The sequence below is a fragment of the Saccoglossus kowalevskii genome, chromosome 18 (genome assembly GCF_978046115.1).
Source record: "Saccoglossus kowalevskii chromosome 18, keSacKowa6.1, whole genome shotgun sequence".
In the NCBI taxonomy this organism is placed as follows: domain Eukaryota; kingdom Metazoa; phylum Hemichordata; class Enteropneusta; family Harrimaniidae; genus Saccoglossus; species Saccoglossus kowalevskii.
Window position 1 is genome coordinate 1,859,369 of NC_140658.1, and position 144,179 is coordinate 2,003,547.

Genomic DNA, 144,179 nt, shown 5'->3' on the forward strand with positions numbered 1-144,179 from the left:
GTCATCGCGTCTACTGAAGTATTCGCCATGACAACAGAAAATGGAACACTATTCGAGGGTAATAAACAGTCTCGTAATTATTTCTATCTCCCCAGTCTCTCTCTGAAGGAATTTTCAACATTCATTTGCGTCTCAGGTCAATTGTATTACAAAGTTCCCTGCGAGACCACAACGTGTTTCAGTTAGAAGTGCTCAACTACTGACATGTGCCATTAATAAACATAACTCAGCTGTAATAAATTTTATATTTTGTTTTCTCAAGTATAAGTGATGTAAGAAACATTTATAAAATATCAAGCCATAACCTAGATGCGGATGTGGTGTTTTAAGCTAATTGTTAGTGTACAATGATTCTTTCCAACAGAATATATCGTCAAGAAAGTTCTGTGAAAATACTACGTTGTGCGTGGTTGCTATGGGTGGGTTTGTTGAACAATGGAAAACACAGGAAATGACCACATTGATACATATAGTGTTGATATTATGTTATTTTCTGTTAATTTGGGGTAACAACCAAACTTTGTAAACAACAATAATAATAACGGTCTTATATAATGCTCTTTATGAACAGATGCTACTTGTCTAACGTGGCATGACGGCAGCATTTTTACTGTTTTTCGAAAATCCCATAAAGCTACAAAAGTCACATTCCATGTAAAGAAGACGTTTTAGGGTCAAATGTCAAATGTCTTCTCATCTGGATGTATCAATTGCCAAGAACGTTATAAGAAGAACAATTTTGAAGAGTTTTATAGCTACTCATAAAAACAAAAACCAGCGTCCGAGATATAAATAGTGCATGCCGAACTTCAAGTCAATCAGCAAAGAATTTTGAGAGATAATATTTAAAGAATTTTGGCTAGTATTCTTCTAAAAAATGTGACTACTGAGTTTTCTTTGATGAAAGTAAAAAGAAACATATCGCTGTATACCTTTATTCAAAGTGGCGGACATGTCACGTAATTAAGCATACAGATCGTCTCAAATTTACTTTACACGTGCAAACAAATGCATTCAGTGGTTCTGAGGAAGAAAATTTGTAATTGTGGTTTGTTTTTTTTCGATTAAGAGACGTGGTCTTTGAGAACAGCTCTGACAGTGACGAAGAACAGAATACACATCCCGATCGAGATATGGGCGTATCTCGATATACATGATATACGACTTTTTACCGAGTACTATTTCAAGATATGAAGAAACAATTTCACAATAGAACCCAGAGCAAATGTCCAAATTAGTTTTTGTTGAATATTGACTTGTAATACAAGGGTGTATACTGAGTCTTCTACACTTCAACATAATATCACTGACAAGCAAGATACGTTTACTCGGGGAGTTAACTTTGGGCTGAAGACATGCCTGGTGTAGGCGCAGTTCTTTCGATCATGATCTCATTCAACTGTATGGTGGTCTTTTTAGTGCTAGCAATTATCAAAATTAGACATTTTTGCAGTTCTGGAGGCCGATTTTGCTCATTTCTATTTTATTCAAATTTGGTATGTATGTTAAACAAGATGAGAACTTGTTACTTGGTATTTTCAGATCCAGAATAGTATCAGGGGGAAAATCTCTTCTCCACGGGGTTCTCCACACGTGTCAGGGGGGAAACACGTCTAGTCTTTCTATCTCGTCCCCTTGAGGTACGGGATCGGGAAAGTCACTTTAACTTTACAGTCAAATAAGGCACACACTACGAAATACGTTTCAACTCTCGTCTTAGTCGATCTTTTGGAGCACTCTATAAGACACAGCGCCCTGGGGAAAAGTCCCCAAGACTCTCACAAGGCTGAACCAAGACTCGCCCAAGACTGGACTGCCTCAAGGCTCGCCCCTGGACTGCACTCTCGACTGCCCAGGACTGCACTCTCTCTACTGCGTCTATCGTGCTGTGCTCCCCAAGACCAACTCAAACTCTCTTTATTTATTTTCAAAACTCTAACCAATTACAAAACAGTAAAAGACTCTAGGGCGTAACCTTCAATCATAAAGCCAATCACACTAAGTACTGAATACGTCATATCTTTTGATTAATCGTTCACTACATTAATAACTATGGATATAAACTGTCAGAATCGCGACGGTTATCTGGTAATTAGTTCCAAATCACTGAGCCAAGTTCCGTCCAAAACTTCAAATAGACCTAAACGATGACAGACATAACACAGCAATTCGCTAATAATCAGCTAATTAAGTCGGTCAACAGATACGCAAAAACAAATTCATGACAATAGCATGCCTTTCTCCGACATGCCTTTAAATTGACCGATCTCATTTAATACAAATACACACAAATGCACAAATAGCGGACTTCAGTTTGTAGCACAAGTTAGCGTTAAGACGTACGTAAAGACGTGAATGCTTTGTATCGGCCATCAGACAACCTCAGACAACTAATAAATACAACCAACAAGAGCTATATCACCACTCCACTGATGTAATCTGTCATCATACTAACCACATCTACTTTAATTGACGCTTTCACTTTACCAACTGGAAATGTGTATTTTTTAATAACTTCTTAATTTTAAGTGTGCCTATGTTAATTTCAACAATCAACTGCTTACTTTTTTCTGATGATTCTGTTTCTAAATATCAATCTGGGTTCTGTACTGGTCTGAACAATTTTGTCAACTACTGCAATGTCAAAGTACAAATACTAGTAGCATATTTTATGTTTCAGAACATGTACTAAAGACATTTAAACGTTCTGACAAAAATAATAAATTCCGAAAAGTTGTTTTTAAGTGGGACTCGTTTAGCTTGCTCTTATTGTTAAAGGAGTGGAAATTATATGAAGGAAAACATTTGTTTGACTTAGAATTAACTGCAGATAAAACATTTACACCGCTGTTGATGCATATGGAATAATAATATACTTTGCAAGGAATATTACTTGGATAACGTAATAACTAGATATGCACTCGTCTAATAAATAATTTCCTGTAAAGAAATGCTCAGATATACTGCGTTTGGAAACGTTTATGAAATTTATGTTATATTCTTATTCGTTATTTAATATTTAGATTCTCAGCGTGCAAGGCTGATATAATTATGACTTCGTCTGTAATGTAATCTACTAACTGCTATGAAAGTTCAATGGTTTGGTTAGTTCAGAGAGAATAGTCATTGCTATGATATAAGCGTAGTCATCGACAGTTGTGAATTCAAAGGTTGCCTTGAAATCGTAAATACTTGATATATGAGCCTGAATATATACTGAGATAATATCGAATAAAATAAACAATCACCAGTATATATACATGTACCTGCATCCTCGATATATTTATATCGTTCTAGAATCTGATTTCAATGTGTTGAGTGTTTTTTTTTCTTTTAGTTTTCTTCTTTTTCGGTGGCGAAATCGTGATTTATTGTAAACTGAAAATGCTGGTTTTGTAGAAGAGGGACGCAGAATATAGAATGAGACTATTTTGAAATTTTGATGAACTTAGTACGAATATTACACATGATACATGTAGGTTGTAATGCTCGATGGTTTAATGATCTGATTCAAACTCAGACTAGTCTGAAAACCAAAATGGCCGCCAGTCGCGGCTATTTTCTTTTATTATCTTGCATCATTTATCAGCCATGCATTTACATATTTGGTAAATGTTGTCTTTACCCAGTGTAGTCTTGAGTATTATATCCCGTTTGGAATATTTTGTTGGCACATTTTACTACAGCATGGTGCATACTAAACAGGTACGTATACTTCCTTCTCCTAAACCAGGAATCATAAATATTAGGTTCGGAGAATTATTTTGCTACCTGTTGACAAGATATTTGTTTTATCCTGATAGGGATATTTTGTCCTTGAACACCTTATGTTATGTACATGTTCATTTCTTTAATATCGATGTATGTTCACTACTGCAATGTTTTGCTGCCTGTCTAAAAAAAACATTGAGATATTTATCTCTACTTCAGTGAACTTCTAGTTCCCATAACTCTGGACGCATAGAGCCAGAAACAGCTACTGGTGGCGCTACATACAGTGAAAACCTATTTAGGCTTATCTGTGCTCATGCAGACTACAGTGTAAAGGTCAGAAACACTTGTTAAATTTGGTGATCAGTTTAGTATGATAGAAAGCGTGTACAGTCTTCAAATTGACACAATAGACAGAGTGGGGTCAAGACAGAATATATGTGATTCCGTCATTTCATAATAAATGCTTTCTATTAATAATTGCACTTTCAAACATGAGATATGTCTACATTATAAACTTGTTAAAGGTCATTAGCACATTGTGTACGCAGTGTGCATGCTTTGGTCCCTTTTTCCCGTATTTCACAACCAATGCTTCATCACAGTGAGGTCAATAGCAATTAACATTTTATGTAAGTGATGTGCAGCACCATCAGTGAGGTTTGTCAATCACACTCCATGTCATACTCTGTAATATGCAATTACAGTTCTGGTTCCCTAATAACTGTAGATAACACAACACTCCTACCATGTCATACTCTGTAATATGCAATTACAGTTCTAGTTCCCTAATAACTGTAGATAACACAACACTCCTACCATGTCATACTCTGTAATATGCAATTACAGTTCTGGTTCCCTAATAACTGTAGATAACACAACACTCCTACCATGTCATACTCTATAATATGCAATTACAGTTCTAGTTCCCTAATAACTGTAGATAACACAACACTCCTACCATGTCATACTCTGTAATATGCAATTACAGTTCTGGTTCCCTAATAACTGTAGATAACACAACACTCCTACCATGTCATACTCTGTAATATGCAATTACAGTTCTAGTTCCCTAATAACTGTAGATAACACAACACTCCTACCATGTCATACTCTGTAATATGCAATTACAGTTCTGGTTCCCTAATAACTGTAGATAACACAACACTCCTACCATGTCATACTCTGTAATATGCAATTACAGTTCTGGTTCCCTAATAACTGTAGATAACACAACACTCCTACCATGTCATACTCTGTAATATGCAATTACAGTTCTGGTTCCCTAATAACTGTAGATAACACAACACTCCTACCATGTCATACTCTGTAATATGCAATTACAGTTCTGGTTCCCTAATAACTGTAGATAACACAACACTCCTACCATGTCATACTCTGTAATATGCAATTACAGTTCTGGTTCCCTAATAACTGTAGATAACACAACACTCCTACCATGTCATACTCTGTAATATGCAATTACAGTTCTGGTTCCCTAATAACTGTAGATAACACAACACTCCTACCATGTCATACTCTGTAATATGCAATTACAGTTCTGGTTCCCTAATAACTGTAGATAACACAACACTCCTACCATGTCATACTCTGTAATATGCAATTACAGTTCTAGTTCCCTAATAACTGTAGATAACACAACACTCCTACCATGTCATACTCTGTAATATGCAATTACAGTTCTGGTTCCCTAATAACTGTAGATAACACAACACTCCTACCATGTCATACTCTGTAATATGCAATCACAGTTCTAGTTCCCCAATAACTGTAGATAACACAACACTCCTACCATGTCATACTCTGTAATATGCAATTACAGTTCTGGTTCCCTAATAACTGTAGATAACACAACACTCCTACCATGTCATACTCTGTAATATGCAATTACAGTTCTGGCTCCCTAATAACTGTAGATAACACATAAATAGTTTAAGTGAATACACACAATTTATTCATTGCACTATTACCAATTATACAGACTTTTCACTCATGTAAAAAAAATGTGATGATGTTTAAATTACAAGATTCATTGAACTCTAAATATACATGTATGCAAACACCATGTGAATAGAAATATTACAGGCAATGAATGTAAATAGTGATGTTAACAGGCCAGGACTCCCTACAAACAAGTAACAGAAGATGCCATCTGTATTTATAAGAATTATAAACATAAGAATATTAATAGAACATCATTTGTTCTAATTAAAAAACAATATTTAGGACCGAGCATTTTACACTTTTATATCAAGTATATTCAAGACCCCATAAAAATGAACCCACAATATAAAATATGTTTAAATGAAACAATTGTTACATATTTGCTAACAATATGCCATATTTGACTGGGGTAGATTATTTTAAAAGCTATACCCCCTGAAAGGAAGCATAATACATATCCATTTTATGACAGTCTTTATAAAACAAACTTTGCTTTCTGTTTACTTTATAACAACCAGGCATTATTGTCAATGTGCATGATTTTGAAAAAGTTGAAATATTTTAAAAATAACTTTTTTTCTAGCTAATAAAACATGTAACCAACTAAATTTCTAGATCTCATCAAAAAAATCATTTATATCAGACTTGGGTGATGTTATTTGAACTCTGATGTGTACGCAGCTGTCCAAAGTCAAATTCCCATTATCAATTTGATTTAATTATTAAACTTTAATTATTAATATGATAGGCATCAATCCAGTCACTGACATCCACTGTATGGTACTGTTTAGTTGGACTGCAGATATAGTCTTTCTTTTAGCATTTCAACCCATGATCAGTTGCTTTTTAAAACACATTGTTTTCTTCCAAAGCAGTAAACATCGCCATCAAATGGCGCTTTTTAGAAAAATCCCTCTTATATGATGACAACTGGAATTATTTTCAGCCAGCATACATGTTCTGTACATGATTAGTAGATGTAAATTTCACTGCTGCTATTTGTCACAAAGTATCTCATCAAACGTAATACTCCAAAAAGTGGGCGTAAAAAAGAGTTTGCTATAAACAGGAAATATTGGTGGCAGTGAAAGGTTGAAATCTTGAATTAGCGTTACTATATCCACTAATGTGTGACCAATGCCCAATACACCTCCCTGACACCAAGATGTCTAATTTCGGATGATAATTCAATGTAAATATTTGTATTAATATGTACACTAACAATGACCAGGTGGGTTCATGTTGTGTGTTATGGAATAAAATCTCAGAGAGATTTGTATTTAAAAATTTCGATGCAACCACGTTCTATGTGCCTGGTGAATTATGCAATGCAATGCTCGGTGTTTAATAAACATCTTGTGATCTATGCTTTGTCTTGTTACTAATGGCAACACTTAATTAGTATTCAGTACGTCAATTATCATCAACATCTCTGCTGCCAGGTTCTTATCTGGTGATGAAAAAAAGACTCAATAAATATGGCGCAATAAATACATATCTACGTCTACTCAGGACACCAGACTATGGTTACTCAGTACACCAGACTATGGAAACTCAGTACACCGGATTATAGTTACTCAGTACACCAGACTACGGTTACTCAGTACACCAGACTAAGGTTACTCAGTACACCAGACTAAGGTTACTCAGTACACCAGGCTATGGTTACTCAGTACACCAGACTATGGTTACTCAGTACACCAGACTATGGTTACTCAGTACACCAGACTATGGTTACACAGTACACCAGACTATGGTTACTCAGTACACCAGACTATGGTTACTCAGTACACCAGACTACGGTTACTCAGTACACCAGACTACGGTTACTCAGTACACCAGACTACGGTTACTCAGTACACCAGACTATGGTTACTCAGTACACCAGACTATGTCTACTCAGTACACCAGACTATGTCTACTCAGTACACCAGACTATGTCTACTCAGTACACCAGTCTATGTTTACTCAGTACACCAGACTATGTCTACTCAGTACACCAGACTATGGTTACTCAGTACATCGGACTATAGTTACTCAGTACACCAGACTATGGTTACTCAGTATACCATACTACATCTACTCAGTACACCAGACTATGGTTACTCAGTACACCAGACTATGGTTACTCAGCACACCAGACTATGGTTACTCAGCACACCATACTATGCTTACTCAGCACACCAGACTATGGTTACTCAGTACACCAGACTATGGTTACTCAGTACACCAGACTATGTCTACTCAGTACACCAGACTATGTCTACTCAGTACACCAGACTATGGTTACTCAGCACACCATACTATGGTTACTCAGTACACCAGACTATGGTTACTCAGTACACCAGACTATGGTTACTCAGTACACCAGACTATGGTTAATCAGCACACCAGACTATGGTTACTCAGTATACCAGACTATGGTTACCCAGTATACCATACTACATCTACTCAGTACACCAGACTATGGTTACTCAGTACACCAGACTATGGTTACTCAGTACACCAGACTATGGTTACTCAGTACACCAGTCTATGGTTACTCAGTACACCAGTCTATGTTTACTCAGTACACCAGTCTATGGTTACTCAGTACACCAGACTATGGTTACTCAGTACACCAGACTATGGTTACTCAGTACACCAGTCTATGGTTACTCAGTACACCAGTCTACGGTTACTCAGTACACCTGACTATGGTTACTCAGTACACCAGTCTATGGTTACTCAGTACACCAGTCTATGGTTACTCAGTACACCAGTCTACGGTTACCCAGTACACCTGACTATGGTTACTCAGTACACCAGACTATGGTTACTCAGTACACCAGACTATGTCTACTCAGTACACCAGACTATGTCTACTCAGTACACCAGACTATGGTTACTCAGTACACCGGACTATAGTTACTCAGTATACCATACTACATCTACTCAGTACACCAGACTATGGTTACTCAGTACACCAGACTATGGTTACTCAGCACACCAGACTATGGTTACTCAGCACACCATACTATGCTTACTCAGTACACCAGACTATGGTTACTCAGTATACCATACTACATCTACTCAGTACACCAGACTATGGTTACTCAGTACACCAGACTATGGTTACTCAGTACACCAGACTATGGTTACTCAGTACACCAGAGTATGGTTACTCAGTACACCAGACTATGGTTACTCAGTACACCAGACTATGGTTACTCAGTACACCAGACTATGGTTACTCAGCACACCAGACTATGGTTACTCAGCACACCATACTATGCTTACTCAGTACACCAGACTATGGTTACTCAGTACACCAGACTATGGTTAATCAGCACACCAGACTATGGTTACTCAGTATACCATACTATGGTTACTCAGTACACCAGACTATGGTTACTCAGTACACCAGACTATGGTTACTCGGTACACCAGACTATGGTTACTCAGTACACCAGACTATGGTTACTCAGTACACCAGACTATGGTTAATCAGCACACCAGACTATGGTTACTCAGTATACCATACTATGGTTACTCAGTACACCAGAGTATGGTTACTGAGTACACCAGACTATGGTTACTCAGTACACCAGACTATGGTTACTCAGTACACCAGACTATGGTTAATAAGCACACCAGACTATGGTTACTCAGCACACCAGACTATGGTTACTCAGTACACCAGACTATGGTTACTCAGTACACCAGACTATGGTTACTCAGTACACCAGACTATGGTTACTCAGTACACCAGACTATGGTTACTCAGTACACCAGACTATAATTACCCAGTATACCATACTACATCTACTCAGTACACCAGACTATAGTTACTCAGTACACCAGACTATGGTTACTCAGCACACCAGACTAAGGTTAATCAGCACATCAGATTATGGTTACTCAGTACACCAGACTATGGTTACTCAGTATACCATACTACATCTACTCAGTACACCATACTACATCTACTCAGTACACCAGACTATGGTTACTCAGTACACCAGACTATGGTTACTCAGTACACCAGATTATGGTTACTCAGTACACCAGACTATGGTTACTCAGTACACCAGACTATGGTTACTCAGTACACCAGACTATGGTTACTCAGTGCACCAGACTATGGTTACTCAGTACACCAGACTGTAGTTACTCAGTACACCAGACTATAGCCACTCAGTACACCAGACTATAGCCACTCAGAACAACTTAGTGAGACTACATACAAATTAATACTATACCTCATTCTCAATCAATTTCTTTTTAGTAAGAGACACGGTCGCCATTTCCTAAAAACAACACATTCAAAGAAAGACAGTTAAAGTAATAGACAATTTACTACAACACTATATTTGCTGATTAATTATCAATTGTCTTATATCAGCTACAAAATACATTCACTTGTTGTTATTAACATAGTAAATGCAATATTTGGTTTGTGTGCACTTCTAGTGGTTCTTCCTCATCAACTCCAATCACATAGTGTGCAGATAAATATTCCTCACTCCCTCCAATACAGGATATATCATAGTAGTTTACCTTATTTCCTTGTTTTACCCATTGTTGTGCTTCTGATTGATAATGTGGTACAGCACTCATCAACTGAGATACATAGACTGTGTAGAAATAACAATGTATTCTTACTACATTATGCAATCATATCACTACATACATACATAAGTATAAATAATATTAAATCCTCGAGAGGAGTTACGTCACAAGACATGTTGCTAAGATGCGTACCGCTGTACCATGTATTTCTATGGGCTCTGCGTGAACTGCTGTGGATCGTCAGTCAAAAAGCAATCGCTGTACCATGTATTTCTATGGGCTCTGCGTGAGCTGCTGTGGATCGTCAGTCAAAAAGCAATCGCTGTACCATGTATTTCTTTGGGCTGTGCGTGAACTGCTGTGGATCGTCAGTCAAAAAGCAATAACCAATTTTATACATGTTGGACATGCAGGGATGATCTTGTTACACTGTTCAGGTGAGTCTCAACAACCATCCCAAAGTACCGTTTTCTGAAAGTTTGCAGCTTTTATTTTCACCGTGATGGTTGCCAGGTGGTGAAAATTTATTATAATTGTACACTCAGATGATTTACCGCTTTTATGTGTTAAATTGTAAATAAAACATTACACATTATGTTACACACTGATTACATTTTAGGACTCATTTATCAGCTTAGGTTTTATTGTGATAAGATTTATAGATGAGAATAATTCAATCTTTGTCGCTCTCATAACTGAACATATTTTTACATAATTAATCAATTAGGTTATTGCTAATTAGGTTTGTAGAATTATTATCAGTACTTTCCATAATTACTCTCATCTGTAGACACTGCAAACCATATATAATGACAAATCAATATTACTATTATACCTACCCTTAGCTGCCCTTTGACCTCCATTCTTCAATGCTGATTGTAGTTGCTGCAATTTCTTGAGTAAAATTTGTTGATTTTCAATCAACTCCTTAGGTGGTGCTTGCCCCCTAGCTTTGTAATTATTCACCTATAAGTGAAAATATTTTCAGTGGTTTGGAGTTTAGAATTTATGCCTAATAAAGATATTTATGTTAGTTGATTTCCACAGGTTATATTTTCAAAAGGTCATCATTGAGACCAGGCTTTAAAAATAAGTCGTTTACAGGCACACACTTAAAAATGACACCAGTAGGCTCAAATTTTTTTCAGTTATGCAACGAAGGACTAACCCAAAAATCTTGACTAGAAGGTACAATCAAGCAAGTAGGCAGCTAAATTGTATTTGTTCACACTAAGTATTCAGAAAACTAGATGGGTAGTGAGTCATTTAAGGTAGCGAGACTATTATTTGTGTTGAAAATTACGATTTTCACATTTATATATTAATTGATGAAATGCACTATAAACTTTCATATGATAAAGTCAACATCACATAGAATGTCATGTAAGTTGGTTAAAATGTAGATTTTCTGAAGGGAAGCAAGGCAGCCTCAGTAGCGTTTTCCAAAATCAACAATACAGGTTTAATCTGTGTGCCTATAAGTTTCAAAGATAAACTCAAGACAAAGCAATGTTAGGATGTGTTATCAGTAGCTATCTGACACACAATGAGTGTTTCTAAACATTCTAGTGGTTTGTCTCCGCCCCTGTTTGTTTCACAGATTAGTCATTTGCATATGAATGTGTCAAACACAAGGTCACACAGCCACTGAAAAAAATCATTGATTTTGGTGTTTTCATATGCCGAATTTACCCAATTATAGCTATCCCATTCCTTTATTTTTTTGGTTTCTAATAGCCTTACACATTTGGATGCCCCTACACATGGTAAAACAGACCTTGATGGGAAAACAAATTGATTGTGCCGATAAACAAGCTTGAAAATCTTTGCTGTTACTTCATGGACGTTTTCTAGGAGTTTATGTTTTTCAAAATACAAGGTCTTTAACAAAAAATAACGTATACTTATTGTCGTCGGATTAACACCAAATTTTCACAGCTTTAAGGTGACAATGAGAGGAACTTGAATGTATCCAAACTATTTCATCGATTATTTACCAACGAGTTGTGGTTTGAGTTGGGGGCAATGTGACTAAAACAGTAATTGAAATTCAGCACACTATTTTTTAAAACGCGTTGCTTGAATAAAACTGACCAGACACATTCAATTTACCAGACTATTGAACATCTAGGAAAAGTGAAAATTAGGCGAGGGTTCTTCGAACCCGCCTATTCACATAGTTCATACCCACCATAGACTCTGGTCAGTCAAAATGACTATTTTGAACTGTAGGCATTAATCAGCGATTCTGCCGGTAACGGAGAGATAGAATCCAGGTCAGGGGAAGCCCCATGACCTCAAGATTCTTTTACCCCTTACGTCACGAACCCACGTGACCGAGGCCACCTGGCAGCACCACAGGTAGCCGTCCTTCACTCTGGTTCCTTTCTCTCCGCCTCGAGGACTTAGACCAACGCGACGGAAAGAGTGGGGAGGTTGGGGGGGACCCGGAGTCTATGGTGGGTATGAACTATGTGAATAGGCGGGTTCGGAGAACCCTCGCCTAAATTCACTACGTTCAATTACCCACCATAGACTCCGGTCAGTCAAAATGACTATTTTGAACTGTAGGCAGAGTCAGACACCGATAGGTGGCGGGTTTTTCCGAGCAAACAGAAAAAAAGGAGAATGATGAAAGACTTTTCCCCAGTCCGGGATGAAAACACACCCAAAAACCTAAGTTAAGACCCAAGAAGGGTGGTGTCTTACCTTGCCTGTGCTGTCCCAGAAGCAAGAAGCCAATGCTGCTGTGGTGACAGGGTTCGGTGTGCCCGAGAAAGCTAGACCCAAGCCGAACTCAGGGGTGATAAGCTTGAAGTAGGACCAAAACAGTTTGCATGAGGGCGTAGGTCGACAGAAGCGAAACCTGGGAGCTTCCAGGAAGTGCTAGTGGAACAGACAATCTGCCCACAAAAATGCAGAGACTGATTTATCGCTTATGCGCAGAGGCCCCTGCAGTCGTTCGGGCTGGGTCAGCAAACAAGGCCTGACCCGCTACGACGGGGCCTAACCTGAAGAGACCCTGATCAATAGATTGGGTGTCTCCTAGGTAGTAGTTGATGAAGACGTTATGCGTTCTCCAGAAGCCTGCCCTCAGAATGTGTTTGAGGGGGGCACCTGACGCTAGCGCTAGTGAGTTAGCAATCGTACGGACCTCATGTTCTTGTACTTGGTGTCTCTGCAAGGTCTGTGTTGAGGAGGATAGTGTATTATAGACCTCCAGTACAGTCGCAGTAATCCACCTGGGGATGGAAGTCGGGGAAACCAGCTTATCTCGCTTGTCAGGGCCGTAACACAAAAACATGTGTTTGATTCCCCATCTAGAAAACCTGGTATGGTTCTCGTAGCAACTCAGCGCTCGGACCGGGCAGAGAAGCAATTCCTCCTGGTCTTCCGGACTGACAATATTTGCCAGCCGGGGGATGACGATCGGTTGAGGATCGTGTCCTGGGATTTGGTTCTAGGCGAGAAACCCGATTCGTGTCTTTAGCACAACTTGATTGTCCATAACGGCGGTACATCATCCGAGAAGGACAATGCCCCCCAGCTCTGGCCGACGCCTACCTGAGGCAAGGACCAGTAGGAAGACTATTTTCCACGTCAAAAATTTGAGTGGTGCTTGATCAGAGAGGCTCAAAAGGCGGTCTGCTTAGAGCGGACAACACAGCCGACAAGTCCCAGTTGGGCAGTTCCCTTGCATGGGGTCTCAGCGTCTGGAAAGCAGTAAATAGTCTCCTAATAGTAGGACAATTGGTTAGTCTTGTTCCCGTACGTTTGAATGGTGGGCCACAAGGCCGACCTGTAGCCAACGATCGCTGCGTAAGACAAACCCACTTCGTCAAACAGGTGGACGAAGGAGCCTGCTACCTGGCCAATAGAGGGATGGTATCGATCAATCTCCCTTCCGCTACACTAACCAGTGTATGCTCGCAGCCTAGAAATGTAGGCTGCATTGGTGGAATCCCAGTTCGCCCTGGCCAGGACGTTGGCAGCCCACTCAAATAAAGCTTTCGTATGTGCGGGTCTAATGAGAGCCTCTATGCGTGTAAGTGATACCTGCTGGGCTCGTGGGAGTGCGCCGTCTGGTTGGGACGGCATGTCCGGTAAGTCCGGAAGCACTGCTGGTGTTTCGACTATCGTTTCCGACAGAAGTGGAAACTAGGCCCTGTTTGGCCAATTGGGTGCGACCAATGATAATATGCAGGTGTGCACCTGTCGAAGTCTTCTCCGGTGCCCGGTGGACTAGCGGGAAGGGAGGAAAAGCGTACACAACTAAGTGGGTCCGCGGGGTAGCAAAGCGACCCTGGCCCAGGCTCCTGGAGTCAGCAGGAGTGTTACGTACGTCGGGAGCTTGGTGTTCCGGGGTGCGGCAAACGGTCTAACCTTGAACCGTCCACAGCCGAAACAGCCTGGAGGCTACCCGCTGGGGTATCAGCCACTCCGTGTTCTGGAGACGGAGTCGCCCTGAAAGGGCGTCGCCAGACTGTTCCTCACCCCTGGAAGGTGGTGTGCGGTTAGCTCCACATTGTATTCCAGGCACCAAAAGAGGATTTTGCTCCGCTAGGACTGACAACGATGGGGAATGCGTCCCCCCCTCCTTCTTGAAGGAGACCACCGCTGCGTTGTCTGTGCGGAGCAGGACTCTGTGGTCTCGAACTACGGGTAGAAAGCGTGGTAGTGCTAAGTACACTGCTCACAGTTCGAGCCGGTTTATATGGTGGTCCCGAAACTATGCGGGAGCCATATCCTTGGGCTTGTTCGTCCAATAGATGCGCTCCCCAACCCTGGGGGAGGCATCTGTTACCAGAGTCATGCCTGCGGCGAGCGGGTCCAAGGGGGCCCCTCTGCCCGAGGTTGGTCAGTGACGACCACCAGGGCAGGGCTTCCTTCACTTGGTCCGAGATCGAAACCCGCCTATCTAGTTCCCATAGGAGAGCTCGGCGTTATAACAAGCGTTATACCGGGCGGCTGCCTAGTGCGGCCTGGGGAACTCCCCTTCGAATCGAGGTCATCATTCCGATGATCCGCATTAGTTCACGGAGGGACACCGAGGGAACGCTGACTAGGCATTCGGCTAGTCTGCTTAGCGCTAAGCAATATGCTTGAAATAGCTAAGCCAAGCTTACCTCTGTGTCAAAACTCCATGCCCAAGGACACCAACTGCGCGTTGGCTCGAGGTGGGACTTGTCGATTTACTAACGAGCCCAACTGGTGAAGTAAATCCTGTGTTAGCCTGATGCGTTTGGCTATTACTCCTTGCCCGGGTTGTTGGTAACCAGTAGTCTGGGTACGGGTTGAGGTGTACCGACATCTGGTGAAGCAGCAGCACTACCTGTTTCATCCCTCTGGTGAACACGTAGGGCGCTGTGCCTAACCCGAACGGGGGGGGGGGCACCGAAGTTCGAATACTTGGCCCAGCTGGGCGATTCGAAGGAGATGGCAACTCGCTAGGTGCATCGGTACGTGCAGGTAGGCCCCGCTTAAGTCTAGCGGGGCTAGCCAGTCCAAACGGTGGATGGAGAGAAGAACCCTGAATGGTGTCTCCATGTGGAACCAATCGAGGGGCAAGTACTGATTCAGTCTGTCTAGGTCCAAAACTGGACGCCTGCCACTAGATTTGGTACTACGAACACATTTGGGTAGAAGCCTGGACTTAGTTCCGGCTGATGTACCCTGTGTATGGTGTCTTTCCCCAGCAAACTGCTACTTCCTGTCTGATTGGTTCCGCCTTGCGGGAGTCCCCTGGCAGTGCCCAACAGGGGAGACACTGACGGGGGAAATGGAGATTTCAGCGGTACGCCGTAAACGGATGTCACCACCTGGAAAGGTTCAGGTATCGGTCACCCGCCGTCTCCAAACCGGACTGCACCGGCGCAATCTGTGTACGACAGGGATGTGTGGCCATGTGTTCGGCAGTTGCAAGGGGGGGTGCTCCCTTCACCCATGAGGCGAGTTCCCCAAGGCCTGAAGTAGTCACTAAGTTGTGATCTGGCCACTCACCGAACACGTGCCTGTCCCCCCCGGTTGCAGAGGTGAGCGTCAAACATGCTTCCCCTGCTGCCGGGTAGACGTCCGCCCAGAGAGGGTGAGGAGCCACCACCTGGCTCTTACCTCCCTGGGGGCGCGCCACTACCCTTCCCTCCCATGGAAGGGTATAAGCACTTGCCTCCTGGCTGACTCTGGCTAGCGGACAACGCCCTAGGGCGTTTTGTTTTCTGTGCTTGGGGTGCCCTCCGCTTGCCCATGGCAGGACCAACTGGCTAGCGGATTCGATCTGAACCCTCTGATTCATTGCACTCCGAAGCTTCAAGACTGTACCCACCATTCCCTGAACAAAGAGTGGAGGGTGTCCAGTCTGCGTCACTGAGGTGGGGGACATACCCCAGCTCAGCTTGTCGGCGAAAACACGTGCGTCTAAGGCCGCGTCTCGTAGCACAGTAGTGGCCCTGGCCAAGCGAGCCAGGCAACACTAGGGGGTGTCGCACGTAGATGTGCGGTGGCCCACCAGTAAAAATGTCGCCTGGTCTAGGAGGCTGGTGCGTTCTGCCTCCAAGGTCACTAGAGTGCTGGGCACGCATAATAATGCGCTCAAGCAACTCTGCCCTCAGGGCTAGATGGGTCGTCCTCAATTGGCAAAGACACCCATGGAACGCGGCTATCCCCCTTTGCCCGGTTTGCCAAATTCGTGGTACCGGGGTCTGGGGAAGGAGCCTTGGAATCCGGTTGGGGGCGTTTTGGTCTCATCCCACGCTATGGGGTCTGATCCCGAGACACACCGACCGGGTAGCGTTTGGTCCAGTGGGAAGTGTTGTCTAACGTTATCCCCACCCGGGGGCCTTGAGCATTACATCCTCCGCAGCTGACCAACGCCGCCCATCAACACCGTTTGCGTGCTCTGCGCCCCACTCCGCACTCAGACGGACAGGGGAGAGATGTGCCGACGGGGTTGCTTTGGATCCCGACGCCTGTGATCCCATAAGTGTTGAAGCCACCTTAGGTGGTCACTTTAGGATCAAGGGTGGGGGTATATACATCGTATCACTGGGATCAATGATACTCCGCCTCACCCCAAAAGCGTGGCTCACCGAGTCATACAGATGGAAGACTCTGAGGGACCGCCCGGAGTACCGGCTGTATCCAACGCGAGCGAACTGCGTCTCCTTTAACTTAAAATATGTGAGAGGGAGCATGTTCGACTGTGCGTCTCATGACAGGGTCGGTTCCCTCTGGGGACGCCCGTGGGTCGGTAAGAAAGTAGTCAAAACCCACAGCGGGGACCGGACACAAGGATAGATTCGTTACCGTTGTACCGTTACCGTGTGACGAACCCTAGCTGGCTGAAAGTGGGTGGGGGGGTCAAAGCGTGCCCTGCCCTGAAAGCCCTGCCCCGAGATCGGAGACTTGGCTGCCAGCACCCCGTTGGCATTTAGTGCCCGCGGATCCAGAGAAGGACCGGTGCAATTAGCCTGAGCCTCGGCCACCCCCCAAAATAGTGGGAGAGCCGTGACTGGGAACGGGGGTTCCCCGGAAGAGACGTGTTTGAATGCAAATATGCTTTCGTGTCTCTTCCTGCTTGCCCACCGAGGGGACACAGTGGAGACAGCTCGCTCTGACTGCGTCTGATCTACCCGGCCTGCCAGGGACGCAATTGCCCCGACAGTCCTTCGACCAAAGCCCTCAACTCGGAGGCAAACTCGGCGCCGTGCGAGGAAGGGTCCACGAAGAGACCCGCAACGGGCCCCATAGGAGGAAAGCCTCCAGGGGCACAGCCTCGCTGCAGCCGGTAAAATTGGGTAAAAAAACACCGCCTGAAAAAACAGACTGTGAGGATGCCCTCCGATCAGCGGGGGAGACCGAGAAAATATCGGTACCTCCGCCGTCGGGCCTCTTACTCGACGTCCCGGTACATGAAGTGCCGGTAGCCGAGCGCGAGGACTTTCCACTCATGCAAAACACGCAACTCACTTTAACCGATTTGTTTACTGGACGCGCGACCTTGCTGTGACGCGGTCAGTGTCAGCGATTTTGATGGCTCTGAAAGAAAATCTCAGGCCTCAGAACTCCAGTGAAAAAAACACGCTTTCACGCAAAAAAACCCGGAACCCACACGTAGCCACGACAAAGCATCTCGGATGCGGGTTCTATGCTGGTAGATTCTGAATAAACCACTGTACGGTCGGCTCGAAAGACGAGGAGACCGGAAGAAAAAGGCAGCGAGCCTTGGAGCTGTCATTACATCGATATATTGCTAAATACATTAAAAATAAAAGACGACATGCATGAGGGAGACGAATTACAGTTGTAAAAGGTGCCGTGCCGCCATGAAATCAACATGTGATTACGTAGTGGCGCCGGATTTTGATTTCTTTGCTGTGAAAAATACTACACGCAAAGGGGAAAACGACACGAGGGTAAAAAAAGACAAGGAAAACTTATCCTACCAGCTACCATGTCGGATGCCGAGCAGCGGCAACAACCCAAGCTATAAATCCGGACAGGAAAAAAAGCAGGCGATCCAGCAGAGCTCGCTAGATTTCATCTCCACTCGAGGCGGAGAGAAATTAAGAGTGAAGGACAGCTACCTGTGGCGCTGCCAGGTGGCCTCGGTCACGTGGGTTCGTGACGTAAGGGGTAAAAGAATCTTGAGGTCATGGGGCTTCCCCTGACCTGGATTCTATCTCTCCGTCACCGGCAGAATCGCTGATTAATGCCTACAGTTCAAAATAGTCATTTTGACTGACCGGAGTCTATGGTGGGTAATTGAACGTAGTGAATAAATACTTCTTATTGCCAGCGTAAATGCGTAATTATTTTTTTTACAGAAAAAGTAATTTTTCACCTTTGATTGAGTAACGCATCGTAGAATGCAGATACAAGCATGCAAAATACACTTGTGAAAAGCTTGAAGTCTGGCGATTCTAAAAATATATACTTTCCCGAGTCTATTTGTAGTCATTTAGTCACAATTAGAAGATGAAAACAAGTATGCAAATAATAATCTCGCTACCTTAATAGTGTGTGGTCATGTTCTAAGAAAATCCCTGCAGGGATTTAGGTCATAAGATCAATTGGGTCAAGCCAGAAAATATATTCAGTATAATTCATCATACTATAGATTTAATATATGTTTATTATATTACCTTTTTTTCATTCAGTGTCATGTCTAATTTCATTACTTCTATGCTATTCACACTTTTAGCAGCACTGAAATGAAACAAACAAAACAAAGATAATATCAAGTTTATCATCATCAGTTTTCTCTAGAAGCACCCTGTGATATAAAAAGCACCTTTTAGAAAAAATAAATTTAGTAGAATCAATTTAATAATCTGGTGACATGTATCTCATAAAAGTCTGAAATTTTTCTGTTTTGATAAAATACTTTGGGATCTCAATAGAATATCTGTACCACCAATCAAAGTTTGCCATCATATAGTTGATTATATAAACACATCTATGGTGAGAAAATCACATGACACTATGTACTGGTGTTTTTTCTATATTTCTAACCCATACTCTTAACTACACCAACCATTTATGAATTATTGTCCCAGTGGTTAGACAATAACCAGTTAAAACATTTGGGCTAGTTTGTTGCTCTTCAAGAAGCAAAAAACAAATATATATGAACAAAGAGATTTTCTATTTATTTTTTTGGACCACCTAAGTTTCATTTTTTTTCATCTTACTTGAATAACAAAGTTTTCAACATTCAGTTGTCAATGCATGTGATTCTCATCAAATATAATGTATGGGAAATTCTATGAGTGGCTGGCTGTTGGTTTACAGGATAAACCAAGTTGTTTGGATTAGAAACTTACAAGGTCTTCAAGCCAATGGCCTTGCACATTCTAAATATTGTATACTGTAGAATATTTTTTTTTAGCTGGAATTTATTTTTGCTGAAAGGACTTTTTGGGTGTTTTGTATGAAAAAAAAAGGTATATTCGCTGGATTTTATTTTCAGTGAATTATTCCTACATCGAAAATAGCTAAACTTAATTCTAAGCGAAATTAAAGTATTTTACAGTACTTTATTTTAGCTGGAATTAAATTATGTTGAAAAAACTTTTGCATATACAGATTTTATTTTCACTGATTTTTGATGAATTGAATATAAAATATTGGAAAAAAGGTATTCACTGAATCTTTCCTTCAGTTATGCAGTTAACTGTACTGACTACATTTGGCATATGAATACAACCATAGCATTTTATACTTTGCATAGAGAGATATACATGGATTCACAGGAGTAAACATGTAATCTGAACTATGTGTCACATGACCACAAGCATGGTGTAAGCACCTTTAATAACAGCCATATATTATGTGTATTATTCAGACATGGTAGGCAAAAGTTTCATCACCCTAGAGATTTATTTGGATATTGATGAATCTGAAAATAAATCTGGATTTTATTGAGCCAAAGTTGAACTTTGCACTCTGATATTCAATGCAAAATAGTTGTGTAATGTATATCAGAATGTGTGTGTGTGAGAACTCAGTCAATATGATCAGAATCCCTTGGCACAATTTTATATTTTATTCTGAGTATTTGTAGTTTTTTAAAAATATAGTATAAAAGTATTAAACAAACTTTTAAATAAATTACATGAAATATAAAAATTTTAGTAGCGGTAGTTAAAAAAAAAAAACTTGCTGAAAAAAAAGATTCACAGTAAAAAAAATATTAAAATGTAATACAGAGGTAATAAATAACATATTGAATAAAATCATTTAATATAAATTACGAGAAATGTTTGAAATGTAATTATTATGACAAGTTCTTGGACGGATGTTGAGTGTTATAAACAGAGTTATATGTAACATTTCAAGTAATATTACAGTATTATGTTGTTATTTTCTTTACTAACTATCCTATTTCAATTTGAAATATCTAAAAGATGTCTTAATGTACCTGGTAAATTTTATAGACAACTGATCACTTGTAATTTTGACTATTTGCCAAAACATTTTCTGCTTTGAAAAATGATTGATTACTTAAATGATTGAATCAATAATGTTCACAGACTCAGTAAATAAAATTAATTGCATTCGATAAACACTATTTTGATTCAGATTAAAATTCATCCATATTTCCTGTTATGAAATAGATAGATGCTAACCAAATTTTCAAACTTTGCCCATATGACCACTGACCACTGACATCTCAAATCTGGATACCAGCAATATTTTAATATGTTCAGGCTTGCTTATGTACAGTCAGGGTCTTACATCATCGTCATGGCAATGCTAAACTAAACAGATCAGACAGTGGCATCAGATGAGTATGCACGTTTGTGAATTAGATTGTGACCTAGGGACAAAACAAAGGTCACAATTAATAATTTTATTAAAACTTTAAATTGATCAAATTAAAACAAACAATTGTGGTGGTATTATTATCGTGGTTTTGTTTGGTGGTACGACAGGACACGTGTTTCCAAACATTTGTTATTTTAAATTGCATGATAATGCAGAAAACTGAAGTGAAAATGAAAAACAAATTTATTACAGACACTCTCTATTGGTTGTAATAGTTAATTAGTCAAGTTTTTTCCTTCATTTTTCACTTTGACTCATTTTGACTCAATAATCTAACTAAATAAAAACTTCTTGTATAAATTCCGTAAATCTATCAAATGGTTGCTATAGTTTCACACAGTGTATGTAGTAGTGGCAATTGCTGTGTTTACGCGATAACTATTATATTCTGTGCTGATTATTCATTAATGGTTCACAAAAACATCACATTTCAAAGTGACTATGAACAAGAGTACATGTATAATTTATAACATACATGTATAATGAAAACACTCACCTAGGAGGACTAGTTGCTCCCTAAGAAATAAAACAAAACAAGATCAATAAATACGAGTATACCAAGTGAGTAAAGTAAGCATGTCAACGTCAACTTTATTTTAGTGCAATAGTATAAATACATTCATATTTTATCTTGTATAACACTGTTTTATGTAAGACCAGCTCTTGATGAACCCATAACTTGGTATCAAATATATTGACTCCCTAGGTGGCTGTACATTATTAAATTACCGGTACTTCTAGAACATCTATAGTAAAGTGAATTGTACTACACTTATATATGTAACAAGTTACCTTAGATGGAGATGCTCTTGGACTTCTTGAAATTTGCACCTATCAAAAATAAACAATAACATTATCTGTGTGACCTTGACCTTGTTTAATATTAAATATTCAGTAATAACAACAACCAGCATATTTGTAATTCATCAAGAATTCACTGAATACAAATATTATTGGATTCAAGAATTGGACAGAATGTCTGAAGAAGCTAGGTGGTTTGACTGATATACTTGGTTGTCATGACATTAAAAAAGCATGATGTCACAACAATACATGATGTCACTCCAATACATGTGACTACAATACATGATGTCACTACAATACATGATGTCACTACAATACATGATGTCACTACAATACATGATGTCACTACAATACATGATGTCACTACAATACATGATGTCACTACAATACATGATGTCACTATAATACAAGATGTCACTACAATACATGATGTCACTACAATACAAGATATCACTATAATACATGATGTCACTACAATACATGATGTCACTATAATACAAGATGTCACTATAATACATGATGTCACTATAATACAAGATGTCACTATAATACATGATGTCACTATAATACATGTCACTATAATACATCTCACAACATTACATGATGTCACTACAATACATGATGTCACTACAATACATGATGTCACTACAATACATGATGTCACTATAATACAAGATGTCACTATAATACATGTCACTATAATACATGTCACTATAATACATCTCACAACATTACATGATGTCACTACAATACATGATGTCACTATAATACAAGATGTCACTATAATACATGATGTCACTATAATACATGTCACTATAATACATCTCACATTACATGATGTCACTACAATACATGATGTCACTACAATACATGATGTCACTACAATACATGTCACTACAATACATGTCACTACAATACATAATGTCACTATAATACATCTCACAACATTACATGTCACTACAATACATGATGTCACTACAATACATGATGTCACTACAATACATAATGTCACTATAATAAATCTCACTACAATACATGTCACTACAATACATGATGTCACTACAATACATGTCACTACAATACATGTCACTACAATACATAATGTCACTATAATACATCTCACAACATTACATGTCACTACAATACATGATGTCACTACAATACATGATGTCACTACAATACATAATGTCACTATAATAAATCTCACTACAATACATGTCACTACAATACATGATGTCACTACAATACATGTCACTACAATACATGATGTCACTACAATATATGTCACTACAATACATGATGTCACTATAATACATGTCACTATAATACATCTCACTACAATACATGATGTCACTACAATACATACTGTCACTATAACACATAATGTCACTATAATACATGATGTCACTACAATACATGTCACTACAATACATGTCACTATAATACATGATGTCACTATAATACATGATGTCACTATAATACATGATGTCACTACAATACATGTCACTACAATACATGATGTCACTATAATACAAGATGTCACTACAATACATAATGTCACTATAATACATCTCACAACATTACATGATGTCACTACAATACATGATGTCACTACAATACATGATGTCACTACAATACATGATGTCACTACAATACATGTCACTGCAATACATGATGTCACTATAATACATCTCACTGCAATACATGATGTCACTACAATACATGATGTCACTACAATACATGTCACCACAATACATGATGTCACTACAATACATAATGTCACTACAATACATAATGTCACTACAATACATGTCACTACACTACATGTCACTACAATACATGTCAGGACAATACATTATGTCACTACAATACATGTCACTACAATACATAATGTCACTACAATACATGTCACCACAATACATGATGTCACTACAATACATAATGTCACTACACTACATGTCACTACAATACATGATGTCACTACAATACATGATGTCACTACAATACATGTCACTATAATACATGTCACTACAATACATGTCACTACAGTAAATGTCACTACAATACATGATGTCACTACAATACATGATGTCACTACAATACATGATGTCACTACAATACATGATGTCGCTACAATACATGATGTCACTACAATACATGATGTCGCTACAATACATGATGTCACTACAATACATGATGTCACTATAATACATGATGTCACTATAATACATGATGTCACTATAATACATGATGTCACTATAATACATGATGTCACTACAATACATAATGTCACTACAATACATAATGTCACTACAATACATAATGTCACTACAATACATGTCACTGCAATACATGTCACTACAATACATGTCACTACAATACATGTCAGGACAATACATGATGTCACTACAATACATGTCACTACAATACATAATGTCACTACAATACATGTCACCACAATACATGATGTCACTACAATACATAATGTCACTACACTACATGTCACTACAATACATGATGTCACTACAATACATGATGTCACTATAATACATGTCACTACAATACATGTCACTACAGTAAATGTCACTACAATACATGATGTCACTACAATACATGATGTCACTACAATACATGATGTCGCTACAATACATGATGTCACTACAATACATGATGTCACTATAATACATGATGTCACTATAATACATGATGTCACTATAATACATGATGTCACTATAATACATGATGTCACTATAATACATGATGTCTCTATAATACATGATGTCACTATAATACATGATGTCACTATAATACATGATGTCACTACAATACATGATGTGACTATAAATAATGCCCAACTTACAGATGGTTTATGTACATCATCGATAACAAGCCATTTTTCTTTTATATCTTCAACTTCAGGACTTCCTAGTGGCTGTCTTATTCTTACTTTGATTTCAATGGTGCCGCCTGCAGCTTTCCTACCATCCATTAGCTTGTCAACAGAAAAGCCATATGTGTAAAAAAAACATGAACAAAGATAGATTTAGACAAGGATTTATGAGTTGAGGGTATGCAATCTTGTATGAATGGACCATTTTCTGTTCACTGTGAGATCACTCATTATGTGTGAAATCGAATGTAAAAACAAGACAAATAAAGGTCATAGCATATTGTAGTGGCGACAAACATAGCTTTAGATTTGACAAATGCGAATGTATTTTTTTGGACATTTCCATGCCTAACAATGTGCTGCACACATTTGATAGTCAATTTCTATAAAGTAAGGGTATTCAAATGCAATATTTCCCTGTCAAAGATCGGCCTTTTGATTTGAACTCTGAAACAAACAAATTCAAGTTCAAAATCAAATAAATTTTTGTGGCAGACGTTCGGTGCTTTCACACAACTCGTGATATCTCGCAGTTGAATGGAAAATCACCTATTGAAGTCGCGCAAATTGTGAAATGATCTCAGAATTAGGATCTCATTTTAGGCAGTTCTTTGCTTATTTGCATTTGTTAATGTTGCAATAAATTCTGCACTTTTGTGTTTATGCAAACAACCAATTTATTGGTTAATTGGTTTAACTGATGAACGCAAATAGGGAAAAGGGTTTCATGAGATCTTCATCACCATACATTGTTAAGAAAGTTGTAAACCATCACGTTTTTTATCTTCTAAATCTTTAATTTAGGTAATCATAGTTCATCTAGTGGGATTTGTCCCAGGCTCGAAATCTGAAATGACCAATCAGACTGATAATCGTCAGATGTTGACAAGACTCATTAACACAAGAATAAATAATTTGTCTCCATCCACTGATGTTGCATCTTACCTTAAGCCCATCATGGATCTCGCATTTAGTTTCCAAATCTGCTAATTTTAAACTTGCTTGACCAAGTGATTTATTTCCTTTAAAGAAACCCCTACAAAGAAAATAATGAAACTAATAAAAACTTGCCGAAGATGAAAACATGAACTATCATTGTGCAAACACAGTGCAGCAAACACTTTATTTTTGCACATGCTTCTGTTTTCTGTGCATGCACAGTGACTGGTAAGAGCTGATCATTCGCACCAGACATGTTTATTTCTTCAGTTAGTATTAAATGTGATTCTCTGTTAATAAAACATCTTATGGGAAGCATTGTGATCAAGAGCTAGTGTTGAACAGTGAGTGACATTTGTTATCAGACATTTCCATGATGGTTGGCAAAAATTGAAATTACCAGTATAGTGTTAGTAGTTTCATGTTGTCCATTTTTCGGTGAATTTGTAGAGAATTTTCCAGATGTCATAACCTCAAGTGTGTTACATGAACTATCACAATAGTATAAACGTACTAGTTAAATCAAAGTTAAGTGATGCAAAGCATGGATGGTTTATGTCCCCTATCCATCAAGTTGCGAATTGTGTTTTTTTGATCAATTGAATACACATAGCTTAATTTCAATACTTTGTATTTCATATACCGTGCCATATCCAAGTTACAGAATTGTTAGGATTCCTATTGGTGTAGACAGTCATGATCAGTTACTTACCTTTCATATAAAACATCTAACTTGAGGAGAACTCTTTTGAAATGCCTACCAATGGATCTAGACTTCCTGTCTAAAACTGGGAATTTATAACTTGCATTGTATTCTGGGTTATTGGTGTGTTTAACTGTGTCCGTTTTACCACTTTGACTGTCGTCCTAAATAGAAGAAATGTCATTAGGTCATGTGATCAAAACAATTCTTTATCTATATATTTAAGTACAAACACAGATATTTGAAGCGATGATGTAATCGTAACTGCGTATGTGCATCAGGGAGACTTCCATAACAAACATTGACAGCGATAGCATATTTTTTGGCAAGCCAGTGAATTCAAACTCTTGTCAAAATTATATGTTGTGATTGGTCACAGATAAAGTACTAGGTACAAGTGCATTTGAATAAAGTATGTATACACAATTTTACAGAACAGTAGAGTGTGCAGTTTTGAATCAAGCGCCAGTTTACTTTTGCCACTATCTACATACTGATGTTGTAATCTGCTCTATCACAAATGAAATGTTGATAAAATTGATAAAACTTTTTTTATGAAAAACTAATATCTGAAACATGTATAGTGAAAAATGATTTTTTTAAAATTGCAATATTTCAATATTTTTGCAGTATTTTAAAGTGGAACAAATATTTTGCACTTGAAGAGTTAAAATGAATTTGTGTATTAACAGATTATTTTTGATTCTTCACTTATTATAAATGAATTTGTGTATTAACAGATTATATTTGATTCTTCACTTATTATAAATGAATTTGTGTATTAACAGATTATATTTGATTCTTCACTTATTATAAATGAATTTGTGTATTAACAGATTATATTTGATTCTTCACTTATTATAAATGAATTTGTGTATTAACAGATTATATTTGATTCTTCACTTATTATAAATGAATTTGTGTATTAACAGATTATATTTGATTCTTCACTTATTATAAATGAATTTGTGTATTAACAGATTATATTTGATTCTTCACTTATTATAAATGAATTTGTGTATTAACAGATTATATTTGATTCTTCACTTATTATAAATGAATTTGTGTATTAACAGATTATATTTGATTCTTCACTTATTATAAATGAATTTGTGTATTAACAGATTATATTTGATTCTTCACTTATTATAAATGAATTTGTGTATTAACAGATTATATTTGATTCTTCACTTATTATAAATGAATTTGTGTATTAACAGATTATATTTGATTCTTCACTTATTATAAATGAATTTGTGTATTAACAGATTATATTTGATTCTTCACTTATTATAAATGAATTTGTGTATTAACAGATTATATTTGATTCTTCACTTATTATAAATGAATTTGTGTATTAACAGATTATATTTGATTCTTCACTTATTATAAATGAATTTGTGTATTAACAGATTATATTTGATTCTTCACTTATTATAAATGAATTTGTGTATTAACAGATTATATTTGATTCTTCACTTATTATAAATGAATTTGTGTATTAACAGATTATATTTGATTCTTCACTTATTATAAATGAATTTGTGTATTAACAGATTATATTTGATTCTTCACTTATTATAAATGAATTTGTGTATTAACAGATTATTTTTGATTCTTCACTTATTATAAATGAATTTGTGTATTAACAGATTATTTTTGATTCTTCACTTATTATAAATGAATTTGTGTATTAACAGATTATATTTGATTCTTCACTTATTATAAATGAATTTGTGTATTAACAGATTATATTTGATTCTTCACTTATTATAAATGAATTTGTGTATTAACAGATTATATTTGATTCTTCACTTATTATAAATGAATTTGTGTATTAACAGATTATATTTGATTCTTCACTTATTATAAATGAATTTGTGTATTAACAGATTATTTTTGATTCTTCACTTATTATAAATGAATTTGTGTATTAACAGATTATATTTGATTCTTCACTTATTATAAATGAATTTGTGTATTAACAGATTATTTTTGATTCTTCACTTATTATAAATGAATTTGTGTATTAACAGATTATATTTGATTCTTCACTTATTATAAATGAATTTGTGTATTAACAGATTATATTTTATTCTTCACTTATTATAAATGAATTTGTGTATTAACAGATTATATTTGATTCTTCACTTATTATAAATGAATTTGTGTATTAACAAGATTATATTTGATTCTTCACTTATTATAAATGAATTTGTGTATTAACAAGATTATATTTGATTCTTCACTTATTATAAATGAATTTGTGTATTAACAGATTATTTCTGATTCTTCACTTATTATAAATGAATTTGTGTATTAACAGATTATTTTTGATTCTTCACTTATTATAAATGAATTTGTGTATTAACAGATTATTTTTGATTCTTCACTTATTATAAATGAATTTGTGTATTAACAGATTATATTTGATTCTTCACTTATTATAAATGAATTTGTGCATTAACAGATTATATTTGATTCTTCACTTATTATAAATGAATTTGTGTATTAACAGATTATATTTGATTCTTCACTTATTATAAATGAATTTGTGTATTAACAGATTATTTTTGATTCTTCACTTATTATAAATGAATTTGTGTATTAACAGATTATATTTGATTCTTCACTTATTATAAATGAATTTGTGTATTAACAGATTATTTTTGATTCTTCACTTATTATAAATGAATTTGTGTATTAACAGATTATTTTTGATTCTTCACTTATTATAAATGAATTTGTGTATTAACAGATTATTTTTGATTCTTCACTTATTATAAATGAATTTGTGTATTAACAGATTATTTTTGATTCTTCACTTATTATAAATGAATTTGTGTATTAACAGATTATATTTGATTCTTCACTTATTATAAATGAATTTGTGTATTAACAGATTATATTTGATTCTTCACTTATTATAAATGAATTTGTGTATTAACAAGATTATATTTGATTCTTCACTTATTATAAATGAATTTGTGTATTAACAGATTATATTTGATTCTTCACTTATTATAAATGAATTTGTGTATTAACAGATTATATTTGATTCTTCACTTATTATAAATGAATTTGTGTATTAACAGATTATTTTTGATTCTTCACTTATTATAAATGAATTTGTGTATTAACAGATTATTTTTGATTCTTCACTTATTATAAATGAATTTGTGTATTAACAGATTATATTTGATTCTTCACTTATTATAAATGAATTTGTGTATTAACAGATTATATTTGATTCTTCACTTATTATAAATGAATTTGTGTATTAACAGATTATATTTGATTCTTCACTTATTATAAATGAATTTGTGTATTAACAGATTATTTTTGATTCTTCACTTATTATAAATGAATTTGTGTATTAACAGATTATATTTGATTCTTCACTTATTATAAATGAATTTGTGTATTAACAGATTATTTTTGATTCTTCACTTATTATAAATGAATTTGTGTATTAACAGATTATTTTTGATTCTTCACTTATTATAAATGAATTTGTGTATTAACAGATTATTTTTGATTCTTCACTTATTATAAATGAATATGTGTATTAACAGATTATTTTTGATTCTTCACTTATTATAAATGAATTTGTGTATTAACAGATTATATTTGATTCTTCACTTATTATAAATGAATTTGTGTATTAACAGATTATATTTGATTCTTCACTTATTATAAATGAATTTGTGTATTAACAAGATTATATTTGATTCTTCACTTATTATAAATGAATTTGTGTATTAACAGATTATATTTGATTCTTCACTTATTATAAATGAATTTGTGTATTAACAGATTATATTTGATTCTTCACTTATTATAAATGAATTTGTGTATTAACAGATTATATTTGATTCTTCACTTATTATAAATGAATTTGTGTATTAACAGATTTTTGATTCTTCACTTATTATAAATGAATTTGTGTATTAACAGATTATATTTGATTCTTCACTTATTATAAATGAATTTGTGTATTAACAGATTATATTTGATTCTTCACTTATTATAAATGAATTTGTGTATTAACAGATTATATTTGATTCTTCACTTATTATAAATGAATTTGTGTATTAACAGATTATATTTGATTCTTCACTTATTATAAATGAATTTGTGTATTAACAGATTATATTTGATTCTTCACTTATTATAAATGAATTTGTGTATTAACAGATTATATTTGATTCTTCACTTATTATAAATGAATTTGTGTATTAACAGATTATATTTGATTCTTCACTTATTATAAATGAATTTGTGTATTAACAGATTATATTTGATTCTTCACTTATTATAAATGAATTTGTGTATTAACAGATTATATTTGATTCTTCACTTATTATAAATGAATTTGTGTATTAACAGATTATATTTGAGTCTTCACTTATTATAAATGAATTTGTGTATTAACAGATTATATTTGATTCTTCACTTATTATAAATGAATTTGTGTATTAACAGATTATATTTGATTCTTCACTTATTATAAATGAATTTGTGTATTAACAGATTATTTTTGATTCTTCACTTATTATAAATGAATTTGTGTATTAACAGATTATATTTGATTCTTCACTTATTATAAATGAATTTGTGTATTAACAGATTATTTTTGATTCTTCACTTATTATAAATGAATTTGTGTATTAACAGATTATATTTGATTCTTCACTTATTATAAATGAATTTGTGTATTAACAGATTATATTTGATTCTTCACTTATTATAAATGAATTTGTGTATTAACAGATTATATTTGATTCTTCACTTATTATAAATGAATTTGTGTATTAACAGATTATATTTGATTCTTCACTTATTATAAATGAATTTGTGTATTAACAGATTATATTTGATTCTTCACTTATTATAAATGAATTTGTGTATTAACAGATTATATTTGATTCTTCACTTATTATAAATGAATTTGTGTATTAACAGATTATTTTTGATTCTTCACTTATTATAAATGAATTTGTGTATTAACAGATTATATTTGATTCTTCACTTATTATAAATGAATTTGTGTATTAACAGATTATATTTGATTCTTCACTTATTATAAATGAATTTGTGTATTAACAGATTATATTTGATTCTTCACTTATTATAAATGAATTTGTGTATTAACAGATTATATTTGATTCTTCACTTATTATAAATGAATTTGTGTATTAACAGATTATATTTGATTCTTCACTTATTATAAATGAATTTGTGTATTAACAGATTATTTTTGATTCTTCACTTATTATAAATGAATTTGTGTATTAACAGATTATTTTTGATTCTTCACTTATTATAAATGAATTTGTGTATTAACAGATTATTTTTGATTCTTCACTTATTATAAATGAAGCATTCATAAATTTTATTATTAAAACTTTATACAACACTTGTATTCCGTGTGGCATTCATGTATTAATACTCACATCTTTAGGATACTGTAAATCATATTTCACAAAAGTATCTAAATCTTTTGCTGACATTCCTGTAATATAATAATATAAAATTAACAATTTAAAGTACTGTACTTCCCTGAGCATAAGCCCCTCCCCGAGTATAAGCCCACCCTCTGTTTTTAGACATTTAACAGGTTGAGGGCATCCCAGAGTATAGGCCCAGGGTGTTTTTACCGGGCGTCAACGACATTTATTACAAATATGCAAGTAAAAAGTGTATTTCATTGCATAATAATCATGATTGGTACGGTAATTTGGTTCCTGCTTTTACGAGAAAACTCGCATAGTTTGAACCTTTTCTATTCTGTTATTTACTCAGGATGAATCCCGATGTTGCAGTACTGAAGCAGTCCATATTTCTTTTGAGTAGTAGCTTTAAAAACGCCAAAAATGTGATCGTCAAGTTGTGAAACCTGATCATTGAACGTCGTTTTACTTTTCCGAATAATCTTGTCCATTGAGACTATTGTGAATGGGATGTGAACGAGCAAACTATTCTTCGACATGACTTGTTGGCTACCGTGACAAGTTTAAATACTTCCTCCACCCTCAGTTTACCTTTCGAAAATCAACAGCTTTAGGGAAAAAATCACAGTTTTTTGTTGAAATCAGATCGCATTTTAACATCGCGGTAATTCACTTCCGCATTGCGTTGAAAAAATTACTTCATCAATAATCGGGAAACTTAATGATGTCGACACAGCATTTTGATTGGTTAACAAAAGACGTGACCTGTTAGGTCAAAGGAAGTAGTTCAAGTCAAAGATATTAACGATAAAGTTTTGCCTTTGACTGTTTTCCCACAGACCCTACCCATTTTTGCACCGTAAATTCAGACGGTATGTAAACTGTATTGTAATAAAACGTGTGTATTTTTATGAACATGTTTGTTTCTTCATTTTAAAAAGTGTCGTGGAAACCAAAAAGATGTAATATTTCTCCGAGACTGGCGCTGTGAACGAAAAATGTAATTTGGATGATTTTTCGTGGTTGGGGAGATGGTCACAGTTTTAAACCCCCCAAAAAATTATCTTTTCTGAGGTGGTCCTCGAGTATAAGCCAACCCCCTAATTTTCCCGATTTTACATGTTCAGGCCCCTGGGAAGTACGGTATATGATCACATGGTTCAAATGCAAATGGTAACAATGTGATATATGAATATTAGGAGGCTACATTGAAGTAATTATATAAGTTATATGTGATCTTACCTGATGGTATAGAATAATTTATTCCTCTGACAATAACAAGTTCTATTTCATTGTCATTTATGTCTGTATTACATCTGAAATAGAAGATGTCAGATCCAGTCATGTCAAATCATTGTATTATATTATATGAAAGCAATAACAATTCTAGTGTGCAGTACAGACTGTTCTATTCTGCTATTGTACTGAATCATATATCATAACATATATCATATCTTATCATATCATATCTTATTGTATCATACTGTATTGTATTATATCTTATATCATTTATCTACACTGTATCATACGTTATCATATCATATTATTAATTTAATGTATCACATTGTATTCTGTATCATTATCAAATCATTTCAATTTTTTTAATTTGTTATTTATACTACATTAGTATTGAGATTTTATTATATTTAATGTGAAATATTCCAATACTTACTTGACCATACTGAACACTTTTTGCTCATAATGAAACCTTGGTACAGGATCACCATGTGCATAGGCATTTTTAACAGTGTCTAAATCTAGACGACAGTTGTCAGCCATTTTATCAAACCTGCATAAAATATACAGAAATATGAAGCACATCAATCAAAGCTACAGGGGATACATACAAGCAATGCACATTACAATTAAAGAACTGAAAATATCATTAGAAAATTAACAATATGTATAGTATCAAAGCAATCAGATTTTCTGATTTTAACAAGAATTCAAAAATATCACTTTTCACTTTCTACCAAAAATGACAAAAATATTCATCAAAAATTAGAGAATTAAAGATATCATCACAAATTGGAGAGAGGTCCACATTTAGTACCAATATATGTAATATCAAAACAATCGGATTTGTGGTTTTTAACAAAAAGTCGAAAATATCACTTTTTACCAAAAATGACAAAAATATTCACCAAAATTAGAGAATTGAAGATATCACCATGAAATGAACAAACCTAAGAGAGGTCTACCCAAGGTACATATACACCAAGTATCAAAGCATTCAGACTTGTAGTTTTCAAGAAGAAGTCGAAAAAGTAAAACATTGACACGGGGAACAGACAACGACGACGGACAATCACTCATATGATAAGTTCCGCTTGACAAAGTTGGCAGCGGAGCTAAAAAGTCGGCCAAATGAATAAATTATAATCTATTACTCAAACTTACCAAATATTGATGCAATATTTTTAAACAATTTGTGCAATTATTTGTTAATCCAGAATTGCACCAAACAATTGGGTTTTAATAAGCTTCTCAATACAAATAGGTGGTGTATACGTTACTAAGAAAACCATATCAAACACAAGATGATTCTAGGATCAAACAAATTTAAAAGCAATATAGTCTATATTTGATACTTGAGTTTAAAATAAATTTATTGGAAAAGTTATGTTTATTTAAAATGGTGTTATTCATTTAAATAAGCTTTAAATATATTTAAATATTTGCCACATAGAAACATGCAACTCTGGAAATGTTAGAAAACCTGATTGGTACTTACTGTTTAGCTGATGGGATGTCTCCTAATCGAGTGAAATACTGGGAATTACTGTTACATGTCTGAAAGAAAATGATTACATGAAATGATACATCACTATATGTCAGACTTCTCCGATATCAAAGGAATCTGGTGCAGCAAAGTGTGAAAATAGATTGCAAAGTACCCGGTAGTGAAAAAGTAGTGCAAAATGCGAATCTAAGGGGCAAAGTTGTGGAAAAGTGGTGCAAAGTGTTAAAATAGAGTGCAGAATAGTGGTGCAAAGTGCGAAACTATAGTGCAAAGCAGTGGAATAGTGGTGCAAAGTGCGAAACTATAGTGCAAAGCAGTGGAATATTGGTGCAAAGTGCGTAACTATAGTGCAAAGTAGTGGAATATTGGTGCAAAGTGTGAAAATAAAGTGCAAGGTATTGGAAAAGTAGTACAAAATGTGAAAATAGAGTGCAAGGTAGTGAAAAAGTAGTACAAAATGTGAAAATAGAGTGCAAGGTAGTGAAAAAGTAGTACAAAATGTGAAAATAGAGTGCAAGGTAGTGAAAAAGTAGTACAAAATGTGAAAATAGAGTGCAAGGTAGTGAAAAAGTAGTACAAAATGTGAAAATAGAGTGCAAGGTAGTGGAAAAGTAGTACAAAATGTGAAAATAGAGTGCAAGGTAGTGGAAAAGTAGTACAAAATGTGAAAATAGAGTGCAAGGTAGTGAAAAAGTAGTACAAAATGTGAAAATAGAGTGCAAGGTAGTGGAAAAGTAGTACAAAATGTGAAAATAGAGTGCAAGGTAGTGGAAAAGTGGGGAAAAATGCGAATCTAAGGTGCAAAGTTGTGTAAAAGTGGTGAAAAGTGTGAAACTAGAGTGCATAGTTGTGTAAAAGTGGTGCAAAATGCGAATCTATGGTGCAAAGTTGTGTAAAAGTGGTGCAAAGTGTGAAACTAGAGAGCAGACTAGAAAAGCAAACTATTTCCATCGTCATATTCAGCAAATAAGTGCCTCACAGGTCATATTTGAACTATACATTCTAAAGTTAATACACATATCATAAACTGAACAATAATAATGATGTTAAACAGAGTGCTACAATATCAAGGTATTTTGATTGAAATTTATTTAATTATTATTCAAACAAATGTTGATTCTGAACAAATCATCATTCTTAGTAATGATAATATTCTTCAATAAATAAATAAAATAAATTTACATTAAACATTATCTCAGCTCAGGAATTAAATAAGCTCCCTCACTATGGCAACACTGCCAATAATGACATACCGTATTACCCCGGGCACGCGCCCAGGAACGTACAAAATCGGGAAAAATTGGGGGTGGGCGCTTACCCGAGGATCACCCCAAAAAAGATTTTAAAAAGTTGTTTTTGTGATCGTATGATAAGGTCAAATAAAGGAAAGCTTTCGCACACTTTGTACACATACTTATTTCTTATGCGAGGTTTCAATAAACGTGAGCACTCGGTCAAGAACTGTGGGAACACTAAGACACAGGGTCGAATTTCAAAAATAAAACTTGTTTTATGTCAGCGAATGAAGTTGTATTACTCACTGAAATTGGCTACAAAGTATGGTAAGTATTGTAGTCAATGCACGATTACTTTTTTGGTAACCGTGATCAGTGCAAGTCGAAACGGCTGGGAAAAACTACCGCTTGTAATCCAAGAAGGCGATGACCTCATTAGCATAATTTTGTTCACGTACGATACATCACATCGTAATTACTGAAGAATAGCAGACAGGGTTATGAAACAAAAAATACTTTTATTACTGATGTGAAATGTTTACAAACTATTGTGAATACATAAACATATCCAAATAGCGATACATAAAAAACAGACTGAAAATAAACTCTGGTCGACCTCATTAACATGATTTATTCACGCACCCAAACACATGACAAAATTATGATGCAACAAGTTCCCATCGTCGGCATGCCTCTTTATGGTTATCGTAATGGACTTGAGGTCGGCAAAATGTTTTTTTCTTCAACGACAGAAAAATAATCAACATGACCGTAATGCCATAGCTGTGATGAAGGATGGAAAAAAAGTAGCAAGTTTACGACGTGATGTCTCAAAAGTGCTAGCTCCCGTTCACAGTCAGCTGGCATCGGTGACGCTGGGTGTATATGATATAGGGAAGTTGTGCAACCAAATTTGCCGAGTTCGAAGTTTTTCACTGATAAAAAAATAACTAAGGCAAAAACTCACCGTTTTTCAGCATTTTTGTAATAAAGACATTATTCTCTATCAATAATCCGCCCAAAATAGAAACATTTCCACTAATTCTTGTGTTTTTTCGACGTTTTTTTGAAAAACCTGCGATTAGGCTGTGGAAGTAGAACATTCCGGAGGGGGTGAAACGGAAGAGCCAAACTTAACGCGGGAAAATAAAATGCGTATTTTGACCTCTACGTGGCCAACCAATGGCTGGACACGGATACGTTTTTGGTCGTTGCCAAAGAGCCCCGCGTCCATCGCCTGGCGATGCTCTTCCAATGAGTTTTTATGTAAAAACACAAACGAAACTGCCCTTTTCAGGGCTACCACACATTCCAAAAAGAGAACTACCGTAACAAACACACTATTTAAATAAATCAAGCGCGTTCATTTTTGACAAATAAAACTTTATTGTTGACCCCGTACTTGGCTAAAAATCACCCTGGGCGTTTAACTGAGGATGTCCCCAACATGTAACTTTTGTGAAAACAGGGGGGTGGGCGCTTGCCCAGGGAGGGGCGCTTGCCCGGGGTAATACGGTATAATATATGAGAAGTCTAAACTTTCTCCAAATAAAATCTGCAAAAATATTCTGCAGGAGTCCAATAGGATTTTGAATTATTGTCCTTAAAGGGGAACCACTCAATCCCATGGATTGCACCAAGTGCTCATGGGTAATTAACTCCGGCTCTGTCAACTGAGTAAATGAACGCTTATCTTTCTCCCTGTCCTGCTAATCAAAACAACAACTGATATAAACATCCTTTGAACTGATTACAATTTGCTTGTTTAAATATAACAATTGAATTTCAAACCAAGTACACGTTAGTCTGTTCGGTCATTTGCGTCAAACACAGAGCTACATGTATATGCCATGATTTGAAACATTGCGCGCTCCGCAATATATACATCAACGGGCAAATATGACACGGAACTAATAAACTAATTCAAGTTGATGATGGCCCACAAGATTGTTGCTAAACGGTGGCGAAGACTAGTCAGTTTGCGTTGCGTCGGTCTATTGACGGTACTGATCTCGTATAAAGTAAAACTGAGAACGAACCTTCCCATGCATATTCCGTATGTATACTACTCCTCCTGACTGCTAATAAAAGTGGGAAAATACCTCTGGTCAAGGTCTTCTGTTTTCATAATTCCGTCGCAAATCAGTAAACAAAACGTGAATTTACTATTGGCCTCAAATTTCCATATACATGTAATATCCACAAATTGGTAGTGACGAAAAAGTTTACTGTATATTATAAGTATAGAAGTTATTACACGGAAATTCCGCGTGAAAAATAACAAAATCATTAGTAATAAAAAGGCACCGCAACATCACAGGCTTATCTTGTAACCTGCTGATGACACTCGTCTGGAAAATCAAAATGTACAGTTTTGTGCAAGGGTGGTACCGGCTTGTATCTCGTGTAAGATTTGTGTTCTTGTTGTCTGGCGAGTGGGGTCTTACAGTCAAAACCAAATGAGCGTTGAGAAAAAGAAGAGCGTTCTGTCAAAACAATATTACCGAAGACTCAATTTTAACGCCCAATCTACAGCATTGTAATTATTACAAAATTGATGTTGTTTCAATGTATGGCGCAACTACTACTACTGGTTAAGCTAGTCAAAACTAATGGACACTTCTTGTTGAGTCATTTGCAAACTTGTTCTGATAGAAAGCTTTTATCGATTGTGCACATAAGTTGAAAAACCTTCATTAACTTTCTTTACAGACCGCTTGATTGTACTACTGGCCAGTACTGATGTCAGTGAATTTCATGCAGGCTTACGAAACACAGGGCCTATTGTTTCCTGGCAAGTAAAAACAACTAAAATGAAATTGAATTTTAAAAACAAATCGTACAGATCTTATTTTTTTGGGCTCTGGATTGTGTTATTTTATTATCATTGTACATTGTTACATATTATATTACAAGAAACGATATTACATGTATAACTTATTTAATTGCATTGTAATTTTAGGTACATGTAGCATATACATGTTACATGTAGTTAGTTGAGTTACGAGTCTGGCCCAAACTCCCTCTCTCCACTGACTGGTCTTTGGTTTCAAACATCACTTTCCCGATCGTCTTCTCGGTGATGTGGGTCAGGAGTGAGTGTTGCTTTGACTTGGGTTTTGTGTTTCACATTCCAACTAGACATTTCGCGTGTTTTTAATTTCGCGCTTTTGGACTCACCGCAAAATTAAAACCATGCGAATAATTTCTACTTCTACAGTTATTGCAATAGATATCCAAGATCCCGTAACCTAATGTTATTGACATTGTTTACTGTCTTGCATTGTCATGTCCGAGTGTTACCGATGGTTAAACCATAGACACTTGAGAAGAGTCTTTGGTTAGACCATAGGTAAACTACGTAACGATAATGCTGTTTGTAAACCAACAAGCTTTGTAGATTGAATAAACATCTAGGAGATTTACATTTTCGTTTACTCAAACTGTGATTGACAAGCACTTTGCATACATTAGCCGCCATTTTAAACTCATGATTTTTACTTGTCGCGGCACGTTTCGACCGAAAACAACAACATTTATACATCAAAAGCCCAACCAGATGAGTGTAATCGCTCGCGTACATATTCATGCCCCCGTAGATATGTATTTGGAACCACAGCTTGATCCCCAAACATCGTAAATGGCACATTTCACGAAGCTCCCGCCACGATGTGAGCAGCTTGGTTCGGATTAGCATACTAATTACAGTGGCCATCTTGCCCCTTATTTATAGTATCGGTTCCCCTTTAAGGAATATTATGTCCTACAGAACTTTTAATAAAATTCCTACGGAAATCTTGAACAAGTCCTATGGAACTTAGATTGGAATTCCTATAGGAATCCTATAGGATTAATAACAAGCAGCCTATCGGCTGAGATAGCTCCGCTGTTAGAAATGCACATTTCAATTAAAGAACTGAAGACATCATCAGAAAATGAACAATATGTATAGTATCAAAGCAGTCGGACTTACAGTTTTTAACAAGAAGTCGAAAATATCACTTTCTACCAAAAATGACCAAAATATTCACCAAAATTAGAGAATTGAAGATATCATCACGAAATGAACAAATCTGAGAAAGGTCTACATGTAGTATCTATATATGTAATATCAAAGCAATTGAACTTTTGGTTTTTAACAAGAAGTCGAAAATATCACTTTTTACCAAATATGACAAAAATATTCACCAAAATTATAGAATCCAAGATATCATCACGAAATGAACAAATCTGAGAAAGGTCTACATGTAGTATCTAAATATGTAATATCAAAGCAATTGAACTATTGGTTTTTAACAAGAAGTCGAAAATATCACTTTTTACCAAAAATGACAAAAATATTCACGAAAATTAGAGAATTGAAGACATCATCACAAAACGAACAAATCTGAGAGAGGTCCACATGTAGTACCTATATATGTAATATCAAAGCAATCGGACTTGTGGTTTTTAACAAGAAGTCGAAAATATCACTTTTTACCAAAAATTACAAAAATATTCACCAAAATTAGAGAATTAAAGATATCATTACAAAATGAACAATTCTGAGAGAGGTCGACATGTAGTACCTATATATGTAATATCAAAGCAATTGCACTTGCGGTTTTTAACAAGAAGTTGAAAATATCACTTTTTACCAAAAATGACAAAAATATTCACCGAAATTAGAGAATTAAAGATATCATTACAAAATGAACAAATCTGAGAGAGGTCCACATGTAGTACCTATATATGTAATATCAACGCAATTGCACTTGCGGTTTTTAACAAGAAGTCGAAAATATCACTTTTTACCAAAAATGACAAAAATATTCACCAAAATTAGAGAATTAAAGATATCATTACAAAATGAACAAATCTGAGAGAGGTCCACATGTAGTACCTATATATGTAATATCAAAGCAATTGCACTTGCGGTTTTTAACAAGAAGTTGAAAATATCACTTTTTACCAAAAATGACAAAAATATTCACCAAAATTAGAGAATTGAAGATATCAACATGAAATGAACAAACCTAAGAGAGGTCTACCCAAGGTACATATACACCAAGTATCAAAGCATTCAGGCTTGTAGTTTTCAAGAAGAAGTCGAAAAAGTAAAACATTGACACGGACGACGACGACGGACGACGACGATGACGGACGACGACGGACAATCACTCATATGATAAGCTCCGCTCGACAAAGTCGACAGCGGAGCTAAAAAGGAATTCTACTTGGGATCCTATAGGATTCTTTTCAAATGCTTACAAAATTTCTACACAAGGCAAGTTAGGAAAATATAAAATCCTATTATTAAAGAAATCCTACAGTAAGAGATTAGATGACTAAGATATCCCGTATATATCCATTGTACCCTTAGATAAGTATAGAACAAATTATTTGGAATTACCTCAATTTGTTTTTTTAGAGTATCTTCTAGTTTTTTATACATTACATCTCTATCACCAGTTGGTTGATGTCCACTTGCTTCACTGTACATGAAATCAGTATCAGCACCAGGTGGAGCAGGAATCTACAAAACATGGTAATGTTATTAATCATACTCAGCTATTGTTATCATCAAAACCCAAAAATTTATATTTAAACTTCAGAAATTAGATTTAAACTTACACTTTTTAAATTGACTGGTAGTCCACTTTGAGAAGCCATTATCATTTGATCAAATCCCTAGAAGTAAAAAATAATGAATAACATACATAATAAAATAAATCTATAAAAATATCTGAGCCAGTCATACCAAATTTGAACTGCAAATGAGACTATATGTTGTTTGACAATATTTCCTAGTTTTGGATAGATTGAACTAAAATTACTTGGTCAAATGAAAGTGTTAACGATGACCCCGATGGCGACAATGACAGACATGGTAACACAGCCTCTTCATTATCATTATAGGTAAATATGTTTCAAAATATAATAAATTGAATTAGAATTGCACTTCCTTATTGCTAATGTTCATCAAAGAATGTTTTTTGTAAGTTTGCAAGATGGTCCTGTTACTGCATATATAGCTGATGGTTTTACTGTACAAGCTAACTGTCTGTTGAAGCATTCTACGTTTATTTTAATTAGTATTGCATTATCCATTTTTTATGGATAATAATTTGTATTTATTATTATGAAAAAAATTTACACAGCACAAAGTTTGCATTTGACATTTAATGAACAGCACCAGTTACCCGGTAAAGATCAAATATGTTTCCGACAGTTTTAATAATTGTAGGCTGCTAAGATGATAGTAAACAATCTATAAAAGTATTTACTAATTGCTATCTATATTACCTTAGATTGTTTTAGAAGTCTTTTAGCTTCATCAATATCACCTCTATTCTTGGCTTGCAATGCGGCTGTTTTGAACTGCCTTTGTCTTGATTGCAGCAGATCAAGTTGTTGTTTATTCAAATTACTCACTATGTAATGTAAAAAAAAAAATTTTGAAAAAAAAGAATCTAGCAGCAAAACTTGAAATTAAAATTTGAAAGTTGTCTATTGTTTGTAGTCATAATTGTTCCTAGAACATGTTACAAGTGAACACAGAACAAAGTTGATGATGAAAAAAATGAATTGCTCAGCATACAGGGAACATAGACTGACATAGGCTGCCTTAACTTAACCATGTATGTGCAGCCAACATACGTCACCAACCATAGCTTAATTCATTAAGGCCAGACTTAATATCAAATCTTTCTTTCTGTGTTAAAGGAGTTTAAAAGTTTGTATTTGTTATTTTATTTTATTTTGTTTTGTATGACCATTTTTATCTTCTAACTATTAAAATGAATTATGATGAGTTAATAAATATTATTAAACTGTCATCGTAACGCCGTAAGTTACAGCGAGTCATAAGTTCCAGGTGCAATAAGTTACAGCGTGCCGTATTTACAGTGGGCCATCACAGTCACTCTACTAGGACGGTTAGGAAGCGCTGCGTCGTTCTATTGTAACTACCCTTGTCTCGATAAACATTGAAACAAAAGCGGTATTAACGAGCTAAGAAGTCATTAGCATAAAATGGGCGACGGAAAACACACGATAAATCGTGAGACAGTGCGAGAGTTGCGTCATTTTTCCCCCACAAAGCATTGCAATACCCTTTCACCGAAAGAGCAGTCTCAAATGCGGAAATAAACACGCTTTGTATATACATGTTCCCCCCCCCCCCCCGAGAAAATCTTGCTGTCTTGTATGGCATTCTGAAATTACTAATAGTTAATAGAATACTACATTAGTATATCACCCAAAAATTCCCACACAAAAATTAACATCCGGGTATTTTACCCTGTCTTGACTGAATCAAAAAGCAGTGCGGACATGCTGAAATAAACCGTTCATAAGATTGTCAAAAAGCAAAGTCATAAAAAAAAATATTCAAACGAAACTAAATATGACTAGTAGCACCAATACAGCTGAACGATATTTGTATCAGTCGTCAAATAAAGGGAATGGAGGGATATGAAAACACAACAATCAAAAATCTCTTTTGTTCAATTACTTCCATTGAAAACCATGCAATAAAGCAACATGGCGACCACCTCCATAGATGACGAAAACATGCAGAATTTCGCCATAAAGTGACTATAAGAACACACAAAAATTACGAGAATGAACAAAGGAATATTGTAAAGGTTTGCAGACATCAATGTTTTTAGCGATAAAATTGTTTCTAAACTGAGCGAGGGGTTTATTTTACGGACCGAAAGACTGTTAAAGATCGAGACAAAGAGACTGTCAATAAAACAATGTTTTTCTCGAGTAAAGCATCTTCAAGATTGCAAAAGAACGCTCATCTGTAAAATACAATATCACCCCTAGTCATAGTTAAGTTGAGATTGTAGTTTGATGTAAAAATAAAGCACAATTTCAAAAATTCACGGTCGTCTCGAGCAACATCGAACGCATAAATGGAGAAAAATAGCGCCCTCTGATGACAATTACGTCATAGTTTTGAGACCAGCGTAGGTTCTTAGAAGCTGCTCGTTCACACCTTTCAACAATAGCGCTTCCTAACCGTCCTAGTAGAGTGACTGTGGTGCCATATAAGGATTGCAATGATTACATGTGTAAGCGTCCTCTAATAATAAAAACAAACATGGCTGATTCAGTTCTAAACTTTTTGAGTTACGGCATTCCCATGATGTATCCTTGGAAGGAAAAGCTGTATAATAATAAGGTTAGTATGGGGATACCTCAAACTATGCACTCAGATAGTACGTCGTCGTATCTACCTCCGCTACGTGTCGGTCGATACTTCCACTGTACTGTCTTTGTGCATACTATCCTCGTAATAATCTCATATTATTATAATGCACGTATCAGTATTTTAGACAAGAAAATGAGATTAACTATACCTTTTTTTGGTGGTGATGCTTGTCTTGTAGGTGCTGCCTTCATTATTATGTTATCCATTGGGGGTGATGTAGCCACTGCTGGTACAGCAGCACTGGCACTGGGAGTAGCACTGGGACCAGCAACAGGTAGACTGGCTGCAGCCTGGTTAGCTTCACTTGTACCAGGTATAGGTGGAAACCCTGGCAACACAAAGGAATGAATCATATATAAGTATGATTAATTATTCTGTCTGTGGAACATGATTACAGAATTCATAATTTCAGAATTGTTGTCTTAATAATTAATGAAATATGCAAAATTGTTGACATCCTAATATTGAAAAATAATACAATAAATACAAACAAATTCTGCATATTTTCATTTGTTAGTAGACGTCAATTTTTGCATATTAATGAGGTAGCAAAGTGAATGAATACAGCACCCTCTAGTGGCAGGTTATGCACATGTTTCAACTTGTTGGATTAATACACATACCTGGAGGGCACGGAAGTTCTTCATAATTTACTGGTTTTCCTAGTTTTTCTTTTTTGATAGCATCTTCAAATTGCTGAAACAAAGACGTTTGTCAGGTTTATGTGAAACAGTGTGCTTTGTAAAGATATCAATCTTTCTACACGTAGACCAAAATTGTTCTGACCAATCACCATGGAACTTTTTGGAAACAGAAAGGTCTGATAATAATAAAGTGATCATGATTACTGGAAAATGATTCTATTTAAAGGAACAAGCAGCAATGACTTCAGAAAACAACTCGAAAAATCTCTATCCATTTTTTTTTTACAATCACTTTGGGTTTTTTTTGGATCATTTTAACCACCTTTGGATGGCTAAAACTTTGGGCAATCAAACATAAAAATGAGTCTTAAATTTTACTTATAAAGACATCTTATCCAATCTATTATTTTTTACATGAACTTATACCCTAAACAATGTTTAAATGAACATATGAACCAAATAAATCGTTGGATGCAATAAACGGTATGACTTAACTGGAACAAGTCATTGAAAATGACACAGTCCCCGTTAAGTTCTCTTTGTGCTCGTCATATTAAAGCGGAGGGGTTGTCGCGAGCGTGTCCTTGAAACTTGAGTTTCAAGTGGCGTATACAACAGATTGTTTATTTACATCAAAACACGTGTTTCGTGTCATAGTAATATGGCCAAAATAAAAACAGCCGTTATTCAGCCATCTTTGATCTGATTATGAAACACATTGATATGTATGATGTATGTGCCAAATACGAATGAAAATGGTACATAAATTATGGAAATATAGTAGTAAGGCCAAAAAGTCAGATGGCTGTCAATCGGCCATCCTTGACCAGATTTTGAAACAAATTGTCATGGACATGCATCCTAACCTGTATAAAGTACATGTATGTGCCAAATTTGAATGAAAACTGACAGAGCACGTCCAAGATACCGCATAAAAAAACAAAAACAAGATGCCTGCCAGTCGACCATCTTTGATCCAATTGCAAAATAAATCGTCATGGACATGTATCCTAACATGTATAATCTACATGTATGTACCAAGTTTGAATGACAACTGACAAAGCATGTCCAAAATACAACATTTTCAAAAAACAAGATGGCTGCCAGTCGGCCATTTTGAATCGAATCGCTAAACCACTGCATGTGCATATGTCCCACATAAGGTACTAGGCACATGCAAAGAATGAACGGAATCGGTCTAAGGGATTCTGAGATAAGACTCCGGACGGACGGACGCACGGACGCACGAAGACCGAATTATAAGTCTCCGTTTTCGGACTTCTTCCAGTGCAAGCTTTTTTGTGCTATTGTGAAGCCAAAAAACAAAATGTGCCAATCCCAAATTTTACACTACTGAGTGAACAGCCAACCACCAAACCCAAACTTGTAATCTCTGATACTGGATGGACATGACAACCATTGAGCTACACATCATACTGATCAAATTTGACATTTTGAAATCCTACCTAATTTTAGATTTTCTAGGCCTGTATCTTAAATTGTTAATGTGAAATTTATGATATTTATGATGTTTTAGCTTAGCTACACTTTTCTTTTTCTTGTTTGTGTTTTCATGCATTGTATTCTTTCTCATCCATTGCAATGCAGTGAATAACAAGAATACATTACACAGTGTAAATAGTTTATGAATTATCCATCCATGTCATTACAGTCAAATACCTTAACTATTCTCCCCATTCTTCTGGCTTTACTAGAATTGTCTTCTTTTTTAGCACTTTCAACTCCAGCTTTGTATTTGTCAAGCCTTTGTTGTAACGCTTCTAAAGGGGTCTTTGGTGGCGAAGGAACACCAAGTGACTGAGGAGGTGAATCGTCCATTTCATATGATTCCATTTGTTGACTTGGAGGAGGGATTTCTGGCTGAGTACCTATCATCAACAAACAACAAATCAGCAGTAAAGATTCTCATTATTCAGCTCTACATCATCTATCCTTTCTTTTTGAATCATTACTTATATATTTAATACAGATACAATATTTGTAACACACACATTTACATAAATGTACATGTTTACTTTGACGTAATTTTAGTGTTCACGCTACAGTATGGGCTAGGTTTTAAGCAGAGTAAGACATACCTCACATGTTTGCCTTTGGCTAGACCCAATTACATCCACGCACTGAGAGGGCTATTCCCTAGCACAGACTAAGGAGCGCCATCAGTCAATGACCTTTGTTAAGCCGCTGTTTACGAATGCAAAATTTCTGCTGCTGACATGTTTCAATCAAATTTCAAAGCGATGGGCACAGAAACGCAGAGAAGACAGACGGACCCAACTTATTTGGATGCACAGAAAAAGTATACAACAGCATAACGGAATGCAGAGTTTTATAAATGCATGTTGTAGGCAGCGAACCAAATTTATTTTGCCTATCATGCAGTGTGTATAGAAATGATAGCACATGACACATGACATAAATTGTATCATGTCACTGAATGAACACATCAACCTCTGCTACATATTATCCTGATAGCCTCATATATACAGGGCTCGAAATTAGTGGTAGCCCCGCGTCCACAGACTACCAGTTTCTTTTATGGGGCTACCACTTTTCAAATTTGGTAGCCCAACTCGGCTACCAAAAATCCAGGATGAGACAGTGTTTACTCTAGGATGCGTGATTGCCCGCCTACTACACACACCCTTAAAAAATTCTCCGAGGGCAAAAATCGCCCTTTTCCTCACTGCCCATTGAATTCTTTTTATGATGGCCTGTGCGTGTATTGGACTGTGACATGCCAACTAGCTTGATGATACAAATAACAATCACCCTCCCATATATTTCGTTTAAAATTGTGCGTCCTTATATTTAAAGAGCATTACCTTCTTCGGGTATGTCAGGGTGACACGTTAAGCAACTTGCCGAGGCAACAATGCATTGTCCTTCCCGCTTGTTGCGTGATTTAATTAATTATTTTGCTTGTCCAATTGTTGATTATTACTCAGTAGTGATTATATTAACGTATAAAAATATAAATTCGTTGAATTGTTAGGAAATGCAACTTAGTTTCATCGTAAGCGAATAATTCCAAACACATATTAAACACTTGATGCTGGAGAATATCCGCAATGCTTTGACCTGGGACAGAGTTCTTTGACCTGATAATCACAAATTAACCAATCAAAATGGTGGATGATGCCAACGTGCTCATAGCTCATTTAAATAAGTTAATGTTATTGAACGCATCACAGAAGAGATTTACCGATATTGTAGTGCGATCTTTTGGCTTGGATTTAGATGGGAAAATGGGATGGGTTTTTTTTAAAACAAAAAATTAGTTGTTTTCAAAAGATAAACTGAGCATTTGAAGAATAATTTAACATTGTTTATAGTGATACAAGCTCATTGTTGAAACAAAGCTTACCCATTCACGCTAGTCACCATAAAAATCATACTCTTGAATAGGCGTCAATGACTACGGTAAAACTTAAATTTGACTATATTAGGCGTCCGGAATAATTTAAATGTCCAATTACTAGTACGCCAAAATATTTAATGAAAAAACGTGATTTCTTTTATTTTAAAAACCAAACAGAATCAAGTACATTGTATAGACAGTTCTGAGTGTTAGTTCAATTAAGCGCCATTTGCAATAAAGTTGTCAAAATGTGACCTCATATTAGCGCCAAACAGAAATGAAAATGTATCAAAGTGGCGCCTATATGAGGTATTATACGGTACAATCAAGATAATTTTTGTGTGGCAATTTAAGTTTTGTGACAATAAAATTGAATACTGTAACATTAAAACTTTAAACTTAGAATTTGCAGTATTTCACAATGCACAATGAGTGAAAGCAGTGAAACTATAAAACATGAACTCTGTATTTCAGTTAGGTTCTTCTGTCTAAAGAAAATTAGTACCGGTACATATAAAACATTATCTACCTGTCAAAATAATGTACTGAACATGACATTTGTTTATATTAAAAATATTCTTTTTTACTTTTACGGCATAAATACTGCTTTAAAAATATTGGGGTACCAGTGATTGATCTTGGGCTACCAGATTTAAAAAGTGGTAGCCCAGATGGACTACCAGAAAAAAAAGTTAATTTCGAGCCCTGTATATATATATATAAAGTCAATGCAAACCTTTCTGTGAAGGAGGTGGTGGTGGTATATTACTCAGATCAATAGGTTTGCCTTGTTCCATTGCTTCTATTACAAGTTCAAATTGCTGAAAATAAATAAATAAAAACATACAATAATATTAATTGTATTACACCGACCTAGATAGGATTCAAATTATGTACACAGACAATGTTACACTTTCAATTCCACTTGCAAACTCTAAATGCACTTAGTATTACATACTGTTACACATAAACAAAAACATGCAATAATTGTTAAGCTGAACAATCTCCCATTTAGTAGTTAGTCAGCTCTATAAAGACTTGCACTGAACAATTACAATATAGCTGTATTATTAAAGATGCATTCACACTTTGCAAATCTGTATCATCCCCTGACCAATAAATACCATCAAATGTAGCAAAAAGGTCTTCTAAATTAATCTATAGACACTCACAGAGTTCGTTGGCTTTGTTTGTTCTTGGAGGTCAGTTACAGTATAGATATTTTTTTTATAAGGGAGAGGAATATCTAGTACTCTCAAAATGAAATGAACAAGTCACTGTCAATGACACGTCCCCGTTCCGTTCATATTTGAGTGACATACAGTTGTATACATTCAAAGCAGATCATGACCGAAATCTCAGGCCACTGAAAGTGCACCTGCATATGTACAACACATTGTACTAAATCTGAACAAAATCCATCCATGCATGACTGAGATCCGGTTCCGGAATTGTGAAAATACATGATTTTGATGCATTTTCGGCCTTAAAATGGCCATCATTCAGCTGTTGTTAAGCGGATCATGAAACAAATGCACATATCTATTTTTGTGTGAAGTTTGAACTTGATCAATCCTGACATGTCTCGGATACGGACCCAGAACTGAATTCTTTAAAACAAAATGAACGGCAATCGACCATTTTGAACTAGATCCGGAAAAATGGCGTGCATCAAGGTCCTATTATGTTTAATGTATGTACTAAATTTGAACAAAATCCGTCCATGCATAACTGAGATCCGGGTCCGGAATGGTGAAAATGTGTGATTTCAATGCATTCTCGGCCTTAAAGCGGCCGCCATTTGGTTATCGTTAATGAGATCATGAAACAAATGCACATACATATTTATGACATGATGTACTTTGTGTGTGTGAAGTTTTAACTCGATCAATCCAGGCATGTCTCAGATACGAATTCAGAACTGAATTCTTTAAAACAAAATGGCCGCCAGTCGGCCATTTCAAACCCGATCCAAAAAAAAATGACGTGCATCAAGGTCTTATTATGTTTAATGTATGAACCAAATTTGAACAAAATCCGTCCATGCATAACTGAGATCCGGGTCTGGAATGGTGAAAATGTGCGATTTTGATGCATTTTCGGCCTTAAAATGGCCGCTGTTTTGCTATTGTTAATCGGATCATGAAAAAAATGCATGTGCATATGTCCCATATAATGTGTGATGTATGAGTGAAGTTTGAACCTAATCGGTCCATGCATGTTCGAGATACAGGTGATCACGGACGCATGCACGAACGCACACAGGGCAAACCACAAGTCCCCATTTTCAGACTACGTCTGAACGGGGACTAACAAAAACGTGAGGCCAGGATATTTATTTTTAGCTGAAAAAGCATCCTTTTATAACATTGTTTCTAGCTTAATTTTTCTGAAAATAATGGAACTGCACATATTAATATGTGCCTTGAAAGATGCGAGTTAGAATTCCTACATGTAATAAAGTCAGTAGTAAAAGATGTATATTGTGATTGTACTGTTTTGACAATACCTTTGCAATCTTATAATGTGCGGATGCAGTCTGGATGTCATTTTGCTTTTTAGCTACCAAGGCAGCCATCTTGTATTGATCTTTCCGTTCACTCAATAGTTTAAATCTTGCATAGTATTCTTCATCTGTGGATAATAGAAGATTTAGCATGAATTCTATGCATTCATAACAAACACATACTGAAGGTGGCTAAAACTTAGGTACCCAACCTTGCATATGGGGCTAAAGTTTTACACCTAAACATGTTTTTCAATGTAAATAACTATCTTTTTATATACTTGAATCAAGAAATTAAACCTTAAATAACGGTCATATAAACATATAAACCAATATATAAAAATAACATGCCATGCATGGCACAGTCCCCGTTATTATCAAATTTAAGATTATATAGTTTTGTTTATACATGTAGTATACAGCTGGAATATAACCATGTCAGAAATTTGATTTTTTTAATATTAAAATGATTGACATTTGTATCTGATCGTCAAACAAGTACAAAATCAACCATTTTGAATACATGTATATATATATAACATGATGTATAACGAATATATAAAATTTGAACATAATCAGTCAAAGCATTAAAGAGACATGGCTCTAGAAGCCCAATCATTAAAACAAAATGGTCGCCAGTCAGCCATTTTGAATCCAATCTGAAAAATAAAATGATGTGCATCAGGAGCCTGTAATGTCTAATGTATGTACCAAGTTTGAATGAAATCCATCCATAAATGCCAAAAATGCTTGATATATGATGATTGTTTAGCACAAAAAATCCCACCATTTGGCCATTTGGAATAGGATCATCAAACCAAACCAATCTGTCTATCCATGACATGATGTATAATGAATATTTAAAATTTGAACATAATCAGTGAAAGCAAGTCAGAGATATGACACGAGAACCACATTCATTAAAACGAAATGGCCGCCATCTTATCTGAAAAACAAAATTATTTGCATCAAGGTCCCATATTGTCTAATGTATATACCAAGTTTGAACAAAAACCATCTGTAAACAGCTGAGAAACGCTTGATTTTTAGGATTTTTTAGCACAAAAATGGCCGCCATTTGGCCATCTTGAATCAGATCGTAAAACAAAATCATACGCATCAAGGTCCTATAATGTCCAACGTATATACAAGGTTTGAACAAAATCCATCTGTAAACAGCTGGGAAATGCTTGATTTTGATGATTTTTAGCACAAAAATGGCTGCCATTCGACCATCTTGAATCAGATCGTGAAACAAATTGACGTGCATATGTATAATATCATGTATGATGTATGTGTGAAGTTTGATTGTGATTGGTCCAGGCATTTTCAAAATACAGGTCCGGACGCACGCACACACACACACGCGCGCACGGAGGTCAAAACATAAGTCCCCGTTTTTTTAACTGTTGGCATAGCTTTAAAACTGTTGTGTCAATGATGTCTCTAAGCATTTTATCCGGTAATTAATTATTCAATGAAAACATTAAAATCAGACAAAGTAATTACATATTTATAACTGTTGTGGTATTGAAATCCCTTAAACTTCAAACCAAGTAATCAAAAAAAAAAGAATGCAGTTGGCATAAAAAATGTGTTCATCATCTATACCCGTTGTCTTCTTTTGATTGTTTTCATGCACTGTAATACATTGGATGTTTTCATGCACTGTAATACATTGGATGTTTTCATGCACTGTAATACATTGGATGTTCTCATGCACTGTAATACATTGGAGGTTTACATGCACTGTAATACATTGGATGTTTTCATGCACTGTAATACATTGGATGTTTTCATGCATTGTAATACATTGGATGTTTTCATGCACTGTAATACATTGGAGGTTTTCATGCACTGTAATACATTGGATGTTTTCATGCACTGTAATACATTGGATGTTTTCATGCATTGTAATACATTGGATGTTTTCATGCACTGTAATACATTGGAGGTTTTCATGCACTGTAATACATTGGATGTTTTCATGCACTGTAATACATTGGATGTTTTCATGCACTGTAATACATTGGAGGTTTTCATGCACTGTAATACATTGGATGTTTTCATGCACTATAATACATTGGAGGTTTTCATGCACTGTAATACATTGGATGTTTTCATGCACTGTAATACATTGGAGGTTTTCATGCACTGTAATACATTGGATGTTTTCATGCACTATAATACATTGGAGGTTTTCATGCACTGTAATACATTGGATGTTTTCATGCACTGTAATACATTGGATGTTTTCATGCACTGTAATACATTGGATGTTTGCGTCTTAATTAACTCCAATTGACTTTGGAGTTAGTGTGTCTGTATGTCTTACGACTTTCATTTAACTTTACACCTACCAAGTGACAACCTTCATTATTTTCATAATTCATATTAATATTTAATCAAATTTAAGTTTACGTAGCTCAGGTTTAGTAAAAGGGGTAGGTATTGTACAATTATATTAAAATATATTGAACAATACCTTTTCCCTTTACTAAACCTACACTTTGCAAATATATCACAGGATATTTAACTTTTATTTAATTAAACGTGAATTAAAATACAATTCTATGTTGAATTGCATTGAATTGAGTTCAATTAACTCAAATTAAAATGTAACCCTTTATAGAATCACGTTTTAATCAAGTTCATATCACTATATTAAAAACTAATTCAACCATATTAATCCAATGTGTGTCGTCACACTGATGGTATGAAGTGAATGTGTCTGTGTGTATGTATGTATTCCACTGATATCTCAAGAACCATATGTTTTTAAGTTATTTTACAATGCATATTGACATATACCTTTAACAACGACAGGTTCTACTGGTTTCACAGGCACTACTGGTTTTACAGGTTCAATTTCCACTGGTTCCTGCTGAGTAACAGCCACTTTGGGAGGTTCATCCACTTCCATGGCAACAGGTGGTGTTGCAGTGGGTTTCTGGCTGCCAGTGGCAACAGAAGGAGGAATGTCATCTTCATTGATAGTTTTTCCACTTTTTGCAGATCTCTCCAAGTCTTTCAGTGTCTGTGGAAAACACAACAATGAATTCTTACATTGCAAATTTACCCAGCAAACATTGCACAAGCTTTTTCATTAGACTCACATGTCAGCAAATAGTATATGAACAATCCTCAACTTGTCTCAACCCATTTCCAGTTTAGTTAATATACAGCTTCATATATAATGCATTGTTAAGATCATCAATAACAAATCACAAATATATCTATTTTATGCTCCTATTATCTTCAAAACTAAAAGTTCAAATTTATTTCTTGAGATATTGAAATTCTAAAAGTAATTTTTATTGTCTCAGCTTCCCAGGTTAAACTTAAATCAAAGAAAGCTTAGAAAGAACTCCCATGTGCTGAGAGTATTGGAGACACATTAAATATAATTCGAAATTACTTAGCTGAAAACTAATTATGCAAATTAGAAAATTAATATGAACAGATTTGATTGTAAAACTAATGAGGTCTGCGCAATGTAACAAAAACTCTATGTACCAAGTTTAATTGAAATGTGATTAGAACCAAAAAATTATGAATTATTATGCTTATTAGGGAAATAATATGAACAGAGTTTTACCCCAAACTAATTAGATTTGTACATTGTCCTAGAGCATCTTTGTACTAAGTTTCATTAAAATGGAAATTAGTACTTTAGATATCAGTGTGAAAGCTTAAAATTGGTTAATTATGCAAATTGGGTAATTAATATGTACAGATTTTAACCCACAAATATCCAGGTCTGTCTATTGTCTTACAGCATCCATGTATAAACATTCATTGATATGTAATGATTAGTACCTGAGATATCAGTGTGAAAGTTGGAAATTGGTTAATTATGCAAATTAGGTGATTAATATGCACAAATATTTACCAAAAACTAATTGGGTCTCTGCATAATTCTAGATTCATTGAAATGTGATGATTAGTACTTTAGATATCAGTAGAAAAGCTGAAAATTAATTATGCAAATTAGGTAATTAATATGCACAATTATTTACCCTGAAACTAATCAGGTCTCTGCATAGTCCTAAAGGATCTATGTACCAAGTTTCATTGAAATGCGGTGATTAGTACTTGAGATACCCGTGGAAAAGCTGAAAATCAACTAATTATGCAAATTAGGTGATTAATATGCACAAATATTTATCCGAAACAATCAATCTCTGCATAGTCCTTGAGTATGTAAGTACCAAATTTCATTGAAATGTAATGCTCACTAATATCAAAAACTGAAAATAAATTAATTATGCAAATTAGGTAATTATATGTACTGATATTACCATAAAACCTATCAGGTCTGTGCAGTGTCATATGACATCTATGTACCAAGTTTCATTGAAATGTGATGATTAGTACTTGAGATATCAGTGGAAAAACCGAAAATTGACTAATCATTATGCAAATTAGGTAATTAATATGCACGGATTTTTACCAAAAACTAATCAAATCTGCGCATATGTTCAGAGCATCTATGTACCAAGTTTCATCAAAATCCAACAAGTGGTTGTTTAGATATCAGTGGAACAGTCATGGAACCACTAAAACATAGCTAATTATCATGCAAATTAGGTAATTAATATGCACGGATTTTTACCAAAAACTAATCAAATCTGCGCATATGTTCAGAGCATCTATGTACCAAGTTTCATCAAAATCCAATGAGTGGTTATTTAGATATCAGCGGAACAGTCATAGAACAGCTAAAAATTAGCTAATTATCATGCAAATTGGGTAATTAACGAGCATGGATTTTTACCAAAACCTAATCTCTGCGCATTGGCCCAGAGCATCTATTCACCAAGTTTCATCAAAAACCGATGTATGGTTCTTGAGATATCAGTGGAACAGATGGACACACACACGGACACACACACACACACACACGCACGCACACATACAGACACACTAACTGCAAAGACTCCCATTTTGTGCTTCGCACATGGGAGTCAAAAACAAACACAGTATAATAACAACTCTGATTTTTGTCAAATCTTACCTTCAAGCCTCTCTCATATCTCCTGACCTTTGAACTATCATTAGCAGCCTTAGCCGTGTTAATGGCTGTCATGTACATTTCTTGTCTATCTTTCAATAAAGATATCATTTCACTGTTTGAACCAGGCTGTAATCAGAATGCAATGTGTTTAGGTAAAGGTCTATGTATAAATGGTTGTACATGTGCAAAGTAAACTACACTAATAGATCTGTAATGTGCCACCGACTTGACCACAAACACTAATAGATCTGTAATGTGCCACCGACTTGACCACAAACACTAATAGATCTGTAATGTGCCACTGACATGACCACAAACACTAATAGATCTGTAATGTGCCACCGACATGACCACAAACACTAATAGATCTGTAATGTGCCACCGACTTGACCACAAACACTAATAGATCTGTAATGTGCCACTGACATGACCACAAACACTAATAGATCTGTAATGTGCCACCGACTTGACCACAAACACTAATAGATCTGTAATGTGCCACCGACATGACCACAAACACTAATAGATCTGTAATGTGCCACCGACATGACCACAAACACTAATAGATCTGTAATGTGCCACCGACATGACCACAAACACTAATAGATCTGTAATGTGCCACCGACATGACCACAAACACTAATAGATCTGTAATGTGCCACCGACATGACCACAAACACTAATAGATCTGTAATGTGCCACCAACATGACCACAAACACTAATAGATATGTAATGTGCCACTGACTTGACCACAAACACTAATAGATCTGTAATGTGCCACCGACATGACCACAAACACTAATAGATCTGTAATGTGCCACCGACATGACCACAAACACTAATAGATCTGTAATGTGCCACCGACATGACCACAAACACTAATAGATCTGTAATGTGCCACCGACATGACCACAAACACTAATAGATCTGTAATGTGCCACCGACTTGACCACAAACACTAATAGATCTGTAATGTGTCACCGACTTGACCACAAACACTAATAGATCTGTAATGTGCCACTGACATGACCACAAACACTAATAGATCTGTAATGTGCCACCGACTTGACCACAAACACTAATAGATCTGTAATGTGCCACTGACTTGACCACAAACACTAATAGATCTGTAATGTGCCATCGACATGACCACAAACACTAATAGATCTGTAATGTGCCACCGACATGACCACAAACACTAATAGATCTGTAATGTGTCACCGACATGACCACAAACACTAATAGATCTGTAATGTGCCACCGACATGACCACAAACACTAATAGATCTGTAATGTGCCAACGACATGACCACAAACACTAATAGATCTGTAATGTGCCACCGACATGACCACAAACACTAATAGATCTGTAATGTGCCACCGACATGACCACAAACACTAATAGATCTGTAATGTGCCACCGACATGACCACAAACACTAATAGATCTGTAATGTGCCACCGACATGACCACAAACACTAATAGATCTGTAATGTGCCACCGACATGACCACAAACACTAATAGATCTGTAATGTGCCACCGACATGACCACAAACACTAATAGATCTGTAATGTGCCACCGACTTGACCACAAACACTAATAGATCTGTAATGTGCCACTGACATGACCACAAACACTAATAGATCTGTAATGTGCCACCGACTTGACCACAAACACTAATAGATCTGTAATGTGCCACCGACATGACCACAAACACGAATAGATCTGTAATGTGCCACCGACATGACCACAAACAGTAATAGATCTGTAATGTGCCACCGACATGACCACAAACACTAATAGATCTGTAATGTGCCACCGACATGATCACAAACACTAATAGATCTGTAATGTGCCACCGACATGACCACAAACACTAATAGATCTGTAATGTGCCACCGACATGACCACAAACACTAATAGATCTGTAATGTGCCACCGACATGACCACAAACACTAATAGATCTGTAATGTGCCACCGACATGACCACAAACACTAATAGATCTGTAATGTGCCACCGACATGACCACAAACACTAATAGATCTGTAATGTGCCACCGACATGACCACAAACACTAATAGATCTGTAATGTGCCACCGACATGACCACAAACACTAATAGATCTGTAATGTGCCACCGACATGACCACAAACACTAATAGATCTGTAATGTGCCACCGACATGACCACAAACACTAATAGATCTGTAATGTGCCACCGACATGACCACAAACACTAATAGATCTGTAATGTGCCACCGACATGACCACAAACACTAATAGATCTGTAATGTGCCACCGACATGACCACAAACACTAATAGATCTGTAATGTGCACCGACATGACCACAAACATTAATAGATCTGTAATGTGCCACCGACATGACCACAAACACTAATAGATCTGTAATGTGCCACCGACATGACCACAAACACTAATAGATCTGTAATGTGCCACCGACATGACCACAAACACTAATAGATCTGTAATGTGCCACCGACATGACCACAAACACTAATAGATCTATAATGTGCCACTGACATGACCACAAACACTAATAGATCTGTAATGTGCCACCGACATGACCACAAACACTAATAGATCTGTAATGTGCCACCGACATGACCACAAACACTAATAGATCTGTAATGTGCCACCGACATGACCACAAACACTAATAGATCTGTAATGTGCCACCGACATGACCACAAACACTAATAGATCTATAATGTGCCACTGACATGACCACAAACACTAATAGATCTGTAATGTGCCAACGACATGACCACAAACACTAATAGATCTGTAATGTGCCATTGACATGACCACAAACACTAATAGATCTGTAATGTGCCACCGACATGACCACAAACACTAATAGATCTGTAATGTGCCACCGACTTGACCACAAACACTAATAGATCTATAATGTGCCACTGACTTGACCACAAACACTAATAGATCTGTAATGTGCCACCGACTTGACCACAAACACTAATAGATCTGTAATGTGCCACCGACATGACCACAAACACTAATAGATCTGTAATGTGCCACCGACATGACCACAAACACTAATAGATCTATAATGTGCCACTGACATGACCACAAACACTAATAGATCTGTAATGTGCCAACGACATGACCACAAACACTAATAGATCTGTAATGTGCCATTGACATGACCACAAACACTAATAGATCTGTAATGTGCCACCGACATGACCACAAACACTAATAGATCTGTAATGTGCCACCGACTTGACCACAAACACTAATAGATCTATAATGTGCCACTGACTTGACCACAAACACTAATAGATCTGTAATGTGCCACCGACTTGACCACAAACACTAATAGATCTGTAATGTGCCACCGACATGACCACAAACACTAATAGATCTGTAATGTGCCACCGACATGACCACAAACACTAATAGATCTGTAATGTGCCACCGACTTGACCACAAACACTAATAGATCTGTAATGTGCCACCGACTTGACCACAAACACTAATAGATATGTAATGTGCCACCGACATGACCACAAACACTAATAGATCTGTAATGTGCCACTGACATGACCACAAACACTAATAGATCTGTAATGTGCCACCGACTTGACCACAAACACTAATAGATATGTAATGTGCCACCGACTTGACCACAAACACTAATAGATCTGTAATGTGCCACCGACTTGACCACAAACACTAATAGATCTGTAATGTGCCACCGACTTGACCACAAACACTAATAGATATGTAATGTGCCACCGACATGACCACAAACACTAATAGATCTGTAATGTGCCACTGACATGACCACAAACACTAATAGATCTGTAATGTGCCACCGACTTGACCACAAACACTAATAGATCTGTAATGTGCCACTGACATGACCACAAACACTAATAGATCTGTAATGTGCCACTGACTTGACCACAAACACTAATAGATATGTAATGTGCCACCGACTTGACCACAAACACTAATAGATATGTAATGTGCCACCGACTTGACCACAAACACTAAGCCACTGTGAAAGTTCTTGAGAGTGTTATAAACACAAAACACAATAGAGGTTGTGATGAGTATTTTACTATTTACCTGTGGTTTTGGTGATGGTACAGGTTTAACCATCTCTTCTTCCTCCTCCTCATCACCTGCCAATTCTTGCAACTCTGCTAATAACTCAGCATCTTCTTCTAGATCCTCATCATCAACATACTCATCTGTGTCTTTCATACTCTCTGCAGCCATTCTCTCAATCTCAGCCATTGGTAATGGTTCTGAAGACAGTCACATGCATAGTTTGTTACATTGCTATGTCTATTACCGTGAGTATGGCATTTATCTGAACTCTTTCAAATAAATCAGACAATATTTTAGTGAGAAATCGACATGGACATGAAAAAAACAAAATGACTACCATTTTTGTTAAAATCTAAAAAAAAATATTTTGTGCACCTGTAGCACAATATACATGATCCTGATACAAAATTTGAGTGAAATCTGTTAATTTCCAGGAAATGGTTTGGTCCATATTAAAGTACAAGAATTTCGCAATTTGAGGACCAAAATGGCCGCTGGTCAGTCATATTTTATCAAATGGTGAAATTGACACTTATATGTAAGTCATTGTGTTATTAAAGTTGGAATATGATCAGTCAAAGCATGTTCGTGAAATGGCTGAAGACGAACATAATGCCATACAGACAAATGAGGGACTGAAAATAATTGAAGAGAAGAGGCAATTTACCCATCATGTCTTGCTATTGTACCGAATCTGAACAAAATCTGTAAAAGTACACAGTACAGTCTGATTGTGACTAATACAATGTAGTTTCTTTGAGAGTGACGTGGTCTACATTGTGATATTCACAGACATAAACTACGTTGTGTAGAGTAAATATAATGTATATATTTCCGACTGCATTTTGTTACAATGTAACTCTAAACCCAGTCTCTGATCAATCACCGGGACGATTACCATGAGTTGTACTATTTTTTTGTGTTATCAAGCGGGGTAAGTTTCGGGTCACATATGCGCCATGTTGATATCATTGCCTGAGATTTTAAATGAGATTGCACAACAAATTAATGAGCATCAGAAACCCACCATAAGTGAATAAAGTTTGAATGAAACCAATCAAAGCATGTCTAATGTTTTATGGGGCAAAAATGTTCATCAGTAAGTCAACAGAACAAAAAACTAATTAATGTACATAGGCATATGCCAGGCTTGACTTGCCTTGCCTTAAAATCAGTCAGGGTTGTCTGAGAAAAGATGTTGGATGTATGAACCAAAGTATGCTCCTGTTTCTCTGTCTACATCAGACATAGTAAAACAACACAGACACAACTATTTTGCAACAAGACATTCTAATGAATGTTTACATACTTTTCGTTGGTTTTGCTTCTGGTATAGTTTCACCAGATTGCAATGCTGCAAGTTCAGCTTCAAGATCATCATCGTCATCATCATCTCCGTACATATTCATATTCATGAATGCATCAGGGTCAGGAACATCTAACAAACCAAGCTGTAATAACAATGTCAGATAAAGAAATCTGATTGAGATTTGATCCTAAACATAGGAATATGCAATGCCATATTTATAATAGGTGGAAGCCATAATTTAAGTTTGAATTAAAATGTTCCACTGCTGTGTGATTATAATATTGATATCTCTTTTTTACAATTCTTTTAAAGTGGGAGGGTCATCACCTGCACACGTGTGGGAATTGAGTCCCAAAAAATGTAAATCAAAGAAAGCTTAGAAAGAACTCCCGTGTGCTGAGAGTATTGAAAACACATTAAAAATTAATTCAAAATTACCTGCACATGAGATATTGATAGAAAAGCTGAAAACTAATTATGTACATCAGGTAACTAATATGAACAGAACAGAACAAAAAAATTATGAATTATTATGCTAATTAGAGAATTAATATGAACAAATTTTAACCAAAAATTAATCAAGCCTGTCTATTGTCCTAGAGCATTTATGTACCAAATTTTATTCAAATGTGATGATCAGTAATTGAGATATCAGTGTTAATTAATTATGTTAATTAGGTGATTAATAAGCATAAATATTTACCAAAAACTAATTGGTTTCTGCATAGTTCTCTTTAAAAGTTTCATTAAAATCCAATTTGTGGTTCTTTATATATCAGTGGAACATTATGCAAATTAGGTAATTAATATCCAATTAAAACTAATTAGGTCTCTGCATAATCCTAGAAGATCTATGTAGCAAGTCTCATTGAAATATGATGATTACTACTTGATATATCAAAAGCTGAAAATTAATTAATTATGCAAATTAGATAATTAATATGTACTCATATTACCCTAAAAACTATCAGGTTTGTGCAGTGTCCTATGACATCTATGTACCAAGTGTCATTGAAATGTGATGATTACTACTTGAAATATCAAAAGCTGAAAATTATTTAATTATGCAAATTAGCTAATTAATATATACTGATATTAGCCTAAAACTATCAGGTCTGTGCAGTGTCCTATGATGTCTATGTACCAAATTTCATTGAAATGTGATGATTACTACTTGAAATATCAGAAGCTGAAAATTAATTAATTATGCTAATTAGGTAATTAATATGTACTCGTATTACTCTAAAAACTATCAGGTCTGTGCAGTGTCCTATGACATCTATGTACCAAGTGTCATTGAAATGTGATGATTACTACTTGAAATATCAAAAGCTGAAAATTAATTAATTATGCAAATTAGGTAATTAATATGTACTCATATTACCCTAAAAACTTTCAGGTTTGTGCAGTGTCCTATGACATTTTTGTACCAAGTTTTATTGAAATGTGATGATTAGTACTTGAAATATCAGTGGAAAAGCCGAAAATTGATTAATCATTATGCAAATTAGGTAATTAATATTGCACAGATTTTTACCCAAAACTAATCAAATCTACGCATTAGTTTGGAGCATCTGTGTGCCAAGTTTCATCAAAATCCAATGAGTGGTTCTTTAGATATCAGTGGAACAGTCATGAAACAGCTAAAAATCAGCTAATTATCATGCAAATTAGGTAATTAATATGCATAGATTTTTACCAAAACCTAATCAAATCTGCGCATTGGCCCAGAGCATCTATGCACCAAGTTTCATCAAAAACTGATGTATGGTTCTTGAGATATCAGCGGAACAGACGGACACACACACACACACACACACACACACACACACACACATACATACAGACACACTAACTGCAAAGACTCCCTTTTTGTGCTTCGCACACGGGAGTCAAAAATGACACGCTATGGCCAACAATTCCACTTTTACTAATTTTTATCGTTTTGTAATTATTGAATAAGTTTTATTCTGATTATTAATAGTTCGTTATTTATATATAGCTTCTCCTCTATAAATGATCTAAGCTAATATTGTAATAAGATTCAATAAAACCAGTGTTTCCAGCAACAGAAACAAATATTGATTAGGTACATAAAGATTTACATCATAGTATCAAATGATCAAGGATAGTATTTGAAACAGATAATCTGAACATACTATGCATGCTAGGATTTATGGTACCCTAAGATGCTGAAAAATCAATCCCAATCAAATCTATGTATATTTCATTAATTATGTGTTATTGACAGAAACTTCTGACCCAGATATCTCGCAAATATCACAACTGTTGCATTTGGTATACTGATATATTAGTAGCCAATCACTATGCCGTCCTCGTCTGAGTATGCAAGTCAGGTCTCTGAGTCTACAGGACTGAGTGGTTTCAATGCAAGGTTTATAAAAGTGCTCCTGTGTGTTAGTTAATTAATTCTGAACTATATGTATTACCGGATACTGCCGTAAATTGGCCCATCCAAAAAATTACCCTGAGCTGGTGGGCCATCATAAAATATTTTTTTCATTGAAAAATCCACCTACAGTACACCCCCTAAAACAAAAGAAACTACGGCAGAAGCTAATCAAAAATTTTATACATTTTGTCCTTGTTGTTACAGTTACTGTTCTATGCACAGCAGGGGTTCCCTGATATCCCTGATGCTGAATTAAAAAGTAGACCAACTCAAATTGTATTATACTCAATGTCATCTTTCTCCAAAAAATCACATTAACGAACCTAGTACAAAAATTACAATTTTATTGGTAACGAAAGTGTATGGTAAAAAACGTTTCAAATAAAAACACAACTGCATTGCTGAGTAGCAAATGATCATGGTAGCACAATCTGGAAATGTGTCGCATACGACTTATTTACCACTTCCGTGTCACTGAGAATGTTCTAGAACCGTACTGTGTCTGGGTGGAATATTCTAGATTTTTTTTTAGAAACTGGTTGAATAGGTAATAGAACACTGTAGGAGGCAATAGAAGGTAATGGAACATTCTAGAAATTTATTATAGTAAATTCCAGACTCATTATGTATGCTGATGTAATGGTCTATTTATAGACAGTGTGGGTATATATAGGGGAGTTGTTCAGCACTGAGTTCAGATCAGAGATCTCGTTGAATTGTAATGGAGTTTAAGTATCTAGTTACTGGAGTAGTGGAGTTTTACCGCGTTATTGTACTTGATGTTTGCAGAGTATAATAATACCAGTACCAGTTGAAACCTCATCTGTTGGCTCCGTGTTCGTATTTTATCATCGCGGCCAGGGAAGTCTTTCTGTTACTGTTGCCATTTTGGTATTTGAACCATCACACCTGTACTATACCAATTACAGTAATATTACGTTGCGTGTGACAAAATGCTGTGTTTCACAATTGTCGATTATTACCTAGTAATGATTATAATAACATAAAAAAAAAAATTTGTTGAATTGTTGTGAAATGCAAATAAAATTCAACTTAGTTTCACCGTAAGCAAATGGTTCCAGTCGCATATAAACACTCGATGCTGTAGAATATCCGACAGGGTTTTTCTCTTGTGTTCTTTGACCTGATAAGTCAAATTGCTAATTAACCAATCAAAATGATGGATGATGCCAATGTGTTCAAATTACAATAGCTCATTTAAATATGTTAATGTTATTCAACGCAAAACGAAAGAGATTCGCCGGTGTTGTAGTACTATCTTTTGGCTTGGATTTCAATGGAACAACAGCATGATTTTTTTAAATCAAAAAAATTGTTGTTTTCAAAAGGTAAACTGAGCATTTGAAGAATAATTCAACGTTTTTTACAGGGATAACAGCTATTTGTCAAAACAAAGCTTACCCATTCATGATAGTGACAATAAACTTGAATAGGCGTCAATGATATGGTAAAACTCAAATTAGACTATTTTAGGCACAACAATTGCCCATATTCTTTTTTTCAAAATCCCAGTCTGCTGTTTAACGACCAAGGGCAAATTCACGACAGAATTTGGTATAAGCCCCTCCAAAAGAAATTTATGGAAACCTTTGAAACTGATGTGCAACGAACAGATTTTTTTGACCAAATAGAATAAAAACATAAACAGCACATGTCAAGCTTCAATCTATTACAGGAAACTAAAAATAGCAAACATTTATTAATATTTAATTCATTAGAGTTAAACAGTACTAGTACATGTATGCAAATTAAAATATACAGATTTATGAGACACTACCATAATATGGATAGATTGGATGAAAAATCCAATCAGTTCATGGTATAGTAGCTGTGTACCAAATTTGATTCAAATCCAGCCAGTGGTGTTGATGTTTCAGTGAAATAAGATCCGACTCTCACAAACAGGCAAATATTGATATGATATTAGCCCCTATTAATTCTCTGCACACAGAATTCAAATATATGTAAATAAAATGTAGGTTTTGTTTAAAATCCAATTATCCTTAAAGCCCGGATGTTTTTAAATGGTATTTATATTTATATTCCTGAGCATCTTTTTCAGCCTTACCACTCCAGTCATAACATTTACTTCTCATATTTTAGCCAAGCAGTCTTCCATATGTTAAAATTGCAACTTTTCTCATTCTGTATTTTGTATACACAACAAATCAAATCAAATTTTCTGTGCCTCAAATAATAAATTTACAGTATGTGTGTGTGTGTCTTGTTATTATAGGTTTAACAAGGTAAACTGGCAGGAATGATTGGAATGCATTAAAGGAGTCCAATCAAACTGTATTCAGTACACAACATGACTAGATCCAAACTGGCTTGGGAGTGCATTGGGTTGTGAAACAATCACTCTTAATAAATACAAATCTCACACATGTGTGGAGTGATGACAATGTCACCCTTTAAATGTGGCATACACTTGTGACATTGAAATTGGTGCTGTCAACACACAAAAAAATATTCTCTACATTTTTATGAATATTTATAAATTTCACAATTCAAACTGAAATGAGAGGTTTCTATTGGCCAATGAAATAACATTGAAACAATTTTGATGATGTCATTGGATACTGTCATTGATAAGCTATTGATATTTATAAAACAAATAAAGGAATTGGGTTTGTTGTGTCAATAACACAAAGGGTATAGTTTTTGATTCACATTGTTTATGTTTTCAATTTGGCACATTTGTTATTATCATTATTAAATTGTGGCTAAATATTAATTAAGGAATAATCACCCTAGACCAGTTCGACCCATATACTGGTACATATAAGTGGCAGTAAATGTGTATATATTAAAACTGGTCTAAAATTTGTGGTACACTTCTGGGGGTGAGACACAGAAATAAGCACCAAAAACCATGTACAGATGTAATACAGTACCTGAAACGTTCCACTTGATAACAGCAATTATAAACACGTTATTTAGGGTGTTTTAGTAATAGTGGCAATGTTAATATATGTGAAATAGCCAATCAATAATAAAAATAAATTAAAACAAAATGACAGTCATTCAGCCACTTTGAATCCAATCTGTAAAACATAATGATGTGCATTAGGAACCCATAATGTATGGACTAAGTTTGAACAAAATTCATCTGTAAACAGCCAAGATCTGGTTCTGGAATGCCAGATATGCTTGATTTTGATGATTTTTTCAGCACAAAAATGGCCACCATTTGACCATCTTGAATCAGATCAATACATTCTAAAGGGGGCGATATATTATTTTTGGGGAAAGAGTTAGAAAGGGGGATTAGGGGGTCAATACAAAAGAAGGGACCCATTTGGAGAGCAGCATTGATCCTCGTGTCTGTTGTTGCACGTGACCTGCAGCTGTCAACTGTGTTCGTACTTCGACAACTTCGACTTTCTGACTCGAGTTCTTGATATACAGAAGTTGCTGTTTATGTTTTTTTTCTTTCATATCTTGTCTTGTATGAGTGTCCTGTCCGTGATTCGAACTTGCAATCTTTGAGTTCCCAGCGCACTGTCTTGTCCACTGTACCACGAGTGTCTTCACACAAATGATAGGATTTAAGTCCTACTTATAGGATCAATGTTTTCACTAGCATTCAAAAGACGTACTAACTGTACTGGATTCGAACCAGCGATCTTTCACATTGCCTACATTGTACATATCCACTGAACCATATGGGTAGTCATGCAAATGAATGATTTGTTTTAATATTTAGCTTTATTGCAAATTAGTGTTTGCGAAAAAAGACTGGCAGGCATAGGAATTGAACCCGGGTCCTCCTGATCAGTGTGTAGACAACTGACCCACAAGACCACAATTGATTGACTGTATGTGTTTGCATTTGATAAGACTCTATAGTGTGTATATATATAGAAATACAACATATTTCTATTATTGAGTTACAATTATCTAAAAAATTGCCAATTTTGTGTTTTTACTTGTGTAAACTATATGCATGCCATAACCCATTAGTGTACATCTTGCAAATTGGGTGTTTGCCATTTGCGTTGCCCATACCTGACCCGACCCTCACCCTAATGACAAGACACGTTCCTGTTAATAATTCCGTTGCCCATACCTGACCCGACCCTAACCCTAATGCCAAGACACGTTCCTGTTTATAATTGCTCAATAATGATACTCTGTTGTGCACTGTCTGCGAGTAAGTTGCATTGATGTCAACTGATTAAACAAGTCGCGTTTAAGTAATTTCCACTATTAACAAGTGGTTAAATTGTGACAATAAATGTGCGGACAATATTTTAGACTTATTTTGGTGTAGACAGCTCTCGTTCGATTAATTCCCACATTTACAAGTTGTTAAATTGAGAGAATACATGTGCAGACAAATATTTTAGACTTATTTCGGTGTAGACAGCTCTCATTGAATTAATTTCCACTATTAACAAGTGGTTAAATTGTGACAATAAATGTGCGGACAATATTTTAGACTTATTTTGGTGTAGACAGCTCTCGTTTGATTAATTCTCACAATTACAAGTTGTTAAATTGAGAGAATAAGTGTGAGGACAAGTATTTTAGACTTATTTTGGTATAGAAAAATCGCATTTAATTTACTTCCACAAATTACAAATTGTTAAATTGAGAGAATAAATGTGTGGACAAATATTTGAGACTTATTTTGGTGTAAACAACTCTAAATTTAATAATTTTACACCATTACAAGTTGTTAAATTGAGAGACTAAATGTGCGGACAAATATTTGAGACTTATTTTGGTGTAGACAGCTCTCGTTTAATTATTTTACACCATTACAAGTTGTTAAATTGAGAGAATAAATGTATGGACAAGTATTTGAAACTTATTTTGGTGTAGACAACTCTCATTTGATTAATTCCAACAATTACAATTACAAGTTCTTAAATATTGACCATTATATTTGTGAGTAAATACCTGTTGTTTAATTAATTTCCACCTCTACAAGATTGAGAGAATAAATGTGTCGACAAATATTTGATACTTATTTAGGTGTAAGAACTCGTGTTTGACCAACTTCCACCATTGCAAGTTGTTAAAATAATGAAATAAATATACTGGTAACATTGGATATTTGATTTAATTGTGAAACTTTCTAACAAAATGTTAACTGCTGGCTTCGAACCCTCAATCAACAATTCTGCAGACACAGTATAAATTCCACAACACCACAGAAGATATTCGTCTGTTGCCTGAATTGTTTTCGTAATATAGGGAACGCCATCGACACTTTAACAAAACTTACCTTGACTTGGGTCTTGTTTATCTCTTGTCACAATCTGGAAACTGTTGAACAAATTGCGCGTCGTCCAGTTTAAGACGTAAGTTATTTTATTATTTATTTATTCAGTTTTGTATGGTGGAGTTTTGTGAGGTTTATTATTTTTTCGCGACGTTCTTTGTTTACTTGTTTACGGTTTGAGAGATTTCAGTTTATTTGATTTACGTTTTTACGGTAGCTCTGAGCGGGACTCGAACCCACTGTCCTTTCAAGCTAATTTTGTTTTATTTTGATGGCACGCTTGTGTACCACGCCACGATGTTGGTCGTTAAGTGGTGTTCATTTTTCTAACTACCCCAGTGTTCCGATGAGTTGAACGGAAAAGCCAAAACGATTGCTGGTTTCTGATTGCTTCAGTTCTGGTGAGAGTGTATCTAGTGTGATTCGAACCCATGTCGTTTGTATTGCGCGTTTATTTATTTCCCATGTTGGCTACGCCGTAATATGCAACCACTTCCCCGTTTTATTGTGATTTTGAGAGTGTTTAATGATGTCTTCCTCACCCGTAACGCCATGACCCAGTTTCAACCACACGGCCATTTTGCAACACAGTGCGTGACCCTCGGCGTCACCCGACTGACTATATGATCGTTCTGTTCAACTGTTAAGCTAGGATTTATTACCGTTATTATCATTATATTGTTACATGATTTGTTTTACCTTATGTGTAATGTCTTAAGTATCTTTATTGTAATTTGTATAAACCAATTTGTATATACCGAGGAAACGACCCCGATTGAAGGTCATGTATTTTGTGACGTCACCAATTCGTGTGTAGGTACGGCTTCTAGATCCGTGCCGATCATTTAAAAAAATATTAAACAAGGTTGGCAAAATATTACAACCTTGTTTCACTCCCCTTGTTGTATTGAATCCTTTTGTTAGCCCATTTTGCAATTTAACTTTGTAATTTTGATATTTATAATATATTTTTGTAATTTAAGGAATAAGGCATCACTCCATAAGCAATCAAATGCTTTTTTAAAGTCTATAAAGCAACTGTATAAACGTTTTTCTTTACTATTAATATTCCTCTGTCCATATACATTTTTTTCAATAGCAAGATGTATGTGTGTAGTTTGAATGTTAGGCATGTCTAAGATATAAGTGCGGACACATGTACCCACAAACGCATGAACACGTGCACACGTTTTTGGGCTTGGACTAAAAGTGCCAACGCACTATACACACTATTGCAATGTGAGGATGGACAAAACTTTCGGGTTCACGAGTGAGCAACTGCAGATGGCAATAATTTTTTTCTGGGATCGATTTTCTCAAGCTTCTCGTTCAAACCCCAATTACCTGAGGATTGCAATGTTCTTTATTATGCACTATGTCCGTAAATCAAATAATATTGACGTTTAGGGGCCTCATTCTAAACACCAAAAATCCTGGTACATTAATTGTGTATTTAACCCCAAATTTATTAAAATAGCTCTCGTCCAATAAGAACAATGTATTTAGGCAATTGAAATGCTGGTATAATCTAAAAGATAATAGTAATTTAATAAATCTCGGAAAGACTTTCCATTGTGACTCCAACCCCTTATCCTTACTCCACCCCCACCCCAAACTTCTTGAGGATACATGTGTACATGTAGCCTGTAGGGGCATATGAAATTTAATTTGGGGCTGGAGGGTTACAGTTTACGTTAGGGTAAGAGGGAAATATTTTGCTAACATTATTTGCCGTAGTTTTAGCAACGTTGGTTGGCCTCTACACTCGTTAGATTATGAGATAATATAAAACCCAACTGTAATGTCTATGAGTGTAAATCACAAGAACTGAACCAGGAAGTCCAGAAAACTATGTGTCACTAACCTGTTTTGCTTTTCCCTTGGCATCACGCCCATCGTCCTTTTTCCTCGAAAACATCACGTTTTACTACTGATATAATCAATATAGAGTATTGACTAAAGGGCACACGACTTGTGAACAATTCAACTCACCATCCCATAGCATATTCTCGCAAGATGGCAGCAGATACACTATTTACCCACAATGCAATGAAGGGAGTTCCCACCCATGACGTCACAAATAGGGATTCCGTCTTCCTGTCAGATCGGCATTCGCTTCTGTATGAGATTTTTCTTGGACATGAAAAAAAAACTGTTTCATAGCCGGAGATTCGGAGGAAAATAGTACAATGAATATGTTGACTGCTAACAAAATGTATTAATAACACATGTATCATATTATAAATAGTTTGCGTACTTTTAATAATACATTAATATCTGTCTGAATGTGAAGTAGTATATGTGTGTGACTGATTTATTTTTCATAAATTTAGAATCACCTAAATCAACTCCATAAATACTTAGGCTTTTGAATTAGTTAATCGTGCGTTATATTTCATAAACTGTTATATTATGGAATTAATTAATTATCTGCTTTCATGGTGGATATCATTTTTGCAAGGGGTCAAAGGTCACAGTGAATGGACATGTATTGGACTGGTGTGTATTTACATCCGGGATTCCTCAACAAGGTTCATTTCTGTCCATAATAATGTTGACATTTTTAGTAGCTTTTATTAGTTTAAAAAGGATCTAATTGTTGTTTTATATATGGTCATATATATGGTCATATAAACAAAAATGTGCAAACTGGGACGTTATTAAATTTTAATTAGGTATTTTTTTAGGTGATTGGAAGGTATTGAAGAAGTCATCGGCGGTAGTAATCAGTGCAAGTCGCACCCAGGTTAGACCTCATACTTGTGTTTTACATTATAATTGCGCATTCGATTGTGGGAAAATCAAAGTTTATCAACACAAATGTCGCACATGCGCAGTGCGACGACCACTGTCCTTTAACCGTAATAGGTTTTATTTATTCCTTATACACTTTTTAACGTCCTTGTTTGTGGATGTATATTCTTACTTACAAGTATATTAGACCTGCAACGTGTGCACTGAGTATTACGTCATGTGATTAATTATTCATAAAGACGTTTGATTCGGGCAATCAAAATAACGCAACTGGGGTTGAAAATGTTTTTTGTCGTCAGTACACATTGTTGTGAACTTAGCAAATCCTTAACAAAATTCAGATTTAGCAACCACTGTCTGAAAATTGAAACAGGCCGGCATACAGGATTGGATTTTAAAGAAGGAGTCTGCAATATGTGCGACAATGACCATGTTGAAGATCCCGCAGTGATGACAAATGTGATGGGTGTTAGCCTGCAATCCAGATATACCAGGTAATATGGTATAATAGCGTTTGAAACAGATTCGAAACAATTGACATGTACATCACTAGGAATTCAAATAAATCATTGAAACCGCGATTTAATACAATATCTTTCAGGTTTGAATTTGGGGACGAATGCAGAATACTAGTATATATATATAGCGCCATATATACGTCGATCCCTATTCCCTATTCTCCGACCCCAATTTGGGAATGTTGTCGTCTTAAATGGGCATGATCTCAACGAGAATACCATCACTGACATTTCACCCTCGTAGTTCTGTCCCAGTTCTGTCCGTATTCAAGATGGTAAGTTACGTCGCCCTCTCGTTAAAATTTAAAATACTGACACTTTTTTTGGTAAGCTAGGCGGTCTGGAATTCCCTGTTATCACTTCCTGCTTTCGCACTGGAGTTTTCACTGAAAGTTTTTGTTGGCCATTATGGGAGACACATCGTGGATTGTTAAAACTCCTGAACAGATAGAAGAGCGAGAAAGAAAGCAGAAAGCGCACGATAAGCTCGTTGAATCATGCGTATTTTGTAATATCGCTTTCAGGAATGATTTAAGAGCCGACATATTATACAAGGTAAGGTCATCGTACATTGTAGACAGCTCACTATCACGAGTGTGTTGTCATTCGTTGAAATCGGTTCCGGGTTTGGTGACGATGTCGTCATATGTGCATTTGTACCTCTATTTATTTTAAAAAGGACATAATTGGAATACAATTCAAAGAGCGTTTTAGTTGTAATAATGTTAACAGAAAATTAGGGGCAAGGCGTTTGGGGGGGTTAGAAAAATGGAGATGTCGAATTGTTCAAGTTACGGACATCGAGTTACAGAAATGACCACGCCCATATTTTTGAAACCACGCCCAAATTATAACTCGATGTTCAATAAACAGTTAACAGAACTTTGAGTTACGGGCAACATATATTTTGGTTTTTGTTGAACGTCCACATTCAGTAACTTGAAGTTCAAATAACAGTTAACTGAACTTCGAGTTACGGGCAACATGTATTTGTTGTTTTGTTCAAGTTTCAAATTTTGTAATTCGAGTTATCAACAGTTATTCAAACTTTGAGTTATTAACTGAAAATTTAATTAACAGTTAACCGAAGTTCGAGTTACGGACAACATAAAATCTGTTGTTGTTGTTGTTGTTTAATGTCCATATTCAATAACTCAAATTTTAATTAACAGTTATCATAACTTCGGGTTACGGCAACGTGGTCCATGGCTAATGATGACCAAGTGAATTTCTAATATTTTCTGGAATCTAACCGTGACATTTTGGTTTTTGGCGTAATTTCAACTGATGAATTGGCGGCAAGAAATCACAATTTAAAGTTTAGCTGTAGTTTTCAAAGTTGCACTTGTGGTGGCAACATCGCCTTTTAGAAAATAAGATTTTGAAATGAACAATGAAAATCAAAATGCTATTTTTAATTTGAGGCTTTTCATTTCATTGACGCGCTGGGGGGGTACTGTCGCGGTCCAACGATAAAAGGCAAGTGGAATCAACAATGTATCCAATGTATCGTGCAATGTTTTAGTCCCGTAATTTTGTTCACATACAGCTTCATTTACAATGCGATCCACTTATTAGAAGGTGTACACCACGATGATTACAGAATCGTCGCACGCTTTCTTTCAGTAATTCCTCTATGCTCGGATATTGAGCGGCTAACCGGCATCCCGTCGTGAGAAGTCCCCTGTTTGACAACAAAACTCATATACTTGATCGTCATTCAATTTAGCAAGACCACGAATCGGTTAGCGTGGCTTAGTTCTAGAATATAATGACGTCACGTACGAAACAAGCATGTGTCTATCAATATGAATGTTGAAAAGTAGGCCTCAAAACAGAGTTGACTGGTAAAATTGTAGCATGCGCGTTGTTGGGTTCGCCATCGACTGAAAATGTGCAAATAGACGAAAAAGCTCCCTAGCGATTCAATAAAATGAAACACTCCAAATTGAAAATAGGATTTTGATTTTCGTCGTTCATTTCGGAATCCTATTGTTGATAACTAAATGTCGCCACCGCAGCTAAAATCTAAATTGTGATTACATACCATGAATTAATAAATTGAAATTACTGTAACTCGATGTTCGTAACTCGATGTTCGTAACTCTAACAATTCGACATCTCAGAAAAATGTACATTGTATCGTTTTGTGTTTAATTTGCATTGGTGGTGCACATGATGGAGGTGTCCTTTCATAGAATAGTATATGGGTGTATACCGCACAACACTTGCTAAACTCTAGAAGTTGGTGTATGTTTTCTTATCCACGTCAGGTTCAGTTGCTTCACCTGTGAATTTATAATTCACAAAATAAGTTACAAACAACTACATAATGTTATGAGTTATCACAAGAATACTGTAATATTTCTATTGTATTTTAATAATTATTTTTTTAATCACATGCTATATCACTTCTGCTTGTGGTGTAAACATAGAAAAGTATAAACATATTGCACAAAAAGAAAACATTAGTAGCATTCACACTAAATTATCTTAGCCAGTGTTTAAAAACATGCCTTAATGCTAAGCACAGGCTAAGAAATTCGAAAGTATGGATTAAATCTGGCCTGCCAAAACGCCATTGTATTCAATGTTCATTTGGATGATTTACTATTATTTTATAACTATTCATTTCCGACATGAAAATCAATGTGTGAATACGATGAGACTCTGTTCTACTTCCTGATGTTCTGCAATCTGCACTTGAACTTGAAGTGATTAGTTCAAATCTTAGCCTGTATTTCGCGTAGCGTGAACACTACAACTCAAACACATTGAGATACCATCTTACAGAATGGTAAATTTTATTGTTTTTAATGTTCGATGAATTTACACAATTTTTGTGTAATCAGGGTAAACAATGGAGATATACAAATAACTAAATGATGAAATGTTAGAAATATTGAGAGAATTATTATTCATGATAGATCAATAAGAGTGCATGACAATTTGAAAATTTCTACAGTATTCATTCAAAAACTTGAAGCCCAATAAATCACTTATCTGAACTAAATAGCAAAATTCTGGATACATCTCTGTATCATCGATAAATCATTATTGTTGCCTATAGGAGATACTTTTTATTTTTACTGGCATTCAATTTTGCTATTTTGATCAATTTCAGTGGGCTATTTATTTCATGAATTCGGCAGCGAAACTTTGAGTTCTAATGTTATTTTACTTATTCATGTTGATTTCATTTTACGAACTTTACTTATCAGCAAAAATAGCAAAATTAGGAACTAGAGAATAATTAAAACATTTACTGTAAATTGATTTTCTCTGCTAGTAAGTCTTACATTTTGATGATTATATGGCATGCAGGAAGACACTGTATAAATATTTCACTGATGAAATTGGCGGCAAATTTGTCACCTGTCAAATAAAAGCTGTTTACTTAAACAATCATATGATAGTTTGTTTGTTTGTTATCTCTTGATAGGATAGTAAATATGTTGTATTCCGTGATATCAGACCATCAGCCAAAGAACATTATCTCGTTGTGACAAAGAAGCACATCAAAAACTTGAAGCAACTATCCTATGATGATATACCAATGAGTAAGTCACATGACTTGTGTCTATCATTTAAAAAATAAATTTGAAGTGAATTTGTTATATGGTGGTGCCCTCAGCTTTGTGACCTGCTCCTGTTGAATATTCATGAGCACTGTTATTAGCATAATAAATAAATCCTGACTGGTGCCCTCAGCTTTGTGACTTTCTCCTGTTGAATATTCATGAGCACTGTTATTAGCATAATAAATAAATCCTGACTGGTGCCCTCTGCATTATGACCTGTTCCTGTTGAATATTCATGAGCACTGTTATTAGCATAATAAATAAATCCTGACTGGTGCCCTCTGCATTATGACCTGTTCCTGTTGAATATTCATGAGCACTGTTATTAGCATAATAAATAAATCCTGACAGGTGCCCTCTGCATAATAATTATATCCTGACTGGTGCCCTCAGCTTTGTGACCTGTTCTGTTGAATATTCATGAGCACTGTTGTTAGCATAATAAATAAATCCTGACTGGTGCCCTCAGCATTATGACCTGCTCCTGTTAAATATTCATGAGCACTGTTATTAGCATAATAAATAAATCCTGACTGGTGCCCTCTGCATTGTGACTTTCTCCTGTTGAATATTCATGAGCATGAATATGTAAATTGTTGACAGTGATAATTAAATTAGACTTGTGAAATTTTATGATAACATAGTAAAGTCTAAACTCTGTTCTGTAATGTTGATTTAATTATAATCATCTAAGGTGAAATTTTTTTTTTATTATTTTCTACATAATTTACATAACACCAATTCAAGTGAAATGATTGGGTTCATGTTGTTGTTGTCAAATGCCAGTTCTTTATCACATCCAATTGTTCAGTATAGATAGTCAGTGAATACATAAAAAAGTTGAACTCTTAACTGATTAAAATTGACTGAATAAATTAAAATCAATTGATTAATTAAGTTTGGTATGATCAAAAAAAGTTAAAAAGTGTCCCAAAAGTTATAATTGATTGAAAATGATCACTGTCACCCTGTGTTCATTCCCTGCTTTGATAACCTCTCTAGTGAAATCTCAATTTGTACCATAGGAATGTTCGATAAGTACTGATATTCTGCTTATGTTTAAGAAAACTGTGATGTAGAAACTGTAATAATGTGATGTGTCTTTCTTTATAGTTGAGAACATGATAGATGTTGCTAAGGCAACCCTTGTGAAGAATGAAGCAGACCCTGATAATGCAAGGTAAGTTCATACCTTGCCTCGAATGATATTGGTTCAAGATGTCACTACCAACTCATGAATAATCCTGAGTTAATGGTTTTGGTATGAGATGTCCCTACCATCTCATGAATATTCATGAGGTAATAGCATTTATTTGAAATGTGTCATCACTGGTTCTAGTACATTTACTGATTCATAGCATTGATTTGATTTAGGTCATTACTAACTAATCAATATGCTTGAATTAATTGTCAGTAGTTTGAGATGTCATTGTCAATTCATGAATATTCAATCAGGGGATCATAGTATTGATTTAAGATTACATGTATGTCTTCACTAGCTCATGAATATTCATATTCTGAATGTATTGTTATATTTGTAGAATCGGATTTCACCTTCCGCCATTGGTCAGTGTGGATCATCTACATATGCATGTCATAGCACCAGCCGATAAAATAGGATTCTTTGGTCGTCTTATGTTCAGACCAGATTCTTATTGGTTTTTAACAGTAAGTATAAGCCAATCAATGACAGTATGTATATCATGTGACCATGATTAAATTGTTTCATCCATGACATAACTTACCAGTACGTTGTTGTATTGCACTTTCTATCAAATATGATGTTGATGGATTTTGGGCATTTTCGCCATCCAAGGTATTTAAGTGTGCCCTCTTTGGCAATACTAGATACATGTACATTTTTTCTAATGCATTGTTCTAACAAATTGCATCATGGACAAAATAAATATATCTACAGTAGAAGATTTTTTTTTCCAGTCAGAGATTACGCTGACATTTTGCAATTAGTTAATTAAGTGCTAAAAATCAACTGAATAGATCAATCTATTAATTTGTTTCCTTTTTTAATACTATACTACACTAGAGAAAACAGCACAAACTCAACTTTGAAGTAATCCTGAACAACCAAATTTATATATGTTGCAAACGCAGGGGTAATCTTGCTACATTATATGACCAGCGCCCTCTAGTGTCAGTTCTTATACACTTTTTTGTGCGCTTTCAGTCTCTAGCACTCTTTGCTGATATGTGATAAAATGCCAAAAGTGTCAACATTTTGGGGGTAATTTGCTTTTAAAAAGTAGAATAATGTCCACGCTCTGGATTATCATATAAGTCATTAATTAGTTCAGTTGTAATAATTCTTTTTGGAAGAGAATTATCATTTAAATAATTTATAGTTTGATTTTGAGTGTTTACCAATTATAAATACTTTCTGGCAGAAGTATAAATAAACAATCTTTGTATAGTTCTTGTCATTTGGAATACTGTATTTGTTCTATTATAGAAATGACATGAAAGGTCATTGTCAAATTAAAACATGTTCAGTGTCTTGCCTACAATATATGCAAATTTTGGTTATGTTAATTTCTATAGAGCAAAAAAGTTACCAATGTCATACACAGTCATTACTAAAGAAATTCAACTCTGATTATTTTAGAATTTGCGCGATAGTCATACTTCTGGTAGGAACAAGATTTTAATTGCATATTTGCATATATTTATTAAGTTATTACAAAGATGACAATGTGTATACGCTCTCTATCTTTTATGTTTGTCTGCATATTGGAGTGATATTACAGAGTAGTGGAAACTTATACTCAGCCATTTTGATTTTAAAATGCATGCATCTGAGTTTCAAATAATACCGGTAGTTTGAGCACCCCAAGTTTTCTCTTCTGACAATCAAATTGCCAATTGCAGTGAATAAATAGCTAAATTTCAGAAACTTTTGTTTTAAGTGAACTAGGTTATTCTTTCCTTGACTTCTTATTGGTTGAATCTGTCTTCTAGGTAGAAACATTTCTGGAACAACTTCGTGCAAAAGAAAGTGAGTTTTGGGGCTCTGAAAAAATGATGTCAAATTGGTATTGTCGAACCGTACATGAGGTAACCGATGACAACCGATATAAATTGACTGAGGACAAGAAAATCCATGTAGATAAGAATGAACCATCATCATCAAGTCAACCAAAAGATGGTTCACCTGTATAAACACCACTAGTAAATATATAATCTGAATAGTTTTGTGCATTGGTATTAAGTTTTTTGTGACATTTTATAATTTTACTATATTTTAATGGAATTTACAAATTTTAGTTTTATTATAAGTACCATTAAAGTTGTTCTGTCCAAGTAACCTGAGCCATAAAATAAATATCAAAGTCTTTGATTTTTGATTTTGTGATTAAGTTAACTTCAGATAATCAATCACTTAATCATGTCCCAAATTCGTATGAATAATCAATATTTTTTGTTTATTATCCAGATATTTTGCATTTACATTTTGTACATGAGGCATCATACTATATGAAGGATTCCAATAACTAAAATAATGTTATTAACTTACTAGACTCAATATACCCGGTAGTTATGGGTTACCATGTTTGCTCTATTAGAAGCGAATCTCATATAAGAATTAAATGCATATAAACTGTATACTGTTGTATACTGAATTATTAAAATTCATTTATTCTGATCATAGGAATAGCACTGTAATTTACGTAAGTGCATGCACTACTAATAGAGCAAATACGGTATATCATTCTTGTTGTTTCCTCTGAGAAGTAAAGTTATATCTATCGTACTGCATATCAGTGATAGTTGCCAATGTTCATACATAGAATATACTAATAATAGAAAAGTCAGGAAAGGTCATTTCTGATTTTCTTTTTGTTAGTTGTTATCTTCAGTTATTGAATGTGTTACAGTTATAATAAAAATGCTATTTTCATCAAAAAAAAATCAATTGACACAAGATATTTAGTATACATTGTATATATTTGGTTTTCTGATCGATGCAAGATCTCTTGTATTGCATGACAGTTCAATGTTGGAGATGGAAATATTGCAGTGAGATATCCTTACTTCATCAAATGTGACTATCTTCAAATGTTACTATCATCAAATGTTACTATCATCAAATGTTACTATCTTCAAATGTTACTATCATCAAATGTGACTATCATCAAATGTGACTATCATCAAATGTGACTATCTTCAAATGTGACTATCATCAAATGTGTATAGCATATTAAAAAATACTTTCATGTTTGTTGAATTCCATGTAATGTTTTGATGTCATTATGATGATAGCACCTTTGTTTGTCCTGTTTTTACTCTCTGTGAAGGGAAAATAGTCTATTTTATTGTGCTCTTAACAAAACAAAATATATGGTCAACAGTAATTTTGCTTTTATTATGACATACTGTTTGAGATATCAAAATTTTTAATTTATCATAAAAAGAATGTTGTTGCCATGACTACTAATCTGCAGTATTATCCAGTAATGTAAAAACTGATACAGAATTATTATATACATACATAGTATTAATATAGTTTTTCATTGAAGTGTAGTAGAACATGTGCTTATGTAATTAGAGTTTTTTTATAATCAAAATAAGTAATCTTTTAATGATTTAATTTATAGCCAACGCAATTATGGGTTTGTATGCACTTCTATTGAAGATGCGCTTCTAATAGAGCATATGCAGTAATATCATTTGTACATGTGTAGTACGGAGTACAGTCGTTAGCTAGTTCACCTGGTATCAGGATTTGTATTTGATTCCTAGAGCCGACTATTTACTTAGCAGTATATATCAGAGGACAGTCTACTCTACCTTCCAGACACACGGTATTAGGTGTGCACATATTCACATGCAGTTAGCACCAAAGATTAAAATGTTAGGACAGACGAGCAAAAAGAAGAAACAATTATTGTAACATGTTTAATTCTTTTTAAAAGCTGACCTTTCTTTTAACAAAACTCTGCCCTCTATTTCTGACTCTGGATTCTTTACAGTTACTACATAAATATATACGTGTGTGGAATTAAATATCTGATATATCAAGTTGTGACAACTTGACAGAGTTACAACCCTCACTATTTTTCATAATTTATATTAGTACTTAATCAAATTAAACTTAAGTTTGCATAGCTTTAGGTTAGTAAAGGGGAAAAGTATGGTACACTGTATATTAATATAACTGTACCATACATACCTCTTTACTAAACCTAAGCAACACACTTTGTTATGTTGCAAAATGAATAATGTTGTTACTACATTGTTGCATTTTTATTAAATTTGAATTGAATCACAACCCCATATAGAGTTGCATTTTAATCCAACCATATTTCAACTATAATAAAATAATTGTATATTGTCATGATGTAAGTTAGACGTCTATGTATACATATACATAGATGTATGGGCATGCATGTGGCCTGGGGGGTGATTTCTCAATCAAACTTCATATATAGGTGCTCTAGAACAATGTACAAACCTGATTAGTTTTGGGTAAAAATCCGTGCTTATTAATTACCTAATTTGTATATTAATTTGTCTCAAGTATCACATTTTAATGAAACTCTTGTACATGGATGCTCTGTGATATTTAACAGACCTAATTAGTTTATGTTAAAATCTTTGCTCTTTCCGGGTGCTCTGGAATGAACTTGATTGCAAACCACATACAAATCTATTTTCCATGAGCATTACAAACTTCAATACTGTAGATCACATTGTTTTCATGTTGTGAATTTCAAATAGCAGACCAATATTATTTGCTATGCTTCTTGTTTGAAAGGCTAATCTTAAAATTTGAATTAATTTATATAATAATAATAAACGTTATAGATATTGTATTCTTTATAGGAACTTGGGTTAAATTACAATAAAGTGAGAATGAAAAAAAGGGAAATAAAATAACATAATAATGTTGATAAAAACCATGCAGATATGCCTCAATAATAATATTGTGGTTTATTTGGATGGCAATGGAGGCTTTTTCACATCATTTTCTCTAATTTTGAAACAATATAATGCCTCCAATACTCACACACAAAGAATTCTTTCCAAGCATTCTTCTATTTAAAGGTTGATCCAAAAAATATTGTTGAATAATATATAATCTGTTATATATACATGTATATACAAGTGTTAGTAAGTTTTAAAATAAACCACTGTTGGTTTGCAACAGGCATTTTATACTGAACTTAATATGCAATAAAACTAATTATAACTATGGTATATAGCGGTTTTGTCTGGTTTATATGTGATGAAGTGACTGGTTTAACAGGGTTTTGTCTGGTTTATAAGTGATGAAGTGACTATTTTAACAGGGTTTTGTCTGGTTTATATGTGATGAAGTGACTGGTTTAACAGGGTTTTGTCTGGTTTATATGTGATGAAGTGACTGGTTTAACAGGGTTTTGTCTGGTTTATAAGTGATGAAGTGACTGGTTTAACAAGGTTTTGTCTGGTTTATAAGTGATGAAGTGACTGGTTTAACAGGGTTTTGTCTGGTTTATAAGTGATGAAGTGACTGGTTTAACAAGGTTTTGTCTGGTTTATAAGTGATGAAGTGACTGGTTTAACAGGGTTTTGTCTGGTTTATAAGTGATGAAGTGACTGGTTTAACAGGGTTTTGTCTGGTTTATAAGTGATGAAGTGACTGGTTTAACAGGGTTTTGTCTGGTTTATAAGTGATGAAGTGACTGGTTTAACAGGGTTTTGTCTGTTTTATAAGTGATGAAGTGACTGGTTTAACAGGGTTTTGTCTGTTTTATATGTGATGAAGTGACTATTTTAACAGGGTTTTGTCTGATATATAAGTGATGAAGTGACTGGTTTAACAGGGTTTTGTCTGGTTTATAAGTGATGAAGTGACTGGTTTAACAGGGTTTTGTCTGATATACAAGTGATGAAGTGACTGGTTTAACAGGGTTTTGTCTGTTTTATAAGTGATGAAGTGACTATTTTAACAGGGTTTTGTCTGGTTTATAAGTGATGAAGTGACTATTTTAACAGGGTTTTGTCTGGTTTATATGTGATGAAGTGATTGGTTTAACAGGGTTTTGTCTGGTTTATAAGTGATGAAGTGACTATTTTAACAGGGTTTTGTCTGGTTTATATGTGATGAAGTGACTGGTTTAACAGGGTTTTGTCTGGTTTATATGTGATGAAGTGACTGGTTTAACAGGGTTTTGTCTGGTTTATAAGTGATGAAGTGACTGGTTTAACAAGGTTTTGTCTGGTTTATAAGTGATGAAGTGACTGGTTTAACAGGGTTTTGTCTGGTTTATAAGTGATGAAGTGACTGGTTTAACAAGGTTTTGTCTGGTTTATAAGTGATGAAGTGACTGGTTTAACAGGGTTTTGTCTGGTTTATAAGTGATGAAGTGACTGGTTTAACAGGGTTTTGTCTGGTTTATAAGTGATGAAGTGACTGGTTTAACAGGGTTTTGTCTGGTTTATAAGTGATGAAGTGACTGGTTTAACAGGGTTTTGTCTGTTTTATAAGTGATGAAGTGACTGGTTTAACAGGGTTTTGTCTGTTTTATATGTGATGAAGTGACTATTTTAACAGGGTTTTGTCTGATATATAAGTGATGAAGTGACTGGTTTAACAGGGTTTTGTCTGGTTTATAAGTGATGAAGTGACTGGTTTAACAGGGTTTTGTCTGATATATAAGTGATGAAGTGACTGGTTTAACAGGGTTTTGTCTGGTTTATAAGTGATGAAGTGACTGGTTTAACAGGGTTTTGTCTGATATACAAGTGATGAAGTGACTGGTTTAACAGGGTTTTGTCTGTTTTATAAGTGATGAAGTGACTATTTTAACAGGGTTTTGTCTGGTTTATAAGTGATGAAGTGACTATTTTAACAGGGTTTTGTCTGGTTTATATGTGATGAAGTGATTGATTTAACAGGGTTTTGTCTGGTTTATATGTGATGAAGTGACTATTTTAACAGGGTTTTGTCTGGTTTATAAGTGATGAAGTGACTATTTTAACAGGGTTTTGTCTGGTTTATATGTGATGAAGTGATTGGTTTAACAGGGTTTTGTCTGGTTTATAAGTGATGAAGTGACTGGTTTAACAGGGTTTTGTCTGATATATAAGTGATGAAGTGACTGGTTTAACAGGGTTTTGTCTGGTTTATAAGTGATGAAGTGACTGGTTTAACAGGGTTTTGTCTGATATACAAGTGATGAAGTGACTGGTTTAACAGGGTTTTGTCTGTTTTATAAGTGATGAAGTGACTATTTTAACAGGGTTTTGTCTGGTTTATAAGTGATGAAGTGACTATTTTAACAGGGTTTTGTCTGGTTTATATGTGATGAAGTGATTGGTTTAACAGGGTTTTGTCTGGTTTATATGTGATGAAGTGACTATTTTAACAGGGTTTTGTCTGGTTTATAAGTGATGAAGTGACTATTTTAACAGGGTTTTGTCTGGTTTATATGTGATGAAGTGATTGGTTTAACAGGGTTTTGTCTGGTTTATAAGTGATGAAGTGACTGGTTTAACAGGGTTTTGTCTGGTTTATAAGTGATGAAGTGACTGGTTTAACAGGGTTTTGTCTGGTTTATATGTGATGAAGTGACTATTTTAACAGGGTTTTGTCTGGTTTATAAGTGATGAAGTGACTATTTTAACAGGGTTTTGTCTGGTTTATATGTGATGAAGTGATTGGTTTAACAGGGTTTTGTCTGGTTTATAAGTGATGAAGTGACTGGTTTAACAGGGTTTTGTCTGGTTTATAAGTGATGAAGTGACTGGTTTAACAGGGTTTTGTCTGGTTTATATGTGATGAAGTGACTGGTTTAACAGGGTTTTGTCTGGTTTATAAGTGATGAAGTGACTGGTTTAACAGGGTTTTGTCTGGTTTAAAAGTGATGAAGTGACTGGTTTAACAGGGTTTTGTCTGGTTTATATGTGATGAAGTGACTGGTTTAACAGGGTTTTGTCTGGTTTATAAGTGATGAAGTGACTGGTTTAACAGGGTTTTGTCTGGTTTATAAGTGATGAAGTGACTGGTTTAACATGGTTTTGTATGGTTTATATGTGATGAAGTGACTGGTTTAACAGGGTTTTGTCTGATATATAAGTGATGAAGTGACTGGTTTAACAGGGTTTTGTCTGGTTTATATGTGATGAAGTGACTGGTTTAACAGGGTTTTGTCTGGTTTATAAGTGATGAAGTGACTGGTTTAACAGGGTTTTGTCTGGTTTATAAGTGATGAAGTGATTGGTTTAACAAGGTTTTGTCTGGTTTATAAGTGATGAAGTGACTGGTTTGACAGGGTTTTGTCTGGTTTATAAGTAATGAAGTGACTGATTTAACAGGTTTTTGTCTGGTTTATATGTGATGAAGTGACTGGTTTAACAGGGTTTTGTCTGGTTTATATGTGATGAAGTGACTGGTTTAACAGGGTTTTGTCTGGTTTATAAGTGATGAAGTGATTGGTTTAACAAGGTTTTGTCTGGTTTATAAGTGATGAAGTGACTGGTTTGACAGGGTTTTGTCTGATATATAAGTGATGAAGTGACTGGTTTAACAAGGTTTTGTCTGGTTTATAAGTGATGAAGTGACTGGTTTAACAGGGTTTTGTCTGGTTTATAAGTGATGAAGTGACTGGTTTAACAGGGTTTTGTCTGGTTTATAAGTGATGAAGTGACTGGTTTAACAGGGTTTTGTCTGGTTTATAAGTGATGAAGTGACTGGTTTAACAGGGTTTTGTCTGGTTTATAAGTGATGAAGTGACTGGTTTAACAGGGTTTTGTCTGGTTTATAAGTGATGAAGTGACTGGTTTAACAGGGTTTTGTCTGGTTTATAAGTGATGAAGTGACTGGTTTAACAGGGTTTTGTCTGGTTTATAAGTGATGAAGTGATTGGTTTAACAAGGTTTTGTCTGGTTTATAAGTGATGAAGTGACTGGTTTAACAGGGTTTTGTCTGGTTTATAAGTGATGAAGTGATTGGTTTACTGGGCTTAACAGGATTATAGTAACTACTGTAATGTGTAAACTAAACAACCTTCTTCAAAGCCAACACAATCACCATAAAGAGAACTATTGTACAAGTATTTGAGTATTTTTCACATCATTAACACATCTGATGAATAATGTAACATTGTTTTATTGTGCCCAAGTGAAGTTTTAATCAATGTCTGGTAACAAGATTTTATAACTAGCGAGAGTCGCTTTGGTCCCAAATATAAAATTTGTGCAAAAGTAAAGATGGGTATGTAATTGTTATATGGTAGTAACTTTAATATAGTACTTACATCATCAGTAGATACAGTATGGTATAATAATAAGAAACTTGTCATGTTTTAAGCACAGTTCCTCTAAGAGGTGCTGTGATTTAAAGGTGATAGTTGTCGTATCATGCATGCATGAGATATATGGGTCTTATATAAACAAAGTCGTACCCAGGTCAAACCTCATGCTTGTGATTTCCATCACAAGAGCACATTGGATTGTGGGAGAATCTATGTTTCTGGCCACAAATGTCACCCCTTTCGACTCTACATTGTACCATCTTTGATGTATATATCTTGAAATATCTAGCCGGAACAATATCACATTTAACACTCTTTAAACCATGTTAGACTAAGACATCAATACTTTTACAAATGTAGCTCTACAATATATATATATATATTGCCATAACTCCCATGGTGCATTTCATTTGAACATTAAAGTAGCACTAAGAATACAGCTGTGTGGTATAACAATACAATGTTCTACGCCTTGCACAAGGTGAGATACCCAATCTATTATTTACTTTATGTCCTTTCTTGAAAAGGCGATCTATTCAATATTAAAATGTCATCAACTATTCATTCTTTGAATTCACAGAATGAGATCAATCTACAATACAGCGCCCTCAACAACAACTCTCATATTTTTGAAACCACACCCACTTTTGTAAAACCATGCCGAAATTGTAACTCAATGTTCAATTAACAGTTATTATAATAAACAGAACTTCGAGTGACGGGCAACAAACTTTTTAGTTTTTGTTGAACGTCCACATTCAGTAACTCAAACTTTAAATAACAGTTAACCAAACTTTGATTTACGGGCAACATATAGTTTTGTTTACCTTTCAAATTGGTCTAATGATTGATGAGATCATAGTAACATACTTTGGTTGTATAATTGTATACAATACATAACTTATCTCTGGAAACCAGCGGGATATAAGTTGTTGCTTTTCACCCACACACGTCACAGGAATGTCATCAATAGAGGGCAGAACTTACTAAAGATGCAGTGCTTTGAGAGTAAAAGAACACAAACGATTTTATTTTCATTTATTTTTTTATTTTTTATATAATTGTATATATATTTTTTTTGCATTTTAATATGTTTGTTTTTTAAGTTTTTGTAAATAGTTATAGCATATCCCCATATTAATGTGTCATTACAAGGTTATACCGTAAAAGGGGAACTTCAGAAAACCACGTGTACATGAGATGTACTTTCTCCAGTTAAGCTAAAATATGAACTATTGTTCCTATTTATGGATGTACCGGACGTCGCCATCTGTGTTGATATGGCATCTATCGTTAAATATACTGTTTCCAAGCTATAAAAGAAGAAAAAAAAGGATTAAGTGAATATAATGTCAATAATAATAATAATAATAATGTTAGCAATGCATATAACAGTTAACACATCATGATGTGTTCGTTGTTCTGGATGTTGACCGAGACACAAAACCAATGGAGCGTTGTGATTTCAATCGTGGACTTACATGGATTGTCTGCATTAATGGAAATCTTATGGAGTAGCTGAAACAATGTCTTACCTCGAAGGGTAATTTTTGTCCATTCTGTCTTGATTATTCAATGGTCTGGTGTGCGTTGTATTGTGGGTGTCTTGGGTCAGCTAATGGATACAAGCATAGAGACTTGGTGAGCTTTATGTACATTAATAGTAACAGCAAATAAGTCTCAGATATTACGGAAAGTGAGTAAAACAAATGTGTCAGCGTAGTTTGGTTACGATGAATGTCACTGTGTGTCTATAGTACATGCCAGTGTGTTGTGATAATTGTGAAAGTTGAACCCATTTGGAACCCTGGTTTGATTAACTGTTATTATGTTTACAACGATCACTGGCATGTTTTAGAAAGTGTTTAGGAATATTAGAAGAGAGTCTGCAAGGGGTATTTTCGTAAGCTGTAATAATTCATTGTTTTTATTTTCGTAATAATGTAATTTAAATAAATAAAAACGTAAAATCGTAGACAGGAGCAAGATGTAAAATGTTATAAGCTATTTTATTCGTCCATAATTTGTACAAAGATCTTGCCTTTTTTTATTTCCTGTAACCCGTACCAGGTATCCCCTTTGCCCCCCCCCCCCCCCCCCGAAAGTCTCCCCATATTTGCCTACCGGGTGCGGGATGTAAATATCTCGCGCTCGCTGTAAATATGAACATTACCTGTTTCCAGTCAATGTCTTCATCTGATATTGATTTATAAATATTCTTCATCAAAATATTGTCTACGCCACCTTGTGTAGCTTTTGGCATAGGCTTGGATTTCGATTGCATGTCATGTGAATCATCAGGTGTGCTTTGTGTGGTCGCAGATGGCGCTACAGAGACTGCACTAGCCTGTAAACGTAACAATAAAACATAGTATAAACTCTCTCGATAGATTTCTTTCGCGATCACGCTAAAAAGGCTACTTTTTTTTATAAAACAAACGACGATGAGATCCTCTAGATTAAAATACAACAAAACTATTTTTTTTATTTCTACGAATATTTATAAATTTCACAATGCAAGCTGAAACGAGAGGTTTCTATTGGCCGGTGGCATAACTTTGTAATATTTTCAAATGACGTAATCATGACACTCGTTGATTGGCTGATTGAGTGCAGGCCATCAGTGAAACTCATAAATAATGGAATGATTTTTTTTTTCCTGTTCATAATGTCAAAGCGTAAAAACTAACAATGACTATCACTACCATAAGTACAAATATGCTGGGTACCAAAGTGCAGGTATTTTGTGTCAAATATTTTATGGGTCGATTTCCGTGTAAATTATAATTTAAAACAAACTAATTGTTGCCAGCACTAGTGTTCGGCTCACAAGACAATGCCACGATACAAGGAATTACTGACGTCGGTAACATTACTAGTATACCATAGTATGAGTGTATATAGCATACCGCAGTCTTCTTTAGTTTAATATTCGATAGTCCTGTGGCTGGAAGTCCTGCAAGTATATTGACAGGGGCAAGCATCGGAACGGCGCCAACCATCGCTTTCGGCTTTGGCACGGCATATTCTGGCTCAGTGGATTTCTTGACTTCATAAACCTTCTCATGTGCCGTTTCGTCATCTTCGTTTAGTTTCTGCATTAAAAATAAACGTGTTCAGAGTGTATTGAATAGCTTAAACATTTGTGCTGACATTCCTCTGGGATTCGCTCCCGACGCTGATTAGGAATGTAAATTATTCGTGTATGACGTCACCACCCACCTTGCCAGTAGCTTTCAATTCGATATTGCCCAATCCTGGCATGGGGGCTCCCCCTAACATATCGAATCCAACAATAGCCTTAGGTTTGATACACGCTGCAGAATACGACTTTTCCACTTCTACATTTGTGTCGTGCTCGTCGGAGTCATCTTCCAGCGGGATGTCTTGAAACAATTCTACTTTTTCAATCATCTATGAAGAATATTTCAAATAATACATTATTTACACAATCACAACCAACATATTTCTGCCATCAAACATATTATATCAAAATATAATGATTTATCAAACTTGTGACGTAATTAAATTACAACCCGCGTTTTGTATAATTTGTGACAAAGGTTTCCATAGCAATATTGTTGATATGTTAGTCAATGTACACTAACCATTTTATTCAAATTTCGCGGTACGTCACCGTCAAAATATGATTTCTCTCAAAAACATTTCTGAAAAATGCATTGTATGAATCTACATAAGCAATGCATAGTTTACCTGTCGTATTGTATAGCTAGGACGCCTCCTACCCGAGTATTGTGGTCGTTCAACTGTACAACAAGCTAGGGGTTCACCGCGTTGAATGTCATCAAAATTCTGTTTGTTGGTTCATAAATAATGAATAACTATTAGAATATACATATATACAGTTTGGGGAACTCAAAACTACAGATATTTATTTTACAGGGTGCAGAAATCGATTTATCAATTTTGAACTCTGAAACTGGCCCGGGGAAACTGGGTGCCGACTCTGTTCCTAAGTCCATGCCATATAATCATGCTATAGAGCTAAGCGATCTTATAACATATTAAAGAAGATTGAATACACCTGTTTTTGTTACGTTTATGGATGCCTCAAAGGCATTCGATTATGTTCGTCATGATATTCTTTTTGAAAAGTTATTACTTAGGGGTGTTAAGACTTATTTAATGAGTTTTAATGTTTTTGGTACAAGCATCAAACATTTGCTGTTAGATGGAATAATTGTTTTTCTGATGTTTTTCATTCAACAAACGATGTTAAACAGGGTGGGATCTCTTCACCTTTATCTTGACAACCTCAGTAATGAACTATCCTCCCTTCTGTTTGGTTGTTTAATAGGGAGTCAGAGAATTAATCATTAATTTTATGCTGACGATATTGTAGTATTCAGTACAGGAGTGTATGGTCAACAATTACTAGTTGATACTTGCGGACGGTATGGCAAACTTAACTCTATCTTTTTTAATGAGAAAAAAACCGTATGTATGTTAATTCAGCCTTGTTTTCGAAGGTTAAGGAATGTGTCAATTTATTTAAGTGGTAGACTACTTGATTACGTCACTGTATATAAATATCTGGGACACTTGATCACTAGTGACCTTAATGACAACTTTGACATTCAGGCCAAATCTCGTCTCTTTTATGTGAGAGGCAACACGATTATTCGCGATTTTAAATTTCCGTCCTTAGCTATTAAATGTCATTTATTTTCTGTATTTTGTGATATTCCATATTGTGCATTTTTGTGATATAATTTTACACTTTGTAGTTTTAACTCTATTAGGAGAGCACACTCACATCTAACCCCATTGTAACAACAACATTGTACATTTCAATTCATTCCCAGAGTTTAATATGGAAATTATGGGAGAAGAGAATTTTTTGACTTGTATTTTTTTTTGCTATGGATTTTTTATGATCTGAAATAAACACATAATAATAATAATAATAATAATAATAATAATAATAATAATAATAATAATAATAATAATAATAATAATAATAATAATAATAATAATAATAATAATAATAATAATAACCCCATTGTAACAACAACATTGTACATTTCAATTCATTCCCAGAGTTTAATATGGAAATTATGGGAGAAGAGAATTTTTTGACTTGTATTTTTTTTTGCTGTGGATTTTTTATGATCTGAAATAAACACATAATAATAATAATAATAATAATAATAATAATAATAATAATAATAATAATAATAATAACCCCATTGTAACAACAACATTGTACATTTCAATTCATTCCCAGAATTTAATATGGAAATTATGGGAGAAGAGTATTTTTTGACTTGTATTTTTTTTGGCTATGGATTTTTTATGATGTGAAATAAACACATAATAATGATAATAATAATAATAACACATCGGGCTACTTGGTGTATTCAGTTCAATGTCGACACAAACTTAAAATACATAGGTTACACTTACCATGGAACTTGGCTGAGTTGTCACGACGCCATCGTTCTGAAAAATATATAAAAAACTTTCTATTATACCATCTGCAGTGTGATGGACGTCTGCCATTCAGCATATGAATAATTCAAAATAATTATTCTTAAATAAAATTTACTCCCGTTTCTGGATAAAATGCGGACGTAATTTTTTAGAGAACGCATCTGTGCACGAAATGTGTTTGGGTCACACCAACAGGGTCTTTCTCCGTGAAATTCAGACCAATCAAATGTCCCGGATATTGAACATATTGTCATTGCAGTTGTCTGAACCTTATGACAAAATTGTAATAGCGACGAATTGACAAAAATATCATATAAGCACCAAATATAAAAAAGTAATTGTACTCATGGATTGCCAGTAAAAAAATAAAATAATACAATATTTACATTAAATTGCGCACCTTTGCCGGTTTTTCCCCACTGTCCTTGCTTGTTCCAAAACAGCACCAAAACAAACGACTTAAACATCCTCCTGATTCCACAGGCGTTTCACTTGGTTTTTCTTCAAAATGTACATTTTGCTTTGTTTTTTTCTTCTTTTTTTTCTTCTGCAATTTTTTGGTGGAAGTTTCGCTTTCCTGTTCATCTTCATTGTCTGTCCCGGTCGAACTCTGACTCTCGCAATTGTCGCTGTCCTCCAATTTGTCAGAAACCTCGTTTGTTTTGACATCTTCGTCGCAATTGTCGCTGTCTTCAAATTTGTCAGAAACCTCGTTTGTTTTGACATCTTCGTCGCAATTGTCGCTGTCCTCCAATTTGTCAGAAATCTCGTTTGTTTTGACATCTTCGTCGCAATTGTCGCTGTCCTCCAATTTGTCAGAAACCTCGTTTGTTTTGACATCTTCGTTGCAATTGTCGCTGCCATTTAACTTGTCAGAAACCTCGTTTGTTTTGACATCTTCGTCGCAATTGTCGCTGTCTTGCAATTTGTCAGAAACCTCGTTTGTTTTGACATCTTCGTCGCAATTGTCGCTGTCCTCCAATTTGTCAGAAACCTCGTTTGTTTTGACATCTTCGTTGCAATTGTCGCTGCAATTTAACTTGTCAGAAACCTCGTTTGTTTTGACATCTTCGTCGCAACTTTCTTCCTCGGAACTTTCACTGGGGCTGTTAGTTGTATATTCATCAGAGCTTTCGGATTTCTGCAACAAAAATATACTTGCAGTGAATGTAATATCAACAGTTTTTGATGGCCGTTTTTTTCCTCAAAATAACATCACCGTGATTGCTCTTGCTAACGAGGCGATAGAAACTTACAATCTACCAACCCAAGAAGAACATGAATCAAAAACAACGGAAAAAACGGCGAATTAGTGAAAAAAAGGTAACCTACCATTTTGTCTTTGGGGTCTTCGATTTCTTTTATGAATATTGCATTATCGTAAAGGAGATCACTGCTACGAATAACGTGGTCAACACACAACTATCGCTATATGCGTTCGAAGTGCAATTTTGCGTTTCAATCACCATTGTTCGTTTGATCTCGAACCTGCTAGAGGGCGCGCTGTCCGTACGCCGCGTCGACGCGACGCGCAGTAATCGACGCGCGAACAGACTAACGCCCTCAGGCGTTCAAGGTTATTTGGCATGATAATTTAAATTTTTGAAGGTGTTATAGCTTCAATAAACGATCGAGAAATTATGTGAATCCATTTTAAGTATGTTTTGGCGATATTTAAACAAATGCTTGAAAATTTCGTATGTTCTGGGACAACCGTTACGACAATTGCATAACCGATAATGTTTAATATAATGTACCTCTGACTGAACTTATCATTATTCGGCGTATTTTAAAATAAATAAATAAATAAATAAATACATTTCTATTTAGTACTAGCCACCCATATCGATTTAGCAATTATATCAATATTCATTTACTGTTGGTGAGTCTGGTTTACAATTTCTACTGGTTGTACTAAAGTTTTGTTTGTACGCTGTATACATAAATCATAGGTTGAGAACAATCCAAGCATGACGAGCAACAATAGGTTTTAAATACACCTCCATATTGATGGGGTAAAACATTTGCACGCAATACATTAACATAAGTGATTATTTTGTGATGTGACCTTGTCGCCTCCCGGCTAAGCCCCTGTGAAGCACGAACTGAAGTATTCCCGTGATCACGACCGGGGGTTACGGTTGCGGTTATTATATCTTGTTTACATTTTTTTAATTTGAATAAAAAATAAAATATCTCATCTATTATAAGCGATCGCCAAAGAAATGTGAGTATAATGATGACGTAACACCGCAATGACAACTGGTAGCTACTTGTCGAGAAAGCGCACGATTCTAATATGGAACACGCTTGATTGTGTTTGCCGACAATGCCCATACACGATTATTCGCTTACGCTAGAAAACCAAGATTTGGAAACAACTTTGTGGTAAGTCTGTTTTCTTATCTTTCTAATACTTTCACATTGAAATTTCACGCTACTGTGACATCATGATACATCTAGTATCGGTCCGTATTCACGGAGTTACGGGCGACAAGGGTGACATAATTTTAAACGCGTTGATGAGAATGCCGTAGCGCTGCCGCTTGTACGATCAAGTGATACTCTGTCAAGGCAGTTATTTCGACTGTACAGCAATCCGATTCCCTGTATGTGTATGTAAGTGTAGGCTTTGAGTTTATATTGACCTCATTGCCGCTTTTATGAAGTCAACCTTGTCAACTACTAGTATTTCTCTCATTTAGCCACGTGACTGAAACCATCGTAATGCAAATGAGTGCACAATGCTATTTTTATATTAACATTTCAAATCATGAACCACATGAGCATATTTTAGTAATTTAACAATTGTGCATGCAAAGAAATAAAAATGAATAGTTTGTTTAATAGTTACACAGCACCAGTCGGAATGCTGGTGTATTTAAAAAAAACAAAAAACAAAAACAAAAACTATTCGCCACCTTCTGCCCACGCGGCATGTTTTGTTACGGTTAATTTTAGTGCTACATGTAACAGAGATTAGCATGGCTACATTTTGTCACCGACTTCCACGGTATTGCGTTAACCGTATCTTAGGAACAAACATGGTACACAGTATAATGTTTCCGACTTCTCATCTTACGTCACTATTGTAAGCAATATAACTTATAGTTGTTAAATTTGAAGTCGATCGCCGAGCGAATAGACTTGGCTTGGTGGTGACGTTAAATACAGGTGAGTCCAGTTATGCGTGTTTCTAAATGTGTCTGACGAGATAATATGTATATATGCATGGGTATCTCTTCTCTCTTTCATGATATAGTTATGTCGGCATAGGGTAACATCAGCGTGACCGTGGTTAGCATTGGTTAGCTCCTGCGTCACATCTTGACCCAAACTGACGGTATTGATATTGTACCGCTCCCATGGGATATTTTAGGCGCATGTTTCACTCAGTTTAGTTTAATAATTAATTTGGAATCGTCTTCAAAGATGTAAGACATCTTATAGTGTTTTGTTGTATCCGCCAAGTAGACAAGTATTACGTGGCTTGGCCGGCGTTCCTACACGAGTAAGCTGATCAGGGTCATGCAGTGTATATATAAGTTCCATGAACTTAAAATGCTGGTGTATTTATGGCGTTCTACACCAAAAATATTTAAATAATATCGAAATAAGTGAACATTTGGGTTAATATTTTTGGCACAATTTGGAATAGTACAAAATGAAGAAATATGACCGCCAACAATGTGACGATAATAAGAATGAATTCAGTTGGTTGAATCACAGATTCTGTAGCGACATGTGATCTGTGTGATCAAAATACCATGCTCGTTTAAATGTGTCACGCATGACAGATATGTATACTAAACTTAAAAGACGCCATTTAAACCACATGTCTTTATGTCTGGATCGTGATGACGTCATCACGACTTAATGATATATTGGCGATATTGTACAATATTGTGAATTACAACTAACGAACTGTCAATTACTGATGTACACGCCATCGGTTCACGCATGATAGTACACAAGTACACACATACTACTAGTACGTAGTAGAAGATGTTTTGATACGACTTGAAGTATCAACTTAGATTGTCTTGTATTTATAGCACTACGATAAAGACTTTCTGTTTTTGACATTCATTCGTCTTTTGGGAGGAAAAAGAACTGATTTTGATAATTTAGAAATTTATATTAAGAATAATTTATAACGAATGTATTTCCTATGCACCCATAAATAATTACCGATTACACAAGAATATTAGAGAAAAAAGATAATTTGCTATATTCTCTATATTTTTGTCTTTTATTTGTCTTGAATTATGACTGAAAGAAGCTGATTGAAATTGCATGTCGCGTGCTCGATAACTCATGTATGAATAATAACTTCAATAAAAATGATTTTACTTCGTGAAAATATTGTATTTTTCTGCATAAAAACGAAAGAATTTCATAATGTCGAAAACGGGAAGTCTCTATCTATCGTAGTGTTTTATATATAGCTGGTCAATCGCAGCAAGGATAGTTATTATGCAAATCTACATTTCATTTATGTATATGAACTTGGTCGTCAGGAAACTAGTTATCCACAACATCACAATAATTATTTGTTGCCACACACTAAATACGAACATTTTCAATTATATAATGGAGTAGTTTTTGAAGTTTTTTTTCGGAGAGGTTTCATAATGAAACCGATCTAAAATCTAATTATTTTAGCCAGAGTGTGAAATAATGTCAACCATTTTTGTCAACTGAACCTCAAAACAGAAGGAAGATCTACCACATATCGCCCACAAGATATAAGAAATGCGATACTATCTCACCAGTGATGGACAATGCTTGGGTCCAGTGAGATAATAACTCACCAGTGATGGTCAATGTTTGGGTCCAGTGAAATATTAACTCACCAATGATGGTCAATGTTTGGGTCCAGTGAGATAATAACTCACAAGTGATGGACAATGCTTGGGTCCAGTGAGAAAATAACTCACCAATGATGGACAATGCTTGGGTCCAGTGAGATAATAACTCACCAATGATGGACAATGCTTGGGTCCAGTGAGATATTAACTCACCAATGATGGTCAATGTTTGGGTCCAGTGAGATAATAACTCACCAGTGATGGACAATGCTTGGGTCCAGTGAGATAATAACTCACCAGTGATGGACAATGCTTGGGTCCAGTGAGATAATAACTCACCAGTGATGGACAATGCGTGGATCCAGTGAGATAATAACTCACCAGTGATGGACAATGCTTGGATCCAGTGAGATAATAACTCACCAGTGATGGTCAATGTTTGAGTCCAGTGAGATAATAACTCACCAGGGATGGACAATGCTTGGGTCCAGTGAGATAATAACTCACCAGTGATGGACAATGCTTGGGTCCAGTGAGATAATAACTCACAAGTGATGGACAATGCTTGGGTCCAGTGAATTAATAACTCACCAGTGATTGACAATGCGTGGGTCCAGTGAGATAATAACTCACAAGTGATGGACTATGCTTGGGTCCAGTGAGATAATATCTCACCAGTGATGGACTATGCTTGGGTCCAATGAGATAATATCTCACCAGTGATGGACAATGCTTGGGTCCAGTGAGATAATAACTCACCAATGATGGTCAATGTTTGGGTCCAGTGAGATATTAACTCACCAATGATGGTCAATGTTTGGGTCCAGTGAGATAATAACTCACAATTGATGGACAATGCTTGGGTCCAGTGAGATAATAACTCACCAATGATGGACAATGCTTGGGTCCAGTGAGATAATAACTCACCAGTGACGGACAATGCTTGCGTCCAGTGAGATAATAACTCACCAGTGATGGACAATGCGTGGATCCAGTGAGATAATAACTCACCAGTGATGGACAATGCTTGGGTCCAGTGAGATAATAACTCACCAGTGATGGTCAATGTTTGGGTCCAGTGAGATAATAACTCACCAGTGATGGACAATGCTTGGGTCCAGTGAGATAATAACTCACCAGTGATGGACAATGCTTGGGTCCAGTGAGATAATAACTCACCAGTAATGGACAATGCTTGGGTCCAGTGAGATAATAACTCACAAGTGATGGACAATGCTTGGGTCCAGTGAGATAATAACTCACAAGTGATGGACAATGCTTGGGTCCAGTGAGATAATAACTCACCAGTGATGGACAATGCTTGGGTCCAGTGAGATAATAACTCACCAGTGATGGACAAAGCTTGGGTCCAGTGAGATAATAACTCACAAGTGATGAACAATGCTTGGGTCCAGTGAGATAATAACTCACCAGTGATGGACAATGCTAGGGTGCAGTGAGATAATAACTCACCAGTGATTGACAATGCTTGGGTCCAGTGAGATAATAACTCACCAATGATGGACAATGCTTGGGTCCAGTGAGATAATAACTCACCAATGATGGACAATGCCTGGGTCCAGTGAGATATTAACTCACCAATGATGGTCAATGTTTGGGTCCAGTGAGATAATAACTCACAAGTGATGGACAATGCTTGGGTCCAGTGAGATAATAACTCACCAACGATGGACAATGCTTGGGTCCAGTGAGATAATAACTCACCAATGATGGACAATGCTTGGGTCCAGTGAGATAATAACTCACCAGTGATGGACAATGATTGGGTCCAGTGAGATAATAACTCACCAGTGATGGACAATGCGTGGATCCAGTGAGATAATAACTCACCAGTGATGGACAATGCTTGGATCCAGTGAGATAATAACTCACCAGTGATGGTCAATGTTTGAGTCCAGTGAGATAATAACTCACCAGTGATGGACAATGCTTGGGTCCAGTGAGATAATAACTCACCAGTGATGGACAATGCTTGGGTCCAGTGAGATAATAACTCACAAGTGATGGACAATGCTTGGGTCCAGTGAATTAATAACTCACCAGTGATTGACAATGCGTGGGTCCAGTGAGATAATAACTCACAAGTGATGGACTATGCTTGGGTCCAGTGAGATAATATCTCACCAGTGATGGACTATGCTTGGGTCCAATGAGATAATATCTCACCAGTGATGGACAATGCTTGGGTCCAGTGAGATAATAACTCACCAATGATGGTCAATGTTTGGGTCCAGTGAGATATTAACTCACCAATGATGGTCAATGTTTGGGTCCAGTGAGATAATAACTCACAATTGATGGACAATGCTTGGGTCCAGTGAGATAATAACTCACCAATGATGGACAATGCTTGGGTCCAGTGAGATAATAACTCACCAGTGACGGACAATGCTTGGGTCCAGTGAGATAATAACTCACCAGTGATGGACAATGCGTGGATCCAGTGAGATAATAACTCACCAGTGATGGACAATGCTTGGGTCCAGTGAGATAATAACTCACCAGTGATGGTCAATGTTTGGGTCCAGTGAGATAATAACTCACCAGTGATGGACAATGCTTGGGTCCAGTGAGATAATAACTCACCAGTGATGGACAATGCTTGGGTCCAGTGAGATAATAACTCACAAGTGATGGACAATGCTTGGGTCCAGTGAATTAATAACTCACCAGTGATTGACAATGCTTGGGTCCAGTGAGATAATATCTCACCAGTGATGGACTATGCTTGGGTCCAATGAGATAATATCTCACCAGTGATGGACAATGCTTGGGTCCAGTGAGATAATAACTCACCAGTGACGGACAATGCTTGGGTCCAGTGAGATAATAACTCACAAGTGATGGACAATGCTTGGGTCCAGTGAATTAATAACTCACCAGTGATTGAAAATGCGTGGGTCCAGTGAGATAATAACTCACCAGTGATTGACAATGCTTGGGTCCAGTGAGATAATATCTCACCAGTGATGGACTATGCTTGGGTCCAATGAGATAATATCTCACCAGTGATGGACAATGCTTTGGTCCAGTGAGATAATAACTCACCAGTGATGGACAATGCTTGGGTGCAGTGAGATAATAACTCACCAGTGATGGACAATGCTTGGGTACAGTAAGATAATATCTCACCAGTGATGGACAATGCTTGGGTGCAGTGAAATAATAACTCACCAGTGATGGACAATGCTTGGGTGCAGTGAGATAATAACTCACCAGTGATGGACTATGCTTGGGTCCAGTAAGATAATATCTCACCAGTGATGGACAATGCTTGGGTCCAGTGAGATAATAACTCACCAGTGATGGACAATGCTTGGGTGCAGTGAGATAATAACTCACAAGTGATGGACAATGCTTGGGTCCAGTGAATTAATAACTCACCAGTGATTGACAATGCTTGGGTCCAGTGAGATAATATCTCACCAGTGATGGACTATGCTTGGGTCCAGTGAGATAATAACTCACCAGTGATGGACAATGCTTGGGTCCAGTGAGATAATAACTCACCAGTGATGGACAAAGCTTGGGTCCAGTGAGATAATAACTCACAAGTGATGAACAATGCTTGGGTCCAGTGAGATAATAACTCACCAGTGATGGACAATGCTAGGGTGCAGTGAGATAATAACTCACCAGTAATGGACAATGCTTGGGTCCAGTGAGATAATAACTCACCAGTGATTGAAATTGCTTGGGTCCAATGAGATAATAACTCACCAATGATGGACAATGCTTGGGTCCAGTGAGATAATAACTCACCAGTGATTGACAATGCTTGGGTCCAATGAGATAATAACTCACCAGTGACGGACAATGCTTGGGTCCAGTGAGATAATAACTCACCAATGATGGACAATGCTTGGGTCCAGTGAGATAATAACTCACCAATGATGGACAATGCTTGGGTCCAGTGAGATAATAACTCACCAGTGATGGACAATGATTGGGTCCAGTGAGATAATAACTCACCAGTGATGGACAATGCGTGGATCCAGTGAGATAATAACTCACCAGTGATGGACAATGCTTGGATCCAGTGAGATAATAACTCACCAGTGATGGTCAATGTTTGAGTCCAGTGAGATAATAACTCACCAGTGATGGACAATGCTTGGGTCCAGTGAGATAATAACTCACCAGTGATGGACAATGCTTGGGTCCAGTGAGATAATAACTCACAAGTGATGGACAATGCTTGGGTCCAGTGAATTAATAACTCACCAGTGATTGACAATGCGTGGGTCCAGTGAGATAATAACTCACAAGTGATGGACTATGCTTGGGTCCAGTGAGATAATATCTCACCAGTGATGGACTATGCTTGGGTCCAATGAGATAATATCTCACCAGTGATGGACAATGCTTGGGTCCAGTGAGATAATAACTCACCAATGATGGTCAATGTTTGGGTCCAGTGAGATATTAACTCACCAATGATGGTCAATGTTTGGGTCCAGTGAGATAATAACTCACAATTGATGGACAATGCTTGGGTCCAGTGAGATAATAACTCACCAATGATGGACAATGCTTGGGTCCAGTGAGATAATAACTCACCAGTGACGGACAATGCTTTGGTCCAGTGAGATAATAACTCACCAGTGATGGACAATGCGTGGATCCAGTGAGATAATAACTCACCAGTGATGGACAATGCTTGGGTCCAGTGAGATAATAACTCACCAGTGATGGTCAATGTTTGGGTCCAGTGAGATAATAACTCACCAGTGATGGACAATGCTTGGGTCCAGTGAGATAATAACTCACCAGTGATGGACAATGCTTGGGTCCAGTGAGATAATAACTCACAAGTGATGGACAATGCTTGGGTCCAGTGAATTAATAACTCACCAGTGATTGACAATGCTTGGGTCCAGTGAGATAATATCTCACCAGTGATGGACTATGCTTGGGTCCAATGAGATAATATCTCACCAGTGATGGACAATGCTTGGGTCCAGTGAGATAATAACTCACCAGTGACGGACAATGCTTGGGTCCAGTGAGATAATAACTCACAAGTGATGGACAATGCTTGGGTCCAGTGAATTAATAACTCACCAGTGATTGAAAATGCGTGGGTCCAGTGAGATAATAACTCACCAGTGATTGACAATGCTTGGGTCCAGTGAGATAATATCTCACCAGTGATGGACTATGCTTGGGTCCAATGAGATAATATCTCACCAGTGATGGACAATGCTTTGGTCCAGTGAGATAATAACTCACCAGTGATGGACAATGCTTGGGTGCAGTGAGATAATAACTCACCAGTGATGGACAATGCTTGGGTACAGTAAGATAATATCTCACCAGTGATGGACAATGCTTGGGTGCAGTGAAATAATAACTCACCAGTGATGGACAATGCTTGGGTGCAGTGAGATAATAACTCACCAGTGATGGACTATGCTTGGGTCCAGTAAGATAATATCTCACCAGTGATGGACAATGCTTGGGTCCAGTGAGATAATAACTCACCAGTGATGGACAATGCTTGGGTGCAGTGAGATAATAACTCACCAGTAATGGACAATGCTTGGGTCCAGTGAGATAATAACTCACAAGTGATGGACAATGCTTGGGTCCAGTGAGATAATAACTCACAAGTGATGGACAATGCTTGGGTCCAGTGAGATAATAACTCACCAGTGATGGACAATGCTTGGGTCCAGTGAGATAATAACTCACCAGTGATGGACAAAGCTTGGGTCCAGTGAGATAATAACTCACAAGTGATGAACAATGCTTGGGTCCAGTGAGATAATAACTCACCAGTGATGGACAATGCTAGGGTGCAGTGAGATAATAACTCACCAGTAATGGACAATGCTTGGGTCCAGTGAGATAATAACTCACCAGTGATTGAAATTGCTTGGGTCCAATGAGATAATAACTCACCAATGATGGACAATGCTTGGGTCCAGTGAGATAATAACTCACCAGTGATTGACAATGCTTGGGTCCAATGAGATAATAACTCACCAGTGACGGACAATGCTTGGGTCCAGTGAGATAATAGCTCACCAGTGATTGACAAGGCTTGGATCCAGTGAGATAATAACTCACCAGTGATTGACAATGCTTGGGTCCAGTGAGATAATAACTCACAAGTGATGGACAATGCGTGGGTCCAGTGAGATAATAACTCACCAGTGTTGGTCAATGTTTGGGTCCAGTGAGATAACTCACAAGTGATGGACAATGCTAGGGTCCAGTGAGATAATAACTCACAAGTGATGGACAATGTTTGGGTCCAGTGAGATAATAACTCACAAGTGATGGACAATGCTTGGGTCCAGTGAGATAATAACTCACAAGTGATGGACAATGCGTGGATCCAGTGAGATAATAACTCACCAGTGATGGTCAATGTTTGGGTCCAATGAGATAGTAACTCACCAGTGATGGACAATGATTGGGTCCAGTGAGATAATAACTCACCAGTGATGGTCAATGCCTGGGTCCAGTGAGATAATAACTCACCAGTGATGGTAAATGTTTGGGCCCAATGAGATAATAACTCACCAGTGATGGTCAATGTTTGGGTCCAGTGAGATAATAACTCACAAGTGATGGACAATGCTTGGGTCCAGTGAGATAATAACTCACAAGTGATGGACAATGTTAGGGTCCAGTGAGATAATAACTCACAAGTGATGGACAATGCTTGGGTCCAGTGAGATAATAACTCACAAGTGATGGACAATGCGTGGATCCAGTGAGATAATAACTCACCAGTGATGGTTAATGTTTGGGTCCAGTGAGATAATAACTCACCAGTGATGGACTATGCTTGGGTCCAGTAAGATAATATCTCACCAGTGATGGACAATGCTTGGGTCCAGTGAGATAATAACTTACAAGTGATGGACAATGCTTGGGTCCAGTGAGATAATAACTCACCAGTGATGGACAATGCTTGGGTCCAGTGAGATAATAACTCACCAGTGATGGACAAAGCTTGGGTCCAGTGAGATAATAACTCACAAGTGATGAACAATGCTTGGGTCCAGTGAGATAATAACTCACCAGTGATGGACAATGCTAGGGTGCAGTGAGATAATAACTCACCAGTAATGGACAATGCTTGGGTCCAGTGAGATAATAACTCACCAGTGATTGAAATTGCTTGGGTCCAATGAGATAATAACTCACCAATGATGGACAATGCTTGGGTCCAGTGAGATAATAACTCACCAGTGATTGACAATGCTTGGGTCCAGTGAGATAATAACTCACCAGTGACGGACAATGCTTGGGTCCAGTGAGATAATAGCTCACCAGTGATTGACAAGGCTTGGATCCAGTGAGATAATAACTCACCAGTGATTGACAATGCTTGGGTCCAGTGAGATAATAACTCACAAGTGATGGACAATGCGTGGGTCCAGTGAGATAATAACTCACCAGTGTTGGTCAATGTTTGGGTCCAGTGAGATAATAACTCACAAGTGATGGACAATGCTTGGGTCCAGTGAGATAATAACTCACAAGTGATGGACAATGTTTGGGTCCAGTGAGATAATAACTCACAAGTGATGGACAATGCTTGGGTCCAGTGAGATAATAACTCACAAGTGATGGACAATGCGTGGATCCAGTGAGATAATAACTCACCAGTGATGGTCAATGTTTGGGTCCAATGAGATAATAACTCACCAGTGATGGACAATGATTGGGTCCAGTGAGATAATAACTCACCAGTGATGGTCAATGCTTGGGTCCAGTGAGATAATAACTCACAAGTGATGGACTATGCTTGGGTCCAGTGAGATAATATCTCACCAGTGATGGACTATGCTTGGGTCCAATGAGATAATATCTCACCAGTGATGGACAATGCTTGGGTCCAGTGAGATAATAACTCACCAATGATGGTCAATGTTTGGGTCCAGTGAGATATTAACTCACCAATGATGGTCAATGTTTGGGTCCAGTGAGATAATAACTCACAATTGATGGACAATGCTTGGGTCCAGTGAGATAATAACTCACCAATGATGGACAATGCTTGGATCCAGTGAGATAATAACTCACCAGTGACGGACAATGCTTGCGTCCAGTGAGATAATAACTCACCAGTGATGGACAATGCGTGGATCCACTGAGATAATAACTCACCAGTGATGGACAATGCTTGGGTCCAGTGAGATAATAACTCACCAGTGATGGTCAATGTTTGGGTCCAGTGAGATAATAACTCACCAGTGATGGACAATGCTTGGGTCCAGTGAGATAATAACTCACCAGTGATGGACAATGCTTGGGTCCAGTGAGATAATAACTCACAAGTGATGGACAATGCTTGGGTCCAGTGAATTAATAACTCACCAGTGATTGACAATGCTTGGGTCCAGTGAGATAATATCTCACCAGTGATGGACTATGCTTGGGTCAAATGAGATAATATCTCACCAGTGATAGACAATGCTTGGGTCCAGTGAGATAATAACTCACCAGTGACGGACAATGCTTGGGTCCAGTGAGATAATAACTCACAAGTGATGGACAATGCTTGGGTCCAGTGAATTAATAACTCACCAGTGATTGAAAATGCGTGGGTCCAGTGAGATAATAACTCACCAGTGATTGACAATGCTTGGGTCCAGTGAGATAATAACTCACCAATGATGGACAATGCTTGGGTCCAGTGAGATAATAACTCACCAATGATGGACAATGCCTGGGTCCAGTGAGATATTAACTCACCAATGATGGTCAATGTTTGGGTCCAGTGAGATAATAACTCACAAGTGATGGACAATGCTTGGGTCCAGTGAGATAATAACTCACCAATGATGGACAATGCTTGGGTCCAGTGAGATAATAACTCACCAATGATGGACAATGCTTGGGTCCAGTGAGATAATAACTCACCAGTGATGGACAATGATTGGGTCCAGTGAGATAATAACTCACCAGTGATGGACAATGCGTGGATCCAGTGAGATAATAACTCACCAGTGATGGACAATGCTTGGATCCAGTGAGATAATAACTCACCAGTGATGGTCAATGTTTGAGTCCAGTGAGATAATAACTCACCAGTGATGGACAATGCTTGGGTCCAGTGAGATAATAACTCACCAGTGATGGACAATGCTTGGGTCCAGTGAGATAATAACTCACAAGTGATGGACAATGCTTGGGTCCAGTGAATTAATAACTCACCAGTGATTGACAATGCGTGGGTCCAGTGAGATAATAACTCACAAGTGATGGACTATGCTTGGGTCCAGTGAGATAATATCTCACCAGTGATGGACTATGCTTGGGTCCAATGAGATAATATCTCACCAGTGATGGACAATGCTTGGGTCCAGTGAGATAATAACTCACCAATGATGGTCAATGTTTGGGTCCAGTGAGATATTAACTCACCAATGATGGTCAATGTTTGGGTCCAGTGAGATAATAACTCACAATTGATGGACAATGCTTGGGTCCAGTGAGATAATAACTCACCAATGATGGACAATGCTTGGGTCCAGTGAGATAATAACTCACCAGTGACGGACAATGCTTGGGTCCAGTGAGATAATAACTCACCAGTGATGGACAATGCGTGGATCCAGTGAGATAATAACTCACCAGTGATGGACAATGCTTGGGTCCAGTGAGATAATAACTCACCAGTGATGGTCAATGTTTGGGTCCAGTGAGATAATAACTCACCAGTGATGGACAATGCTTGGGTCCAGTGAGATAATAACTCACCAGTGATGGACAATGCTTGGGTCCAGTGAGATAATAACTCACAAGTGATGGACAATGCTTGGGTCCAGTGAATTAATAACTCACCAGTGATTGACAATGCTTGGGTCCAGTGAGATAATATCTCACCAGTGATGGACTATGCTTGGGTCCAATGAGATAATATCTCACCAGTGATGGACAATGCTTGGGTCCAGTGAGATAATAACTCACCAGTGACGGACAATGCTTGGGTCCAGTGAGATAATAACTCACAAGTGATGGACAATGCTTGGGTCCAGTGAATTAATAACTCACCAGTGATTGAAAATGCGTGGGTCCAGTGAGATAATAACTCACCAGTGATTGACAATGCTTGGGTCCAGTGAGATAATATCTCACCAGTGATGGACTATACTTGGGTCCAATGAGATAATATCTCACCAGTGATGGACAATGCTTTGGTCCAGTGAGATAATAACTCACCAGTAATGGACAATGCTTGGGTGCAGTGAGATAATAACTCACCAGTGATGGACAATGCTTGGGTACAGTAAGATAATATCTCACCAGTGATGGACAATGCTTGGGTGCAGTGAAATAATAACTCACCAGTGATGGACAATGCTTGGGTGCAGTGAGATAATAACTCACCAGTGATGGACTATGCTTGGGTCCAGTAAGATAATATCTCACCAGTGATGGACAATGCTTGGGTCCAGTGAGATAATAACTCACCAGTGATGGACAATGCTTGGGTGCAGTGAGATAATAACTCACCAGTAATGGACAATGCTTGGGTCCAGTGAGATAATAACTCACAAGTGATGGACAATGCTTGGGTCCAGTGAGATAATAACTCACAAGTGATGGACAATGCTTGGGTCCAGTGAGATAATAACTCACCAGTGATGGACAATGCTTGGGTCCAGTGAGATAATAACTCACCAGTGATGGACAAAGCTTGGGTCCAGTGAGATAATAACTCACAAGTGATGAACAATGCTTGGGTCCAGTGAGATAATAACTCACCAGTGATGGACAATGCTAGGGTGCAGTGAGATAATAACTCACCAGTAATGGACAATGCTTGGGTCCAGTGAGATAATAACTCACCAGTGATTGAAATTGCTTGGGTCCAATGAGATAATAACTCACCAATGATGGACAATGCTTGGGTCCAGTGAGATAATAACTCACCAGTGATTGACAATGCTTGGGTCCAATGAGATAATAACTCACCAGTGACGGACAATGCTTGGGTCCAGTGAGATAATAGCTCACCAGTGATTGACAAGGCTTGGATCCAGTGAGATAATAACTCACCAGTGATTGACAATGCTTGGGTCCAGTGAGATAATAACTCACAAGTGATGGACAATGCGTGGGTCCAGTGAGATAATAACTCACCAGTGTTGGTCAATGTTTGGGTCCAGTGAGATAACTCACAAGTGATGGACAATGCTAGGGTCCAGTGAGATAATAACTCACAAGTGATGGACAATGTTTGGGTCCAGTGAGATAATAACTCACAAGTGATGGACAATGCTTGGGTCCAGTGAGATAATAACTCACAAGTGATGGACAATGCGTGGATCCAGTGAGATAATAACTCACCAGTGATGGTCAATGTTTGGGTCCAATGAGATAGTAACTCACAAGTGATGGACAATGCGTGGATCCAGTGAGATAATAACTCACCAGTGATGGTCAATGTTTGGGTCCAGTGAGATAATAACTCACAAGTGATGGACAATGCTTGGGTCCAGTGAGATAATAACTCACAAGTGATGGACAATGTTAGGGTCCAGTGAGATAATAACTCACAAGTGATGGACAATGCTTGGGTCCAGTGAGATAATAACTCACAAGTGATGGACAATGCGTGGATCCAGTGAGATAATAACTCACCAGTGATGGTTAATGTTTGGGTCCAGTGAGATAATAACTCACCAGTGATGGACTATGCTTGGGTCCAGTAAGATAATATCTCACCAGTGATGGACAATGCTTGGGTCCAGTGAGATAATAACTTACAAGTGATGGACAATGCTTGGGTCCAGTGAGATAATAACTCACCAGTGATGGACAATGCTTGGGTCCAGTGAGATAATAACTCACCAGTGATGGACAAAGCTTGGGTCCAGTGAGATAATAACTCACAAGTGATGAACAATGCTTGGGTCCAGTGAGATAATAACTCACCAGTGATGGACAATGCTAGGGTGCAGTGAGATAATAACTCACCAGTAATGGACAATGCTTGGGTCCAGTGAGATAATAACTCACCAGTGATTGAAATTGCTTGGGTCCAATGAGATAATAACTCACCAATGATGGACAATGCTTGGGTCCAGTGAGATAATAACTCACCAGTGATTGACAATGCTTGGGTCCAGTGAGATAATAACTCACCAGTGACGGACAATGCTTGGGTCCAGTGAGATAATAGCTCACCAGTGATTGACAAGGCTTGGATCCAGTGAGATAATAACTCACCAGTGATTGACAATGCTTGGGTCCAGTGAGATAATAACTCACAAGTGATGGACAATGCGTGGGTCCAGTGAGATAATAACTCACCAGTGTTGGTCAATGTTTGGGTCCAGTGAGATAATAACTCACAAGTGATGGACAATGCTTGGGTCCAGTGAGATAATAACTCACAAGTGATGGACAATGTTTGGGTCCAGTGAGATAATAACTCACAAGTGATGGACAATGCTTGGGTCCAGTGAGATAATAACTCACAAGTGATGGACAATGCGTGGATCCAGTGAGATAATAACTCACCAGTGATGGTCAATGTTTGGGTCCAATGAGATAATAACTCACCAGTGATGGACAATGATTGGGTCCAGTGAGATAATAACTCACCAGTGATGGTCAATGCTTGGGTCCAGTGAGATAATAACTCACCAGTGATGGTCAATGCTTGGGTCCAGTGAGATAATAACTCACCAGTGATGGTAAATGTTTGGGCCCAATGAGATAATAACTCACCAGTGATGGTCAATGTTTGGGTCCAGTGAGATAATAACTCACAAGTGATGGACAATGCTTGGGTCCAGTGAGATAATAACTCACAAGTGATGGACAATGTTTGGGTCCAGTGAGATAATAACTCACCAATGATGGACAATGCTTGGGTCCAGTGAGATAATAACTCACAAGTGATGGACAATGCGTGGATCCAGTGAGATAATAACTCACCAGTGATGGTCAATGTTTGGGTCCAATGAGATAATAACTCACCAGTGATGGACAATGATTGGGTCCAGTGAGATAATAACTCATCAGTGACGGGCAATGTTTGGGCCCAATGAGATAATAACTCACCAGTGATGGTCAATGTTTGGGTCCAGTGAGATAATAACTCACAAGTGATGGACAATGCTTGGGTCCAGTGAGATAATAACTCACAAGTGATGGACAATGCTTGGGTCCAGTGAATTAATAACTCACCAGTGATTGACAATGCTTGGGTCCAGTGAGATAATATCTCACCAGTGATGGACTATGCTTGGGTCCAATGAGATAATATCTCACCAGTGATGGACAATGCTTGGGTCCAGTGAGATAATAACTCACCAGTGACGGACAATGCTTGGGTCCAGTGAGATAATAACTCACAAGTGATGGACAATGCTTGGGTCCAGTGAATTAATAACTCACCAGTGATTGAAAATGCGTGGGTCCAGTGAGATAATAACTCACCAGTGATTGACAATGCTTGGGTCCAGTGAGATAATATCTCACCAGTGATGGACTATGCTTGGGTCCAATGAGATAATATCTCACCAGTGATGGACAATGCTTTGGTCCAGTGAGATAATAACTCACCAGTGATGGACAATGCTTGGGTGCAGTGAGATAATAACTCACCAGTGATGGACAATGCTTGGGTACAGTAAGATAATATCTCACCAGTGATGGACAATGCTTGGGTGCAGTGAAATAATAACTCACCAGTGATGGACAATGCTTGGGTGCAGTGAGATAATAACTCACCAGTGATGGACTATGCTTGGGTCCAGTAAGATAATATCTCACCAGTGATGGACAATGCTTGGGTCCAGTGAGATAATAACTCACCAGTGATGGACAATGCTTGGGTGCAGTGAGATAATAACTCACCAGTAATGGACAATGCTTGGGTCCAGTGAGATAATAACTCACAAGTGATGGACAATGCTTGGGTCCAGTGAGATAATAACTCACAAGTGATGGACAATGCTTGGGTCCAGTGAGATAATAACTCACCAGTGATGGACAATGCTTGGGTCCAGTGAGATAATAACTCACCAGTGATGGACAAAGCTTGGGTCCAGTGAGATAATAACTCACAAGTGATGAACAATGCTTGGGTCCAGTGAGATAATAACTCACCAGTGATGGACAATGCTAGGGTGCAGTGAGATAATAACTCACCAGTAATGGACAATGCTTGGGTCCAGTGAGATAATAACTCACCAGTGATTGAAATTGCTTGGGTCCAATGAGATAATAACTCACCAATGATGGACAATGCTTGGGTCCAGTGAGATAATAACTCACCAGTGATTGACAATGCTTGGGTCCAATGAGATAATAACTCACCAGTGACGGACAATGCTTGGGTCCAGTGAGATAATAGCTCACCAGTGATTGACAAGGCTTGGATCCAGTGAGATAATAACTCACCAGTGATTGACAATGCTTGGGTCCAGTGAGATAATAACTCACAAGTGATGGACAATGCGTGGGTCCAGTGAGATAATAACTCACCAGTGTTGGTCAATGTTTGGGTCCAGTGAGATAACTCACAAGTGATGGACAATGCTAGGGTCCAGTGAGATAATAACTCACAAGTGATGGACAATGTTTGGGTCCAGTGAGATAATAACTCACAAGTGATGGACAATGCTTGGGTCCAGTGAGATAATAACTCACAAGTGATGGACAATGCGTGGATCCAGTGAGATAATAACTCACCAGTGATGGTCAATGTTTGGGTCCAATGAGATAGTAACTCACCAGTGATGGACAATGATTGGGTCCAGTGAGATAATAACTCACCAGTGATGGTCAATGCTTGGGTCCAGTGAGATAATAACTCACCAGTGATGGTAAATGTTTGGGCCCAATGAGATAATAACTCACCAGTGATGGTCAATGTTTGGGTCCAGTGAGATAATAACTCACAAGTGATGGACAATGCTTGGGTCCAGTGAGATAATAACTCACAAGTGATGGACAATGTTAGGGTCCAGTGAGATAATAACTCACAAGTGATGGACAATGCTTGGGTCCAGTGAGATAATAACTCACAAGTGATGGACAATGCGTGGATCCAGTGAGATAATAACTCACCAGTGATGGTTAATGTTTGGGTCCAGTGAGATAATAACTCACCAGTGATGGACTATGCTTGGGTCCAGTAAGATAATATCTCACCAGTGATGGACAATGCTTGGGTCCAGTGAGATAATAACTCACCAGTGATTGACAATGCTTGGGTCCAGTGAGATAATAACTCACAAGTGATGGACAATGCTGGGTCCAGTGAGATAATAACTCACCAGTGTTGGTCAATGTTTGGGTCCAGTGAGATAACTCACAAGTGATGGACAATGCTAGGGTCCAGTGAGATAATAACTCACAAGTGATGGACAATGTTTGGGTCCAGTGAGATAATAACTCACAAGTGATGGACAATGCTTGGGTCCAGTGAGATAATAACTCACAAGTGATGGACAATGCGTGGATCCAGTGAGATAATAACTCACCAGTGATGGTCAATGTTTGGGTCCAATGAGATAGTAACTCACCAGTGATGGACAATGATTGGGTCCAGTGAGATAATAACTCACCAGTGATGGTCAATGCTTGGGTCCAGTGAGATAATAACTCACCAGTGATGGTAAATGTTTGGGCCCAATGAGATAATAACTCACCAGTGATGGTCAATGTTTGGGTCCAGTGAGATAATAACTCACAAGTGATGGACAATGCTTGGGTCCAGTGAGATAATAACTCACAAGTGATGGACAATGTTAGGGTCCAGTGAGATAATAACTCACAAGTGATGGACAATGCTTGGGTCCAGTGAGATAATAACTCACAAGTGATGGACAATGCGTGGATCCAGTGAGATAATAACTCACCAGTGATGGTTAATGTTTGGGTCCAGTGAGATAATAACTCACCAGTGATGGACTATGCTTGGGTCCAGTAAGATAATATCTCACCAGTGATGGACAATGCTTGGGTCCAGTGAGATAATAACTTACAAATGATGGACAAAGCTTGGGTCCAGTGAGATAATAACTCACAAGTGATGAACAATGCTTGGGTCCAGTGAGATAATAACTCACCAGTGATGGACAATGCTAGGGTGCAGTGAGATAATAACTCACCAGTAATGGACAATGCTTGGGTCCAGTGAGATAATAACTCACCAGTGATTGAAATTGCTTGGGTCCAATGAGATAATAACTCACCAATGATGGACAATGCTTGGGTCCAGTGAGATAATAACTCACCAGTGATTGACAATGCTTGGGTCCAGTGAGATAATAACTCACCAGTGACGGACAATGCTTGGGTCCAGTGAGATAATAGCTCACCAGTGATTGACAAGGCTTGGATCCAGTGAGATAATAACTCACCAGTGATTGACAATGCTTGGGTCCAGTGAGATAATAACTCACAAGTGATGGACAATGCGTGGGTCCAGTGAGATAATAACTCACCAGTGTTGGTCAATGTTTGGGTCCAGTGAGATAATAACTCACAAGTGATGGACAATGCTTGGGTCCAGTGAGATAATAACTCACAAGTGATGGACAATGTTTGGGTCCAGTGAGATAATAACTCACAAGTGATGGACAATGCTTGGGTCCAGTGAGATAATAACTCACAAGTGATGGACAATGCGTGGATCCAGTGAGATAATAACTCACCAGTGATGGTCAATGTTTGGGTCCAATGAGATAATAACTCACCAGTGATGGACAATGATTGGGTCCAGTGAGATAATAACTCACCAGTGATGGTCAATGCTTGGGTCCAGTGAGATAATAACTCACCAGTGATGGTAAATGTTTGGGCCCAATGAGATAATAACTCACCAGTGATGGTCAATGTTTGGGTCCAGTGAGATAATAACTCACAAGTGATGGACAATGCTTGGGTCCAGTGAGATAATAACTCACAAGTGATGGACAATGTTTGGGTCCAGTGAGATAATAACTCACCAATGATGGACAATGCTTGGGTCCAGTGAGATAATAACTCACAAGTGATGGACAATGCGTGGATCCAGTGAGATAATAACTCACCAGTGATGGTCAATGTTTGGGTCCAATGAGATAATAACTCACCAGTGATGGACAATGATTGGGTCCAGTGAGATAATAACTCATCAGTGACGGGCAATGTTTGGGCCCAATGAGATAATAACTCACCAGTGATGGTCAATGTTTGGGTCCAGTGAGATAATAACTCACAAGTGATGGACAATGCTTGGGTCCAGTGAGATAACTCACAAGTGATGGACAATGCTTGGGTCCAATGAGATAATAACTCACCAGTGATGGACAATGCTTGGGTCCAGTGAGATAATAACTCACCAGTGATGGTCAATGCTTGGGTCCAGTGAGATAATAACTCACAAGTGATGGACAATGCGTGGGTCCAGTGAGATAATAAATAACTCACCAGTGATGGTCAATGTTTGGGTCCAGTGAGATAATAACTCACAAGTGATGGACAATGCGTGGGTCCAGTGAGATAATAAATAACTCACCAGTGATGGTCAATGTTTGGGTCCAGTGAGATAATAACTCACAAGTGATGGACAATGCTTGGGTCCAGTGAGATAATAACTCACAAGTGATGGACAATGCGTGCGTGAATCCAGTGAGATAATAACTCACCAGTGATGGTCAATGTTTGGGTCCAATGAGATAATAACTCACCAGTGATGGACAATGATTGGGTCCAGTGAGATAATAACTCACCAGTGATGGTCAATGCTTGGGTCCAGTGAGATAATAACTCACCAGTGATGGTCAATGTCTGGGTCCATTGAGATAATAACTCACCAGTGACGGGCAATGTTTGGGTCCAGTGAGATAATAACTCACAAGTGATGGTCAATGTTTGGGCCCAGTGAGATAATAACTCACCAGTGACGGGCAATGTTTGGGTCCAGTGAGATAATAACTCACCAGTGATGGTCATTGCTTGGGTCCAGTGAGATAATAACTCACCAGTGATGGTCAATGTTTGGGCCCAATGAGATAATAACTCACCAGTGACGGGCAATGTTTGGGTCCAGTGAGATAATAACTCACCAGTAATGGTCAATGCTTGGGTCCAGTGAGATAATAACTCACCAGTGATGTACAATGTTTGGGTCCAGTGAGATAATAACTCACAAGTGATGGACAATGCTTGGGTCCAGTGAGATAATAACTTACCAGTGATGGACAATGCCTGGGTCCAGTGAGATAATAACTCACCAGTGATGGACAATGCTTGGGTCCAGTGAGATAATAACTCACCAGTGATGGACAATGCTTGGGTCCAATGAGATAATAACTCACCAGTGATGGACAATGTTGAGTCCAGTGAGATAATATCTCACCAGTGATGGACAATGCTTGGGTCCAGTGAGATAATAACTCACCAGTGATGGACAGTGTTGAGTCCAGTGAGATAATAACTCACAAGTGATGGACAATGCTTGGGTCCAGTGAGATAATAACTTACCAGTGATGGACAATGCCTGGGTCCAGTGAGATAATAACTCACCAGTGATGGACAATGCTTGGGTCCAGTGAGATAATAACTCACCAGTGATGGACAATGCTTGGGTCCAGTGAGATAATAACTCACCAGTGATGGACAATGCTTGGGTTCAGTGAGATATTAACTCACCAGTGATGGACAATGCTTGGGTCCAGTGAATTAATAACTCTCCAGTGATGATGGTTCGTATTACCAGCACGGCATGAAAGCAATATACTACCACAGAGGGCGTATTTCTACTTAATGGCTTAAAATTGAGCTTAAAATAGATAAAAACAAACCAAATGGTACACCCACTAAACGGTTGGCATTACAGATGCTTTAGTAAGGTGTATATAGCAGCTGGTATACAATTCTCATCCGTATGGGACTGTTGTCTATAGCATCACTGTCCGAACTGGCCCATCTAACCGTCAGGCACACCCTATGAGTGCATGGACTCCTGGTCGTTGTAAAACACAGCTATTACAACCAGGAATATATTAACATACTCCTGTTGAAATGTCCGACGACGAAAAACAACCCATCCTTAAGGAATATGACAAAACGTATGACGGGAAGTCATCAAAAAAGGTTGGTGATTATAATTATAATCATTATTGTTATTTATTTATTTATTAATTTTATTGCAGTGTTTGTTATATGGTGTTAATATAACTATAGATGCAATGGGTTGCTGTGGCGGTAGGTCTAATAGGGTAGAACCATTTCACCAGGTAAGCAAGATTTTATATATCGTTATACTGTACAAGTAATTTAGTACGGCGTGGGGAGTCACGAAACTGTACAGCGGGTCACGTCGCACCCAGCCATTGACACATCGGAAATTTGGACATTTAACTAACATCAACGTTTACATTAATTTCTCATTACATAACGTTTGATGATAAAAAACAAGAATATCTGATCATTTATTAATATTATCAGCATGAAAATGACCACCATATTATATATTGAATAAGCTAATATATTGGATATGTCAAGTTCTAGTTTACCGTTCTTCCGCAGTGCTTGGTACTGGACAATACCACGAGTATATATAATGAAGCGTATATCGTACATTAATATATTGTGATTTTGTTTTCTTGAATGTTGTGACTATCGTTTTGCATTGGAATCCATACAAATATACCTTTAATCTGTCCACCATTTTAATATCGAATTGTCCATATATCGGATTATTATTAGTCTCCCGATATAGATATCGTAATGTATATCAGTACCCGGTTTGTGATCAACCGTTAATCAGTACTGAGAAGGTCACGTGAGAGTAAACATGGGGTGGAGTAAGACAAATAATAATTTCCAGAATATCCACTATAAAAACATGACAGTCACAGTTTCAAGCCCAAACTCCACTCATGTTTGGGTATAAAAAGCTCTATTTTTGTACATAATTAAACTGAGTTTAAACATGGTTGTTCAAATAGAAAGTGGCGGTTATTGTTCGATATATACTCATGATACTTGACATCGAAAATGCGTTCCATGGCTACAGAATAAGTCCAGTGAGACCATGACGTAATATGGATTATATACTGTCAATTGCACGGACGAGTGTACCATATGCCGGGGATACCGCGAAATGAGACAATTGTGTTTTTCATTTACATCGTTTTAGAGCCCCATATCTGCTTGCAGTTACCGCAGTTACTTTACTGTCATGAGTTTGTATTTTCGTGCTGCATTACATAATTACTGGAATCATACTTTATTTTTACTATATTGTAACTTTACAACCCCATGGAGAATTCGAGTTGAGTTGCATCATGGTGAATATATTGAGGATTATAACAACAATTACTCAGATTAACCTGATTAATTTTAATCTATTTATTAACACTCACTCCCCGGAGGGAGTGGCAATGGTTACAGATAATAGTAAAAGTATACAGTATTAATACACTAATAAGGAAAGAATAACAATCTACAAAAACAGAATATTAATAGAAAAAATGAATAAAACAACCCCTAAAAGAAAGATGCATATCAATCCCGAATGTGTTGTATAATAGTGTGACAGAAATCAATGGCGCAATTCCAGTGTCTGCGTGAAATATAACAGGGAGATAACCAACACGGCAATCCTCTCTACTTGTCTGTATTGTATTTTACGTGAGAACAAGTTCTGTCTTAGTTAGTTGTAATATAACAAAGTATAGACCTTTGAGGAAATGTAAACCAATATGATAGTAATTCGTGACATATTGTACTTTTATTGGTTGGTGTACGTTATTGCCACAATTCAAACTCGTAGGGAGCACAGCAATTAATGCTTACACGACACAGTACAGAGTTCACCCTGTTCACAGTGATAGAGGGACTGTGCCCTGTTGTATGTTTCAGTGTTACTCACTTGTTGACATAACTTGATCTCGATTCAGTCGCCGTCCACCGCGCTTCGAAAGTATTTTACACGCGTTGTACAAGTCAATCATAAGTCGGTCAATGGACCCATTGAACGTGTTGCGACGACTGTAATTTGTGTATTCGGCTTGTCATATTTTCGACCGATGCCATGTTATTTGATATATTGTCACGTACGAGAAAAACAGTATTCAACTAGCAGTATGTTGTTAGTTATTTATCATCGTAATGTTGTCCAGATTCATCCCGTGACATGATTGATTTGGTAGATACATATGGCACGTGTTATTACCCTTGTACAGGTGCACGTGTATCAATTAATTACATGAAAATGTACACTTGTTTTAACGCAAACTTCAATGGCTCGCACATTACATATGTGGCGTGACGTGTGAACCGGGGCTTTAAACACTAGCAATTAGTGTATTCCTGTGAAATATGTATATTGAATAAACAAACTTGTCGTATTTTTTTTAGATTAGGTTATGTGTGTATAGCAAAACAGCAACACGTTTATGGAATAATTAAAATAAAAAATTGAAATTTCTATACTATTCTATAATGTTGCGAGATTACCACAATGTCCACACTCCACCATCTACATAATTTGAGTTTGTTTGTTATCTTATATTAGGCTTTGCTTGTAATGCCGTGTTCTGCAAGACGTGTTTTATTTCCCATCAATATCGATGTAATACAATGCTGTGTGTACAACGTGTTGCGATTATTAATTAGAATAGCCATTGTTTTCTAAACAAAAGATATTCACAGTGCACCATATCGTCAAAATATCTGTTATTTCCAGTTTCATGTTATGTAATATCAATTCGAGCTTTAATTCCAGCTATTTTTACTTTCGATTATTGATTACAATGTGCCAGCGAAATACATTAATCTCTTTATTCTTATCAATTTATCACGGGATTTGAATATTATTACTATAATGTCTCAATGTCTCCACGGCGTGTGTCACTCGCTGTGGACGGGTTTTACAGTGTGTTCGGTAGTCGCCGTAACATTTAGCTAGGTGATTTGGTTTGTTCACCCAGGGTAGTACATACATAAGTGTCGACTGAGTCATGATGTACGCGTGCTTACTTACTTACATAGTAATTAGTATTTACTTTGGCATTTATTCAGTGTAATTACTAATTACTATGTAAGTCTGAGTTTTACTTTCTATGTTATGAGTTAATTTCCGGATGTTTATTATAATCAGCTCAATTCAAAGTTTATTAATTAAAAGCTAAAAAATCGACCAATAACTGTGTCCGGTAAGGTATATATATATATAGTTTATGCAAATAAAGCGCAATGAATATCCCTGAACACAGTAATTCGTTACGTCATGCGTTTCCGCGTTCGGACATTGTTCTGAAACAAGACGCGCAAACCATTATTCCGTCACTGCGCCTACGTTGTTCGTCATCTTGTGCGAGTAGATTTCCTTTGTTTTTATCGCGTCAGACTACACGTCGGTAATTATTCATCAAATATAATACAATGGTTCATAAAACTACGAACACATCCACCAAATTACGGTGTAAATACAATTATGGATTGCAGGAAACGGGACCCCGAACACGAAGCGCGAATAGACACGATTTTACGAAAACAACTTGCAGAGAACAACGTAAGTAGCCGCTTTGGTGAACGGTTGGTCATAGAGGGCGTGATTTTAAACGGCCACTTATTATCACAACGTTGTTCGCTTGTATGTCAAATATACAATGCTGCCCCAACCTCATATGCCATTTATGCCACACACCTTCGTTATACCATTAGGTACCACACTAGGATTAATACATTCTGTATTTCATACGATGTTCACGCCACTGGACCACGCCCTCACCATTTTAGTAATCAGGCTAAAATCGATCACAGTTGTACAATATATGACACAGTGTTTTTAAACATTTTAACAGGAGCAGTCTGATAAGGATTTTGATGGTCCCGTGAGCAAGAGGAGTTGTCGTGATGTCATCTGTCTCATCATATTTCTTGCTTTTTGGGGTGGGATGGTAAGTATGATTTAATATTAATAAGTACTATATTTATATCGAAATATCAACTAATACAGCCAACTTTTTATTTGTATCTTTAGTAACAATGAACGATCGAAGCCTTGAGAATAATTTGTAAGATATTGACAACAAAAAAAGTCACTTCATCTGTACCTTTTTTGTATTCACCTCACAGGGTTACATCGCCTATGTTGCCATCAGAGACGGTCAACCAGAACGTCTGATCTTCGGCGCGGACAGTTATGGCAATGTATGTGGAAGTAAAAACAAACCAATCGATAACGTCACCTTATCTGGTATGGACATGAGAGACAGACCGTAAGTCAATGCCAATACCATCTTGCCGTTCTAGCAATATTGTTTGGCACAAACCCCATGGTTGATTTTATTGGACACCCAGGCGATCAGATGTATAATTCATACACGTACATGCTACGTACCAGCTTTTAGTGGAGATCAATCAAATTCTTCCAAAAATTGGAAACAAAATTAAAAAATCCCTTGAAGTGGTTTAAACATTATATGTAGTCGAAATCATAGTGAAATGAACAAATACAATTCTTTTGATGTCTGAAAATGTCAAAAGGTACACATTGTTCCTATCCGTGGTCGTTTTTCAGAGATTTACGATACAAGTATCTAAAAACGTCACATCAAACTACAGTTGTTACTTTCACCTGGTCAATTCGTGTGTGATTTACATGAAATGTGTCTAATTAAATAAGACCCTAGATCGGTTCTTTTTATTAAATTTCTTTTTTTTTAGATTTGTATTTAATTATTTATTTTTACAAATTTTCATAAAAAAACACCAGTACTACTAATAAATAAAATGCATAAAGATTAAAAATTCAAATACTTATTTAAAAGATAAAATAAAAAAAAAGCTTAAATTATTTCAATCACATTGGTATGTACTCTATACCAATGTACAAGTAACAATACTCTGATCACAGTGGTTACTATGCAATACAAGTAACAACACTACTATTAGTGGTACATATACTTTTAATGTCAAAAATTGCTCACCATTAATTTCAAATTGCTGTTTTCTGTTTCAAGGTTTTTGTTTTATTTTGATGTTTCTGCTATTGTGGACCCCACTACAGAAAGCAAGATGTTGTGTGTCAAAAAATGTCCTGAAGGTGTGATATTTCAATCACTGGAAGACTATGCCATTGAAACTAACATCACTCTGTGCGATTATGACGTAGACGTTGAAGATTATGGTTCTGCATCAACTGGTCCTGTTGCTCAGTGCCCTGAATGGCCGATAACAAACCAGTGAGTAGTGCGCCATCTTGTGGCTATACTGTATTGCCTTTGTTTTTAAACTACTGATTGGATTGGTTAAAGTAATTGAAATGCACTACTAAACATCCAATTCAAACTCAGCGACATGTTCAGTGTATTTTGTGAATTACTGATTCATTCTTTCTAAGTTTGTCCATTCTAATGTTATCAAGTTCATAATAATGTTAACATAGAACTAACATTTTAGGGTACTGAAACATTGAATACTAGTATTATTATGGTATGAAGGTGGAGCAGTTAGAATTAAAAAAGTTGGGTTAACCTTTGGCCTGAAAAATGCTTCTTGTCCCAATGAAATCCAATCACAACCAATTGTGTGTGAATTGTTTAATAGTATAATGACTTACACCTCTATCTATATGTGTTGAATTGCTGTATACGTGTATTTAAAAATTGCTTTCATTGAGTTGGAGTTAATAAATAACAAATTATCAAAACATTTTGCACTGGGCTGGCCCAAACATGTTTGATGGGATGACAGGAAAACATTCACATGCATATATCGAATACCATCCTTTAAAATGTAAAAAAAGAAACTTTTTATAAACATATTGCAGAAACTGCTGCATTGATATAAACATGAAAATCTGAGAATTGAAGAATTCACACTATTTTTACATTTCAAGGGTGTGAATGAACTGATATCTTCACCACATATCATTGTACATGATTATGAAAGTTGCATATTTAATGAAACAGCATACAATAAAAGCAGTTTGCTTCTAATTGAAATCTCATCAAATTTGTACTTCAAAATATTCCACAAAAGTGAATTCTGTGAAACATACAATGAATGTTGCTTCCAAACTCTGGAACTCTTTACTGTTTAATATTTTAAACAACAGTTCAAATTTCATACCACATCATATTCACAGTCGCATTAAGCGGCTACATGTTGTTACTTCCATCTCCATCTTTGTTGTTGCTGAGGAAGAGTATGTTGTACAATAAATTTACTTCTACCAAGGGTAACATTTTTTTTTTATGATTTGAGAATTCAATTATTCACAGTTAATGTGATTATACTGATAATATTTGATGTTTTTCAGGACCGTTATCTTAAATCGATGTTTCCCGCTAAATTTTCTGGAAAGCGTTACGGATACATTCAGTACGATATTCAATGCTGATTTACTCAGGGTAAGATGATTTTATGATTGCTTTGCTTTGTCATTTTTTTATTATTCTTAAATAAATATTATATAGTCACTAAATACATATAATTATAAAGAATTGTTTTTTTATTTCATCTAGAAAATTTTCAGTGATATTGAAAAATCATGGCATGAGATTCTTTACTTGTGTGCCATCTCAGTTGGTGAGTAAACAGAAAACATTTTGTACATTCATAAAGACAACATTTTGTGAAAGTCTCTGATATTCCCCGGAGAAATTTTCACAGCTACAAAATGTTGCAATTTTCAATGATTTGCTAAAAATTGTCTCTCAAGAAATATAAGTGGTTCACAGAATACCAGTTCTAACAGTGTGAAATAATATTACATTTACTGAGACCTAAAAAAAAAATTTCTGGTCAGCGTGTGCACCACCCAAAATGAGTTGAACTTTATTTTTACCTATCTCGTTACTACATAGCCCACTATACTGATGAATTGATTAAACTTGACACATGTGGGTGCCATCAAATATATTTTACCAAAAAAAAAATCCATTCTGACAATGCTCCATTTAAGAAACATTTTGCGGACAAAGAATTTTATTTTTTATGTGGCAAAATCAGAATTCCGTACATAATCCTTCATAGTTAGCAGTTGTAACAAACTTTTGAATTACATGTACACAAACATGTATATCCACATGGGACCTACATCAAACCAAATGTGTTACTATGACTACCAAATCACAGTGAGATTGGTGGATATTAACTTTAAAGCACCTCTACTGGAGATGTGCTTGTTATAGGACAAATATGAAAAATAAAAACTTTAATATTTTCCAATTTTAATATTTTCAGGACTTGCAGTGGTAATCACCATAATCATGAGATTCTTTGCTGCTGTTATAATCTATATCACTGTATTTGTGTTCATAATTGGTAGCCTAGGGGGTACAGCCTATTTATGGTACCTCTGGTATAGTTCTAAAACAGAGCTAGATAACATGTCAACAGAACGTGAGTATTGAGGGGGGTGTTGTATGATCCAACATTAAATTCCTTTCATTTTTTGGCAAATGAATGCAAGGTTAATATTATTTTCTTAAAATATACATATCTAATTACCTCATTAAAGCACTGATATGTCCGGGTTCCTATATCCTTTCCTGAAGTCGTTTTAACATAACTTTGCCTGCCAGGCCAGTCACATGACTAATATGTCATGTGATTAATCATTAGCTATGTCACGAAAATGTCACTAGTCACATGACCAAAATACTAATTAGGTAATCCATTTTCACTGACAGTACGAATGGATGAAGATGAAGATAATGTCAAGACACTGTTGATCTACGCTGGCGTAGCTTCTGGAGTAACTGTGAGTATATGCATGGAAGGCACTGATTGACATGATATGTTCTCTTAAAGATGAAGTGATTTTCATTATTTTCTGGAATGGTTATTGTTTATTCAATTACAATTTTATTTTGCATATGCTGCCCTCACTGGCAATAGTTGGAGAATCATGAGCACAGAGTGAACAAAGTGTGATAAATACAGATAGATCTATTTCTAGCAAAATTTTGCGTTTTTGAGTATTTATTTTAATTTTATTATTTTTGTTGTAGTTGATATTGTTATTAATATTATTGGTAATGAGGAAGAGGATATCACTGGTAGTTACCTTGTTCAAAGAGGCTGGTAAAGCGATAGCGTCTATGCCATTCTTGTTAATACAACCAGTATGGGTAAGTTTACTATTGATGCATTAATTTTCAAATAAATTTTCATTCCCATGGAAACAATTTATTATGCACGCTTATTTTGCGACAAGACAAAACTTTGACTTTGGCAAATACAGCACCCTCATATTCATATAATGCGACTATACATTGTAGTTTTTCTTGAGCAGTTATATATAGCTGTAGAATCTTTTAACATAAGTTATGCATGTTATAATTTAGTGATATCAAACAACATTTAACCTTATTAGGAACAGACCTTAAATACAAATGGCTACCAAAATCTTGTCAAGTGTCATATGACTTATTTTGGTCCTCCCAAACAGTGTTTCATTTTCTGCCATCATTGCATCTATTGTTTCAATTACCATGGTAACCATGATCAGTGTACATAATGATAGAAGTGAATCAAACATTATCTAAGTTGTAAAAATAAGTCACATGAGACTTCAGCAGCCATTTATATCTGATATCTGTCCCTAATAAAAATTATAATTCCAAGATATTATGTTGATAATTAAACTTAAAAAATAATACTGATTACAAATTTAAATTTGTAAACTTTTTTCAACATTAATTCACAAATTAAACCCACATAATATTTTTCATATTTTGATCAAAATCTGTATCAAATAGTCCATTTAGTCAAAAAATTATCAAAGTAATTATAGAAAAATATAAAACATAAAATGTATTGTGTTACAGACATTCCTATTTGTGGCTGTACTGTGTGTATACTGGCTGTTTATATATTTGTATATTGCCACCGCTGGACAAGCACAATTACATAAAGATTCAGGTTTTGTGGAGTATGTTGAAGATGAAGCTGTGAAAGTAAGTCAAAAACTAAAATACTACTATACAATATGTTTTTATTAGTTAGTAACAATGTGCCCTTCAAACCCATAGGATGCATCACTGATGCGCATAGATTTGCTATGATGCAATTATTTGTGGTAATTCACTGATGTGTCATTGAGGCAACCAAAGTCATACATTGATATACTGATTTAAAAATAAAACATTCTACTATAGTTGTTACATAACAGTGATTGACAACAGTTTATTCACAAGGGGATGCAGACATCCCATTTTCTTCTTTCATCTAACTAGATTATCAAGAAAATCTTGCCCAAAGTTCAAGTAATCATTACAAATTTGGCATACAATCAGTACTATGATATTCATAGTTGTAAATTGCTGAAATATTGATAGGTTTTAAATATTGGTCTAACAGGAAATGTTCACTGGATCTTTTGTCACACGTGTTACCTTGTACATTGTTTTGTATACTCTGTCAGCAACATTTTTACATCCACAATATTTGTCAATGTGTGTGAAATGTAATCAGAACTTTACCTGGTAAATTGATAAAAGAGGGAAATCATGTTTTTCCCCCTCAGTAATAACAGTAATTTCAGACAAAAAAAGCAGGGCCACCAGATAAATATCAAATGAATAGATATCAGTAATATTCGTGCACAGCTCCCTAGCATGGGATAGATATCAGTAATGTTCGTGCACAGCTCCCTAGCATGGGATAGATATCAGTAATGTTCGTGCACAGCTCCCTAGCATGGGATAGATATCAGTAATGTTTGTGCACAGCTCCCTAGCATGGGATAGATATCAGTAATATTCGTGCACAGCTCCTTAGCATGGGATAGATATCAGTAATGTTCGTGCACAGCTCCCTAGCATGGGATAGATATCAGTAATGTTCGTGCACAGCTCCCTAGCATGGGATAGATATCAGTAATATTCGTGCACAACTCCCTAGCATGGGATAGATATCAGTAATGTTCGTGCACAGCTCCCTAGCATGGGATAGATATCAGTAATGTTCGTGCACAGCTCCCTAGCATGGGATAGATATCAGTAATGTTCGTGCACAGCTCCCTAGCATGGGATAGATATCAGTAATGTTCGTGCACAGCTCCCTAGCATGGGATAGATATCAGTAATGTTCGTGCACAGCTCCCTAGCATGGGATAGATATCAGTAATGTTCGTGCACAGCTCCCTAGCATGGGATAGATATCAGTAATGTTCGTGCACAGCTCCCTAGCATGGGATAAGAGGTCAAATACCTTAGCTCAAGCTAAGAAAACTTGCATGGCACAGGATAAGAAATGCAAAGTACTGATTACTAGTAAATCTGTTTTTAAGACTCGTTCCAGATTCTTAGCTCAGGCTAACAAAACGTGCATGAACACTTAGTGCCCAAAACGCCATTGTATTTAATATTTATTTGAAAGATTTACTTTTATATTTATGACAATTAATTTCGGTATGTTGTTTCCAACATGAAAATCAACGCGAGCACATTTATTCTCGAAAAAAAATGAACTGACAATGAGACTCTGTGCTACTCTGTGTTATTCTGCAATCTCCATTTTCTGAATTTACTTTGGTATTGTAAAGTAACATGTATACCTTCCGAGTTACTGTACTAAGTAATCATAGTTAAAATAACTGAATATTTTTGTATATTCTTAACATTGGGCATTCCTTAGACTGTGATAAGTACTGTTTGTTCCTGTGCATGAACACAACTTGGTCTATCCGATATGAAAACATATGAATTTAGCTTAAATCTTAGCCCATACTTCGTGTAGCATGAACACTACTATTGTTTGTTTAAAGTACATCATGATGTATAATAATATAATCAAAACATAAAACAGGTTTCTAGAGAAGGCAACTACTACTGTAATGATTTGAGGCTATGACGTTTAGTTTAGTTATTTGCATAATGATATTGATACATTGTATGGAACATCTCGTGAGTATTTAGACTCAGTTCCAGGCCTAGCAGTTGAGTAATAAACATCTTGGCTACAAGTGCTCCTCTCCAGTGTGTTATTCTCCTCCCGGATCTGGTGACCAATACTCACTTGGTTCACTCTACCTTGAGAAGTCTGTTCTCAGTTTACATATGGTGGCAGCGGCAGCAGTTTACAACTACTACTACTACTTTATGTGAAAGCAGACAATTTAGACACCTTTATGATTGAGCCCGTTTAGTGAAAACTTGGCTACTGATGTACACTGACTGACAATTCAATGCTTTTTGTTTTAGTATTTTTTTTGGTACCATCTATTTGGTCTACTTTGGGGCGCTGCATTCCTCTGGGCTTGTCAGGAAATGACCATTGCCGGTGCTGTTGCAACATGGTTCTTCACCAGAAATAAGAAAAAGTTGCCAAGCTCTCCAATTTTCACAAGTATTGGACGGCTTTTACGGTATGTGATAGCAAAATAACATGTAGTATATACATAGAACACATAACATGGCATTTATAAATTTCTGTAAAATATTAATGGCTATATAGATCACATGATATGTCATGTGACTTTATCATTTATATTTATCTATAGGTATCACCTTGGTTCTGTTGCACTTGGATCATTTCTGATTGCATTGGTACAAATGGCAAGGATTGTCTTGGGATACATTCAGTCAAAGTGAGTATACATTAAAGCTGAGGGATCATCACCTGTGATAACAACACACATTAAAACTGCAAAGCCTCATGGGTAGACGCTTGTTTCAGAACAACGACACACTATGGCCATTTGCCGCATGTGCAGGTGAAAAAAATACACTACACATTATAAAGGTTTAATTAGGGAATTCCTGAGATAATTGGATTGCATTGATGAATATTCCAATGAGTCAAACTCCATAACTAGTGCAAAATACAGTACGTCCACAGCAAAACTTGTGTGTTCATACTTGCACAAGGCATCATTTCGCATACCATAGGAAGAGCAATTATGATTCTCAGTGCACAAAGGCACAAATATTCAAATTCTGTCAGTAATATTTATCAGTAATATTTCATGCCACAACGCATATTTACAAATTAACAAAACCTGATTGACAAAATCTATCTGAACATTTGCCATCTTGAACAATTGCTCTCTGCAAAATACCCTAGATGTTCTTAATCCAAACCATGTTTCATATTTGTATGAAAGTGAAGGCATATGTGTGCTTATAAGGCCCTCTAGTAATATTGAAAATAATGATTTGACTGCATACACTTATAACAATAATTCTTCTTTTTATTTATTAGATTGCACGGTGCACAGAATGAGTTCTTAAAATTTCTGCTGAAATGCCTCCAGTGTTGTCTTTGGTGCTTTGAGAAATTCCTAAAATTTATCAACAGAAATGCTTACATTGAGATTGGTGAGTGTTATTCTCTAGTTGTCAAGGGACAGACATTTGAAAATTTGATTTTTAATACCTTACATTGCTCATGAATCACATTATTCGAGTACCCATATATTACCTGCCTCACACATTATCTAAATACAATCATCTGCCTAACTTCCCACATTGTATCCAGATACCACCTGCCTAACTTCCCACATTGTATCCAGATACCACCTGCCTAACTTCACACATTGTATCCAGATACCACCTGCCTAACTTCTCACATTGTATTCAGATACCACCTGCCTAACTTCCCACATTGTATCCAGATACCACCTGCCTAACTTCACACATTGTATCCAGATACCACCTGCCTAACTTCACACATTGTATTCAGATACCACCTGCCTAACTTCCCACAATGTATTCAGATACCACCTGCCTAACTTCCTACATTGTATTCAGATACCACCTGTCTAACTTCCCACACTGTATTCAGATACACCTGCCTAACTTCACACATTGTATTCAGATACCACTTGCCTAACTTCACACATTGTATTCAGATACCACCTGCCTAACTTCCCACATTGTATTCAGATACCACCTGCCTAACTTCACACATTGTATTCAGATACCACCTGCCTAACTTCCCACATTGTATCCAGATACCACCTGCCTAACTTCACAAATTGTATCCAGATATCACCTGCCTAACTTCCCACATTGTATCCAGATATCACCTGCCTAACTTCCCACATTGTATCCAGATACTACCTGCCTAACTTCACACATTGTATTCAGATATCACCTGTCTAACTTCACACATTGTATCCAGGTATCGCCAAACTTCCATATCCTATCTGCCTAACTTCACACATTGTATCCAGATATCACCAGCCTAACTTCCATATACCATCTGCTTAACTTCACACATTGTATCCAGATATCACCTGCCTAATTTCCATATCCTATCTTATCTGCCTAACTTCACACATTGTATTCAGATACCACCTGCCTAACTTCACACATTGTATTCATATATCACCTGCCTAACTTCCCACATTGTATCCAGAATTCACCTGCTTACCGGTAACTTCCAAAAACCATCTGCCCAACTTCACACATTGTATCTAGATATTACCTGCCTAACTTGACATGTTTCAGTAGCAGATTCAACAACTCCTAAACTATAGATAACAATCTACTCATTTTTTGTACCACTTGATTTGTGCGTAACTTTTTGTATGAACACATCATGTGCAGTATCACCACTTGCATATTTTTACATGATATTGCAGTTTCACAACTTGCCTAACCACACAAGGATTTCCTAGCTTGACATGGTTACCATAGTATCATCACTTGCCTAACTTTCTAAGACATGGCAGTTTTACAACTTGCCTAACCACACAAGGCTTTCCTAACTTGACATGGTTACCATAGTATCATCACTTGCCTAACTTTCTAAGACATGGTAGTTTTACAACTTGCCTAACCACACAAGGATTTCCTAACTTGACATGGTTACCATAGTATCATCACTTGCCTAACTTTCTAAGACATGGTAGTTTTACAACTTGCCTAACCACACAAGGCTTTCCTAGCTTGACATCGTTACCATAGTATCATCACTTGCCTAACTTTCTAAGACATGGCAGTTTTACAACTTGCCTAACCACACAAGGCTTTCCTAACTTGACATGGTTACCATAGTATCATCACTTGCCTAACTTTCTAAGACATGGTAGTTTTACAACTTGCCTAACCTCACAAGGCTTTCCTAACTTGACATGGTTACCATAGTATCATCACTTGCCTAACTTTCTAAGACATGGTAGTTTTACAACTTGCGTAACCACACAAGGCTTTCCTAACTTGACATGGTTACCATAGTATCATCACTTGCCTAACTTTCTAAGACATGGTAGTTTTACAACTTGCCTAACCTCACAAGGCTTTCCTAACTTGACATGGTTACCATAGTATCATCACTTGCCTAACTTTCTAAGACATGGTAGTTTTACAACTTGCCTAACCACACAAGGCTTTCCTAATTTGACATGGTTACCATAGTATCATCACTTGCCTAACTTTCTAAGACATGGTAGTTTTACAACTTGCCTAACCTCACAAGGCTTTCCTAACTTGACATGGTTACCATAGTATCATCACTTGCCTAACTTTCTAAGACATGGTAGTTTTACAACTTGCCTAACCACACAAGGCTTTCCTAATTTGACATGGTTACCATAGTATCATCACTTGCCTAACTTTCTAAGACATGGCAGTTTTACAACTTGCCTAACCTCACAAGGCTTTCCTAACTTGACATGGTTACCATAGTATCATCACTTGCCTAACTTTCTAAGACATGGTAGTTTTACAACTTGCCTAACCACACAAGGCTTTCCTAATTTGACATGGTTACCATAGTATCATCACTTGCCTAACTTTCTAAGACATGGTAGTTTTACAACTTGCGTAACCACACAAGGCTTTCCTAACTTGACATGGTTACCATAGTATCATCACTTGCCTAACTTTCTAAGACATGGTAGTTTTACAACTTGCCTAACCTCACAAGGCTTTCCTAACTTGACATGGTTACCATAGTATCATCACTTGCCTAACTTTCTAAGACATGGTAGTTTTACAACTTGCCTAACCACACAAGGCTTTCCTAGCTTGACATGGTTACCATAGTATCATCACTTGCCTAACTTTCTAAGACATGGTAGTTTTACAACTTGCCTAACCTCACATGGCTTGCCTAACTTGACATGGTTACCATAGTATCATCACTTGCCTAACTTTCTAAGACATGGTAGTTTTACAACTTGCCTAACCACACAAGGCTTTCCTAATTTGACATGGTTACCATAGTATCATCACTTGCCTAACTTTCTAAGACATGGTAGTTTTACAACTTGCCTAATCTCACAAGGCTTTCCTAACTTGACATGGTTACCATAGTATCATCACTTGCCTAACTTTCTAAGACATGGTAGTTTTACAACTTGCCTAACCACACAAGGCTTTCCTAGCTTGACATCGTTACCATAGTATCATCACTTGCCTAACTTTCTAAGACATGGTAGTTTTACAACTTGCCTAACCACACAAGGCTTTCCTAGCTTGACATGGTTACCATAGTATCATCACTTGCCTAACTTTCTAAGACATGGTAGTTTTACAACTTGCCTAACCACACAAGGCTTTCCTAGCTTGACATGGTTACCATAGTATCATCACTTGCCTAACTTCCTAAGACATGGTAGTTTACAACTTGCCTAACCACACAAGGCTTGCCTAACTTGACATGGCTACCATAGTATCATCACTTGCCTAACTTTCTAAGACATGGTAGTTTCACAACTTGCGTAACCACACAAGGCTTTCCTAACTTGACATGGTTACCATAGTATCATCACTTGCCTAACTTTCTAAGACATGGTAGTTTACAACTTGCCTAACCTCACATGACTTGCCTAACTTGACATGGTTACCATAGTATCATCACTTGCCTAACTTTCTAAGACATGGTAGTTTTACAACTTGCCTAACCACACAAGGCTTTCCTAGCTTGACATCGTTACCATAGTATCATCACTTGCCTAACTTTCTAAGACATGGTAGTTTTACAACTTGCCTAACCACACAAGGCTTTCCTAGCTTGACATGGTTACCATAGTATCATCACTTGCCTAACTTTCTAAGACATGGTAGTTTTACAACTTGCCTAACCACACAAGGCTTTCCTAACTTGACATGGTTACCATAGTATCATCACTTGCCTAACTTCCTAAGACATGGTAGTTTACAACTTGCCTAACCACACAAGGCTTGCCTAACTTGACATGGCTACCATAGTATCATCACTTGCCTAACTTTCTAAGACATGGTAGTTTCACAACTTGCGTAACCACACAAGGCTTTCCTAACTTGACATAGTTACCATAGTATCATCACTTGCCTAACTTTCTAAGACATGGTAGTTTTACAACTTGCCTAACCTCACAAGGCTTTCCTAATTTGACATGGTTACCATAGTATCATCACTTGCCTAACTTCCTAAGACATGGTAGTTTTACAACTTGCCTAACCTCACAAGGCTTTCCTAACTTGACATGGTTACCATAGTATCATCACTTGCCTAACTTTCTAAGACATGGTAGTTTTACAACTTGCCTAACCACACAAGGCTTTCCTAGCTTGACATGGTTACCATAGTATCATCACTTGCCTAACTTTCTAAGACATGGTAGTTTTACAACTTGCCTAACCTCACAAGGCTTTCCTAATTTGACATGGTTACCATAGTATCATCACTTGCCTAACTTTCTAAGACATGGTAGTTTCACAACTTGCGTAACCACACAAGGCTTTCCTAGCTTGACATGGTTACCATAGTATCATCACTTGCCTAACTTCCTAAGACATGGTAGTTTTACAACTTGCCTAACCTCACAAGGCTTTCCTAACTTGACATGGTTACCATAGTATCATCACTTGCCTAACTTTCTAAGACGTGGTAGTTTTACAACTTGCCTAACCTCACATGGCTTTCCTAACTTGACATGGTTACCATAGTATCATCACTTGCCTAACTTCCTAAGACATGGTAGTTTTACAACTTGCCTAACCACACAAGGCTTTCCTAACTTGACATGGTTACCATAGTATCATCACTTGCCTAACTTTCTAAGACATGGTAGTTTCACAACTTGCGTAACCACACAAGGCTTTCCTAACTTGACATGGTTACCATAGTATCATCACTTGCCTAACTTTCTAAGACATGGTAGTTTTACAACTTGCCTAACCACACAAGGCTTTCCTAGCTTGACATGGTTACCATAGTATCATCACTTGCCTAACTTCCTAAGACATGGTAGTTTTACAACTTGCCTAACCTCACAAGGCTTTCCTAACTTGACATGGTTACCATAGTATCATCACTTGCCTAACTTTCTAAGACGTGGTAGTTTTACAACTTGCCTAACCACACAAGGCTTTCCTAATTTGACATGGTTACCATAGTATCATCACTTGCCTAACTTCCTAAGACATGGTAGTTTCACAACTTGCCTAACCTCGCAAGGCTTTCCTAGCTTGACATGGTTACCATAGTATCATCACTTGCCTAACTTCCTAAGACATGGCAGTTTTACAACTTGCCTAATCTCACAAGGCTTTCCTAACTTGACATGGTTACCATAGTATCATCACTTGCCTAACTTTCTAAGACATGGTAGTTTTACAACTTGCCTAACCTCACAAGGCTTTCCTAATTTGACATGGTTACCATAGTATCATCACTTGCCTAACTTTCTAAGACATGGTAGTTTTACAACTTGCGTAACCACACAAGGCTTTCCTAATTTGACATGGTTACCATAGTATCATCACTTGCCTAACTTTCTAAGACATGGTAGTTTCACAACTTGCGTAACCACACAAGGCTTTCCTAACTTGACATGGTTACCATAGTATCATCACTTGCCTAACTTTCTAAGACATGGTAGTTTTACAACTTGCCTAACCTCACAAGGCTTTCCTAATTTGACATGGTTACCATAGTATCATCACTTGCCTAACTTCCTAAGACATGGTAGTTTTACAACTTGCCTAACCTCACAAGGCTTTCCTAACTTGACATGGTTACCATAGTATCATCACTTGCCTAACTTCCTAAGACATGGTAGTTTTACAACTTGCCTAACCTCACAAGGCTTTCCTAACTTGACATGGTTACCATAGTATCATCACTTGCCTAACTTTCTAAGACGTGGTAGTTTTACAACTTGCCTAACCACACAAGGCTTTCCTAATTTGACATGGTTACCATAGTATCATCACTTGCCTAACTTCCTAAGACATGGTAGTTTCACAACTTGCCTAACCTCACAAGGCTTTCCTAGCTTGACATGGTTACCATAGTATCATCACTTGCCTAACTTCCTAAGACATGGCAGTTTTACAACTTGCCTAATCTCACAAGGCTTTCCTAACTTGACATGGTTACCATAGTATCATCACTTGCCTAACTTTCTAAGACATGGTAGTTTTACAACTTGCCTAACCTCACATGGCTTGCCTAACTTGACATCGTTACCATAGTATCATCACTTGCCTAACTTTCTAAGACATGGTAGTTTTACAACTTGCCTAACCACACAAGGCTTTCCTAGCTTGACATCGTTACCATAGTATCATCACTTGCCTAACTTCCTAAGACATGGCAGTTTTACAACTTGCCTAACCACACAAGGCTTTCCTAACTTGACATGGTTACCATAGTATCATCACTTGCCTAACTTTCTAAGACATGGTAGTTTTACAACTTGCCTAACCACACAAGGCTTTCCTAATTTGACATGGTTACCATAGTATCATCACTTGCCTAACTTTCTAAGACATGGTAGTTTCACAACTTGCCTAACCTCACAAGGCTTTCCTAGCTTGACATGGTTACCATAGTATCATCACTTGCCTAACTTCCTAAGACATGGCAGTTTTACAACTTGCCTAATCTCACAAGGCTTTCCTAACTTGACATGGTTACCATAGTATCATCACTTGCCTAACTTTCTAAGACATGGTAGTTTTACAACTTGCCTAATCTCACAAGGCTTTCCTAGCTTGACATGGTTACCATAGTATCATCACTTGCCTAACTTTCTAAGACATGGTAGTTTTACAACTTGCCTAATCTCACAAGGCTTTCCTAGCTTGACATGGTTACCATAGTATCATCACTTGCCTAACTTTCTAAGACATGGTAGTTTCACAACTTGCCTAACCACACAAGGCTTTCCTAGCTTGACATGGTTACCATAGTATCATCACTTGCCTAACTTTCTAAGACATGGTAGTTTTACAACTTGCCTAACCACACAAGGCTTTCCTAACTTGACATGGTTACCATAGTATCATCACTTGCCTAACTTTCTAAGACATGGTAGTTTTACAACTTGCCTAACCACACAAGGCTTTCCTAACTTGACATGGTTACCATAGTATCATCACTTGCCTAACTTTCTAAGACATGGTAGTTTTACAACTTGCCTAACCACACAAGGCTTTCCTAGCTTGACATCGTTACCATAGTATCATCACTTGCCTAACTTCCTAAGACATGGCAGTTTTACAACTTGCCTAACCACACAAGGCTTTCCTAACTTGACATGGTTACCATAGTATCATCACTTGCCTAACTTTCTAAGACATGGTAGTTTTACAACTTGCCTAACCACACAAGGCTTTCCTAATTTGACATGGTTACCATAGTATCATCACTTGCCTAACTTCCTAAGACATGGTAGTTTCACAACTTGCCTAACCTCACAAGGCTTTCCTAGCTTGACATGGTTACCATAGTATCATCACTTGCCTAACTTCCTAAGACATGGCAGTTTTACAACTTGCCTAATCTCACAAGGCTTTCCTAACTTGACATGGTTACCATAGTATCATCACTTGCCTAACTTTCTAAGACATGGTAGTTTTACAACTTGCCTAACCTCACATGGCTTGCCTAACTTGACATCGTTACCATAGTATCATCACTTGCCTAACTTTCTAAGACATGGTAGTTTTACAACTTGCCTAACCACACAAGGCTTTCCTAGCTTGACATGGTTACCATAGTATCATCACTTGCCTAACTTTCTAAGACATGGTAGTTTTACAACTTGCCTAACCTCACATGGCTTGCCTAACTTGACATCGTTACCATAGTATCATCACTTGCCTAACTTTCTAAGACATGGTAGTTTTACAACTTGCCTAACCACACAAGGCTTTCCTAACTTGACATGGTTACCATAGTATCATCACTTGCCTAACTTTCTAAGACATGGTAGTTTTACAACTTGCCTAACCTCACATGGCTTGCCTAACTTGACATCGTTACCATAGTATCATCACTTGCCTAACTTTCTAAGACATGGTAGTTTTACAACTTGCCTAACCACACAAGGCTTTCCTAACTTGACATGGTTACCATAGTATCATCACTTGCCTAACTTTCTAAGACATGGTAGTTTTACAACTTGCCTAACCTCACATGGCTTGCCTAACTTGACATCGTTACCATAGTATCATCACTTGCCTAACTTTCTAAGACATGGTAGTTTTACAACTTGCCTAACCACACAAGGCTTTCCTAACTTGACATGGTTACCATAGTATCATCACTTGCCTAACTTTCTAAGACATGGTAGTTTTACAACTTGCCTAACCACACAAGGCTTTCCTAGCTTGACATCGTTACCATAGTATCATCACTTGCCTAACTTCCTAAGACATGGCAGTTTTACAACTTGCCTAACCACACAAGGCTTTCCTAACTTGACATGGTTACCATAGTATCATCACTTGCCTAACTTTCTAAGACATGGTAGTTTTACAACTTGCCTAACCACACAAGGCTTTCCTAATTTGACATGGTTACCATAGTATCATCACTTGCCTAACTTTCTAAGACATGGTAGTTTTACAACTTGCCTAACCACACAAGGCTTTCCTAACTTGACATGGTTACCATAGTATCATCACTTGCCTAACTTTCTAAGACATGGTAGTTTTACAACTTGCCTAACCTCACAAGGCTTTCCTAATTTGACATGGTTACCATAGTATCATCACTTGCCTAACTTTCTAAGACATGGTAGTTTACAACTTGCCTAACGTTACATAATCATTATATTCCAGCAATCTACGGAGACAATTTCTGCAAATCTGCACAAAAAGCCTTCAAAGTAATCATATCCAATGTACTACGTCTTGCTGCTATCAATTCAGTCGGAGACTTCTGTCTCTTTCTTGGTAAACTTGCCGTAGTTGCCGTTACAGCTGTGATCGGTATTGAGGTGTTCTTCAAGGTATGCATTACTGTAATACATAAAATCAAACCTGTTATTATGAGACGCATAGAATACAATACTATACAAATTTATGTACCATGTTAGGTGCTTAATTTGCTAATTTCGGAAATTCCAATATCGTGTGTCATGAACCAACATATGAACAAATTTCTATTATAGTATAGCTTGAGTACCTGTTGTTTTACATTGCTATTTGTATTTTGTTTTCACCAACAGAATATGGATGATGTACATTACAAAGCCATTCCTATAGCGCTGGCATGCGTATTTGCATATATTATCAGTCACACTTTTTTATCTGTATATGAGGTGAGTAACCCCCAGCTGTGCATTAGAGACGTTAGTTAGACCAGTTAAGGCTAGTTTATACACAGGTTAGACTAGTTTTAAATGGTTAACACAGGTTAGACTAGTTTAGACTGGTTAACATAGATTAGTCTGGCTTACACAAGTTGGACTAGTTTAGATTTGTTTACATAGACTGGACTAGTTTAGAATGGTTTACATAGATTAGACTAGTTTTGACTGTTTTACATAGATTAGACTAGTTTTGACTGTTTTACATAGATTAGACTAGTTTTGACTGTTTTACATAGATTAGACTAGTTTTGACTGTTTTACATAGATTAGACTAGTTTTGACTGTTTTACATAGATTAGACTAGTTTTGACTGTTTTACATAGATTAGACTAGTTTTGACTGTTTTACATAGATTAGACTAGTTTTGACTGTTTTACATAGATTAGACTAGTTTTGACTGTTTTACATAGATTAGACTAGTTTTGACTGTTTTACATAGATTAGACTAGTTTAGGTTTACATAGATTGAATTAGTTTATACATGTTTCACTGCACAGTATGTATTAAAATGAGTTCATAATATTTTTTTTTCAGATGACGATTGACACAATATTTGTCTGCTTCTCTGAGGATTGTGATATGAATGATGGCGTTACAAAACCATACTTCATGAGTAAAGATCTCATGGTAAGTTATTCAGTCATCAATTATTATACTTTACAAGAATTCTGTGTCTTGATATAAGACGATTGAATATAATTAACTGATTTCACAGTGATTTTCACATGGTTGCAAAATAACAATTTGTTCGGTAAGGGTAGAAAGCAAAACTGTATCATTTTGTGATGATGATTTTTTTTACAAATTCACAAAATATGATAAACTGCACAGTAATGGTTGTCTGGAACTCACCTGTTGCTTTAAAACCATATACTATGTAGTTCAATACATTAGACAGAGTATGCATCACCAATGTCATATCACAGTGTCCAGTTTTCTACCATAAATATAATACTTCCTAAAACTTAAGTAGACATTCCAATTTCATTGAATACCTTAAATATTGAGTTGATTTTTAATTTGTTCTATAGTAAATAAACAAACAAACAAACAAAACAAATAAATATTTAAAGGAGTAAAGGACAACTATCAGAATTATATGTTTTTATATTATCACATGATAATGTAAACCTCTATTTGCAGATAAATTCATTGCAACACAAATTTTCCACATTTAAATTTTTTTTTTAATTATGATGGTGGTGATTTATAACAATGGTAATGAATCCCTCACAGTGTTATATTGGAATTGGAGAAGGGTGTAGAGTGATGATGTGTTTGGCATGGCTCATACATTGTATTATACATCCAATATAGTGTTGTGGGGGATTCATTATTGTTTAAAAAACAGAGCAAGGATGGAGATATGCAGTCTGGTCTATCTAAGTTGTACATATAAATTAACAAGTTCTTTTTTCTTTTTATAGAGTTACACTGACAATGCATCAGAAGCCACAAATACAGAGATGATAGACAAGAAAACAAAGAAATAAAATCTACATGTACATGTATGAGAACTATTTCCAATCAATGGAAAATTCATCTCAGAATAAATTATTTACAGTATGGAGTACAATTTTATTTGAGATATTGTGATTTTGTTTGGAGTGATAAATGATTTCTCTGCAGTTTGACAAATTTATAGTTGACAACAATTATTGATACTAGATGTAATTCCACCATGACCATTGAATCATAACACTACATTTGTGATGCACTATTTCCGACCCCTAGGAATGTTTGGATTTGATAATTAACACTGACACAACAATAATGCTACAACATTTTGTGAATTTTATTGATGCACAAACATGTCTTCTCTCATGAGATAAAAGCGGTTTAATGTAGTAGTCCACACATCATTTGGAATATGTTCAGTTTAGCTAAATTATTTATAGTGTCTTAGAGGGTCTTATCATCCTTGTACATTTAGATGTGCAGTCAAGGATTGATCACAAAATACAACAAGCATGCCTAGCTTACTCTAAACAAAATGTACTTTGCATGTATTTGAATTGATCATTTATTTGTTTCATCAATGTTTTCATTATAATGAATTGTGGATAATGTAAATGATTAATGACAATGATAAACAGATATAATTAAAATCCACACATCCTGAATTTTACTATGAGAAGTGTTCACTGCTACAAAGTTCACAAAGAGAAACTTTTTTGAATTTCATGATAACTATTGCATTTTTAGGAACAAAATATTTGAGAAATTCTCAGTGATAGTCTCCCCAAAAAGTACCAAGATGTGTGACCTTTAGGGGTCAAGCATTGAGGTTTATTATTTTCATTGTTCAGTTTAATTATCATCAATTTATTTACATAGACTGGTATTATTTTTAGTGTTTCATTGCATGATATAAATGTATATATTTGTATCTTTATGTGTATATATAGAACCCTATTTTGTACAGAGATCTTTCAAACTCATTCTCTCTATAACTGTCCACATTTTCCTCCAAATTATTAACATATTGTGGAACTTATTACATATTCATAATATTCATCACCTCAAAGAATGAATATGTGAATATATGATGCGCCTTAGTTTAAGATACCTTTGGACAGACAAATATATTTCCTTATTACGGAATTAAAACTTTTTATTTATGGCGTTTATATGTGTCAACTAATGTATGTGTTCTTCACATCAGCATTGATATATAGCCCCATGATTGTACATACTGTAAAATACTTTATTTTAGCTGGAATTAATTTTCACACAAAGGACTTCCTGGGCATTTTTTATGGAGTTTATTTCCACTGATTTTTGATGAGTTGATATAAACAAGCCATGCATGGAACAGTCCCTGTTAGTTATCAAATCAAGTTACATAGTTTTGTTTATAGTAATATAGTACCTTGACAGATATTGCTCTGGAGCAGCATTAATTAAAACAAAATGGACACTGGGCGGCAATTTTTAATGGGATCGTCAAACCCATACATCTGTATATCTATGACATGATGTATAATGAATATAAAAAATTTGAACATCAGTCAAAGCATGTCAGAGATACATTTATGGCTCTGGATCGCTTTCATTAAAACAAAATAGCCGCCAGTTTGCCATTTTGAATCTTATCTCAAAAACAAAATGATGTTCATCAAGGTCAGTCATATAATGTCCAATGTATGTACCAAGTTCAAACAAAATCTATATGTAAACAGTTGAGAAATGCTTGATTTTGTTGATTTTTCAGTACAAAAATGGCCGCCATTCGGCCATCTTAAATCAGACTGTGAAACAAATTGATAGTGCATATGTATAAATAATATCATGTACCTAGTTTAGGCGTCCTTTTTGCAACATTTCAATTCTCCATGGCCCAAAATTAGAATACATTTAGCACAATTTGTTGCAAGTGGCGCCTATTCAAGGGTCATAGGGTCAAACAAGTATGATTTTTTTTTATTTGCACCTTTTTGGTTTGTGGAATGTGGGGCATCAAGAATATATAACGTCTGGTTGAGTGTTAATTGGAACAGGAATTTTTTTAGAAGGATTGTCAACAAAATGGAACAAGACATATACTGATGAAGAACCAGGTGATTTATTCATGTAAATGTAAACTTTATATACAAAATAAACAAGCAGTGATCAACACATTTTTTTGTACTTGACATGAAAATTTATTATTACAGTTTTCAATACAACTGTCAGGTTAGTGATTTAAAAAAAAAAGTATATTATCAAAATTTTATGAAAAATTAAAACAAAATAGTGTGCATGATATCACGGTAAAATAATTAAGAAAAATTCCCGGAGTTCAAACATCGTCCACATTAGGCGGTGGAGTGCCTGGATTATCTTCTGTAGGACGTTTGGCAAAATAATTTGTAATAGAATTCATTGTCGAGTGGCGTTGTGCATCACGATGCGAGAAAGAGTGATTCATCAACTATATTGGTCCTATATTTATACCGTAAAAACAAAAGTGTTTATCACAGGTACGTGCCAGACTCGAGAAACGATGTCAGGAAACCACCGAGTATCCGGTGGCCAGCTTTCGGGACTGTATGCCTAGCACGAGAGGCGAGAGATAATTCATACTCAATTATTTGAAAGTAACTGGCCTCATCGTTCAGTCGAGAGTTACGATTAATCCGGGATAAATGTATTTTAAACAATCTTGTTTTTAATCGTACAACCGAGATTTGTTTTGCCAACTGTACCAAAAGTTGTGCTCAAACACTCCGCAATATGTTGCAATAGAAGTGCGTGAAAGCGGCGTTTTGATTGGATGTTAATGTGACCTCCTGTCAAACGATGCACAAACTAACGGTCCTTTCTCACGCGATGAATTCGTGAGACTGAGAGGTAAAAAAAAGCAAAAATATATAGTGGTCTGTAATCGTTTTTTTAGAATGAGAACTATCTGTTTTCCACATTTAATGTCAACAACATTACATTTAGAAAGAATTTACAGCATGCGCATAATATTCACATACACCTAACTTCCGCACCCGGTAGGTAATTACCGAGGGACTTAGCAACATCCAGACACTTTCCTAGACACTCCAGTGACCGCTGCAGACGCAATAAAATTACATACTCGCTCACGCGACAGTTAATCAAAACACCGGACGCGGTATGCCTTTGATGCTTTGTAGGTACAAAAATCATTGCTGTGTAACACTTGGAAGAAATATAATACGAACATAAAACTGGGAATGAATATTAACAAGAAATGATAAATGTAAATTCCTTTGATTGGTAGTTTATTGAAATGGCATTGTTTTGTCTCGTGCGTTTTTCTTTTGCCTCCAGACGCCATAAGCTCCTTTGGTGTACTGAGTTCACTAAATTTTCTTGTTTTAATTAGCCATGACGTCGTTTAGTTAGAAGCTATCAGACGTTTAGATAAGTCGCTTTGCATCATACCAACTATGGCAGTACATGTACATCGGAGATCGAACGAAATACGGTACCGGTATATGACTGTGCCCATGTGATCATCGCTCAACCAAAATTGTGAAGTTGTTTTTCGTTTGCATGGATTGGTAATTCACACTTGATGTACTAGGTCTGAAACAAAGAAAGTGCCTTTCTAACAGGAAGTCAAGCTGTCTGGATTTGACCGGGAAATTTAACACATGTTCTTAGCTTAGTGCACTTTACAACTTCGATACATTGTGTACAATTTCAGGTTTGGGTGACGCCTAAATTAGAATTCTTTTGTTAGGTTTGACCTTTGGGGGACGCCTAAATTAGAGGGACGCCTAAATTAGAGTACATACGGTATGATGTATGTGTGAAGATTGAATTGGTCCAGGCATGTCCAAGATACAGGTCCAGACGCATGCACACACGGACACACAGGTCCAATTAAATTTAGGAAAATGGTATATTCGCCAGAATTTATTTTCACTGAATCATCCCTTCAGCGAAAATGTATCTTACAGTAATAAACAAATGAACATTGTCATGCAATTTATAACCAACTTCTAATTAGCCTGATATATTCCACCTAAATTTCTAAAACTGGTATTCAATGATCATTTTACCTTAATTGTCGCCATATTTGTGGGATATCTTCCCAAAAACGTCATGAAATGCTTAAAAATCATTTTGAATCACTTATTTCATTGATTTGGTTTGTAATATCTACATGTACGCTCTGATAGAATTGAGCCACAACTCAAGTGGTTTGAAAAGTAAAATCACATAATACTTTAATTTGTTGTTGTACATGACTATTAATAGGATACTATTTTGATGTCTGTTTACTAGTTAGGCAAGATTTAAGTTCAAGACAAGAAGGCATGTTTTTAACATCCATGTTCAAATCAAAGTATTAATCCATGCTGTTTAGTGATGATATGTCATTTTCTGATTGTTGCATTTTATTCGGATTCTTATACTACCAGTACCAATATTTGTTTTCCCATGAACTAATGCCTTTCTCTAAAATCATGATTTAATCGTACCAGGTAAAAACAAAGATATGCAATAAATTCATAACTTAGGTAGCACTTTTGAAGCAAAATATCGTGATACAATTTTGACCCTATTTAATAGGTCAAAATACCTGTGAACTACATTTCCCATTAGCTCTAGCTATAATGCAATTCAAACACAAACTGAAAAATCTTTATTGAAACACCATCATTGTCTTTCCCACCACTTTAGATTAAGTGACTTTTCTGGGTAGGTTATACCATTAGTTCATTTATGAAGCAATGCACCAAGAATTGCATGGGACAATACTGCAAGCATAACATGAGTTAATGTGACAATCACATGCACACAAGACAGCTGATTGTGGTGATGGGACACTAGTTGCCTGGAAAACTAACAAGTCAGTTTTATTAGGCTACGTTGTCCCGGCAACATCTTGACCACAATTATACAAGGCATGATATATCATAATAATAATCTCCTTGTCACCATGGAAAATATAGTTTATTTATTGTTGTAATTGCTCTATTGACATTAACCTTTTCACATTTTTGAATAAAAAATTCCCTGACTTTACCATATATTGTTTAAAAAGCTGAATAAGACATGAAAAGCATCTACATGTAGGTGAAGTTCATTAAAACATGAAAAACTAATTGCCACACATTGTAAAAATGACTAAACCTAAAAACAAAACAATACTTTTATTTTTGCCTGAAATTTACAGGATATAATAAATGTACATAAAGTACATGTAAATGTGTCCTGACTGTTTTAAGAACCTGTTTTTTTTAATGTTTACAGAGAAGTACTTTCCAGTCCTGTAATTTACTACTGTAGTTCACACTTTTGATGAGTCATTATTCCATAGTACTGTAATTCAAAACTCACAAACATTCACATCTCTCATTGTATTGTGGATCATCAGTGTAAATTGGAAACATGTGGCAATTGCATATTAGATTTGAGGGAGGAGGGGTTCCCAGTGAGATAGTTACATTCATTATTCAAAATTGAAAAAAAACACATAAAATTGTAGTGATTACTAAACATGATAGATTTGTTCAAATATTAGAACAAAATACTTATAAATGTTACACATTATTAAACAGTGCTACGGAAGAATCTATTAATCATGCTGTTGAGAGAGTATTTTCAAACTGAAGGGGAAAAATTAAGAGAAAACCTTGATGCTAGTGATATTCTAAAATCCCTTACTATGTAAATATACCAATCAAGAGATAATCCATT

At 36.3% G+C, this 144,179-nt stretch overlaps 3 protein-coding genes across 4 annotated transcripts; 2 read left to right on the top strand and 1 right to left on the bottom strand.

Annotated features, from left to right (window-relative positions):
* Positions 1 to 5,663: 5,663 nt before the first annotated feature.
* Positions 5,664 to 71,191, bottom strand: LOC102808237 (coiled-coil and C2 domain-containing protein 1-like). 2 transcript variants are annotated; one of them, XM_085492717.1, is made up of 27 exons: positions 71,014 to 71,191; positions 61,483 to 61,624; positions 60,189 to 60,370; positions 56,072 to 56,197; positions 53,866 to 54,091; positions 51,058 to 51,182; positions 49,285 to 49,369; positions 46,847 to 47,055; positions 45,146 to 45,218; positions 44,671 to 44,850; positions 42,605 to 42,732; positions 41,933 to 41,989; positions 41,712 to 41,834; positions 35,076 to 35,134; positions 34,014 to 34,130; positions 33,584 to 33,657; positions 32,345 to 32,403; positions 26,898 to 27,052; positions 26,192 to 26,282; positions 25,217 to 25,348; positions 22,345 to 22,383; positions 22,049 to 22,068; positions 19,368 to 19,431; positions 11,067 to 11,193; positions 10,216 to 10,292; positions 9,918 to 9,965; positions 5,664 to 7,126 (listed from the first exon to the last, which is right to left on the bottom strand). In XM_085492717.1, the coding sequence occupies exons 1-27, from the start codon at positions 71,065 to 71,067 to the stop codon at positions 7,100 to 7,102; spliced, it is 2,799 nt and encodes a 932-aa protein (XP_085348843.1). In that variant the 5' UTR covers positions 71,068 to 71,191; the 3' UTR covers positions 5,664 to 7,099. The 2 variants fall into 2 exon arrangements, 1 of the variants encoding a protein (XP_085348843.1); XR_014926945.1 differs by lacking the exons at positions 5,664 to 7,126; positions 9,918 to 9,965; positions 10,216 to 10,292; positions 11,067 to 11,193 and adding an exon at positions 21,354 to 21,544.
* Positions 71,192 to 72,761: 1,570 nt separating this feature from the next.
* Positions 72,762 to 82,215, top strand: LOC102809058 (adenosine 5'-monophosphoramidase HINT3-like). Its single transcript, XM_006821609.3, has 5 exons — positions 72,762 to 72,976; positions 75,864 to 75,981; positions 77,116 to 77,182; positions 77,544 to 77,670; positions 78,976 to 82,215. The coding sequence occupies exons 1-5, from the start codon at positions 72,830 to 72,832 to the stop codon at positions 79,174 to 79,176; spliced, it is 660 nt and encodes a 219-aa protein (XP_006821672.2). The 5' UTR covers positions 72,762 to 72,829; the 3' UTR covers positions 79,177 to 82,215.
* Positions 82,216 to 94,064: 11,849 nt separating this feature from the next.
* On the top strand, positions 94,065 to 140,635 carry LOC102804442 (choline transporter-like protein 1). Its single transcript, XM_085493397.1, has 18 exons — positions 94,065 to 94,097; positions 115,669 to 115,752; positions 119,329 to 119,424; positions 119,603 to 119,745; positions 120,490 to 120,711; positions 121,791 to 121,881; positions 121,996 to 122,059; positions 122,717 to 122,875; positions 123,166 to 123,236; positions 123,487 to 123,606; positions 124,306 to 124,434; positions 126,682 to 126,845; positions 126,981 to 127,067; positions 127,682 to 127,797; positions 136,483 to 136,652; positions 136,872 to 136,964; positions 137,550 to 137,642; positions 138,443 to 140,635. The coding sequence occupies exons 2-18, from the start codon at positions 115,705 to 115,707 to the stop codon at positions 138,506 to 138,508; spliced, it is 1,932 nt and encodes a 643-aa protein (XP_085349523.1). The 5' UTR covers positions 94,065 to 94,097; positions 115,669 to 115,704; the 3' UTR covers positions 138,509 to 140,635.
* Positions 140,636 to 144,179: the final 3,544 nt, after the last annotated feature.

What these genes read in the sequence shown, in the direction of transcription:
- LOC102808237 (XM_085492717.1), bottom strand. Translation starts at nt 71,067, where the DNA reads ATGTTTTCGAGGAAAAAGGACGATGGGCGTGATGCCAAGGGAAAAGCA. An exon ending in CTCTAAAAAAACAAATTGAG is followed by an intron (nt 35,135 to 41,711) that starts GTAATTCCAAAT and finishes ATTTTCTTTCAG; the next exon opens with ACATGTAACAGTAATTCCCA. An exon ending in CAAGAGCATCTCCATCTAAG is followed by an intron (nt 22,069 to 22,344) that starts GTAACTTGTTAC and finishes TTTATTTCTTAG; the next exon opens with GGAGCAACTAGTCCTCCTAG.
- LOC102809058 (XM_006821609.3), top strand. Translation starts at nt 72,830, where the DNA reads ATGGGAGACACATCGTGGATTGTTAAAACTCCTGAACAGATAGAAGAG. An exon ending in GAGCCGACATATTATACAAG is followed by an intron (nt 72,977 to 75,863) that starts GTAAGGTCATCG and finishes ATCTCTTGATAG; the next exon opens with GATAGTAAATATGTTGTATT. An exon ending in ATTCTTATTGGTTTTTAACA is followed by an intron (nt 77,671 to 78,975) that starts GTAAGTATAAGC and finishes TCTGTCTTCTAG; the next exon opens with GTAGAAACATTTCTGGAACA.
- LOC102804442 (XM_085493397.1), top strand. Translation starts at nt 115,705, where the DNA reads ATGGGTTGCTGTGGCGGTAGGTCTAATAGGGTAGAACCATTTCACCAG. An exon ending in AGATAACATGTCAACAGAAC is followed by an intron (nt 122,876 to 123,165) that starts GTGAGTATTGAG and finishes TTTCACTGACAG; the next exon opens with TACGAATGGATGAAGATGAA. An exon ending in CTTTTTTATCTGTATATGAG is followed by an intron (nt 136,965 to 137,549) that starts GTGAGTAACCCC and finishes TTTTTTTTTCAG; the next exon opens with ATGACGATTGACACAATATT.